General features: G+C 49.2%; 3 protein-coding genes across 15 annotated transcripts in view; 1 reads left to right on the top strand and 2 right to left on the bottom strand.

Annotated features, from left to right (window-relative positions):
* The window catches only part of LOC140207336 (uncharacterized), a 69,563-nt gene extending 29,046 nt beyond the window's left edge, over nucleotides 1-40,517 (top strand). For 4 of the 5 annotated variants that reach the window (XM_072275867.1, XM_072275866.1, XM_072275865.1 and 1 more), the window contains 8 exons: nucleotides 1,755-1,874; nucleotides 28,335-28,451; nucleotides 29,549-29,701; nucleotides 35,623-35,739; nucleotides 36,264-36,635; nucleotides 37,464-37,606; nucleotides 39,223-39,287; nucleotides 39,637-40,517. In XM_072275867.1, coding sequence (XP_072131968.1) covers nucleotides 1,755-1,874; nucleotides 28,335-28,451; nucleotides 29,549-29,701; nucleotides 35,623-35,739; nucleotides 36,264-36,635; nucleotides 37,464-37,606; nucleotides 39,223-39,287; nucleotides 39,637-39,835 — 1,286 coding nt within the window. In that variant the 3' untranslated portion in view covers nucleotides 39,836-40,517. The remainder of the gene's footprint in view (nucleotides 1-1,754; nucleotides 1,875-28,334; nucleotides 28,452-29,548; nucleotides 29,702-35,622; nucleotides 35,740-36,263; nucleotides 36,636-37,463; nucleotides 37,607-39,222; nucleotides 39,288-39,636) is intronic. The other variant, XM_072275868.1, reaches the window with a different exon arrangement.
* A 9,526-nt stretch (nucleotides 40,518-50,043) lies between these two features.
* Nucleotides 50,044-136,207, bottom strand: LOC140207334 (C-type lectin domain family 9 member A-like). 9 transcript variants are annotated; one of them, XM_072275862.1, is made up of 12 exons: nucleotides 136,157-136,207; nucleotides 132,863-133,045; nucleotides 121,361-121,457; nucleotides 120,499-120,570; nucleotides 119,653-119,778; nucleotides 107,504-107,620; nucleotides 55,256-55,359; nucleotides 54,982-55,060; nucleotides 53,439-53,581; nucleotides 52,687-52,751; nucleotides 50,691-51,652; nucleotides 50,044-50,205 (listed from the first exon to the last, which is right to left on the bottom strand). In XM_072275862.1, exons 3-11 carry the CDS (start codon nucleotides 121,425-121,427, stop codon nucleotides 51,463-51,465), a joined length of 963 nt encoding a protein of 320 aa, XP_072131963.1. In that variant the 5' UTR covers nucleotides 121,428-121,457; nucleotides 132,863-133,045; nucleotides 136,157-136,207; the 3' UTR covers nucleotides 50,044-50,205; nucleotides 50,691-51,462. The 9 variants fall into 9 exon arrangements, with proteins under 9 accessions (XP_072131963.1, XP_072131956.1, XP_072131962.1 ...); XM_072275855.1 differs by lacking the exons at nucleotides 50,044-50,205; nucleotides 50,691-51,652; nucleotides 52,687-52,751; ... (1 more) ...; nucleotides 54,982-55,060; nucleotides 55,256-55,359 and adding exons at nucleotides 100,797-101,864; nucleotides 102,890-102,954; nucleotides 104,875-105,026; nucleotides 105,772-106,017; XM_072275861.1 differs by lacking the exons at nucleotides 50,044-50,205; nucleotides 50,691-51,652; nucleotides 52,687-52,751; ... (1 more) ...; nucleotides 54,982-55,060; nucleotides 55,256-55,359 and adding exons at nucleotides 100,797-101,864; nucleotides 102,890-102,954; nucleotides 104,875-105,026; nucleotides 105,772-106,017 and having other exon boundaries at nucleotides 119,659-119,778.
* LOC140207803 (uncharacterized) lies at nucleotides 79,123-89,604 on the bottom strand. Its single transcript, XM_072276367.1, has 6 exons — nucleotides 89,478-89,604; nucleotides 84,966-85,082; nucleotides 81,706-82,140; nucleotides 80,907-81,049; nucleotides 80,340-80,404; nucleotides 79,123-79,579 (listed from the first exon to the last, which is right to left on the bottom strand). The coding sequence occupies exons 1-6, from the start codon at nucleotides 89,521-89,523 to the stop codon at nucleotides 79,390-79,392; spliced, it is 996 nt and encodes a 331-aa protein (XP_072132468.1). The 5' UTR covers nucleotides 89,524-89,604; the 3' UTR covers nucleotides 79,123-79,389.
* Nucleotides 136,208-143,825: the final 7,618 nt, after the last annotated feature.

Raw genomic sequence — 143,825 nt, 5'->3', positions numbered from 1 at the left:
AGATCAACCCGGGAACTCACCCTGGGTCTCATACCATCTCGAATCTCTCTCTGTCATCTATCTTCCACCCTTCCTATCTTCCCCTCTCCCTCCCTCTATCCCTCCTCCGTTCCTTCTCTATCTCTCCCTACCTCCATCTCTTCCACCTTCCACAGCGATCTACTAGCTGGAACCTTGTGAATGGACTTGTTAAAATCAGCGCACATTATGCCTACCAATCTGCACAAATCAGTCAGTCAAATCTCCCTGGGCACCACACCGTTATACAGAGTGGCCTACACATCTGAAAAATATTTTTTTTTTAAAAAAATGCCACATTGAGTTTCCTGTAAATCACTTCTGCTACAATGCTGTCATGAACCGTCCTGGTTCCTCAATCCAAATATAGAAACTGCTCCCCACGTGACAGCAAGAAACTGCGGAACGCTGTGGACACAGCTGAGCAGATCTCGGAAACCAGCCGCCCTTCCAGGGACTCTGTCCACACTTCCTTGTGTCTCGATAAAGCAACCAGCATAATCAAAAAAAAAAAACACTCTCGGACATTCTTTCTTCTGCACCCTCCCCATGGGAAAGACGATACGAAAGCATGTCTCACTGGAACATGGAACATCGAAATCTACAGCACATTACAGACCCTTCGGCCCGCGATGCTGTGTCGACCATGCAATCTACTCTAGAAAATGCCCAGAATTTCCCTCTCGCCTAGCCCCCTATATCTCTATCTAAGAGTCTCTTCAAAGGCCGTATTGGATCAGGTCCCAACACCACTGCCAGCTGTACATTCTGCGCACCCACCAGGTTATGTGTGAAAAACTTACCCATCGCAATCCCTCTGTACCTATTTCCAAACACCTTAAAACGATGTCTTCTCGTGTGAGCTATTTTCGTCCTGAGAAAAAGCCTCTGGCTATCCACATGATCAAGTCCTCACTTCATCTAATGCACCGTTATCAGGTCACCTCTGATCCTCGTCGCTCCAAGCGGAAAAGTCAAATTCATGCAACGTACTTTCATAATTAATGCAACATCCTTGTAAATCCCCTCCTGGTTATCCACATCCTTGCTGTAGTGAGGGGACCAGAAATGAACACAAGTGGGCTCTGACCAAGGTCTCATATAGCTGAAACTACTCTCAGGGAAAGCTTCTACCCCATTGCTTTCTCACTAATGAACGATCCCCTATTACGGTATTAGGGAGTATTGACCTCATAAATTCGGTGCTCGTGGCCCTTGTACTTTATTGTTTGCCTACTCTGCACTTTCTCTGTAACTGTGACATTTCATTCTGCATTATGCTGTTGATTTGCCTTGTTCTACACCAGTGAAGTGATCTGTACTTCTGGATGCATCTGGAACCTCTCCTGTTTGTGATGAATCTAAGTAATCTGCAAGAAATAGTCGATCGGTCGGTTAGTAACTCTGCAGATGATACAAAGACTGGGGTGTTGTGGATCGTGTAGAAAACCCTAAAATAATCCAGCGGGATATGGATCAGTTACAGATATGGGTTGGAGAAACGGCAGATGGCATTTAACCCGGCCAAAAGTGAAATGTTGCACCTTATAGGTCAAATGCAAAGAGATCTCACACTCTTAATTGTTCGGGCCTGTGCTACACATACCTCTCACATCTAACTCTCTGTTCCCCTCTCTCTGCTCCATTTCTCTGTCCTCACTCCCCTCATTCTCTACCCGTCTCTACTCCTTCTATTTCTCTATTTCTCTCTCACATTCTCTCGCTTTCTCTCCCAGAAGGTATGAACTCCACCTACTCAGTGCTGAACCTTCGGAAAGACGAACCTCTCATCCATGAGTATGAAGATCCTCCCATTGCCTCAGGACCCGCTGAACTGTCAGTGACTGCACAAGCAGGTCAGAGTTCATTGTACTGACGTCATTACGTAGGGGTATGTGCTATACGCACAAGTGTTCAAGTTCTAATGCATCTGCAACGACCAATTCCTGTGGCAGCTCGTTCCATAGACGGACCACCGTCTGTGTAAAAAAAAAAATGTTCTCAAACATGTCCCCAGTAACATTTCTTTCTACTCTCACCTTAGACCTGTGTGCTCCGGTTCTCGTTTCTCCAAGCTTACAGAAAATTAGTCCGCGCATTCACATTGTCTGTGCCCGGCATGGTTTTACACAAATCTGTAAGGTCACCCCTGCTCTACAAGTTTGAAATCCTAACCAGCCTGACTTATCTCCATATCGCAGTCCCTCGAGTCCCGGCAAAAGCCCCGTGAACTCCTTCTGCACTCTCTCCAGCTCAGTACCGTCTACCTGTAGCCCTGTGTTCCTCTGGTCTACAACACTCCGCAGGGTCCCTGCCCACCTTCACTTTCTGGGAACTGTGTTCCTCTCCCGGGGATCCTCTGTTCTATAGCATGCCTCAGGGTCCATCCCGTTCACCGTGATAATCCGACTCTGGGTTGTCTTATTGAAGTACCATAGCTCGGACTTATCCGACGTAAGTTGCTTTTGGTAGTTTCCCAACTAATCGAGATCCCACTGTAAGAGATAACTGTCTTCACTGCTTAAAAAGATCACTGTTCCCGCCACCGACCCCCTTTTCCCCCGATGAACACCGCTAGTATCGGGCTTCCAGCCTGAGACACGACCTTCAACCCTAAAGCTTTGTTCCTACAGCAAAGCTAACTGTATATCCAGTAAATCCAGTGTGGCGTCGCTCACCATCTTCAAAAGCGGTGTACCTTCTCGGACCTTGTTAATAGCCTGGTTCCAGTCTATGTACGGTACAACTATTACACGTGGCTGGCTTGTCCCACCCCCCCCCCCCCGGTCAAATCAGCCAATCAACTCTCGCTGGGTCTCTGGCCATCTGGCATCTTCCTCCCACTTCTATCTTCCACGCTTCCTACCATCCCCTCTTCTTCTCTCTGTCTCCGTTCCTTCTCCGTCTCTCCCTACCACCCACTCCTCTATCTTCCAGAGCAATCTACCATCTCAGATCTTGGAGATGTACTTTTTAAAGTCAGCATACATTTTATCTGCCAGTCAGGACAAAATAATCAGGCAAATCTCCCTGGGTCCCACACCATTACACAGCGTAGCCTACCAAGTGGAACAATTTAAAGCCTTATTGAGTTCCCTACTGATTACTTCTATCCCCTGTTCTCACGACCCGCCCTAGTTCCTCACTCAAAATATAGAAACTGCTCCGCCCGTGACCGCAGGAAGCTGCAGATGCTGTGGACACAACTCTGAAACCAGCCTCCCCACTATGAACGCTGCCTACACTTTGCTTTTCGAAAAAGCAGCCAGCATAATCGAAGTTTGCCCTAAATCACCTGAATTTTCTCTGTTCTTCACCCACCGCATGGGAAGGAAGGTCGAAAGCATGTCTGACTGGAATTTAAACCATCGAAATCTACAGCACATTACAGGCTTTTCGGCCCACAGTATTGTGCTATCCATGTAACCTACCTTAAAAAGTGCCAAGATATGCCCCAGCACATAACCCACATTTTCTTTTTCCTGATCTCCATGTACCTATCTAAGAGGCTCTTTATAGACCCTTATTTTATCGGCTTCCACCACCGCCGCTGGCAGTGCATTCCACGCACCCACAATCTCGGTGTGAAAAACTTAGCCCTGACATCCCCTCGGTACACCTTAAACAATGACCCCTCGTGTTGGCCCTGGGAATTAACATCTCGCAGTCCATGAGATCAACGCCTCTCATCATCTTATACATCTCTATGAGGTCACCTCTCACCTTCCGTCGCTACACGGATAAATAACAAGTTCACTCAAACTATTCTCAGAAGGTAAGCCTGTCCAGGCTACACCCTTGTAAATCTCCTCTGCACTCTCTCTATAGTATCCTCATCTTTTCTGTAGTGAAGTGACTGGAACTGAACACGGTACTCCAAGTGGGGTCTGACCATTATCGCTAAAAATAGTCTAAGCGAGTGCTCCTACCTCTCTGTTACCAGACGATTTAACAATCTATTTTTACGTTATTAAATAATCTTCATCTCATAATCAAGGTTTTCTGGCCCTAGCACTTTATTGTGAACCTGCACTGCACATTCTCTGTGACTGTGACACTTTATTGTAACTAGTGGTGTCCCACAAGGATCTGTTCTGGGACCTCTACTTTTCGTGATTTTTATTAATGACCTGGATGTTGGGGGTAGAAGTGTGGGTGGGCAAGTTTGCAGACGACACAAAGGTTGGTGGTGTTGTAGATAGTGCAGAGGATTGGCAAAGATTACAGGGAGACATTGATAGGATGCAGAAGTGGGCTGGGAAGTGGCAGATGGAGTTCAACCCGGAGAAGTGTGAGGTGGTACACTTTGGAAGGACAAACTCCAAGGCAGAGTACAAAGTAAATGGCAGGATACTTGGTAGTGTTGAGGAGTAGAGGGATCTCGGGGTACATGTCCACAGATCTCTGAAAGTTGCCTCACAGGTCGATAGGGTAGTTAAGAAAGCTTATGGGGTTGTTAGCTTTCATAAGTCGGGGATGGAGTTTAAGAGTCGCGATGTAATGATGCAGCTCTATAAAACTCTGGTTAGGCCACACTTGGAGTACTGGGTCCAGTTCTGGTCACCTCACTATAGGAAGAATGTGGAAGCATTGGAAAGAGTACAGAGGAGATTTACCAGGATGCTACCTGGTTTAGAAAGTATGCATTATGATCAGAGATTAAGGGAGCTAGAGCTTTACTCTTTGGAGAGAAGGAGGATGAGAGGAGACATGATAGAGGTGTACAAGATAATAAGAGGAATAGATAGAGTGGATAGCCAGCGCCTCTTCCCCAGGGCACCACTGCTCAATACAAGAGGACATGGCTTTAAGATAAGGGGTGCAAAGTTCAAGGGGGATATTAGAGGAAGGTTTTTTACTCAGAGAGTGGTTGGTGCGTGGAATGCACTGCCTGAGTCAGTGGTGGAGGCAGAAACACTAGTGAAGTTTAAGAGACTACTAGACAGGTATATGGAGGAAACTAAGGTAGGGGCTAATATGGGAGGAAGGGTTTGAGGGTCGGCACAACATTGTGGGCCGAAAGGCCTGTACTGTGCTGTACTATTCTATGTTCTATGTTTGTTCTGTATTCTGTGATTGATTTTCCTTGTTCCACTCTAGCGTAGTGATCTGTCTCTCTGGATGTAACTGGGAGCTCTACTGTCTGTGATGTATAGAAATGATGCAGATGAAAATATCGATGGGTGGGTGGTAACTCTGTAGATGATACGAAGATGATGTGTGTCGTACATCGTGTAGAAGAACTGCGAAGATTTGGTGGGATATGTCTCAGCTTTAGATAGTTGTTGGAGACATGGCAGATGGAGTTTAATCAGGACAAAAGTGAAATGCTGCACCTAGGTCGGTTAGATGCAAGGAAATAACATACTATTAAATCCAAGACCCTCAAAAGTTTTGATTCGCAAAATAACTCTCTCTCGCTCCTTTTGTCCTTCTACCTCCCTCACCCACTTTTATCCTTCCCTCACTCTACCCTCTCTCCCTCATGCTCTACCCCTCTCACATTTCTCTCTCTACCTTCACTCAGCTCGCTCCCTCCATTCCCTCCGCTACTCGCTTTCCCATTCTCTCCCTTTTCTCTCAGCGCAATTCTACTCCATTTTAGCGCATCACACCAGTCGCTCAACCTCTCTACTCTCACCCTCTCCATCTATCCCTTCCACCCTCTCACTCCTACTCGGACTCCCTGTATTTCCCCATCAATCCGCCTCTTTCGTGTGGAGAGAGTGTCTAACCACTGATGTATTTGAGATGACTGTATGGAGGGTGCTTCAATCTGTTTCTGACACCGAAATTGTGTCCTGAGACAGTGTGGATGGAAATTTACTCTGTGTCTGACCCCGGGAGTATGCGATGGGACGGTGTAGAGGGAGATTCACTCTGTGTCTGACCCCGGTGGTGTGTAATTGGACGGTGTAGAGGGAGATTCACACTGTGTTTGACCCCTGAAGTGTGTGATGGGACGGTGTCGAGTGAGCTTTACTCTGTCTTTGACCCCGGGAGTGTGTGATGGGACAGTGTGGAGGGAGATTCACTCTGCGTCTGACCCCAGGAGGGTGTGATGTGACGGTGTGTAGCGCGTTTCACTCGGTGTCTGACCCCGAGAATGTGGGATAGATGGTTTGGAGGGAGCTCCACTCTGTAACTCACCCCGGTAATGTGTGATGGGACAGCTGTGGAGGGAAATTCACTCTGTGTCTGACCCCGGGAATGTGTGATGGGACGGTGCGGAGGTAGCTTCACTCTGTGTCTGACCTCGTATGTGTATGATAGGACGGTGCAGAGGGAGGTTCATTCTGTATTTTAACCCGGAAGTGTGTGGAGGGTCACTGCGGATGAAGATACACTCTGTGCCTGACCCCGCGAGTGTTTGATGCGACGCTGTGGAGGGAGATTCCCTCTGTATCTGATCCCGGGTGTGTGATGGGACGGTGTGCAGCGAGTTTCACAAGGTGACTGACCCCGGGAGTGTGTGATGGGACAGTGTGGAGGGAGATTCACTCTGTGTTTGACCCCGTGAGTGTGTGATGGGACGGTGTGGAGGGAGATTCACACTGTGTCTCACCCTGGGAATGTGTGATGAGACGGTGCGCAGGTAGCTTCACTCTGTGTCTGACCCAGGGCGTGTGTGATGGGACGGTGCGGAGGGAGATTCTCTCTGTGTCTGACACCGGATGTGCATGATAGGACGGTGCAGAGGGAGCTTCATTCTGTGTCTTAACCCGGAAGTGTGTGGAGAGTCAGTGTGGAGGGAGACTCACTCTGTGTCTGACCCCGGGAGTGTTTGATCGGACGGTGTGGAGGGAGATACTCTCTGTGTCTGATCCCGGGAGTGTGTGATTGGACGGTGCGACGAGTTTCACGCGGTGACTGACCCCGTGAGTGCGTGATGGGACGGTGTGAAGGGAGATTTGCACAGTGTTTGACATAGGGAAAGGTTGATGCGAGGTTGTTGGGCGACATTCACTTTGCTTCTGACCACTTACGTTTCTGGTGGTAGGGTGTGGAGTGAGATTTACTCTGTGTTTTTCCTAGGTATGTGGGATGGGACAATGTGGTGGGAGCTTCACTCTGTGTTCGATCCCGGAAGTGTGGGATAGGACAGTGTGGAGAGAAATTCTGTCTGTTTCTGACCCCAGGAATCTGTGATCGGAGGGTGTGGAGAGAGTGCCTGACCACTGATGTATTTGAGGTGACTGTATGGAGGGTGCTTCAATATGTTTCTGACACCGAGATTGTGTCCTGAGACAGTGTGGATGGAAATTTACTCTGTGTCTGACCACGGGAGTGTGCGATGGGACGGTGTAGAGGGAGATTCACTCTGCGTCTGACCCCGGTGGTGTGTGATTGGACGGTGTGGAGGGAGATTCACTCTGTGTCTGACCCCGTGAGTGTGTGATGGGACGGTGTGGAGGGAGATTCACTCTGTGTTTGACCCCGGGAGGGTGTGATGTGATGGTGTTGAGCGCGTTTCACTCGGTGTCTGACCCCGAGAGTGTGGGATGGATGGTTTGGAGGGAGCTCCACTCTGTAACTCACCCCGGTAATGTGTGATGGGACAGTGTGGAGGGAGATTCACTCTGTGTCTGACCCCGGGGATGTGTGGAGGGTCACTGCGGATGAAGATTCACTCTGTGCCTGACCCCGGGAGTGTTTGATGCGACGCTGTGGAGGGAGATTCTCTCTGTGTCTGATCCCGGGTGTGTTATGGGACGGTGTGGAGGGAGATTCACACCGTGTCTCACGCTGGGAATTTGTGATGGGACGGTGTGGAGTGAGCTTTACTCTGTGTCTGATTTTTTTTTTTTTTTTTTTATTAATATTTAAACAAAATTCTTTATTACAAATGTCGGTGCTATGCAATATTTACAAACCCAGTGAATAACACATTTACTACACTACAAACAGACAATACATGTTAAACCAGTATATTGCCATCCTCATCAATGATGGCATTTACACCCCGCGGACCCCAACGGTCCCGGAACATCTCGACGGTCGCCGTGGACTGCGCGTATTCCTTTTCAATGTTCACCCGGGCTCGAACATACCCCCTAAACATAGCCAGGCAGTCCGCCCGGGGAGAACCTCCTGCCACCCTTTTCCAGGAGCCACGGATGGCAATTTTCGCCAGCCCCAGGAGCAAGTTGACAAGGACATCCTCATCCCTCTGTGCCCCCCTCCTTACTGGATGACCATATATGAATAGGGTGGGACTGAAATGCAACCAGAAGGCGAGACGCAGCCCACGCAAATACGCGAAAAGGGGCTGCAGCCTCACACACTCCACGTACATATGGTACACGGTCTCCTCCAGCCCGCAGAAGTGACACGCGGCTGGGAGATCCGTGTACAAACTAAAGAACTTATTGCAGGGCACCGCTTTATGCAGCACCCTCCAGCCGAGATCCCCAAGGTGCATGGGAAGGACTCCCTTGTAGAGGGACTTCCACTGGGGACCCCCCTCACCTCCAGGTGGAAAGACCGACCGCCATGGCGTGTCGGGACGGTGGACAAATGCTAGGAAGTGGAGGGTGTGGAGCAGCAGCCCATAAAGGTACCTCCTGCCTGCATCCCTGAATGGGATTGTGGGTGTTGATGAAAGACGGCTCAAGTTGTGTGGATTCGTCTCTCGGGCAAGGCTGCGGGGCCTGGGCCCGACGAGCAGCTCAGCCCGAGTCGTTCCACACACCTGAGCCGCACTGACATCCGTTGAGACAGGGCAAGGGTCGGCCAGGACCCCGCCCTCTGCCAGAGGAGGGGATTCCCGGCCTGAGGCAACCATGTTCCAGACTCTCAGTAGGTCCTGATAGAAGCCGGGCAGCCTCTGCAAAGCAGCACGGCTGACGCCCGCCGGTGGTAGCTGCATATCTTCGGCAAGACAGCAGCCCCTCCGGAGGAAGAAAGTCGCCAACACGTGCCACCTGGGAGGGTGCGCGGCGTACAGGAATCTCTGCAGCGTCCTGAGGCGGAGAGCCGCCAGTCGTGTGCGTACACACACCAGCGACTGTCCGCCCTCTCCTTCTGGGAGACTCAGAACCGCTGCAGAGACCCAGTGCTTCCTGTTTCCCCAGAAGAAGTCCACTAGCTTCCTCTGCATTCTTGCGACAAAAGGGGCAGGGGGGGCCAAGGTGACCATCCGGTACCACAACATGGAGGCCACCAGCTGGTTTATGACCACCACCCTGCCTCGATAGGAAAGCACCCTGAGAAGGCCTGACCAGCGCCCTAGCCGGGCCATGACCTTTGTCTCCAGGTCCTGCCAGTTCGCCAGCCAGGTCTCCCCAGAAGGACTCAGGTAGACTCCCAGATAGAGAAGACGTCTGGTGCTCCACTCAAAAGCTCTCATCTCCTCCGGCAGGGAGTCCACCTGCCACTGGCCTACTAAGAGTCCGGAACATTTCGCCCAGTTGATCTTGGCAGAGGATGCCGCCGAGAAAACATCTTGGCACTCGCGCATCCTCCGCAGGTCACAGGGGTCTGTCATCATGAGGAGTACGTCATCGGCGTAGGCCGAGAGGACGACCCCCATGTCCGGTTCGCGCAGAACCAGACCTGTCAGCCTTCGCCGAAGAAGGCTGAGGAATGGCTCGACACAGATCGCATACAGTTGACCGGACATGGGGCACCCTTGACGCACTCCTCTTCGGAAGTGGATAGGTCCTGTCAATGATCCATTAATCTTAACTAGGCACTCTGCGGCAGAGTACAGGAGCCGAACTCGGGCCACAAAGTGTGGTCCGAGCCCAAAAGCCTGCAGGGTGCCCACCAGGAAACTGTGGTCCACCCGGTCAAAAGCCTTCTCCTGGTCAAGAGAAAGAAACGCTGCCGGGGTCCCAGTCTCCTGGAGTAGGTGGATCAGGTCCCGTACTAAGTGGACATTGTCCTGGATGGAGCGGCCCTGGACTGTGTAAGATTGGTCAGGATGGACCACCTGTCCAATTACCGAACCCAGACGGTTGGCCATTGCCCGGGCGAAGATCTTGTAGTCCACGCACAAGAGGGAGACCGGCCGCCAGTTCTTTAGCAGGCGGAGGTCTCCCTTCTTGGGCAGTAGGACCACAACAGCTCTCCGCCATGAGAGGGGCATTTCTCCGGTGGCTAGGCTCTCCCCTAGGACAAGGCTGTAATCATCCCCCAGGACATCCCAAAAATCCTGATAAAACTCAACACTCAGTCCATCCAAACCAGGGGACTTGCCCCTACGGAGTTGCCGAAGGGCAGTGGACAGCTCCTCCCGAGTCAGGGGGGCATCCAGACGCACTGCGTCCTCTGGGCTGACCTTCGGCAAATCCTCCCAGACCTCATTACACGCCTCCGCATTTGACGGATCAGGCGAGAATAAGGACCGATAGAATGAACGGACCTCGTTGTTAATTCCATCAGGGTCCGTGATGGAGGAGCCATCGGCAGCCAACAGCTCCACTAGCTGCTTTTGAACTCCCCGCCACCTTTCCAACGAGTAGAAGAAGGGTGAGCCACGGTCCAAATCCTGCAACATCCCACCATAGCCGTAGGGAGCAGAACTCTCTCCGCCTCTCCTTCCAGGAGACCCAGAAAGCTCGGAACGAATCCCGGAATCGGCTGTCCTCCAGCAGCCGGTTGTTAAAATGCCAATACCCGGATCCCACCCGAGGGCTTAGTGGAATAAATTCCATCCACACAAGGTGATGATCCGAGCACGACACCGGCCGCATGGAGGACGCCGACACGCGGGAGAAGTAGGCCCGAGAGATGTAAATGCGGTCTATCCTGGAACCTCCTTCTCTAGACCTTCTCGAGAAGGCGCTAGAGTTGGGGTGAAGATTCCGCCAGCTGTCCACCAAGTCAAAGGAGCCGACTAGCTCCTTTAACTTTTTTGCCGATGCTGGGTCGCGTTGGAGGCCCGAACGGTCCTCCGCCTCGAGGGTACAATTGAAATCTCCCCCGAGGATGACGCAATCCTCAGGATCGATGGAGCTCAGCAGGGTGGACAGCTGGCAGAATAGGCGCGTCTGCATCACACCGCGCCTGGGAGCATACACATTGATAAAATGCAATGGTACGCCATCCAGGCGCACAACCAGGTGGAGCAGACGGCCGGGCACAACGTCCTGGACTCTTTCAATTACTGGCTGGAAGGTCGGGGCCAACAGGATCGCCACCCCGCTGGAAATGGAGCTGAGGTGGCTCATGTAGACCCCGCCCCACCACTCCAGGAGCCAAGCAGACTCGTCCCCAGCGATGGTATGGGTTTCCTGCAGGAAACTCACCGTATACCGCCCATCCCTGAGGGCTGAGAGATTGCTATGCCTGCGAAGAGGACCCCTGCTGCCGTTTACATTGAGACTAGCTATGGTAAGCTTCATGGCGGGAGCACACTAGGTCTCAGCAGCTGTGCCCATTTCGGTGAGAGCGGAGGCGCCCTCCACCACACTGTCCGGAAAGAAGCAAGGTTACTTTTTGCCTTCCGGGCTCGAGCGGTACCAGCGACACCCTGTGACCCACCATCCCCCGTAGGAGCGAGGCTGCTTCTCCCTCTAATGTCCCTTACTAGGTCATCTAGGAAAGATTTTAGTTGCCGTCTGTCGTTCCCCGCCACCGCATTCCTCTTTCCCTTTCCCTTTCGTCCGAGGATGACTCGCAGGGACCTCACCAGCCTCGGCATGCTGGTTCAGCGTAGCGAGGCTAGTTGAGGCCGGTGCTTGGCACCCTCAGAGGTGAGAATAAAATGCTTAATTTCCTCTACAGGTATCAATGGGGACTTCTCAGGAGGGGTGAGGATGTCCATTATTTCACTATCGAAAGAGTCCCCCTCCAACCCGTCACTGCAGACAGAATCCCCATCGGCCTCCCCGCATGTTCCAAAAGATGGCTGCGCTTGTGACCCATACCGCGCAGCGGGCACCTCGCTCTTACCTGCCCGCTCCACCGTCGCATCAGCCTCATCCACATTTGCGACAGTGGAGGGACAATCCCCAGGGACTCCCTGCAAGTCATTAATTGCTGGGGTCGACGTGCACAGAAAAACGCCCTCCCCAGGGGGCAGGCATAGAGGGGAACCCGGCACCTTTGGTCCAAGGGATTCACAAGCAGCCTGGTGCTGAGAATGAGAGAGCTTTGTCTCGTCTCCTCTTACATTATTCGGTACACTGGCCTCCAGAGAGGCGCTGACTTGTAGGTCCTGGGTGGAGGCCTCCAGGGCTGCCTCATTTGTGCAAACAGGGCTATCACAAGCTTTTTGCACAACCACACCATCTACCCCAGGACTGGTGGCTACATCTGGGGACTCAGGTTTAGAACCAACCCCTACCCGGATTCCTACCCCTTCCTGGGACTCCTCCGCATCTACATCCCCTGCCCTCTTGCGGGAACGTTCCCTTCTCCTCTTCACACCGGAGGAGCACACAGGTGCAGGCTTCACCGATGGGGCGGCGCTCTCTGTTTCCATCGCCCCGTCTGCTTGCGCACCTCCCCGAGCCCCACGCTCCACTTCAGGCGAAATGGGCGTGAGCTCTGCAGCCTCAAAGGCCCGCTTCTTACTGTGTTTGGATTTTCCCTTTGCCTTCTTACTCCGCACAGACTCCACCCCGTCCCCCACCTGAACCACAGGGAGAGGAGCAGGGACCGACCCAACCGTAGGAGTAGGGGTAGGGGCAGGGGCAGGGTGAGGGGCTGGGGCAGGATCACGGGCGGGGGCAGGGTCAGATGCAGGCTCAGACGCACGCGCAGGAGTAGGATCAGGGGCAGAGGTAGCTGGGGCACTGGTGCCCGAAATGGGCTCTCTCGGGTTCCGGGCGGCAGGACAGTCCCTCCGAAAGTGCCCCACCCCCCTGCACGCATGGCACCGCGGGCGCTCGGAGCTCCAGTACACCTGATAATCCACTCCCTCGTGCCGGACAGTAAACCGGCCCTCAACATCGTCCTCCCTTTCCAGCTGCATGAATACCTGACGCCGGAAAGAGTTTACGGTGCGGAGGGTGCGTCTCTTAAATTTGTGTCGGATGGCAGTGATCTCCGACCTTACTTGCCCTAAACGAGCCAGTGGAGGTAGCAAGTCCTCATTTGGAATGAAAGGCTTAACATGTCCAAGCACGATACGTTGCGTGGGGGCCGTCACCAGCTCCATGGGTAAAAAGATGTTGTCTACCGTGACTCCCCTGCTTAGGGCCCGGTGCACTAGCTCTTCATTCGCCAGATAAAACACCGCCTTTCCGAACTCCTTCTCGGTGGCCAGAATACCACCTTTCCCAACAAGGTCCTCCATTGCCTCCGTACACTTTTCTAGTGTCATTCCAGGGCGCAAAATACATTGCACCCCACGTTCCACCTTCACCGACCGAAAAAGGGCGTTGTCCGAGGCCGGGGAGGCAGCCGCCCTTGCGTAACTCCCCGAAGGCCCGCGACTCCCTGGAGACCGGTCCGGCATGCTGGCGCTCTTTCCAGTCCGAGAATCCTACAGCGGTGCCGGTTAGAAGTCCTGGAACGAGTCGAATAACTGGCCGGGAAAGTTTGCAGTCGACAGTTCCTCACTGGCTCGACGCCAGGAAAGGCTCCGTCGGACTTGCAGAGACCCAGGCCGGGAGAGGCCGAAACGTCCTTCCAGATGCTCCGGCACCAACACCGAACGAAAATCAGGAAAACAATGGAGGAGGAACGTTACCCCGCTGTCAATGGGGGGGGGGGGGGGAACGACGGCGTTTGCCTCCGGTTTTGGAGCGAACCGGCTTCCTGGCGAGTTGCCAGCGGCCGCAGCTGGGAGCTACGCAGTTAGCAGCCGCCAACAAACCCAGCCCAAATCGGCAGTAAAACTCCACACCGAGTTTCCACACCAGCGCCGTCAGTCACTCGGTTGTCCAAGAGACTTTTAGAGCCACCTCCAAAGTATTCCACGAACTTTATCCAGTAGTTTTGCCTCGATTTCTCCCAGCTCAGTCAGCACAGCTCCTCTCTGTGTCTGACCCCGGGAGTGTGTGTTGGGACGGTGTGGAGGGAGATTCACTCTGTGTCCGACCCCGGGAGTGTGTGATGGGACGGTGTGAAGGGAGATTCACTCTGTGTCTGACCCCGTGAGTGTGTGATGGGAAGGTGTGGAGGGAGATTCACTCTGTGTTTGACCCCGGGAGGGTGTGATGTGACGGTGTGGAGCGCGTTTCACTCGGTGTCTGACCCCGAGAGTGTGGGATGGATGGTTTGGAGGGAGCTCCACTCTGTAACTCACCCCGGTAATGTGTGATGGGACAGTGTGGAGGGAGATTCACTCTGTGTCTGACCCCGGGAATGTGTGGAGGGTCACTGCGGATGAAGATTCACTCTGTGCCTGACCCCGGGAGTGTTTGATGCGACGCTGTGGAGGGAGATTCTCTCTGTGTCTGATCCCGGGTGTGTGATGGGATGGTGTGGAGGGAGATTCACACTGTGTCTCACGCTGGGAATGTGTGATGGGACGGTGTGGAGGGAGATTCACTCTGTGTCTGACACCGGGAGGGTGTGACGTGACGGTGTGGAGCGCGTTTCACTCGGTGCCTGACCCCGGGAGTGTGGGGTGGATGGTTTGGAGGGTGCTCCACTCTGTAGCTCACCCCGGTAATGTGTGATGGGACAGTGTGGAGGGAGATTCACTCTCTGGCTCACCCTTGTAATGTGTGATGGGATTGTGCGGAGGGAGCATCACTCTGTATCTGACCCTGTTTGTGTGTGATGGGACGGTGTGGAGGGATATTCAATCTGTGACAGACCCGGGATTGCGTGATGGGACGGTGTGAAGGGAGATTTGCACAGTGTTTGACATATGGAAAGATTGATGCGAAGTTGTTGGGCGACATTCTCTTTGCGTTTATCTCTTGCGTGTTTGGTAGTAGAGTGTGGAGGGATATTCACTCTGTGTTTTTCCTAGGTGTGTGGGACGGGACAATGTGGTGGGAGCTTCACTCTGTACCCGATCCCGGAAGTGTGCGATAGGACAGTGTGGAGGGAAATTCAGTCTGTTTCTGAGCCCGGGAATCTGTGATCGGAGAGTGTGGAGCGAGTGTCTGACCACTGATGTGTTTGAGGGGACTGTGTCGATCATGCTTCAATCTGTTTCTGACACCGTGATTGTGTCCTGAGACGGTGTGGAGTGAGCTTTACTCTGTGTCTGACCCCGGGAGTGTGTGTTGGGACGGTGTGGAGGGAGATTCACTCTGTGTCCGACCCCGGGAGTGTGTGATGGGACGGTGCGGAGGGGGATTCGCTCTGTATCTGACCGCGTGAGTGTGCGATGGGACGGTGTGGAGGGAGATTCGCGCTGTGTCTAACTCCGGGAGTGTGTGATGGAACGGTGTGGACGGAACTTCACTCTGTGTCTGAACACTGGAGTAAGAGATGGGACGGTGTGGAGGGAGATTCAGAAGTTACGACAGGACATTGATGCGATGCCAAACTGGGTTGAGAAATGGTAGATGGAGTTTAACATTGATAAGTGTGAGATGGTTCCTTTTGGTAGGTCAAATATCATGGCAGAATATAACATTAATGTTTAGACTCTTGGCAGTGTGGAGGATCGGAGGGATCTTGGGGTCCGAGTCAATCGGACACTCAAATCCTGTGTAGGTTGACTCTCTGGTTAATAAGGCGTACGGTGTATTAGCCTTCAACAATCGTGGAATTAATTTTGGGAACCGAGTGGTAATATTGCAGCTATATAGTGCACTGGTCAGACCACACCTTGTGTACTGTGCTCAGTTCTGGTCGCTTCACTACAGGAAGGATAGGAAGCCACAGAAGGGGTGCAGAGGAGATTTACAAGGATGTGGCCTGGATTGGGGAGCATGCCTTATGAGAATAGGTTGAGTGGGCTCGGCCTTTTCTCCTTGGAGCGACGGAGGATGAGAGGTGACCTGATAGAGATGTATAAGATTATGAGAGGGAATGATCATATGGATAGTCAGAGTATTTTTTTTTTCACAGTCCTGAAATGATTGCCACAAGAGGACGCAGGCTTAAGGTACTGGATAGTAGGTACAGAGGAGATGGCAGGGGTAAGGTTTTTACTCAGAGAGTGGTGGAGGCAGATGCGATAGGGTCTTTTAAGAGACTTCTGGATCGGTACATGATGTTTAGTAAAATAGAGGGCTATAGGTAAGCCTAGTAATTTCTTCGTCGCTCCAGCACACCCTCTTTCTTAATATCTACATGCTCAAGCTTTTCAGTCCGCTGCAAGTCATCACAACAATCACCAAGATGCTTTTCCATAGTGAATGCTGAAGTAAAGTATTCATTAAGTACCTCTGCTGTTTCCTCCGATTCCATGCACACTTTCCCACTGTCACACTTGATAGGTCCTATTCTTTCAAGTCTTATCTTCTTGCTCTTCACATACCTGTAGAATGCTTGGGCTTTCCTTAATCCTGCCCGCCCAGGCCTTCTCGTCTTCCCTTCTGGCTCTCCTAATTACCTTCTTAAGCTGCTTCCAGTTAGCCTTATAACTTTTAGGTGTCTAACATTCCCTGGCTCTCTAATCCTTCTGTCAGCATTTCTTCTCTTCTTGACTAGATTAATTACAGCCTTTATACACCAGTTTTCCAAGCTTCAAGTAGCCATCTGTGAGTCTCTTAGAAAACAAAACGATCGTTTCCGTATCCACTACAGCCACCGGCAGCCTATTCCACATACTCACCACTCTCTGCGTAAAAAAAAGGAAAAAAAAAAAAAAGCTTACCCCTGAGACCTCCTCTGTACGTGCTTCCAAGCACTTTAAAACTATGCCCTGTTTTGGCTGCCATTTCAGCCCGTGGAAAAGCTTCTGACTCTCCACACTATCAATGCCTCTCATTGTCTTGTACACCTCTATCAGGTCACCTCTCGTCCTCCGTCGCTCCAAGGAGAAAAGGACAATTCTCTCAACCTTTTCTCATAAGGCATGTTCCTCAGTCCATGCAACATCCTTGTAAATCCTCTCTGCACGGTTTTTGTGGCTTCCTCTTACTTCCTCGAGTGAGGTGACCAGAACTAAGCACAGTACTCCAAGTACGGTTGACCAAGACCCTACATAGCTGCAACTTTAACTCTCGGCTCTTAAACTCAGTCCCACGATTGATGAAGGCCAATACACTTCATGCGTTTTTAACCATGGTGTCAACTTGCAGAGCAGCTTTGAGTGTCCTATGGACTCGGACCTCAAAATCCCTCTGATCATCCACAGTGCCAAGAGTCTTGCATGAATGCTATATTCTGCCATCATATTTGGCCTACCAGAATAAACCACCTCACACTTATCTAGGTTAAACTCCATCTGCCACTTATAGCCCAATTTTACATTCTATCAATGTCCCGTTTTAAATTCTGATAGCCTTCCACACTATCCACAACACCCCCATCCATGTGTCATCAGCAAATTTACTAACTCATCCCCCCACTTCCTCATCGAGGCCATTCATAAAAAAATAATTACCAAGTTTTTAAAGCTTTCGTAAGCTCTTCTTTTCTTCTTGTCGTGATTTAAAACAGACTTTGTATTACACGGATCTTGTACCCTACCATCTTTCCCATGTCTCATTGGAACTTACCCACTCAGAACATTTGCCACATTTCTTCCGTACGTTTCCCCGAGAACACCTGTTTCCAACTTATCTTCCAACTTCCTGCCTAATAGCCTCATATTTCCCCTTACTCCAATTAAACGGTTGCCTAACTTGTCTTTTCCTATCCCTGTGTAATACTATGGTAAAGGAGATAGAATTGTGATCACTATCTAAAAATGCTCGCCCATTGAGAGACCTGACACTTGACCAGGTTCATTTCCCAATACCAGATCAAGTGCAGCCTCTCCTCATGTAGGCCTATCTACATATTGTGTCAAGACACCCTCCCGAACACACCTAACAGACTGTACCCCATCTGAACCCCTCACCCTAGGGGGATGCCGATCATTATTTGGGGAATTAAAATCTCCTACCACAGCAACCCTGTTTTTATTACTCCTTTCCAGAATCTGTCTCCCTATCTGCTCCCCGATGTCCCTGTTACTATTGGGTGCTCTATGAAAAATATCCAGTGGAGTTATTGACTCCTTCCTGTTCCTAACTTCCATCCACAGAGATTCCGTAGACAACCTCTCCATGAGTTCCTCCTTTTCCACATCCCTGCCGGTGTCTCTGATCAACACCCACCTCTTTTGCCTCCCTCTCTATCCTTTCTGAAACATCTAAAGCTCGCACTTGAAGTAAGCTATTCCTGCCTCTGCACTCTGCAAGTTTATGTAATGGCAACAACATCGTAGCTCCAACTGCCGATCCATGCTCTGAGCTCATCCGCTTTATTCATAATGTTCCTCGTATTAATTTAAACACATCTCAAGCCATCAGTCAGAGCGCGTACCTTCTCTATCACCTGCGTATCCTCCCTTTCGCAATGTCTCCAAACTTTCTCTGTTTGTGAGTCAAAATCCCTTTCCTCCATCTCTTCAGTTTGGTTCCCAACCCCTGGCATTCTAGTTTAAAATCTCCCCAGTAGCTTAGCAAATCTTTCCGCCAGGATATTGATCCCCCTCGGATTCAAGTGCAACTCCTCATTTTGGTACAGGTCACACGTGCCCCAGAAGAAGTCCTAGTGATCCAGAAGTCTAAATCCCTGCCCCCCTCCTCCAATCTCTCAGCCACTCATTTATCCTCCACCTCATTCAATTCCTATACTCACTGTCACGTGGCACAGGGAATATTCCCGAGATTCCTACCTTTGAGGTCCTGCTTCTCAACTTCTTTGTGAAGTTAAGAAATGGCAAGGATAAAAAGCCACTAACAGCAGCAGTTATATACATGCCTCGAAACAACAGCCGGGATGTGGACTACCAGTTAGAGCTGGAAATACAAAAAGCGTGACAGAAGGAAATCGTCAAGATAATTATGGGGAATTTTAATATGAAAGTGGATTGGGAAAGTCAGGAAGGTACTCGATCTCAGGAAAGGGAGATTATAGAATGCCCACGGGATGGCGTTTTGGAGCAACATGTCCATACGTCCACCAGGGGATCGGCTGTTTTGGATTGGGTGCTGTGTAATGAATCTGAGGCGATTAAGTTCAGTTTCAAATTTGAAAAGGAGAAGTTGGTGCCAGGTGTAACAATATCTCAGTGGAACAAAGTTAATTACAGTGGTATGAGTGATGAACTGGCCCAAGTCGAATGGAAAAGTAAGCTAGATGGAAGGACGGTAGAGCAGAATTGGATGGAATTCCTACAACAAGTATACCGAGTTGGATACTGTTGCGGGGGATGGCTTACCTGGGACAAGCTGCGGCGGCCGGATCTCTGGCACTGAGTCTGGTTCTTCAGTGCAGAAGGGAGGGTTGAAGAAGATGAGAGCGGTAGTGATAGGGGACGCGATAGTTATAGGTACAGAAGGGCGGTTCTGTGGTCGTGACAGAGACTCCCGGATAGTTTGCTGCCTCCCGGGTGCCAGGGTCAGGGATGTCTCTGATCGCGTGCACAGCATTCTAAAGTGGGAGGGTGAACTGCCACATGTCATGGTGCACACCGGTACCAATGACGTAGGAAGAAAGAGAGAGGAGGTCCTGAAGAGTGAGTATAGAGAGCTTGGTAGGAATTTAAAATGCGGGACCTCAAGGGTGGTAATCTCAGGATTGCTACCTGTGCTACGTGACAGTGGGGGAAAGAATAGGATGCTATTGCAGATTAACAAGTGGCTGAGGTAGTAGTGTAGGGGGCAGAGTTTCAGAGTTCAGTATCATTGGGACCTCTTCTGGGGCAAGTGGGATCTGTACAAGAGAGACGGGTTACACCTAAACTACAAAGGGACCAATATCCTTGCAGGGAGGTTTTATAGTGCGATTGGGGAGGGTTTAAATTAGATTCGCCAGGGGATGGGAACCAGAGTGTCAGAGCAGATAGTGGAGCGGGGGTGAAAATAAATAATGTTAAAGTTCATACAAAGTCACAAATAGAAGGGTTGTGTAGGAGAGTAGGGGAGATTCAAACAAGCAGACATGACTTGAGAGTTAGGGGGCAAAAGTTCAGGGGTAACACGAGGAGGAACGTTTTTACACGGAGAGTGGTGGCTGTGTGGAACGAGCTTCCAGTAGCAGTGGTTGAGGCTGGTTCGATATTGTCATTTAAAGAAAAATTGGGTAGGTATATGGACAGAAAAGGAATGGAGGGCTATGAGCTGAGTGCAGGTTGGTGAGACTAGGTGAGAGTAAGCGTTCGGCATGGTCTAGAAGGGCCGAGATGGCCTCTTTCCGTGCTGTAACTGATATATGGTTATATGGTTATATGTGTGTGGTGGTAATAATATTCGGAGGTGTGTCTATTTTACGGATGACACCATGATATGTGGAGGAGCAGGAAGTGTTGAACAAACGGAAAAGTTGCACAGGGACATGGTCAGTTTTGGAGAGTGGGCAAAAAAAAAATAATGGCAGATGAGATACTATGTTAGGAAATTGTCGCGGACAAACGATGCTCGGACCCGGAGTGAGAGAGCCGTAGAAAATTCTTTATTTGTCACATGATATCATGGGGAGCACAGCCCCTAAAATCGGGATCCTGGAGCTCCCTCAGACAAGAAAACTCAGTGATATTTTTCATCAACGGTACGTGACAAGAGACACTTGTGTGGATTTTTTTTTTTTGCAGAAGTAAAGGTCACGTGCTTCAGGACATTGTATGGTCAGATAATTCCTTGTTTGAACTTTTGTCTAGCATTTTCAGAGAACGCTACCGAATAGCAAAGTAGCAAAAATATGTGCCTGAGCAGCTACACATTTGACTGAAGTGTTAGTTCTCAGGCCAGCTGGCTCAACCGCGGACACATAAAAATTCTCAGAACAAGGAAGTACAGATGCAATTATTTTTATATCTCGGTTGCGAGGCACAGTTCAGTCACACAGAGTACATTAGTTACAGATAAATGATTGTAAACTTCGAATTCACATTTTAAAACAAATCATTAGCTCCCTCAATGCCCATTACAATGTAAGGCCTTGATATTTTCTTCCACAGAAGTGTACGGCTGTACAGTTTGGAAGAAGAAATAATCGAGCAGATTATTGTTTAGATGGGGAGAAAATTCAAAAAGTGCAAAGGGACTTGGTGGGGGGGGGGTCCTCCTGCAATACACCCTAAAGGTTAACCACCAGCTTGGATCGGCTGTGAGGAAAGCGAATGCTATGTTAGCGTTCATTTCAAAAGAAATAATGCGTAAGAGAAAGGAGGTGTTGCTGAGTCTCTATGGGGCACTGGTGTGACCTCATTTGGAAAACTGTGTGCAGTCTTGCGCCCCCTATCTTAGAAGGGATGTACTGATGTTGGAGGAAGTTCAGGAAAGATTCACCAGGATTATTCCTGGAATGCAGGGGCTAAGATAGGAGGAACTTGTGTCGGCTCATGTACTGTATTCATCAGCGTACAGAAGAATGAGTGGGGTTATCATAGAAACATTTCGAATGTTGAAAGGGTTGGACAGAGTAGATGTGGAAAGGCTGTTTCCCTTGGTGGGTGAGTCCAGGATAAGAGGCCGCAGTCTTTGGATAAGAGCATATCCATTTGAAACAGCGATGAGGAGAAATGTTTTAGCCAGGGATGGGAGCTCAACGTACAGGGATATTCAATATTCAGGAGGGATAGACATGAAGGAAGGGGAGGTGGGGTGGCGTTGCTGGTTAAAGAAGAGATTAACGCAATAGAAAGGAAGGACATAAGCCGGGAAGATGTGGAATCGATATGGGTAGAGCTGCGTAACACTAAGGGGCAGAAGACGCTGGTGGGAGTTGTTTACAGGCCACCTAACAGTAGTAGTGAGGTCGGAGATGGTATTAAACAGGAAATTAGAAATGTGTGCAATAAAGGAACAGCAGTTATAATGGGTGACTTCAATCTACATGTAGATTGGGTGAACCAAATTGGTAAAGGTGCTGAGGAAGAGGATTTCTTGGAATGTATGCGGGATGGTTTTTTCAACCAACATGTCGAGGAACCAACTAGAGAGCAGGCTATTCTGGACTGGGTTTTGAGCAATGGGGAAGGGTTAATTAGCAATCTTGTCGTGAGAGGCCCCTTGGGTAAGAGTGACCATAATATGGTGGAATTCTTTATTAAGATGGAGAGTGACATAGTTAATTCAGAAACAAAGGTTCTGAACTTAAACAGGGGTAACTTTGAAGGTATGAGACGTGAATTAGCTAAGATAGACTGGCAAAGGACACTTAAAGGATTGACGGTGGGTATGCAATGGCAAGCATTTAAAGATCGCATGGATGAACTACAACAATTGTTCATCCCAGTTTGGCAAAAAGAATAAATCAAGGAAGGTAGTGCACCCGTGGCTGACAAGAGAAATTACGGATAGTATCAATTCCAAAGAAGAAGCATACAAATTAGCCAGAGAAAGTGGCTCACCTGAGGACTGGGAGAAATTCAGAGTTCAGTAGAGGAGGACAAAGGGCTTAATTAGGAAGGGGAAAAAAGATTATGAGAGAAAACTGGCAGGAAACATAAAAACGGACTGTAAAAGCTTTTATAGATATGTAAAAAGGAAAAGACGGGTAAAGACAAATGTAGGTCCCCTGCAGACAGAAACAGGTGAATTGATTACGGGGAGCAAGGATATGGCAGACCAATTGAATAATTACTTTGGTTCTGTCTTCACTAAGGAGGACATAAATAATCTTCCAGAAATAGTAGGGGACAGAGGGTCCAGTGAGATGGAGGAACTGAGCGAAATACATGTTAGTAGGGAAGTGGTGTTAGGTAAATTGAAGGGATTGAAGGCAGATAAATCCCCAGGGCCAGATGGTCTGCATCCCGGGGTGCTTAAGGAAGTAGCCCAAGAAATAGTGGATGCATTAGTGATAATTTTTCAAAACTCGTTAGATTCTGGACTAGTGCCTGAGGATTGGAGGGTGGCTAATGTAACTCCACTTTTTAAAAAAGGAGGGAGAGAGAAACCCGGGAATTATAGACCGGTTAGCCTAACGTCAGTGGTGGGGAAACTGCTGGAGTCAGTTATCAAGGATGTGATAACAGCACATTTGGAAAGCGGTGAAATGATCGGACAAAGTCAGCATGGATTTGTGAAAGGAAAATCATGTCTGACGAATCTCATAGAATTTTTTGAGGATGTAACTAGTAGAGTGGATAGGGGAGAACCAGTGGATGTGGTATATTTGGATTTTCAGAAGGCTTTTGACAAGGTCCCACACAGGAGATTAGTGTGCAAACTTAAAGCACACGGTATTGGGGGTAAGGTATTGGTGTGGGTGGAGAGTTGGTTAGCAGGTCAGAGTTCGCCGTAGTGACACCATTCTGCAAGCGTCAGGTGTCATTCGCCCAATATTTTCAAATTGCTAACTCATCTGCCTCGAACACCTCTCTGGAAGTTCATTCAACCTCCTGTCTGTGATGTATAAAAATGATCTTAATGAAATTGTAAATGGGTGCATTCGTGAGTTGTATCAGATACGAAGATGGGCGGTGTTGTGGATCATGTCGAGAACTGGCAAAAAAAATCTCAATGCGACATAGATCAGTCACAGATACAGTTGGAAAAACGGAAGAGCTTAGCCCGTCATGTATCCAATGTTTCAAGAAAAGAACAAAGCAGGAGAACAATAACACAGCTGTGAAAAATAATAAACTCTGAATCCTTCATAGAAACATAGAAACATAGAAAATAGGTGCAGGAGTAGGCCATTCGGCCCTTCGAGCCTGCACCGCCATTTATTATGATCATGGCTGATCATCCAACTCAGAACCCCGCCCCAGCCTTCCCTCCATACCCCCTGCTCCGTAGCCACAAGGGCCATATCTAACTCCCTCTTAAATATAGCTAATGAACTGGCCTCAACTGTTTCCTGTGGCAGAGAATTCCACAGATTCACCACTCTCTGTGTGAAGAAGTTTTTTCCTAATTTCGGTCCTAAAAGGCTTCCTCTCTGTCCTCAAACTGTGGCCCCTCGTTCTGGACTTCCCCAACATCGGGAACAATCTTCCTGCATCTAGCCTGTCCAATCCCTTTAGGATATTATACGTTTCAATCAGATCCCCCCTCAATCTTCTAAATTCCAACGAGTACAAGCCCAGTTCATCCAGTCTTTCTTCATATGAAAGTCCTGCCATCCCAGGAATCAATCTGGTGAACCTTCTTTGTACTCCCTCTATGGCAAGGATGTCTTTCCTCAGATTAGGGGACCAAAACAGCACACAAAACTCCAGGTGTGGTCTCACCAAGGCCTTGTACAACTGCAGTAGTACCTCCCTGCTCCTGTACTCGAATCCTCTCGCTATAAATGCCAGCATACCATTCGCCTTTTTCACCGCCTGCTGTACCTGCATGCCTACTTTCAATGACTGGTGTATAATGACACCCAGGTCTCGTTGCACCTCCCCTTTTCCTAATCGGCCACCATTCAGATAATAATCTGTTTTCCTATTTTTGCCACCAAAGTGGATAACTTCACATTTATCCACATTAAATTGCATCTGCCGTGAATTTGCCCACTCACCCAACCTATCCAAGTCACCCTGCATCCTCTTAGCATCCTCCTCACAGCTAACACTGCCACCCAGCTTCGTGTCATCCGCAAACTTGGAGATGCTGCATTTAACTCCCTCATCCAAGTCATTAATATATATTGTAAACAACTGGGGTCCCAGCACTGAGCCTTGCGGTACCCTACTAGTCACCGCCTGCCATTCTGAAAAGGTCTCGTTTATTCCCACTCTTTGCTTCCTGTCTGCTAACCAATTCTCCACCCACACCAATACCTTACCCCAAATACCGTGTGCTTTAAGTTTGCACACTAATCTCCTGTGTGGGACCTTGTCAAAAGCCTTTTGAAAATCCAAATATACCACATCCACTGGTTCTCCCCTATCCACTCTACTAGTTACATCCTCAAAAAATTCTATGAGATTCGTCAGACATGATTTTCCTTTCACAAATCCATGCTGACTTTGTCCGATCATTTCACCGCTTTCCAAATGTGCTGTTATCACATCCTTGATAACTGACTCCAGCAGTTTCCCCACCACCGACGTTAGGTTAACCGGTCTATAATTCCCCGGTTTCTCTCTCCCTCCTTTTTTTAAAAAGTGGAGTTACATTAGCCACCTTCAGGTTCAGTCGGTGGTGAAGAAAGCGAAATAAATTAGGTGTATTATAGACCACCCAATGGAGAGCGAGACTTGGAGGAGCAAATTTGTAAGGAGATGGCAGATATTTGTTGTCAGAACAAGGTTGTGATTGTGGGAGATTGCAATTGTCCACACATTGACTGGGAAGCCCATTCTGTAAAAGGGCTGGATGGTTTGGAGTTTGTAAAATGTGTGCAAGATAGTTTTTTGCAGCGATACATAGAGGTACCAATTAGAGAAGGGGCAGTGTTGGATATCCTGTTAGGGAATGAGATAGGGCAGGTGACGGGGGTATCTGTTGGAGAGCACTTCGGGTCCAGTGATCACAAGACCTTTGGTTTCAATGTGATTATAGAGAAGGATTGGACTGGGCCCAGGGTTCAGATTTTTGATTGGAGAAAGTCTAACTTTGAGGAGATGAGATAGGATTTAGAAGCAGTGGATTGGGACAATTTGTTTTGTGGGAAGGATATAACAGCTAAATGAAGGACATTTAAAGTTGAAATTTTGAGGGTACAGGATCTTTATGTTCCTGTCAGGTTGAAAGGAAAGGGAAAAGTTTGAGAGAGCCATGGTTTTCAAGGGATATTGGAAACTCGGTTCGGAAAAAGAGAGATGTCTACAATAAATATAGGCAGCATGGAGTAAATGAGGTGCTCGAGGAATATAAAGAATGTAAAAAGAAACTTAAAGAAATTAGAAAAGCTAAAAGAAGATATGAGATTGCTTTGGCAAGTAAGGTGAAAATAAATCCAAAGGGTTTCTACAGATATATTAATAGCAAAAGGATAGTGAGGATAATATTGGTCCCTTAGAGAATCAGAGTGGACAGCTATGTGTGGAACCAAAAGAGATGGGGGAGATTCTGAACAACTTCTTTTCTTCGGTATTCACTAAGGAGAAGGATACTGAATCGTGTAAGGTAAGGGAAACAGGTAGGGAAGTTATGGAAACTATGATGATTAAAGAAGAGGCAGTATTGGCGCTTTTAAGGAATATAAAAGTGGATAAGTCTCCTGGTCCTGACAGGATATTCCCTAGGACATTGAGGAAAGTTAGTGTGGAAATAGCAGGGGCTCTGACAGAAATATTCCAAATGTCATTAGAAACGGGGATGGTGCCGGAGGATTGACATATTGCTCATGTTGTTCCATTGTTTAAAAAGGGTTCTAAGAGTAAACCTAGCAATTATCGGCCTCTGAATTTGACGTTAGTGGTGGGTAAATTGATGGAAAGTATTCTTAGAGATGGTATATATAATTATCTGGATAGACAGGGTCTGATTAGGTACAGTCAACATGGATTTGTGCGTGGAAGGTCACGTTTGACAAATCCTATTGAATTTTTTGAAGAGGTTACTGGGAATATTGACGAGGGTAAAGCGGTGGATGTTGTCTATATGGACTTCAGTAAAGCCTTTGACAAGCTCCCACACGGAAGGTTGGTTAGGAAGGTTCAATCGTTAGGTATTAATATTGAAGTAGCAAAATGGATTCAGCAGTGGCTGGATGAGAGACACCAGAGTGTAGTGGTGGATAACTGTGAGCCAGATTGGAGGTCGGTGACTAGTGGTGTGCCTCCGGGATCTGTACTGGGTCCAATGTTGTTTGTCATTTATATATTAATGATGTGGATGATGGGGTGGTAAATTGGATTAGTAAGTATGCAGATGATACTAAGATAGGTGGAGTTGTGGATAATGAAGTAGGTTTTCAAAGCTTGCAGAGAGATTTAAACCACTTAGAAGAGTGGACTGAAAGATGGCAGATGCAGTTTAATGCTGATAAATGTGAGGTGCTACATTTTGGTAGGACTAATCAAAATAAGACAAACATGGTAAATAGTAGGGCATTGAAGAATGCAGTAGAACAGAGGGATCTAAGAATAATGGCGCATAGTTCCCTGAAGGTGGAATCTCATGTGGATAGGGTGGTGAACAAAGTTTTGGTATGCTGGCCTTTATAAATTAGAGCACTGAGTATACGAGTTGGGATGTAATGGTGAAATTGTATATGGCATTGGTAAGGGCAAATTTGGAGTATTGTGTACAGTTCTGGTCACCGAAATATCGGAAAGATGTCAATAGAATTGAGAGAATACAGAGGAGTTTCACTAAAATGCTGCCTAGGTTTCATCTTCTAGTTAATGAGAAAGGTTGAACAAGTTAGGTATTTATTCTTTGGAACGTAGAAGGTTGTGGGCTGACTTCATATAGGTATTTAAGATTATGAGGGGGATAGATAGAGTTGACGTGGATAGGCTTTTCCATAAGAAGGCATGAACTGAGAGTTAAAGGACGAAAGTTTATGGGCGGGGGGGGGTTCTTTACTCAGAGGGTGGTAGCTGTGTGGAAAGAGCTTCCAGAAAAAAACGGTCGAGGCAGGTTCGATGTTGTCATTTAAAGTTAAATTGGATAGATATATGGACAGGAAATAAATGAAGGTTATGGGCTGAGTGCAGGTCGGTGGACTAGGTGAGAGTAAGAGTTCGGCATGGACTAGAAGGGCCGAGATGGCCTGTTTCCCTGCTGTAATCGTTATATGTTTATATATGTTTATAAATGTTGACATTCATTTATAGAGCTGTAGAATAGAAGAGCAGGGATGTGATGTTGAGGCAGCAAAAGGCACTCGTGAGACACACTTAGAGTAGTGTGTGGTGATTTGAGCTCCTGGGATAAACTGACATAAGACAGGGTTCAGAGAATATTCACGAGAATGACTCCCGGAATGAAAGGGTTGCTGTATGAAGAACATCGGGCAGCTCTTGGGCTGTATTTCCCGGTGATCAGGAGAATGAGAGGCGATCTCATAGAAACGTTCCGAATGCTCAAAAGCCTCAACAGATTAGACATGGACATTTTATTTCCCATGGTAGGGGATTCTAGGACAAGAAGGCACGACTTCAGGATTGAAGGACGTCCTTTTAGAACTGAGTTGTGGGGAAATTACTTCAGTCAGAGAGTGAGAAATCTGTGGAATTTGGTGCCACAAGTGGCTGTGGAGCCAAGTCATTGGATGCATTTCAGGCAGAGATAGATAGGCTCTTGATTAGCCAGCGTTTCAAAGGGTACTGGGAGAAGGCAGAGGAGAGAGGATGACTGGAAGAATGAGATCTGCCCATGATTGAATGGCCGAGCAGACTCGATGGCCGAATAGCCTATTTCTGCTCCTATATCTTTTGGTCTTATGGTCCTGTGGTCGTTGCACAGGTGCGCATGATCAGGAGTCGAAACTGAAGATCGGAAAGAGACTGCACTGTCTGATCTGCCTACTCTGCCTAGTTACGTTCGCACTCATCGTGACAGTGACAGCATTCTCGATCCATGGTGAGTGGAACGGTCTCCGGTGGAGGCAAACCATAAATAAAGAGAGTGGAACAAACTGTTATTGCAAAACACCACAGTGACACGGACACCCCTCTGACCGTAACACGGATTAAAACCTACCACCATAAAACAGACAAGCCTCTAACCGTGATAAGGACACGGCCTTCACCGTAACACAATCAAGACTCATCCTGACACTGACAGGCCATTCACCATAACATGAACAATGCTGTCACCGTAGCACGGTCACGACCTTCAACGAGACACAGATAGACTCCTAACCACGACAAGGACGTGAACATCGCCGTGATACACACATGGCCGTCACCCTGACCGCAACCAACCCCTCACTGTAACATCGACAAGCCTTTGACCGTGTCAATGATAAACTGCTCAAGGCGACACCGAAACATATCTCACAATGACACCGACACGCTCTTCATCGTGACAACATCACATTCCTTAAGGTGATCCGCTCAGCACCGCCTCGTGACAAAGACTCAGATGCCAATGTAACAAACCTTACCGAGGCAGTATCGCCGAAAATAGCGATGCACCGCTCACTGAGGCAATTACCCACACCTCATCCTGACACAAGCAAACCTGTTAACGTGCTACCAAATCACTTTAGCCTGACACCGTCACACCCACCGTGGAAATGACACGCCTCTTACCGTGCCAAAGACACACCCCTCTCTGTGAGACCAGCACACCCCACACCATCGCACAGATACTCACCATGACACCACCAAGCCCCTCTGACATTTCTCTCGCCCTAACATCGAGATACACTTCATTGCGGCCTGGAGCAACTCTCGCCGGGGCACAGAATCACCTATCACGGTGGCACCGCCACGTCCTTCACAGCAACTCGAATATGCCCCGCATGATATTGCCGGAGACCCCCATTGGAACAACAACATAACCTTCACCGACACATTAATATACCCCATCAGCGTGACACGACAGGCCGACGCCACTCACTGTGACGACCTTCAACGTGACACTGACACAAGACTCTCTGTGACCCGCTCAGTAACGTGATGCTGACTCACGTGTCACTGTAAAGGCTAAACATCCTTCACCATCTCTCTCAGTATCACAGATTCGTCAGTCTCAGACCACCCTCGACCGAAACTGCCATGAGTTGAACTCAACCCTTCAGTCCGAGATCAACGAGATGGAAACGAAGTACAAAGCTGTGAACGAAACCAAGGCTCAAATCTGTGAATTGTTGACCAGCAGAAGAGGTGAGGCATCATTCTCATCTTTAACCCGCTCCTCATCACAGGGCAGCCACAGACAGGGGAGGCGTCACTTTGTGTTTGACATCGGGAGTAGTGAAGAGGTGGTGTGGAAGGAGATTTCCTCTGTGTTTGACGCGGGAGTGTGTCATGGTGCTGCGTGGAGGAAGTTTCACTCTGTCACTGAACCCAGAAGAGTGTGACGGGACGGTGTGGAGGTGGATTCCCTCTGTGTCTGACCACGGGATTGTGTGACGTAACATTACAACTTCTGACTCCGGGAAATTCTGATGTGACGGTGGATCCAGCTGCACTCTGTGTCTGACAGGCGGACTGTGTGATCGGACAGGGCCCAGAGAGCTTCACCCCATGTCTGACCCCTGAATGGTATTATGGCACCGTGGAGAGAGAGTTTCACTCTGAATCCGGGAGTGTGTGAGGGGACGGTGCAGAGGGGCGTTCACTTTGTGTCTGATGGGATCGGAGAGAGAGAGAGAGAGAGAGAGAGAGAGAGAGAGAGAGAATGTGTCTGACTCTGGGAGTGTGTGATGGGACAGTGCAGAGGGGAGGTCACTTTATGTTACATCAGATTGTGTGATTGGATGTTGTGAAGGTAGTCTGACCCCGTGAGTGTGCCATGGGAAGTGAGGGCGGAACTTCGCTTTGTGTGTGAACACAAGGGGGTGTGATGGGACGGTTCAGATACAGTTGCCAGGGAGTGTGTGATGAAACGTAAGGAGGGAGAATCACACTTTGTTAGACTCGGTGGTGTGTGATGTGGCCGTGCAGAGGGAGATTCATTCTGTGTCTGACCACGTGAGTGTGGTACTGGACGTGAGGAGGGAGATTCGCACTGTGTTATTCTCGGGAGTGTGTGATGGGACGGTGAGGAGGCAGCTTCCCTCTGTGCCAGACAGTTTGCTCTGTGGTGTGTTGAGAAGATGTAGAGGGAGAATCAGTCTCCCTCTGACATTTGTCGTGTGCGCTAAGGGAATTTCTTTCCGTGTCTAACCCCTGGAGTGTGTGATGGGGTTGCAGAGAGAGAGAGATTCAGAGTGTGTCTGAACAAGGCTGTGTGAGATTGGACTTTGGGGAAGGATCTATATTCTGATATCTTACTCAAGGAGTGTATGAGCGGCCGAGGGGAGGGAGCTTCACTCTGTGTCTGACCCAGAGACTGTGTAATGAAACGGTGGGGAAGGAGTAACACCCAGAATCTGACACGGGAAGAGTGTAATTGGACAGTGTGCAGGAAACATCACTCCACGTCTGACCGCTGGAATGTGTGATAAGCCCATGAGAGAGAGATTCACTCTGTTTCTGACGCAGGGAGTACGTGACGAGGCTTTGTAGAGGGAACTAAACTCGGCGTCTGATTCCCGGAGTGTATGATGTGACAATGTGGACGTGAGCTTCACTCCACGTCTGACGCCTAGAGTGTGTGCTGAGACCGTGGAGAGAGAGATTCCATTTGCGCCTGACCGTTTTAGTCTGTGATCTGATCGTATGCAGGGAGCTTAAATCTGTGTCTCACCCCGTGTGTGTATCATTGGACTCTGTGACACGATGTGCGTGTGATGGGAAGGAATAGCGGAGGTGGGGTGGTGGGTGAGTGCGTTTGGGAGGGAGGTCATGTGTGTGACTGACAGCGGGAACATTGACGCGTGCCTGGATGGTGTTCCGCTCTGTGTCTGATAACAGAGGTGTGAGATAGAACGATGCAGAGGGAGCATCTCTAGTTTTCTGACCCCTGTGTTGTGTGATGTGACGGGGTAGAAGAAGCATCATACTGTGTCGGACCACGGGAGTATGCGGTCGGGTGGTGCCGAGAGCATTTCATTTCCTATCTGATCACGGGCGGGTGTAACGGGGTAGTGTGGGCGGAGGTTGACTCTGTGTGTGCCCGCAGGACTGTGTGATGTGACAGTGTGCAGGGAGCTTCACTCCATGTCTGACCCAGGCGTGTCTGATAGTGTGGTGCAGAGAAAGCTTCAGTCTGAGGCTGAACCCGGGACAGTGCGGAAGGAGCATAACTCTGTGTCTGACACCGGGGGAGTATGATGGGCCCGTGAGACAACAGCGTCATTCTTCGTCTCTCCCCGAGAGCGTGTGACGGGTCATTGCGGATGGAACGCAATGTGTGTCCGACCCATCAGGAAGTCTGTGACTGAATGGCGTGCGGAGACCAACACTGTATAACTGACTCCGGGTGTCTGTGATGCGTCTGTTTCTGATCCTGCTCGTGTGTCACGGGAGAGTGGAAGAGAGCTTCACTCCATGTCTTTCACAAGGTGTCAGTAATCAGACGGTGCTGAAGCAGCTACACTGTGCCTGATCCCTGGAGTGTTCTCTATGCCTTACCGCTCGATTTTATGGTGGGAGGGTATGGAGCAGACGTCTCTCTGTTTTTCACCCGGGAGTATGCGATAGGATGGTGTGGAGGGAGCTTCTTGCGTATCTGACCTCTGTGTTGTGTGATCTGACGGGAAAGAAGAGCAGCAGACTGTGTCTGACCACGGTGAGATAGGGCTGAAAGTGTTTCGTTTTCTGTCTTATCACGGGAGAGTGGAATGGGGAAGAGTAGACGGAAATGTACCATGGACATGTGGTCGATGTTTAGAGATCTCTTGCAGGATGTTAGGGATAAATTTGTCCCGGTGAGGAAGATAAAGAATGGTAGGGTGGAGGAACCATGGGTGACAAGTGAGGTGGAAAATCTAGTTAGGTGGACGAAGGCAGCATACATGTGGTTGAGGAAGCAACGATCAGATGGGTCAATTGAGGAATATATGGAAACAAGAAAGGAGCTTAAGAAGGGGCTGAGAAGAGCAAGAAGCGTGCATAAGAAGGCCTTGGCGAGTAGGGTAAAGGAAAACCCCAATGCATTCTTCAATTATGTGAATAAAAAAAGGATGACAGAAGTGAAACATAGAAACATAGAAAATAGGTGCAGGAGTAGGCCCTTCGGCCCTTCGAGCGTGTACCACCATTCAGTATGATCATGGCTGATCATCCAACTCAGAACCCTGTACCAGCCTTCTCTCCATACCCCCTGATCACTTTAGCCACAAGGGCCATATCTAACTCCCTCTTAAACAGAGCCAATGAACTGGCCTCAACTGTTTCCTGTGGCAGAGAATTCACAGATTCACCACTCTCTGTGTGAAGAAGTTTTTCCTAATCTTGGTCCTAAAAGGCTTCCCCTTTATCCTCAAACTGTGACCCCTCGTTCTGGACTTCCCCAACATCGGGAACAATCTTCCTGCACCTAGCCTGTCCAATCCCTTTAGAATTTTATACGTTTCGATAAGATCTCCCCCTCAATCTTCTAAATTCCGGCGAGTATAAGCCTAGTCGATCCAGTCGTTCATCATATGAAAGTCCTGCCATACCAGGAATCAATCTGGTGAACCTTCTTTGTACACCCACTCCGGCAAGAATGTCTTTCCTCAGATTAAGGCAGTGGTCCCCAATCACCGGGCCGCAAAGCATGCGCTACAGGGCCAGGAGAAAACGATATAATTTAGCGACAGGAGTCATCCGAGCTTGTCCTCATTTACTGTCTCGGTCACTGAGGAGCTTGAAAGCACACGACGTCATTACCCGCGCGTCATGCATGTCAGCGCGGGAAGGAGATCAACTCCTCAAGCTTACAAATGACGGCGGGCTGAAAAGTATGTTTGATATAACATCTCTGCCGGCATTCTAGATCAAAGTCACCGCTAAATATCCTGAGATATCATTAGGGTACCAAAACTGCACACAATACTCCAGGTGTGGTCTCCCTAGGACTTGTACAGCTGCAGTAGTACCTCCCTGCTCCTGTACTCGAATCCTTTTGCTATGAATGCCAGCATACCATTCGCCTTTTTCACCGCCTGCTGTACCTGCATGCCCAGTTTCAATGACTGCTGTATAATGACACCCAGGTCTCGTTGCACCTTCCCTTTTCCTAATCGGCCGCCATTCAGATAATAATTTGTTTTCCTGTTTTTGGCACCAAAGTGGATAACCTCACATTTATCTACATTAAGTTGCATCTGCCATGAATTTGCCCACTCACCCAACCTATCCAAGTCACCCTGCATCCTCCTCACAGCTAATACTGCCGCCCAGCTTCGTGTCATCCGCAAACATGGAGATGCTGCATTGAATTCCCTCATCTAAATCATCAATATATAATGTAAACAACTGGGGTCCCGGCACTGAGCCTTCAGGCACCCCACTAGTCTCTGCCTGCCATTCTGAAAAGATACCGTTTATTCACACATTTTGCTTCCTATCTGCCAACCAATTCTCTATCCATAGCAATACCATACCCCCAATACCGTGTGCTTTAAGGTTGCACACTACTCTCCTGTGTGGGACCTTGTCAAAAGCCTTTTGAAAATCCAAATATACCACATCCACTGGTTCTCCTCCATGCACTCTACTAGTTACATCCTCAAAAAATTCTATGAGATTCGTCAGACATGATTTTCCTTTCACAAATCCATGCTGACTTTGTCCGATGATTTCACCGCTTTCCAAATGAGCTGCTATCACATCTTTGACTCTAGCATTTTCCCTACCACCGAAGTCAGGCGAACCGGTCTATAATTCCCCCGTTCTCTCTCTCTTTCTCTCTCTCACTCTCTCTCTCTCTCTCTCTCTCTCTCTCTCTCTCTCTCTCTCTCTCTCTCTCTCTCTCTCTCTCTCTCTCTCTCTCTCTCTCTCTCTCTCTCTCTCTCGTTTAAAGCGAGGTTGCATTACCCTCCCTCCAATCCTCAGGAACTAGTCCAGAATCTAAAGAATTTTGAAAAATTATCACTAATGCATTCACTATTTCTTGGGCTACTTCCTTAAGCACTCTGGGATGCAGACCATCTGGCCCTGGGGATTTATCTGCCTTTAATCCCTTCAATTTACCTAACACCACTTCCCTACTAACATGTATTTCCCTCAGTTCTTCCATCTCACTAGTCCCTCCGTCTCCTACTATTTAGGGAAGATTATTTATGTCCTCCTTAGTGAAGACAGAACCAAAGTAGGTATTCAATTGGTCTGCCATTTCCTTGCTCCACGTAATCAATTTATCTGTGTTTCGTCTGCAAGCTTGCCAACCCAGCCTTCCACCCCCACATCCAGGTCGTTAATAAAAATCACGAAACGTAGAGATCCCAGAACGGATCCTTGTGCGACACCTCGAGTCACAACCCTCCAATCCGAATGTATGCCCTCCACCACGACCTTATGCCTTCTGCATGCAAGCCCTTTCTGAATCCACCTGGCCAAACCTCCCTGGATCTCATGCCTTCTGACCTTCTCAATAAGCCTGCCGTGTGGAACCTTGTCAAATGTCTTACTAAAATCCATAGAGATCACATCCACATCGATACCCTCATCTATATGCCCGGTCACCTTCTCAAAAAACTCTATCAGGCTTGTTAGATACCATCTGCTCTTCAAGAAGGCTTAAGGAATTCTTGTCTTTATTAGTCGAGGCATTGAATACAAATGTCAGGGAGTTATGTTGCAACTTTATAAACATCACCAGTTAGTATGAATCAGGCGTTTCGTATGCAGCTCTGGTCACCAGATTATCGGAAGTATGTCAAGGCGCTGGGTACCCACCAGAGAGGTGTAACAGGATGCTGCCTGGATTCGATGGCATGTGTTACAACGAGAGGTCGGACACATGCGTTGCTTCCTACAGAGCGGAGGAGGCTCCGGGGAGATCCGACTGATCTCTGGAATCCGTCAGACTCCTGTCAGCCAAACACAAGCCAAGGAATTTGGACTCTCAGCGACGACGGCTGACAATAGCTGAGATTGAGAGAGGGAGAGGGTGATCGTGATGGAAGGAGACAGCGTGGATCGTGGGTGGAAGCGAGTCCCAGTGGGAGTCACGGCTGAATTCACGCACAAACTGAAAGTTCTCTCTACAGGTCCGCATAAACAAAAGTCGAAAGAAAACATCGGAAATAGAGCGTACCATAAGATCTGCCTACTCTGCCTCGTTACATCCATCCTCGTCGCGATAGTGGCCGGCCTCTCGATCCATGGTGAGTCGAACGAGCTCCGGCAGGAGTCAGACCATAAACAAACAGAGTGGGATGAAATGTTAGCGCATAACCTCACCGTGACACCGACACGCCCCCCACAGTGACACCGACACACCCCACATCATAAGACTGAGTCTCCCCTCACAAGGATACAGTAACACCCTTCACCGTGACACCGGCCGTCCCCACACCGTGAAATTCTCACGGCCCACACCGTAATACTGACACTCCCCCTCACTGTGACACGGACACTTCCCTCACTGTGACACCGCCTCTCTCTTCACCGTGACACTTATACACTGCACATAGAAACACTGACACGCCCTCCACCGTAACACCGACCCTTCACTCACTGTGACACCGACACAACTCTCTCCGTGACACTGTTACACCCCTGTGCGTGAAGCCGATACTCCGCTCACCGTGTCCCAGTGAGGCCCCTCACTGTGAACCACACACCCCTCACTCTGACAGGGACACACCTCACACCGTGCCACTGACACACCCCTTACCATCACCCTCAGTATCACAGACTCGTCAGTCTCTGATTGACTCCGACCGAAACTACCGGAGACTTTGGGAACAACATAAGGAGATGAACAGGAGCCAACGCCAATGTCAACAGCGAGTTCGTGAGTTTAACTCAACCGTTAAATCCAGGACATCTGAGAATTCCTGCCTGGATCTCTCCCAGAGAAACTGTCTGAAGAATATTTCCGTCCTCAACAACAACCTCTCCAAACTCGAAAACAACATTACCGTCCTCAACTCCGATCTCTCAGAGCTGAATCGAACGCAAATCGATCTCCGTCATCAATTCCAGCAGCTCAAAACGAAGTACAGAACCATCTCCGAAAACAAAGCTCAGATTTGCCAATACTTCACCAGCAGAAGAGGTGAGATAACGTCCCCCGCTTCCCCTTGCTCCTCATCCGCGGCGGTGAGAGACGGGGAGGGAGGAGGCGGAGAGCTGTGTGATGGGACGGTGTGCGGGGTGATTCCCTCTGTGTCTGACCCGGAAATCAGTGATGTTACTGTTTCAAAGGATCTACACTGTGTTTTACCTTGGGATTGTGCAATGGGACGGCGTGGAGTAACATGACACTATGTCTGACCCAGGAAGTTTGTGATGGAACGGCGTGGAGGGAGATTCACTCTATGTCTGACCCTGGGAGTGCGGGATCGGACGGTGTGGAGGGAAATTCACACCATGTCCGATGCCCGGAGTGTGTGATGAAACAGTGTAGAGGGAGCTTCACTCTGTGTCTGATACCGGGAGTGTGTGATGGGACGGTGTGGAGGGAACTTCACAAAGTGTCTGATGCCGTGAGTGTGTGATGGGACCGTATGACAGCAGCGTCACCTGCTGTGCTTACTGCGACATTTGGAGGGAGATTCTCTCCCTGCCTGACCCGGAAATCCTTTGATGTTACGGTTTCTAGGAATCTGCACTTTTTTTTTAACCATGGGATTGTACAATGGCACAGTATGGAGTAAGCATGCCGCTGTAATTGACCACGGGAGTGTGTGATGCGACGGTGTGGAGGCAGCTTCACTCTGTTACTGACACCGGGACTGTGTGAAAAGACGTTGCGGAGGGTACTTCACTGTGTGTCTGATTCCGGGATCTGTGATGTGACGGAGTAGAGGGAGGTTGCCTTTCTCCGAGCCCTGCTGGTGAAATGAGCGTTCTGGCAAATTATTCACTATTTCCTGATTTGCAGGGCAAACGTGTCCCCAGTACTGGCACAGAAATAAAGACCGGTGTTATTTCATATCCACGTGGGGGAAATCTTATGATGAAGCGAGGGAATATTGCTCAGACCTTGATGCAAGACTCCTCGAAATAAATTCAAAGGAGGAAAAGGTATGTGTCACATCGTGAGAAGAGATACCAATAACAATCACATACTCCCGGGTTCTAACATGCAGTAAATCAGTCCACAGCGTACCATCACACACTCCCGTGGAAGACTCGGTGAATGTCCTTCCACACTGTCCCATCACACACACTCGCGGTCAGCCAGAGAGTGAAGCTCTCTCCACATCGTCCCATCACACACTCCCGGGGTCCGACACAGAGTGAAGCTCCCTCCACACCGTCCCATCACACACTCTCGAGGTCAGACACAGAGCGAAGCTCCCTCCACACCGTCCCATCACACACTCCCGAGGTCAGACACAATGTGAAGCTCCCTCCACATCGTCGCATTACACACAGCCGAAGTCCAACACAGAGTTAAGCTCCCACGACACTGTCCCATTACAGACTCCTGGGATCAGACACAGAGTGATGCTCCCTCGACACCGTCAAATCACACATTCCAGGAGTCAGACACAGAGTGAATTTCCCTCCACACCGTCCCATCACACACTCCCGGGATGAGACACTCAGCGAATTTCCCTTCACACCGTCCCATCACACAGTCCCAGGGTCAGTCACAAAGTGAAGCTCTCTCCAAACCGTCCCACAACACACTCCCGAGGTCAGACGTAGAGTAAAACGCCCTCGACACCGTCGCTTCACACACTCCCGGGGGCAGACACAGAGTGAGGCTCCGACCACAATTTCCCATCACACACTCCTGGGGTCAGACAGAGAGTGAAGCTCCTTCCACACTGTCCCATCACATACTCCGGAGATCAGACGTAGAGTGAAATTCCCTGCACACCGTCCCATCACACACTCCCGGGGTTAGACATAGAATGGAACTTCCTCGACACCGTCCCTTCACACACTCCCGGGGTCAGACACAGAGGGAAGCTCCCTCCACAACGGTCCCATCGCACACTCAAGGGGTCCGAGACTGGGCAATTCTCTCTTTATACCAACGCTTCACATGCTCTCCTGTTCAGGCATGGAGAGAGGCCAAATGTAACCCTCAGGTTCGAGCATCATGCGTTTGTCTGGGCGGGGTCGAGGCGAGACTGTCCACGGCCCGTCCATGCTGTGAAATATCATTTGTATGGATGCTGCGTGATGAGTTCCCCGGTTACAAATTGCTCGCACAAAGTAACGAGAAGTACACCATATGCAATTTAACCATTGAGCTTTATATTTCTTCATTTGACTGCAGGGTTAGTGTAGAAAACAAGGAGAAAAAAGGCCCATTGTAACTAATCTGTCTAAAACGCTTGTTGTATCTTACTGCCTTCCCGTCCGTTCGTTCTCTATCGATTTCCCCCGGGGTGTCGTCGACTCCCGACACCATTCCAAGTCCGCTCAGGCCTGCAGTCTACGACTTCCCCGTTGTGGCATTTCCTATCTGTATCTTTTCTTGAAATAAAGCCCGAGGAACCCTCGCTGTCGGACACACAAGAAAGAAACCTCCTCCCATCATGGGACGCCGCACATTCCCAAGGCCCCCGTTATCTCTGGTCATAACCCAAACACACTACTGCTGCAGAGAAACCATTACATTAGCAGTGGAACATTTCCCAGCGCGTTACATGCACATTAATCGAAGGAATTTAATTTCACAGGATTTTGTTTCCAGCTCTATCGGCTATGCAGACAGATCTTACTGGATTGGAAAATGCAGAGACGGGTGAGGTTTGGACTCTTGCAGGTCGGTGGTGTGCGAGTGACACGAGGATGTGGGGAGAGCGTTTGAAATTGAGATTAGTTTGTTGACTGATACTGGCTTGTCGGGAGAGGCTGGTGCAGTGGGATTAATTTAGGAACTGACTCAGGATTGCATGGGACAGCACTGTAGTGGGATTCGTACGGCGTTGGACCTGGCTCTGTACGGAGAGCGCGGTATCATGGGATTAGTTCAGAGTCTGACAAGGGGCTGTGGGGAGAGCGCAGGTTAGAGGGATGAGCTTGGCCACGTTCTCCGGTTGTCTGCTGGGTCTGCTGGGTCTCTGTTGAAATTGTCTAATCCTCTTTGATAGGAATGTGGCCTCTTATCTTCTCTACGAGATGTCCCAGGGATCGCCCACCTGCAGTAAGTGCGACTCGTACGGATGGATTTACAATTGCAAAAGTAAATATGAATTCATCTGCGAGAAGTCTGCATATTTATACCCGGATATTCCTGAAGAGATCCAGGATCTTTGTCAACAGCCTGACGGGACGACTTCAATCAAGTGACTACACCCAACTTCTCCCCATTCAATCTACCCCACTCTCACTCTCCCATCCCTTCAATCCCCTCCCACCCTCTCTTCCCCTCCCTTCTACCCCATTCTCCTCTTCTTCTCGCATCCACATTCTCCCCAAATACTCTCCCTCTCCCCATCTGGAGCACTCGTCTCACTTCCCGGCCCCGCTCCCCCCATTTATTCCCCCTTTCCACCCTCTTCTCTCTCCGCTCTTCTTATCCCCAACTCATTCCGCTTCTCCTCCTTTCTCTCCCCCTCGGACCCCATTCTCTGCCTCTCCTCTCTCTTTTCCCTCCAACCACTCTGGCCTCAATTCTGTGCGCACTGGCCCTCAGTTCACAACGGCGGTGGGGCGGGTTGGGGAGTGGGGGGGAAGAATATTCACGTTCACCCAAACTGTGCCTCTCCTGGCTTCATACCAACGCTCCAAGTAACAAAGTTCCATCCTTCTTGCCTTCTCTCCATAACTCAGACCCTCGAGTCCCGGTAACATCTTCGTGAATCTCCCTCTGTACTCTTTCCAGCTCAGTGGCATCTTTCCTACAGCAGCGCGACCAGAACTGAACACCGTACTCCTCGCCGACGTTTTGTACAACTACAACGTGACCTCAGTGCGGTGCAAAGATGTAAAATTAACGTAAATAAGGAAAATTAATAAATACTGAAAAATAGGTGAGCACCATGGGAACGTTCGCAAACTGATACTGACAACACCCTGGAGAAATGCAGCAGGTCGGGCAGCATCCGTGGAAAAGATCGGTCGACGTTTCGGGCCCGAAAGTGAAGGGGCAGATGCCCTATAGAGAAGGTGGGGGAGGGTGGGAAGGAGAAGGCTGGTAGGTTCCAGGTGAAAAACCAGTAAGGGGAAAGATAAAGAGTTGAGGGAAGGGAGGCAGGGAGGTGACAGGCCGAAAAGGTGAAGAAAGAATAGGGGAAAACACAATGGGTAGTAGAAGGAGGCGGAACCATGGGGGAGGTGATAGGCAGCTGAGGGAGGGGGCAGAGTGACATAGGCCTAGGGGAAGGGAGGGGGAGGGAATTACCAGAAGTTGGAGAATTGTATGTTCATACCAAGGGGCTGGAAACTACCTAAACTGTATATGAGGTGTTGCACCTCCAACCTGAGTTTAGCCTCATCAGGGCAGTAGAGGAGGCCATGTATGGACATATCTGAATGGGAGTGTGAAGGAGAATTGAAGTGGGAGGCTACTGGGAGATCCTATCTGTTTTGGCGGACGGTCCGGAGGTGCTCGACGAAGCGGTCCCCCAATCTGCGCCGGGTTTCACCGATGTAGAGGATGCCACACTGGAGTACCGGATGCAATAGATGACCCCAACAGACTCACAAGTGAAGGGTTGCCTCACTTGGGAGGACTGTTTGGGGCTCTGAATGGTGGCAAGAGAGGAGGTGTAGGGACGGGTGTAGCACTTGCGCTTACAGAGATAAGTGCCGGGTGGGAGATCCGTGGGGAGGGACATGTGGACCAGGGAGTCGCGGAGGGACCGATCCCTGTGGAAAGCTGAGAGGGTGGAGAGGGTAACATGTGCTTAGTGGTGGGGTCCTGTTGAAGGTGGCGGAAGTTGTGGAGGATAATGTGCTGGATCCGGAGGCTGCTGGGGTCGTAGCTGAGTAGAAGGGCAACTCTGTCCCTTCCGTGGTGGCGGGAGAATGGGATGAGGGCTGAAGTGCGGGAAATGGAGGAGATGTGAGTGAGGGCATCATTGATGACAGCAGAAGGGAAACCACGATCCTTAAACAAAGAGGACATTTGAGATGTCCTAGAAGTGAAAATCTCATCCTCGGAGCAGATGCGGCGAGACGGAGGAACAGGGAACAGGGAATTGCATTTTTCACGTGGCGGGGTGGGAAGAGGTACGATTGAGGTAGTTATGAGAGTCAGTGAAGATATCAGTGGACAGTCTGTCTCCAGAGATGGAGGCCGAGAGATCGAGAAAGGGGAGAGAAGTTTCCGCGATAAACCAAGTGAATTTGCAGGCTGGATGGAAGTTAGAAGTAAAGTCGATGAAATTGACGAGCTCAGCATGGGCGCAGGAAGCAGCACCAATGTAGTCGTCAATGTCCGGAAGGAAAAGTTGGGGAGCAGTACCAGAATAGGTTTGGAGCACAGGATGTTCAACATAACCAACGAAGAGGCAGGCATAGCTGGGGCCCATGCGAGTTCCCATAGCTACACCGTTAGTCTGAAGAAAGTGGGAAGGGCCAAAAGAGAAGTTATTAAGTGTAAGAACCAGTTCTGCCAACCGGAGGAGGGTAGTGGTGTTGGGGAACTGGTGAGGTATATTATCTAGAATGTAGCGGAGGGCTTTGACGCCTTCTTGATGGGGAATGCAGGGGTACAGGGATTGGACATCCATTGGGAAAATGAAGCGGTTGGAACCGGGGAACTGGAAGTTATTGAAGAGGTGGAGGGCGTGGGATGTATCCTGGATGTAGGTGGGGAGGGACTGAACTATGGGTGATAAAATGGAATCCAGGTAGGCAGATACAAGTTCGGTGGGATAGGAGCAGGTAGAAACTATGGGTCTACCGAGACAGCCAGGCTTGTGGATCTTGGGGAGGATGTAAAACCAAGCGGTACGGGGTGTGGGAATTCAAGCAACACACATCAAAGTTGCTGGTGAACGCAGCAGGCCAGGTAGCATCTCCAGGAAGAGATGCAGTCGACGTTTCGGCCGAGACCCTTCGTCAGGACTAACTGAAGGAAGAGCTAGTAAGAGATTTGTAAGTGGAAGTGTTGGGGTAGATCCAAAATGATAGGGGAAGACAGGATGGGGAGGGATGGAGCCAAGAACTGGACAGTTAATTGGCAAAAGGGATATGAGAGGATCATTGTACAGGAGGACCAGTGAGACGTAAAAGGAGGAAGGGGCGTAAACCCAGAGGATGAACAAGGGGTATATTCAGAAGGACAGAGGAAGGAAAAGGAGAGAGTGAGAGAAAGAATGTGTGTATATAAATAAGTAACGGATGGGGTAGGAGGGGGCGGGGAGGGTCATTAGCGGAAGTTTGAGAAGTCAGTGTTCATGGCATAAGGTTGGAGGCAACCAAGACTGAATATAAAGTGTTGTTCCTCCAACCTGAGTGTACCTTCATCTTTACAGTAGAGGAGGCCGTGGACAGACATATCAGAATGGGAATGGGATGTTGAATTAAAATGTGTGGTTACTGGGAGATCCTGCTTTCTCTGGCGGACAGAGCGTAGGTGATCAGCAAAGCGGTCTCCCAGTCTGCGTCGGGTCTCGCCAATATATAAAAGGCCACATCGGGAACACCGGACGCAGCATGTCACCCCAGCCGACTCACAGGTGAAGTGTTGCCTCACCTGGAAGGACTGCCTGGGGCCCTGAATAGTGGTGAGGGAGGAAGTGTAAGGGCATGTGTAGTATTTGTTCCGCTTACACGGATAAGTGCCAGGAGGGAGATCAGTGGGGAGGGATGGGGGGGACGAATGGACAAGGGAGTCGCGTAGGGAGCGATCCCTGCGGAAAGCGGAGAGAGGTGGGGAGGGAAAGATGTGCTTAGTGATGGGATCCCGTTGGAGGTGGCGGAAGTTACGGATAATAATATGTTGGACCCGGAGGCTGGTGGGGTGTTAGGTGAGGACAAGGGGGAACCCTATTCCTAGTGGGGTGGCGGGAAGATGGAGTGAGAGCAGATGTGCATAAAATGGGAGAGATGCGTTTGAGAGCAGAGTTGACAGTGGAGGAAGGGAATCTCCTTTCTTTAAAAAAGGAGGACATCTCCCTCGTCCTGGAATGAAAATCCTCATCCTGAGAGCAGATGCGGTGGAGACGGAGGAATTGCGGAAGGGGATGGCAATTTTATTATGAGTTTTCTGTTTATTGTTTTATTTTGTGTTTACGGTTCGCAAACTCATGTCGGAGAGGAAGCCACTGCTTGTAAATTGTTGAGTTTTCCGGCTCCGGTATCCTGATGGTACCGATGAGCACAGGACATTTCCCAGCTGGTGAGGGTCCTTTCAAATGTATGCTGTCTTCCCGAGGCATTCCGTCTTGAACATGTCATCGATGGATGGAAGGGTTGTACCCGTGATGGAGTTGATTCAGTCTAGAACATTCTGTAGTCCGTGGCGACCCTCTGCGTTGCAGCCTCCACACCACACGGCCATGCATCAAGTCAAAATGCTGTCCACCGTACAACCCGGGAAAAATACGAAGCTTCAATGAGAGCCCTCATCTCCTCACACTCCTAACGCAGTAATCCCTTTTGTAACGAGAGAGATATGAATGATGGTGAAGGCAATTGCCGAGTAAGGTCCAGAATACACTCCGACTCAGACTTGAAATAAACAAGAGGACAGTGAAGAAATCCAGAGACAAAATCACAAACAGTAGTACTGGAACTGGGTCTCCTACGGTTGAGCATTGAGTGCTCGGCTCGAGACCTTCATGGACAGACATTCCATGCATCAATGTTGACAGGCAATAATTTGCAGTCTGACCCTTAAAGGGAAGGTGGCAGCTAACAACACTATGGGGAATGCTTTGTTGCCTCCCAGGTGCCAGAGTACGGGATGTCTCGGATCGGGTCCAGAAAATTCTGAAGGGAGAGGGCGAGCAGCCAGCTCTCTTGGTACATGTTGGTACCAGTGACATCGATAGGAAAATGGAGGTGGTCCTGAAGAGAGATTTTCGGGAGTTAGGAAGGAAGCTGAGAAGCAGGACCTCCAGGGTAGTAAACTCGGGATTGCTACATGTGCCACATGCTAGCGAGGGCAAGAATAGTAGGATCAGGCAGATGAATGCGTGGCTGAGAGGCTGGTGCAGGGGGCAGGGCTTCAGATTCGTGGATCATTGGGATCTCTACTGGGGGAAGTATGACCTGTTCAAAATGGACGGGTTACACCTGAACCCGAAGGCGATCAATATCCTGGTGGGAAACTTTAATAGAGCTGTTAGGGAAGGTTTAAACTAATTTGACAGGGGTATGGAACCGGAATGAAAGAGCAGAGCAGGGGGAAACAGAATTATATCTAACATAGTGAGCAGTGAAGATGTCAGGAAAGACAGACAGGCGTTTGGGCAAATTTGCAGCCATTGGGATAAATTGCGGTGCAATAAAGTTGCGGTGCAATCAAAGCAAAGGTACCGAGTACTGGTCTTAGGTGTTATACTTAAATGCACTCAGCATAAGGAATAAGGTGGATGATCTTTTGGTACAGTTACAGATTGGCAGGTATAATATTGTGGTCATCACTGAGACGCGGCTAAAGGATGCACGTCTCTGGTAGCTGACGTCCAATGATACACGGTGTATCAGAAGGATATGCATGTAGGCAGAGTGGGTGGCGTGGCTTTATTGGTAAGAAATGATATTAAATCATTAGAAAGAGGTCACCTAGGATCGGAGGGTGAAGAATCATATGGGTAGAGCTACGAAATCGCAGGGGTAAAAGGACACTGATGGCAGTTATATGCAGGCCTCCAAACAGCTGCAGTAATGTGGATTACAAAATGCAACAGGAAATAGGAAAGGCTTGTCAGAAGGGCAGTGTTATGATAATTGTGGGGAATTTAACATGCGAGTGGATGGGAAAATTAGGTCGGCACTGGATCTCAAGAGAGAGAATTTGTAGAATGACTGCGAGATGGATTTTTAGAACAGCTTGTTGTTCAGCCCACTAGGGGATCGGCTGTACTGGTTGGATATTGTGCAGAGAGATTGAGGTGAAGGAACCGGTAGGAGGCAGTGATCATAAAATGATTGAGTTCATGAGAAGCTGAAATTCGATGTGTCGGTATTTCATAGAAACATGGAAATATAGAAAATAGGTGCAGGAGTAGGCCCTTCGGCCCTTCGAGCCTGCACCGCCATTTATTATGATCATGGCTGATCATCCAACTCAGAACCCCGTCCCAGCCTTCCCTCCATACCCCCTGATCCCGGTAGCCACAAGGGCCATATCTAACTCCCTCTTAAATATAGCCAATGAACTGACCTCAACTGTTTCCTGTGGCAGAGAATTCCACAGATTCACCACTCTCTGTGTGAAGAAGTTTTTCCTAATCTGGGTCCTAAAATCTTCCCCTCTATCCTCAAACTGTGACCCCTTGTTCTGGACTTCCACAACATCGGGAACAATCTTCCTGCATCTAGCCTGTCCAATGCCTTTAGGATTTTATACGTTTCAAAAAGATCCCCCCTCAATCTTCTAAATTCCAACGAGTACAAGCCCAGTTCATCCAGTCTTTCTTCATATGAAAGTCCTGCCATCCCAGGAATCAATCTGGTGAACCTTCTTTGTACTCCCTCTATGGCAAGGATGTCTTTCCTCGGAGTAGGGGACCAAAACTGCACACAATACTCCAGGTGTGGTCCCACCAAGGCCTTGTATAACTGCAGTAGTACCTCCCTGCTCCTGTACTCGAATCCTCTCGCTATAAATGCCAGCATACCATTCGCCTTTTTCACTGCCTGCTGTACCTGCATGCCCACTTTCAATGACTGGTGTATAATGACACCCAGGTCTCGATGCACCTCCCCTTTTCCTAATCGGCCACCATTCAGATAATAATCTGTTTTCCTGTTTTTGCCACCAAGGTGGATAACTTCACACTTATCCACATTAAATTGCATCTGCCATGAATTTGCCCACTCACCCAACCTATCCAACTCACTCTGCATTCTCTTAGCATCCTCCTCACAGCTAACACTGCCACCGAGCTTCGTGTCATCCGCAAACTTGGAGATGCTGCATTTAATTCCCTCATCCAAGTCATTAATATATATTGGAAACAACTGGGGTCGCAGCACTGAGCCTTGCGGTACCCCACTAGTCACCGCCTGCCATTCTGAAAAGGTCCCGTTTATTCCCACTCTTTGCTTCCTGTCTGCTAACCAATTCTCCATCCACATCAATACCTTACCCCCAATACCGTGTGCTTTAAGTTTGCACACTAATCTCCTGTGTGGGACCTTGTCAAAAGCCTTTTGAAAATCCACATGTACCAGATCCACTGGTTCTCCCCTATCCACTCTACTAGTTGCATCCTCAAAAAATTCTATGAGATTCGTCAGACATGATTTTTCTTTCACAAATCCATGTTGACTTTGTCCGGTGATTTCACCGCTTTCCAAATGTGCTGTTATCACATCTTTGATAACTGACTCCAGAAATTTCCCCACCACCAACGTTAGGCTAACCGGTCTATAATTCCCCGGTTTCTCTCTCCTTCCTTTTTTAAAAAGTGGGGCTACATTAGCCACCCTCCAATCCTCAGGAACTAGTCCAGAATCTAACGAGTTTTGAAAAATTATCACTAATGCATCCACTATTTCTTGGGCTACTTCCTGAAGCACTCTAGGATGCAGACCATCTGGCCCTGGGGATTTATCTGCCTTCAATCCCTTCAATTTACCTAACACCACTTCCCTACTAACATGTATTTCGCTCTGTTCCTCCATCTCACTGGGCCCTCTTTCCCCTACTATTTCTGGAAGATTATTTATGTCTTCCTTAGTAAAGACAGAACCAAAGTAATTATTCAATTGGTCTGCCATGTCCTTGGTCCTCATAATCAATTCACCTGTTCCTGTCTGTAGGGGACCTACATTTATCTTTAACAGTCTTTTCCTTTTTACATATCTATAAAAGTTTTTACAGTCAGTTTTTATGTTCCCTGCCAGTTTTCTCTCATAATCCTTTTCCCCCTTCCTAAGTAATCCCTTTGTCCTCCTCTGCTGAACTTTGAATTTCTCCCAGTCCTCAGGTGAGACACTTTTTCTGGCTAATTTGTATGCTTCTTCTTTGGAATTGATACTATCCCTAATTCCTCTTGTCAGCCACGGGTGCACTACCTTCCTTGATTTATTCTTTTGCCAAACTGGGATGAACAATTGTTGTAGTTCATCCATGGAAACTTTAAATGCTTGCTATTGCATATCCACCGTCAATCCTTTAAGTGTCATTTGCCAGTCTATCTTAGCTAATTCACTTCTCATACCTTCAAAGTTACCCCTCTTTAAGTTCAATAGCTTTGTTTCTGAATTAACTATGTCACTCTCCATCATAATGAAGAATTCCACCATATTATGGTCACTCTTACCCAAGGGGCCTCTCACGACAACATTGCTAATTAACCCTTCCTCATTGCTGAAAACCCAGTCCAGAATAGCCTGCTCTCTAGTTGGTTCCTCGACATGTTGGTTCAAAAAACCATCCCGCATACATTCCAAGAAATCCTCTTCTTCAGCACCTTTACCAATTTGGTTCACCCAATCTACATGTAGATTGATGTCACCCATTATAACTGCTGTTCCTTTATTGCACACATTTCTAATTTCCTGTTTAATACCATCTCCGACCTCACTACTACTGTTAGGTGGCCTGTACACAACTCCCACCAGCGTCTTCTGCCCCTTAGTGTTACGCAGCTCTACCCATATCGATTCCACGTCTTCCCGGCTTATGTCCTTCCTTTCTATTGCGTTAATCTCTTCTTTAACCAGCAACGCCACCCCACCTCCCCTTCCTTCATGTCTATCCTTCCTGAATATTGAATATCCCTGAACGTTGAGCTCCCATCCCTGGTCACCCTGGAGCCATGTCTCTGTGATCCCAGCTATATCATAATTATTAATAGCAATCTACACTTTCAATTCATCCACCTTATTACGAATGCTCCTTGCCTTGACACACAAAGCCTTCAGGCGCTCTTTTACAACTCTCTTAGCCCTTATAAAATTATGTTGAAAAGTGTCCCTTTTTAATACTTGCCCTGGATTTGTCGGCCTGCCACTTTTACTTTTCCCCTTACCACTTTTTGTTTCTGCCCTCACTTTACACCCCTCTGTCTCTCTGCACTCGTTTCCATCCCCCTGTTGTGAACTAACCTTCTCTCGCCTAGCCTCTTTAATTTGATTCCCACCCCCCAACCATTCTAGTTTAAAGTCACCTCAGTAGCCCTCACTAATCTTCCTGCCAGGGTATTGGTCCCCCTGGGATTCAAGTGTAGCCCGTCCTTTTTGTACAGGTCACGCCTGCGCCAAAAGAGGTCCCAATGATCCAAAAACTTGAATTCCTGCCCCCTGCTCCAATCCCTCAGCCACGCATTTATCCTCCACCTCATCGCATTCCTACTCTCACTGTCGCGTGGCACAGGCAGTAATCCCGAGATGACTACCTTTGAGGTCCTTTTTCTCAATTCCCTTCCTAGCTCGCTATATTCTTCTTTCAGGACCTCATCCCTTTTGCTACCTATGTCATTGGTACCTATATGTACCACGACCTCTGGCTCCTTCAGGATATCTTAAACACGATCAGAAATACCCCGGACCCTGGCACCAGGGAGGCAAACTACGATCCGGATCTCTGGACTGCGTCCACAGAATCGCCTATCTGACCCCCTTACTATCGAGTCCCCTATCACAACTGCCCTCCTCTTCCTTGCCCTACCCTTCTGAGCTACAGGGACAGACTCTGTGCCGGAGGCACGGCCACTGTCGCTTCCCCCGGGTAAGCTGTTCCCCCCAACAGTACTCAAACAGGAGTACCTATTGTTAAGGGGCACAGCCACCGGGGTACTCTCTATTACTTGACTCTTCCCCTTCCCTCTCCCAACCGTGAACTACTTGTCTGCCTCCCGTGGCCCCAGTGTGACCACTTGCCTATAACTCCTCTCTATCAACTCCTCACTCTCCCTGACCAGACGAATGTCATCGAGCTGCAGCTCCAGTTCCGTAACGCGGTCTCTTAGGAGCTGCATCTCGATGCACCTGGCGCAGATGTGAGAGTCCGGGAGGCTTGGAGACTCCAGGGCCTCCCACATCCGACACCGAGAACAACAAACTGCCCTCACACTCATACTGCCCCTCTCCTCAATTAACAACAGAAAATGAATTCCAAACCTTCCTCGCCTCGCTCGTTTCCGCCTAAGCCCGTTGAGCCGAAGCCCTTAAGTCTTCACTCTGCTCCCGGCTCACTCCGCCGCCCGCAAACTACGCTGCCGCTCTATGAGGCTCTGCCCCTTTTAAATCTGCCGCGCTGCACTGCCCGACGTCACACGCCTGCGCAGTCCCGCTTCTCAGAACGCCGTTAGAGAAAAAAAAATAACGAAAATTTCAAAAGTATCTTTCTCGGCACTCGTCACGTACCTCGTGACGGGTAAAAGAAGAAGCATAAATTGAAAGCACTTTGGAGTCCAGTGTTGCTATTAACTGATGGTATTTATTAGTAACTACGCAATAGAGTAATATAAATGCAGATATCTCACACAGGTTATCAATGAATATATATTGATGGAGAGAGAGACGGGGAGAGGTTTGAGTCTTCAGGTGAGCTGACGCCGTCGATCTTCCAGTTATCTTTAGATCACCAACTGTGAACAAAACAAAGGGTACCGTTCTTCTGTGGTGGAATTATCAACCCAGGCGATGTTTGGAGACATAAACACCTCCCCACCAGTCACCCCCTTTTCACCCTGCGAGAGTCATTGATCTATTCGCCTGATTGATCCTCCAAAACTATAAACCTCACTCAGTTCCCAAAACCATGTCTGAGGTCTACTGCCTGAACTTTTATTTATTACCCGTGTTAAATGCCAACTGTTACCTAAACAGTTCCTCCCTTCTCTGTCTGTAAGAATGCAGAAGCTGAAAGCAGTGCCCTTGTACAGATGTCAGCATGCTGTGAGCAGTCCTCGACTCTCTCTCTCTCTCTCTTGAAAACAAATGTCGGTGTTAAATAATTCTGTCTTTTTAACAAGGTTTTTGTGCTGGACACCTCTCTCTCTTTGTCCTTTTTAAAAGCACAGTACATAGGGGTAAATCAGGACCTCGTCATACAGATAATAAATGAAATTACCATTCCGGTAGGAAACATCCGATACGAGTGGGCAGGGCTCTTGGCCCGCTGGTCTTCACCACTGAGGGCACCGGCGTACAGGAGTGAGGAGCTCACATTGCAGTCGGTGTGGCCGCACACAGTTTTAGGGGAAAATGCCATTGAACTGGATAGAATGTACAGGGAGTTCTACAAGGATATTACTAAACTCGGAGGACTGAGTTATCGAGAGAGGAAGGGTAGGTTGGGACGTTATTGCCTGGAGCGTAGTTGTAAATTTACACAGTTCCATAAACGCCAGAGGGGCACAGACAAAGGGAATAGGCATAGTGTCTTACCCAGGGTTGAGTTATCGAGCACCGGACGGCACAGGATTGAGCTCAGAGTGGGTGGAAAGGCGAAAGAGAGAGGGATAAGGGAGACAGATTGTTTAGAGAGAACAGGGAGGGGGGAGAGAAAGAGTGCCGTGGGGGAGCGTGAAAGAAGTGAAAGAGGTGTGCAGAGGGAGCAGGGAAAGAGCGGGCGGAGAAAGCTCGACAAAATGAGGGGAGATGAGGGGGTAGAGAGAAAGGTGGAGGGAGCGGGGAAGAACGGAACTGGGGGAATAGTGAGAAATGTGGGGATAGATGGCGAGAGAGGTTTGACGATGTTTCGCAGGGAGAATATGATGGCGACAAGAGGAGGTGTGAGAGTAGGAGGGAAGGGGCAGAGAATGTGAGGAGGGAATTTGAAAGGATCGGGGAGTGAGAGTGAAGGGCAAACAAGGAGGAGAAATTGGGGTAAATGACTTGATTCACGTCTCCTCCAGTGGCTGTCGACAGAGATCCTTAATCTTTTCAGGAACATCCGGGAACAAAGGTGCCGACTTCTCGCAGATGAAACGCCAATCACGATTGCAACGGTCGTTCCCTAGATGGGAGTTGCAATCTCTGCAGACGGACGATCTAGAGAACACGCTGTACAGGAGACTCGGGCCCGCATTCCTGTCCAACGGGGATAAACAATTTAAGCAGAGACAAAACAGCTCCAGCAGAGAACCCGAACCGAGATCGTCCACAAGCTAACCCATGAAATCGCTCTCTCCTAACAGGCTGAGTCAGTCCGCAAACTCATCCCACTCATCCACTGTCAGGCCAGTACCCAGACAGATACCACGGTCCCAATGTCTCCCCAGAATACTGTGGCTGTCCCTAAATTAATCGTACTGATCCAATGTCACCCCACAGCCCCGTGTCTCTCCAAACTAACTCACCGATCCACTTTTTCACCACAGTCCCCTGTCAGTCCCCATACTAATCGAACAGGCCCACCCTCTCCCCTCAGATCTGTTTAACTCCCCGAACAAACCCCACTGTCCCACCGTCTCCGCACAGACTTATGTCTTTCCCGAGATGAATCCCACTTGTCCACAAACTTCCCTCAGCCCTAGTCGGTCCCAGATTAATCCCGTTGCTCTTCCCTCTACCCAGAGCTTCGCGCCAGTCTGCTAACATATCCCACTGCACCGCACTCTCCTCATAGCTTCGGGTCCGTCTCCAGACTTACACCACTGGCACCCTCCCTCCCACATCCGTGCGTCAGTTCGCAAACTAATCCCATTAACCCACTGTGTGTCCACCGCCCTGTATCGGTCTCCAAACTAATCCAGTTGTCCTACTCTCGGCCTTCAGATCTCTGACATTCACCAAACTAATCCTGCTGTTGCTCCCCCTCCTCACAGCCCGGCGACTATCTCCAAAATGATCCCACTCCACCGCGCCCTCCTCACCGACAATCGTCAGTACCCAAATGACGTAATCCCTGTGTTCTGAGCTCTCCCCACTGCCCCCTGGAGGTTTCCGAAATATTCACACTGCTCCGTCCTTCCCCGACAGACACATGTCGGCCTCAAAATGTTCCCATTGTACCAAACTCTCCCGACAACCTCATACTGCCTCATCGTAAACGAATCCCTTTTCCCCCCGTCAGGACTATGTCAATGACCAACTCTCACCCCACAGATCAGTCCAAATCTTACCCGTCTTCGCATTTTGCAATCCAGTATGCACGGTATCGGTACACAAGTTTCTGGGATAGAAAACTCTGGGAAATTAAATTTATCTGATTAATGCCAAGAAACGAAAATTATTTAGAGAGCTTCTCTCGGTTGATTACAACAGGAATCTGTGATGGGATGGTGTGGAGGGAGCTTCGCTTTATGTCTGACCCCGGAGTGTGTGATGGGACGGTGTGGAGGGAGATTCACTCTGTGGCTGACCCGGAGGTGTGTGATGGTACGTTGTGGAGGGAGATTCACTCTATGTCTGATCCCGGGAGTGTGTGATGGGATGGTGTGGAGGAAGATTCACTTTGTGTGTGACCCCGGAGTGTGTGATGGGACGGTGTGGAGGGAGATTCACTCTGTGTCTGACCCCGGGAGTGTGTGATGGGACGGTGCGGAGGGAGATTCACTCTGTGTCTGATCCCGGGAGTGTGTGATGGGACGGTGTGGAGAAAGATTCACTTTGTGTCTGACCCCGGAGTGTGTGATGGGACGGTGAGGAGGGAGATTCACTCTGTGTCTGAACCCGGAGGCGTGTGATGGTACGTTGTGGAGGGAGCTGCACTCTGTGTCTGACTCCGAGTATGTGTCTTGGGAGTGTAGTATGGGTGTCACTCTGTGTCTCACCCGGGACTGTGTGCTGGGAGTATATTGTGGGTGTCATTCTGTGTCTGACCCCGGGAGTGGGTGATGATTCCTGTGGGATCTTCTTGTGCTGTGGCACATACCGCTTCATCCCTTGATTTGACTTCAAGCAGACTTGCATTGCGGTTTGAACATTCCTGCACCGCTGTGTTGAAAGATGTATCAAACATGGATACGTAATAACACCGATCTTTATTTTGGATCCACTCCTCGGAACACGTATGCTCTGGAAATTAGGAATAAGTAGCAGTGAATATCATTCCCTACAGTCCCATCACGCACATCGGGGTCAGAGACAGAGTGAATCTCCCTCCATTCCATCCCAACCAACACCACACAGGATCAGACCCTTCTACCGTCATCAATGATGCCCTCACACGCATCTCCTCCATTTCCCGCACTTCAGCCCTCACCCCATCCTCCAGTCACCACAACAGGGACAGAGATCCCCTTGTCCTCCCCTACCACTCCACCAGCCTCCGGATCCAGCACATTACCATTCGTAACTTCAGCCACCTTCAACAGGATTCCACCACGAAGCACAACTTTCCCTCTATAACCCTCTCAGCTTTCCGCAGGGATCGTTCCCTCCGCAACTCCCTCATCTACACGTCCCTCCCCTCCCCACGGATCTCCCACGTGGCACTTATCCAAGTAAGCGTAAGTGCTACACCAGTCCCTACACCTCCTCTCTTGCCCCCATTCAGGGCCCCAAACAGTCCTTCCGGGTGAGGAAACACTTTACAATTGAGTTTGTTGGGGCTATTTTTTTGCATCCGGTGCTCCCGATGCGGCTCCTTCTACATCGGTGAAACCCCATGCAGATTGGGTGACCGCTTCGTCAAGCACCTCCGCTTCGTTCGTTACAACAGACAGGATCTACCGGTTACCACCCACTTCAACTCTGCTTCATATTTCCCATTCCGATATGTCCAGACATGGTCTCCTCTACTGCCATGATGAGGCAAAACTCAGGTTGGAGGAGCAACACCTCGTATACCGTCTCGGTAGTCTCCAGCCCCTTGGCCTGAATTCTCTAACTTCCGGTAATTCCCTCCCCCTCCCTTCCCCCATCCCATTTTCCTTCTGCCCCCTCCTCCAGCTGTCTGTCACCTCCCTCATGATTCTGCCTCCTTCTACTACCCTTTGTGCTTTTACCTATTCTTTCTACACTTTTCCTGCCTATCCTGTCCCTTCTTCCCCTCCCCCACCCCTTGATCTTTCCCCTTACTGGTTTTTCACCTGGCTTCTACCTGCCTTCTCCTTTCCACCCTCTCCCCACATCTTCTCATAGGGCCCCTGCCCCCTCCCTCTTCAGTCCTGACGAAGGGTCTCGGCCCGAAACATTGACTGTTCGTTTCCACGGATGGTGCCCGACCTACTGAGTTCCTGCAGGGTGTTGCGTGTGTTGCTTTGCTCCCATCACCTGCAGAGTATTTTGTGTTTACCGAGTGAAGCACCCGGCGTACCATCCTATCACGCACTACCGAGCTCAGACACTAGGGGTCGGGCTCGCCGCCCCATCCCACCACACACCTCCGGGATCAGACTCAGAATATAGCTTCCTCTCACTCTGCTCAGCGATGAGTAGCGGGAGAACGTGTGCGGGTTGGTGTGTTAACTCACTTTTTCTGCTGAACAGCAGTTGGCAGATTTGAGCCTTGACTTCGCTCAGAGTACTGTACTTCATTTCGAGGTCTGAAATCTGTTGATCGAGATTGGTTAGTGTCAGTTTGGAGTTCAGGACGGAGTTTGTATTTTCGTGGACGAAAAATTCGCTTTCGAGGATGGAGAGGTTTTAGCTGAGGACGGAAATATTCCTGAAACAGGTGCTTCGGGAGACAACCAGACGGGAATTCTCAGTTATATTGTATTCAAGGGTTGAGTTCAATTCATTTACCTGCAGTCCACACTGGCGCTGGGTACTGTTCATCTCCTGGTATTGTTCACAAAGTTTCTGGTGCTCTCGGTCGGAGGTGATCAGAGAGTGACGAATCTGTGATACTGAGAATGATGGTTAGGCTGTGTCGGTGTCACGCTAAGGGACGTGTAGTTGTCACACTGTGGGGCTTAACGGAAACACGGTGAGCGGTATGTCAGTATCACGTTGAGTGTCCTGTTGGAGTCACGCTGAGGGACTTGTCCTTATCATGGAGAGCGATGTTTCGGGGTCACATTAAGGATCCTGTCGGTGCTGCGCTGAGGGGCTTGTTGGGGTCACATTAAGGGTCCTGTCGGGGCTGCGCTGAGGGGCTTCTCGGGTCACAGTGTGGTGCATGTCGCTGTCACGATGCGGAACGGTGAGGGGTAATCGGTGTCTGACGTATCTATTCCTTTAGAAAATTTATATGTATCATAAGATGTCCTCTTAATCCCTGCGAAAACAGTGCCAGACGATTCAATCTTTCCTCCTTGTCTATCCACCCTATTTTATGGAATTAACCTGATGAACCTCTTCTGCAGCGCCTCCAAGGCCGGTATACCGTTCCTCACGTGAGGAGACCAGAACTGCACATCGTACTCACGATTTGCAGTTGCACAGGTGCACAGTACCCTATGAAGTTGCAGCTTAAATCCCTGCTCCTGAATTCAATCCCTCCAGCAACGAAAGTCAATATTTCATTTGCAATTTTTTATTCATATAAATAGTTATATCCTCACAGAGGTAGTCGAAAAGGATCTGCCTTTGCTGAATCGATGCTGCGCCTGCTTGATGGATCCATTTCCTTCCACATGCCTCCCTATTTCTTATTTAATGATAACTCAAGCATTTTCCCAAGACCAGATGTAAAACTAACTGGCCAAGAGTTACGCAAACACGAGGATATCTGCAGATGCTGGAATTTCAAGCAACACATATATAAGTTGCTGGTGAAAGCAGCAGGCCAGGCAGCATCTCTAGGAAGAGGTACAGTCGACGTTTCGGGCCGAAACCCTTCGTCAGGCCTACCTGAAAGAAGAGCTAGTAAGAGATTTGAAAATGGGAGGGGGAGGGGCATAGCCGAAACGTTAGGAGAAGACAGGAGGGGGAGGGATGGAGCCAAGAGCTGGAGAGTTGATTGGCTAAAGGAATATGAGAAGATCTTGGAACAGGAGACTTAGGGAGAAAGGAAAGTGGGATGGGTGTGAAAACCCGGAGGATAGGTAAGGGGTATAGTGAGAGAGACAGAGGGAGAAAAAGGAGAGAGAGAGAAAGACTGCGTGTATATAATGCACACATTCCTCGGACTTCGCCGCATCTGCTCTCAGGATGAGGCTTTACATTCCAGGAAGAAGGAGATGTCCTTAACTTCCGGCACCTCCAACGGTATCCCACCACTAAGCACAACTTTCCCTCCTCCCGTCTCTCTGTTTTCCGCAGGGATCGCTCCCTACGAGACTCCCTTGTCCATTCGTCCACCCTATCCCTCCCCACCGATCTCCCTCCTGGCACTGATCCTTGTAAGCGGAACATGTTACACTTGAATCCTAGGGCGACCAATATCCTGGCAGGGAGATTAGCGAGGGCTACTGAGGTGACTTTAAACTAGAATGGTTACGGGGTGGGAAACAAATTAAAGAGGCTAGGTCTGAGGAGGTTAGTTCACAACAGGGGGATGGGAACCAGTGCAGAGAGACGGGGGGTGTAAAATGAGGGTAGAAGCAAAAAGTACTAAGGAAAAGAGTAAAAGTGGCAGGCCGACAAATCCAGGGCAAGCATTATAAAGGGCCACTTTTCAACATAATTGTATAAGGGTTAAGAGAGTTGTAATAGAGCGCCTGAAGGCTTTGTGTGTCAATGCAACGAGCATTCGTAATAAGGTGGATGAATTGAAAGTGCAGATTGTTATTAATGATTATTATATAGTTGGGATCACAGAGACATGGCTCCAGGGTGACCAAGGATGGGAGCTCAACGTTCAGGGATACTCAATATTCAGGAGGGATAGACATGAAGGAAGGGGTGGTGGGGTGGCGTTGCTGGTTAAAGAAGAGACTAACGCAATAGAAAGGAAGGACATAAGCCGGGAAGATGTGGAATCGATATGGGTAGAGCTGCGTAACACTAAGGGGCAGAAGACGCGGTGGGAGTTGTGTACAGGCCACCTAACAGTAGTAGTGAGGTCGGAGATGGTATTAAACAGGAAAATAGAAGTGTGTGCAATAAAGGAACAACAGTTATAATGGGTGACTTCAATCTACATGTAGATTGGGTGAACCAAATTGGTAAAGGTGCTGAGGAAGAGAATTTCTTGGAATGTATGCGGGATGGTTTTTTGAACCTACATGTCGAGGAACCAACTAGAGAGCAGGTTATTCTGGACTGGATTTTGAGCAATAAGAAAGGGTTAATTAGCAATCTTGTCGTGAGAGGCCCTTTGGATAAGAGTGACCATAATATGGTGGAATTCTTCATTAAGATGGAGAGTGACATAGTTAATTCAGAAACAAAGATTCTGAACTTAAAGAGGGGTAACTTTGAAGGTATGAAACGTGAATTAGCTGAGATAGACTGGCAAATGACACTTAAAGGGTTGACGGTGGATATGCAATGGCAAGCATTTAAAGGTTGCATGGATGAACTACAACAATTGTTCATCCCAGTTTGGCAAAAGAATAAATCAAGGAAGGTAGTGCACCCGTGGCTGACAAGAGAAATTAGGGATAGTATCAATTCCAAAGAAAAAGCATACAAATTAGCCAGAGAAAGTGGCTCACCTGAGGATTGGGAGAAATTCAGAGTTCAGCAGAGGAGGACAATGGGCTTAATTAGGAAGGGGAAAAAGGATTTTGAGAGAAAACTGGCAGGGAACATAAAAACAGACTGTAAAAGCTTTTATAGGTATGTAAAACGGAGAAGACTGGTAAAGACAAATGTAGGTCCGCTACAGACAGAAACAGGTGAATGATTATGGGGAGCAAGGACATGGCAGACCAGTTGAATAATTACTTTGGTTCTGTCTTCACTAAGGAGGACATAAATAATCTTCCAGAAATAGTAGGGGACAGAGGGTCCAGTGAGATGGAGGAACTGAGTGAAATACATGATAGTAGGGAAGTGGTGTTAGGTAAAATGAAGGGATTGAAGGCAGATAAATCCCCAGGGCCAGATGGTCTGCATCCTAGAGTGCTTAAGGAAGTAGCCCAAGAAATAGTGGATGCATTAGTGATAATTTTTCAAAACTCGTTAGATTCTGGACTAATTCCTGAGGATTGGAGGGTGGCTAATGTAACCCTACTTTTTTTTAAAAAAGAGTGAGAGAGAAACCGGGGAATTATAGACCGGTTAGCCTAACGTCGGTGGTGGGGAAACTGCTGGAGTCAGTTATCAAAGATGTGATAACAGCACACTTGGAAAGCGGTGAAATCATCGGACAAAGTCAACATGGATTTGTGAAAGGAAAATCATGTCTGACGAATCTCATTGAATTTTTTGAGGATGTAACTAGTAGAGTGGATAGGGGAGAACCAGTGGATGTGGTATATTTGGATTTTCAAAAGGCTTTTGACAAGGTCTCACACAGGAGATTAGTGTGCAAACTTAAAGCACATCGTATTGGGGGTAAGGTATTGATGTCGATGGAGAATTGGTTAGCAGACAGGAAGCAAAGAGTGGGAATAAACGGGACCTTTTCAGAATGGCAGGCGGTGACTAGTGGGGTACTGCAAGGCTCAGTGCTGCGACCCCAGTTGTTTACAATATATATTAATGACTTGGATGAGGGAATTAAATGCAGCATCTCGAAGTTTGCGGATGACACGAAGCTGGGTGGCAGTGTTAGCTGTGAGGAGGATGCTAAGAGGATGCAGAGTGGCTTGGATAGGTTGGGTGAGTGGGTAAATTCATGGCAGATGCAATTTAATGTGGATAAATGTGAAGTTATCCACTTTGGTAGCAACAATAGGAAAACAGATTATTATCTGAATGGTGGCCGATTAGGAAAAGGGGAGGTGCAACGAGTCCTGGGTGTCATTATACACCAGTCATTGAAAGTGGGCATGCAGGTACAGCAGGCGGTGAAAAAGGCGAATGGTATGCTGGCATTTATAGCGAGAGGATTTGAGTACAGGAGCAGGGAGGTACTACTGCAGTTGTACAAGGCCTTGGTGAGACCACTCCTGGAGTATTGTGTGCAGTTTTGATCCCCTAATCTGAGGAAAGACATCCTTGCCATAGAGGGAGTACAAAAAAGGTTCACGAGATTGATTCCTGGAATGGCAGCACTTTCATATGAAGAAAGACTGGATGAACTGGGCTTGTACTCGTTGGAATTTAGAAGATTGAGGGGGGATCTGATTGAAACGTATAAAATCCTAAAGGGATTGGACAGGCTAGGTGCAGGAAGATTGTTCCCGATGTTGGGGAAGTCCAGAACAAGGAGTCACAGTTTGAGGATAAAGGGGATGCCTTTAATGACTGAGATTAGGAAAAACTTCTTCACTCAGAGAGTGGTGAATCTGTGGAATTCTCTGCCAGAGGAAGTAGTTGAGGCCAGTACATTGGCTCTATTTAAGAGGGAGTTAAATATGGCCCTTGTGGCTACGGGGATCAGGGAGTATGGAGGGAAGGCTTGGGCGGGGTTCTGAATTGGATGATCAGCCATGATCATAATAAATGGCGGTGCAGGCTCGAAGGGCCGAATGGTCTACTCCTGCACCTATTTTCTATGTTTCTATGTTTCTATGTGCTACACATGCCCTTACACTTCCGCCCTCACTACTATTCAGGGCTCCAATCAGCTCTTCCAGGTGAGGGGACACTTCACCTGTGAGTCGGCTGGGGTGATATACTGCGTCCGGTGCTCCCGATGCGGTTTTCTATACATTGGCGAGACCCGACGCAGACTGGGAGATCGGTTCGCTGAAGACCTACACTCTGTCCGCCAGAGAACGCAGGATCTCCCTGCGGCCACATATTTTAGTTCAAGGTCCGATTCCCATTCTGATATATCTATCCACGGTCTCCTTTACTGTAAATATGAAGCTACACTCAGGTTGTAGGAATAACACCTTATATTCCGTTTGGGTAGCCTCCAACTCGATAGCAGGAATACTGACTTTTCAAACTTCCGCTAATGCCCCACCTCCACCTCGTACTCCATCCGTTATTTATTTATATACACCCATTATTTTTCTGTCTCTCCGTTTTCTCCCTCTGTCCCTCTCCCTACACTCCTTGTCCATACTCTGGACTTTTCCCGCACTCCCCCTTTTCTTTCTACGTAGTCCTCCTGTCCTATGAGCCTCTCATTCCCCTTTTGTCAATTAACTGTCCAGCTCTTGGCTCCATCCCTCCCTCTCCTGTCTTCTCCTATCGTATCTCATCTCCCCCTTCCCCTCCCACTTTCAAATCTCTTACTAGCTCTTCTTTCACTTCGGCCTGACGAAGGATCTCGGCCCGAAACGTCGACTCTATCTCTTCCTAGAGATGGAGCCTGGCCTGCGGCGTTCAGCAGCAACTTTTCCCTGTGTGGCCTATAGTTACATGCCTTTTGCCTACATATTTTATTTTTCAACACTGGCCTGACATTTGCCTTCTTCCAATCCGTTGAGATCTGCCCAGCTTCCAGAGAATTTTGGTAAAATTTTGCCAAAGATTCTGCCATAACCTCTGCCATACTTTTCAGTACCCTGGGGTGCATTCGATCAGGACGAGGGGAGTGGTCTATCTCTAGGCCCACAAGTTTCCTCAGCGCTACCTCCTTAGTGATAGCTATTGTATCGAAGTCCTCACCTCCCATCGCATCCATAACATCGCACTTTGGCATATTAGTCGTGGCCTCCATTGTGAAGACCGACACAAAATAGTCATTCAGAGCATCTGGCATTTACTCACTATCAAATATCAATGCCCCTTCTCGTCTTCCACGGGACCTACATCCACTTTTGCCAACCTTTCCTCTTTATAAAATTATCAAACCTTCGACTATTCGCTTTTTTATATTTTATGCTGGTTCATTTTCATAATCTAGATTCACTTTCTTTATTGCTCACTCAATAGCTTCTTTGTTGTTTTTTTATTTTAATATTTCCCCAAACACACTCCTCCTGGCGAATTTGTACGCATGAGTTTTTAATCAGATAGCTATATAACAATTACAGCACAGAAACAGGCCATCTCTGCCCTTCCAGCCCGTCCCCAACTCTTACTCCCACGGACTTGCACTTAGCCCATAACCCTCCATTATTTTCCTGCCCATATATCGATCTAATTTAACTTTAAATGACAACATCAAACATGCTTCAACCACTTCTGCAGGATGCTTGTTACACGCAGCTACCACTCTCTGAGTAAAGAAATTCCCGCTCATGTTACCCCTAAACTTTTGCCCTTTAACTCTCAACTCATGTGCTCTTGTTTGAATCTCCCCCACTCTCAATGGAAAAAGCCTACTCACGTCATCTCTATCTATCCCCCTCATAATTTTAAACACCTCTATCTAGTCCCCCCTCAACCTTCTACGCTCCAAAGAATAAAGACGCAACTTGTTCAACCTGTCTCTGTAACTTAGGAGATGAAACCCAGGCAACATCCGAGTAAATTTCCTCTCTACTCTCTCAATTTTATTGACATCTTTCCTATTTTTCGGTGAAAATAACTTTACACAATACTGAAAATTTGTCCTTACCAATGCCTTATACAATTTCAACATTACAACCCAACTTCTATCCTCAATGTTCTGATTTATAAAGGCCAGCATACCAAAAGCTTTCTTCACCAGCCTATCCACATGAGATCCTCGGTCAGGGAATATTGCACCATTATTCCTAGATCCCTCTGTTCTACTGCATTCTTCACTGCCCTACCATTTACCATGTATGTCCTATTTATTAGTCCTACCAAAATGTAGCACCTCACATTTATCTGCATTAAACTCCATCTGCCATCTTTCAGCCCACTCTGCTAAATGGTCCACATCTCTCTGCAAACTTTGAAAACCTACTTCATTATCCACATCTCCACCTATCTTAGTATCAGCTGCATACTTACTGATCCAATTTACCACCCCATGATGCATATCATGAATATATAACAGAAACAACTTTGGATCCAGTACAGATCCCTGAGGCACACCACTAGACACTGTCCTCAAATCTGACAAACAGTTATCCACCACCACTCTCTGGCGTCTCCCATCCAGCCACTGCTGAATCCATTTTATTACTTCGATATTAATGCCTAACAATTGAACCTTCCTAACTAACCTTCCGCGTGGAACCTTGTCAAAGGCCTTACTGAAGTCCATATAGACAACATCCACCGCTTTACCCTCGTCATCTTTCCTAGTAACATCTTTATACGTTCAATAAGATGAGGAGAATGTAAGGGTCACGGTGAGTGTGTGTCGGTCTCATGGTGACAGGCGTGTCTCTGTCACAGCGAAGAACGTGTCGTCACAGTGCTGGGCTCGTGTCAAAGTGAGTGGTGTGCTGTTATCACAATGGGGGGTGAGTAGGCGAGCTGTGAGGGGTTTGTCGTTGTCACGGTGGGGGATGTGTTGTTTTTACGGCGACCGTTATGTCAGCGATGCAGTGCGGTGACTGTTGGCGCCACAATAAGGGAGGAGTCCGATTCAAAATGAGGAACGTGACTATGTCACAGTGAAGGATGTGTCCACGTCACAGTGCGGGATGTGTCGGTGCCACGGTGAATGGCGTGTCGGTGTTACAATGAATCGTTATTACAGTATGGCGTGTGTCGGTATCAGTTTGAGGGATTTGTCGTATCATGTTGAGGGATGTGTTGATGGCTGTCGTGTCGGGGTCACGGTGATTGGTGTGTGGTAATCATGGTTCGGGTCCCGTCAGTACCGCAGTGAGGGGTGTGTTGTTATCACTGTTCCGGGTGTTTCGGGGTAATGTAGGGGAGTGTCGCTGTTAGAGTGGTCATTTTTATTCTCTGTGGTTTGGTCGGTACGAACGGTGTTGAACTCACCATGAATCCTCCAGCAGATACCCGTGATAATGAGAGTCGCTGTTAAAACGCCGATTAACCAATGCTTGAGACTGATCGGTCTCTCCTTGTGGGTCGATCACTGACCATGTCGTCTGTCGAAAAATCGTTCCTCGACATTGTTATTCGTCACCTTCCCTGATCTAATCCAAGCCTGCGCTTCCCACTCTCTGAGTTCAAATCCGTCTCTCCCCTCCCGAAGAGCAGCGCACGTAAATCACAGAAATGTACAGGCCCTTTGGCCACAATGTTGTGCTATACCAGTGACATCCTTTCTGCCGAAGCAATGTCCATCTCCCTCCAATCCTTGTCACCGCTCGAAAGAAATACACCGGCTGTCTGAACTCCCTGTACCTCTCATAATGTATAAACCTGCGTCTCCTCCCCGACCCCCCACATCCCCAGACTCCGCTGCTGCAGAGAAATACAGCGGATGTACGGTGTACCAGTGTATATCGTAATGATACAGAACTGTATCAGTTCACCCAACAGACTCCACCGAACCAGGTAAATACACAGTCTGTCTGGGCCATCTGCTTATAGATTATACTCTCTGTTCCAGGCACCCCCACACTCTTCCCGTAACCGGGCGACCAGAAATCAAATAGTGAATTCAGAAAGGTCAAATTCTTTCCCAATTCCTATCTGCCCTGTCGCTCGTTTCATTTGTTCTGCTCTGCATTCACAGTGTGTGAAACCCATCCGTGTACACCGAACTCACTCTCTCCTTCAAGATTTCCCACTACTGCCGGTCCAAGACTTCCCCAAGGGCACTGTGGTTAAATAGCGCTTGGGCTTCAAATTACCAGCTATATTATTAAGGCATCTGTTAGTCTTTCGAGACCATGGATCTGTGCCAGGAAAGCCTTCACTATCCAGGGCGCAGGCCTGGGCATGGTTGAATGGAAGACCGACAGTTGCCCTTGCTGCAAGTCTCCTCTCTCCACGACAACGATCTTGTCCAAGGGAAGAGCAAGGGCCGATACCGGTGCCGTCGCAGAGCACTGTGTGGTTAAGTGCCTTGCTCAAGAACGCAACATGCTGCCTTGGCTAGGGCTCGAACTCGGACCTTCAGGTCGCTAGTCGAATGCCTTAACCACTTGGCCACGTGCCCACTGCCAGCTGCACCACTGCCAGAAAATAGCCTCTCCCAATCCACCGATTGCTTAGGAGGTTGGCCACAAGGATACAATATTCTGCTCCGGCTGTTTTAACCCTTTCAGCCTCCTGACCATCACCCTGTTTCCTCTGACCTACACGGTGGGCGTAACTTCCTCCCAATATGTTCTCCCTATCACCCCCTCAGCTTTCCGAATGATCCTGAGTTCATCCAGTTCCAGTTCCAAATGCTTAACTCCGAGTGTTAGAAGTTGCATCCGGATACACTTCTCACAGGTGAAGTAGTCAGAGGCACTGGAGTCTCTCTGCCGTCCCGTGTCCTACAGGAGAAAGATTCAATGCTTCAGCCAGATATGCCTACTGTTCTCAATGTGTAACTGTAAAGAAGGAAATAATAAATAAACTGAAAACAAAGCTATGAACAGTTTTGTGCTTTCTCTCACATCTCCTACAGGAAAGAAATAGTGGAATCTTCCACCCTCCCCTCTGTGTGTGTGTGTGTGTGTGTGTGTGTGTGTGTGTGTGTGTGTGTGTGTGTGTATGTGTGTCTGTGCCTGTCTGAACAGATGGGGTATGGAGAAAAATAGTAACAGCGATGTGGAGGAGCAGATAGGGAAATAGATCCTGGAAAGATGTAATCATAACACCTTATTATTCAAGGTTACCGGTGTTTCAGATGTGATAGAGGCAGAGGAATGAAAGGTGGGGTGGGGGGGGCGTGGTGTGGTAACATTGCTTGTCAGGGAAAATGATACAGCAGTGGTCAGGCAGGGCAGGTTAGAGGGCTTGTCTACTGAGTCCTTGTGGGTGGAGCTGAGAAACAGGAAAGATACGGCTACATTAGTGAGTTTGTATTATAGACCACCCAATAGTCAACGAGAACTGGAGGAGTAAATCTGCAGAGAGATAGCAGGCAACTGTAGGAAACATAATTTGTAATGGTAGGGGATTTTAATTTTCCACATACTGATTGGTAGTCCAATATTGTTAGGGTTTTAGATGGTTTACAGTTTGTGAAATGTGTTCAGAAAAGTTTTCTAAATCAATATATACAGGTACCAACTGGACGCGACCTCTAGATCACAATTCGGAAACGAGTAAGGACAGGTGATGGAAGTGTGTCTAGGGGAGCACTTTGGTTCCAGTGATCATAAAACCATTAGTTTCAACTTGATCATGGACAAGGATAGTTCTGGTCCTAGGGTTGAGTTTCTAAACTGGAAGAAAGCCAACTTTGAAGAAATGAGAAAGGATCTTAAATGCGTGGATTGGGATAGGTTTTTCTCTGGTAAAGATGTGATCGGTAAGTGGGAAGCCTTCAAAGTAGCAACGTTGAGAGTGCAGAGCTTGTATGTTCCTGTCAGGATTAAAGGCAAAGTGAATAGGAATAAGGAACCTTGGTTCTCAAGGGATATTGCAATTCTGATAAAGAAGAGGAGAGAGTTGTATGACGTGTATAGGAAACAGGGAGTAAATAAGCTGCTTGAGGAGTATAAAAGGTGCAAGAAAATACTTAAGAATGGAATCAGGAGTGCTAACAGAAGACATGAGGTTGCCTTGGCAGTCAAAGTTGAGGATAATCCAAAGAGATTTTACAGGTATAGTAAGAGTAAAAGGATTGTAAGAGATAAAATTGGTCCTCTTGAGGATCAGAGTGGTCGGCTATGTGCGGAACCAAAATAAACGGGGGAGATCTGAAATGGATTTTTTGAGTCTGTATTTACTATGGAAACTGCCATGAAGTCTATAGGATTAAGGAAAACAATTCGTGAGATCACGGAAAATGCACAGATTGAAAAGAAGGAGGTGCTTGCTACCTTGAAGCTAATTAAAGTGGATAAGTCCCCGGGACCTGACAGGGTATTCCCTCGGACCTTGAAGGAGACTAGTGTTAAAATTGCAGGGGCCCAGGCAGATATTTTTAAAATGTCGGTATCTCCGGGTGAGGTACCGGAAGATTCGAGAATGGCTCCTGTTGTTCCGTTGTTTAAAAAAGGATCGAAAAGTACTCCGGGAAATTATAGGCCGGTGAGTTTAACTTCGGTAGTAGGTAAGTTAATGGAGGGAGTACCAAGAGACAAAATCTACAAGCATTTGGATAGACAGGGACTTATTAGGGAGACTCAGCATGGCTTTGTGTGTGGTAGGTCATGTTTGACCAATCTATTGGAATTTTTCAAAGAGGATACCAGGAAAGTGGATGAAGGGAAGACAGTAGATGTTGTCTACATGGACTTCAGTAAGGCCTTTGACAAGGTCCCATATGGGAGGTTAGTTAGGAAAAACAGTCGCTAGGTACACATGGAGAGGTAATAAATTGGATTAGACATTGGCTCAATGGAAGAAGCCAAACAGTGGTAGTAGAGGATTGCTTGTCAGAGTGGAGGCCTGTGACTAGTGGTGTGCCACAGGGATCAGTGCTGGGTGCATTCTTATTTGTCATTTATATCAATGGTTTGGCAGATAATGTGCTGAACTGGATGAGCAAATTTGCCGATGATACAAAGATTGGAGGAGTAGTGGACAGTGACGAAGGTTTTCAAAGTTGGCAGAGGGACTTGGGCCAGCTGGAAAAATATCTGAAAAACGGCAGATGGAGTTTAATGCATAGAAGTATGAGGTATTGCACTTTGGAAAGACAAACCAAGGTAGAACATACAGGGTTAATTGTAAGGCTGTGAGGAGTGCAGTAGAACAGAGGGATCTGGGAATGCAGATACAAAATTCCTTAAAGTGGAGTCACAGGTAGGTAGGGTCGTAAAGCGAGCTTTTGGTACATTGGTATTTATTAATCAAAGTATTGAGTATAAGAGCTGGAGTGTTATCATGAGGTTGTATAAGGTATTGGCGAGGCCAGATCTCGACTATTGTGTTCAATTATGATCACCAAATTACAGGAAGGGTATTAATAAGTTTGAAAGAGTACAGAGAAGGTTTACAATGATGTTGCCGGAACTTAACAAACTCAGTTACAGAGAAAGGTTGAATAGGTTAGGACTTTATTCCCTGGATCGTAGAAGAATGAGGGACAACAATTGTTCACCCCAGTTTGGCAAAAGAATAAATCAGGTAAGGTAGTCCACCCGTGGCTGACAAGGGAAATTAGGGATGGTATCAATTCCAAAGAAGAAACATACAAATTAACCAGAAAAAGCGGCTCACCTTAGGACTGAGAGAAATTCAGAGTTCAGCAGAGAAGGACAACGAGCTTAATTAGGAAGGGAAAACAAGATTGTGAGAGAAAACTGGCAGGGAACATAAAAACTGACTGTAAAAGCTTTTATAGATATGTGAAAAGAAAAAATAAAAAGACTGGTAAAGACAAATGTAGGTCCCCTACAGACAGAAACAGGTGAATTGATTACGGGGAGCAAGGACATGGCAGACCAATCAAATAACTACTTTGGGCCCGTCTTCACTAAGGAGGACATAAATAATCTTTCGGAAATAGTACGGGACAGAGGGTCCAGTGAGATGGAGGAACTGAGGGAAATAAATGTTAGTAGGGAGGTGGCGTTAGGTAAATTGAAGGGATTGAAGGCAGATAAATCCCACGGGCCAGATAGTCTGAATCCCAGAGTGCTTAAGGAAGTAGCTCAAGAAATAGTGGATGCATTAGTGATAATTTTTCAAAACTCTTTAGATTCTGGACTAGTTCCTGAGGATTGGAGGGTGGCTTATGTAACCCCGCCTCTTAAAAAAAGGGAGCGAGAAAAAACCGGTGAATTATAGACCGGTTAGCCTAACATCGGTGCTGGGATAAATGTTAGAGTCAGTTATCAACGATGTGATAACAGCACATTTGGAAAGCGGTGAAATCATCGGACAAAGTCAGCATGGATTTGTGAAAGTAAAATCATGTCTGACAAATCTGAAAGAAATTTTTAGGATGTAACTAGTAGAGTGGATAGGAGAGAACCAGTGGATGTGGTATATTTCGATTTTCAAAAGGCTTTTGACAAGGTCCCACACAGGGGATTATTCTGCAAGCTTAAAGCACACAGTATTGGGGGTAAGGTAGTGATGTGGATAGAGAATTGGTTGGCAGACAGGAAGCAAAGACTGGGAATAAACGGGACCTTTTCAGAATGGCAGGCAGTGACTAGTAAGGTACAGCAAGGCTCAGTGCTGGGACCCCAGTTGTTGATAATATATATTAATGACTTAGATGAGGGAATTAAATGCAGCATCTCCAAGTTTGCGGATGACACGAAGCTAGGCGGCAGTTTTAGCTGTGAGGAGGATGCTAAGAGCAGGCAGGGAGACTTGGATGGATTAGTTGAGTGGGCAATTTCATGGCAGATGCAATTTAATGTGGATAAATGTGAGGTTATCCACTTTGGTGGAAAGAACAGGAAAACAGATTATTATCTGAATGATGGCCGATTAGGAAAAGGGGAGGTGCAACGAGATCTGGGTGTCATTATACACCAGTCATTGAAAGTGGGCATGCAGGTACAGCAGGCGGTGAAAAAAGGCGAATGGTATGCTGGCATTTATAGCGAGAGGATTCGAGTACAGGAGCAGGGAGGTACTACCGCAGTTATACAAGGCCTTGGTGAGAGCACACTTGGAGTATTGCGTGCAGTTTTGGTCCCCTAGCCTGAGGAAAGACATTCTTGCCATAGAGGGAGTACAGAGAAGGTTCACCAGATTGATTCCTGGGATGGCAGGGCTTTCATATGATGAAAGATTGGATCAACTAGGCTTATACTCGTTGGAATTTAGAAGATTGAGCGTGGGGGATCATATTGAAAAGTACAAAATGCTAAAGGGCTGGACAGGCTGGATGCAAGGAGATTGTTCCCGATGTTGGGGAAGTTCAGAACGAGGGGTCACAGTTTGAGGATAGAGTGGAAGCCTTTTAGGACGGAGATTAGGAAGAACTTCACACAGAGACTGTTAAATCTGTGGAATTCTCTACCACAGGAAACAGTTGAGGCCAGTTCATTGGCTATATTTAAGAGGGAATTAGATATGGCCATTGTGGCTAAAGGGATCAGGGGGTATGGAGAGAAGGCTGGTGCAGGGTTCTGAGTTAGATGATCAGCCATGATCATACAGAATGGCGGTGCAGGCTCGAAGGGCCGAATGGCCTACTCCTGTACCTATTTTCTGTGTTTCTATGTTTCTATTTGATAGAGTTATATAAAATTACGGTGGGTATAGATAGAATGAATGCAAAAAGGATTTTTCCACTGAGGCAAGGGGAGATAAAAAAAAGGACATGTGTTAAGGGGAGGGCTTCTTCACACAGAGAGTGGTGGGAGTATGGAATGAGCTGCCAGACGAGGTGGTAAATGCGGGTTCTTTTTTAACAATTGAGATTAAATTGGACAGATACATGGATGGGAGGTGTATGGAGTGATATGGTCTGTGTGCAGGTCAGTGGGACTAGGCAGAAAATGGTTCGGCACACCCAAGAAGGGCCAGAAGGCCTGTTTCTGCGCTGTAATTTTTCTACGGTTTCTTTGGTTCACAACAGTCTACGATCTCTCGACAAATTTGTTTCCCTTAATCGAGCGGACTGTTGTCTGGTCCATAATGCAGCACCATGACATGGTCATATATTTCTTATTCCTCATTCTCACCCATAATGCCTCACTTAGACAAGTTCTCTTGCCTGTGCTGACTGGGCTCTCCGGAGACATTTTCTCAGTCTGGTAATGTCACCCCTCCTCCATTGATTCCTTCCGCTTTTTGACCACTAAAAATAGGGGAACCCGAAATCTCGTGCTGTCCGGCTTGCTCCGCCTGCAACCAAGTCTCAATAATGGCAACAGTATTATAATTCAATGTGTTGATTCATGCCCTGAGCACATCCGCCTTTACTTAAATCGTCCAGCATTGAAAGTTACGCAGATTAGGACACCAGTAACAAACATGCTGCAATCTGAGGCCCACGTCCCTGCAACTCGAGTTTAACAACTGTCCCCAAAACCCTCATGCACAGTTCTGGCAAAACTTCTCGCTGGGATATTCGTTCCTCTCCAGCTTAGGTGGAAACCTTCTCCATCTCTTCCGTAAAGATCCCACCTTCCTTGGAAAGGTCACAGTGATCCAAAATTTTGAAACCCTCCCACCTACACTTTTTTTTTGACCACGCGCTAAACTGTACGGTCTTCCTATGTCTGATCTCACTGTTGCAGTGGTCCTATCCTTTAATTTAAAAACTGAATCACTGACGTCACTTTGTCTGAACACTTCCCTATACACACTGATGTTATTGGTACCTATATGGGTCAGGACCACTGGCAACTCACTACTTGAGTTAAGAATCATAGAGAAGGAATTGTGTGCTGTGGGAAAAGGGAGGGAGTGGAGGAGAGTGGAGGCCACAAACTCCCGGGTGAGACACAGAGTGAAGCTCCCTTCAAACCGTCTCATCATCTCATCACACACTTCCGGGGTCAGACACAGAGTGAATTCAACCCACACTGTCGCATTAGATACTCCCGTAGTCAGACACAGAATGACGCTCCCTCCACACCGTCCCATCACACACTCCTGTGTTAGACACAGAGTGAAGGTCCCTCCACACCGCCGCATCACACAATCCCGGGGTCAGACACAGAGAGAAGCTCCCCCCACACCGTCCCATCACACACTCCCGGGTCAGACACAGAGTGAATCTCCCTCCACACACTCCCGGGGTTAGACAGAGAATGAAGCACCCTCTACACCGTCCGATCACACACTCCCGGGGTCAGACACAGAGTGAATCTCTCCCCACACCGTCCCATCACACACTCTCGGGTCAGACACAGAGTGAATCTCCCTTCACACCGTCCCATCACACACTCCGGGTTCAGACACACATTGAATCTCCCTCCACACACTCCCGGGGTTAGACAGAGATTGAAGCACCCACTACACCGTCCCATTACACACTCCCGGGGTCAGACATGTGTTGAGGCTCCTTCCACACTGTCACATCACACACCCTCGGGTTCAGAATTGATTGCAACTCCCTGCAGACTGTCTCTTCACAGAATGCCGGAGTAGAGCCAAAGTCAAGCTCCCTCCGCACTGAAAAATCACAAGCCCCAGGGTCAGACGAAAAGTGACGCTGCGTCCACACTGTCTCATTAACAAGCCCTTGGGGTCAGACAAAGTTTGAAACTCTCTCCCTCCATCCTTCTGTCCCACTCACCTCGGGAAGGAGACAGTGAGTCCGTTTTGTGAACTTCATATGCAGGTAATTTTGATGTCGTCCTTCCTGTCGGCGATTCTCTGTGTCTCTGAACTCAGAAAGGGGAAGCAACCTTGGTCTGAAGAAACCCGTGATGATAAGTGAGTCAGACCGAAACCTGCAAACAGCAGATGAACAGCCGATGGAAAGAGGAACCGAGAGCAGGTTGTTGCGGGAAGTGTGGGTGGAGTTCGTGCGAGAGGGTTGTCGAGAAAGATCAGAGTGGCGGGGGGAGCAGTAGTGAGAGTGGGGTGAAAGAGGGGAAGAGAGAGAGAGGGGGTGATTGGGGGTCGACAGGGCGATTTAAGTGGGTAACGGTGGACTGAGTAGATAGAGGGCATGAGAGAAGAGGGAGTGTTTTGAGATTGGACGGTGGGTGTGAAGGGAGTGATGGAGATGGAGAAACGGGAGGGGACGAGGGAGATGGATAGAGAAATAGAGTGGTAGTGGGTGCGTGGATAAGGACGGGAGAGAGGGAGAGATGGAATAAGAGAGAGTGGAGAGGAGGGTAGGGAGCAGAGAGAGGGAGAGAGATGGAGTGAGAGGGAACGAAGAGGAGGATATGGAGGAGAGAGAGGGTGGTACAGATGAGAGAAAAGAGCGAAGGAAGGGACGGATGAACGAGAAGGAATACGGACGATTGAGGGAGAGTAGTGGAAGGGGAGTGACAATAATGGAATGTAAGAGCATACGGAATGTCAGAGGGATTTGTGTCACTCACACAGAGCCTATATTTTCCCAGAGATTTGCATCCCCTGGTTGGATTCCCTTTTCCGCCTTCGACGGCCCACTGCTCCTGCCCATCGCCGGGAATTCAGACCACGTGTCTCCGAGAAACCACGGCCCCAGGGCAAACACCCAAACCCCACGGAGGTGAGTGACCCCTCTCACTCCGAGTAGAGTCAACAGCTCCCCACCAAACATTCCCTCCACAGCTATTCCTCGTCTTCCACTTCCAGTGACGCAGTCTATCTTCCCTCCTTATCCCATGTCTTTCTCTCTCTCTGTCCCTTCTCTCTCACCACTTTGCCTCCACCATTCATCTCTCCTCTTCTCTCCCACCTTCCCCCAATCTCACCTCTTCCCCATTACCTTACCCCTCTCCCACATCTGCCTGCCCCTCTCTCTTTCTCCCCTGCACCACCAACTCACTTGTCACCCCGATTCAGAGATATCGCCCTGCCCAACCATTCCCCGACTCTTCCGCCTTTCTAGTGGAGGCGGGCGTGTGGTGGTTGAGTTTGGGAACTTGATACTATTTTCACCGATTCAACCAGCCATGTCTCAGATTCCTTTTTTCCTCCCCATTACCCGCCCCTCCTTTGCTCCATATCCCCCCCACCCTTCCTCACTCCTCCACTCAACCTTCCTCTTTCTCTTGCAGCACTTCATTCCTGTTTCCCGCTTGCCCGCTCGCTCCTGCTTTCGTCTCCCACTCACCGTCCTTCTCTCCCCGCAGCTCCCAGCCTGCAACTGGTCCTTCTGCCTTGCTTCCCTTCTTTCCGTCCCCACCACCTCCCAACCCGTCCAATGCGCTCACCCCAACTCCCTCTCCCAGACCTATATTCCCCTCCCCATACCAGTATCCCCTTCATTCATCTCTTCCCTCCTCTTTCTTCATTCAACTCCCTCATCCTCCCTTCTCATTCTTCTTACCTCCCTCCAGACCACTCATTCCTCTGTCTCAGGAGCCGGGATTCCGAGGAGGAGTTTCCTCCCACCTTTGTGCTCCGTCTCCTTTTCACCTCCCAACTTCAGCGCCCCCCACCTCCCATCCCTCTACTTGACAATCCCTTTCCTCATCTCTCTGCCTCTCTCTGTCGCCTTGTTTTCTCCTCCATCACTCCCGTCCGTTCCTCCCATATCCTACTCCCCCTGCTTCTCCGCTTCGCTCCACTTTCCGCCTCTCCACCCTCCCAATATTGGTAACGTACCTCCTCTGCTCCTTCTCATTATGCGCCTCTCCACTCACCACCATCCTCCATCCCTCTTCTCTTTCTCCATCATCCTCTCTCGCTCCCTCACCCTCCCACCTTTCTCCTTCCCTACTTTTTTTCACCTCTTTCCCACATCTCCCTTCCTCTACTTCCCACTGTCCATATCGCAACCCTTCGCCTTCTCTTTTCATTCCTCTTGCCCGCTCCCTACCCTCATCTATCCCTCACTCTTTAGCCCGCCATCGACTTCTTCCCTCACCCTCCCTTCTCTCCCTACCGATATATCCCGCCCGCTGCATCCCTCCCTCCTTCTACGACAGAAAACTCTGTGTCCACTCTCCACCCTCCCCACAACTCCCCCGCGCCCCTTCCATCCTTTGTAAATTGGTGGAAGGATGGGTTTCATATTATTCTCTGATGGGCTTTGTGGAGAGGCGAGGAGAGGAAGGGAAAGAGAGGAGGGTTTTGCATGGGAGGGAGGAGTGAGGGTGGTAGAGGGTCAGGTTATGGGAATGGAAAGTGGGAGGGAGGGACACGCAAGTTGTATGAGAGGGCGGTAGGTCAATGGGAGGGAAGCGGAGGGTGGAGATGGGTCGGAGGGAGTGAACGTTTCGAGAGGGAGACAAAGGGCATCAGGACAGAAGGAGATAAGATCACGGAGGTTGGATGAGAGATGATTGTGGAGTTATCCCGGGGGCGTTGTGGAGCTTTGGTTCAAGATTAGCTGTGGAGTAGAGGGTGGATTTGAGGCTTGATAACACAGGCGAGGTCATCTTTTCCCCAGCCCTGATGGTGCCTCGATCAGAAGGAGAATGGGGATCTGAAAAAGAGGGAGAGGTAGACGGGGTAGAGAGGTGAGGAAGAGGACAGAGGAGATTGGAAGGGTGTTAAGGGGGCTTTGAATTGGGGTAATTCTGCCAGGTCACCCTATCCTACACTCTTGCAGTCTCTGCCTCTCTGTGAAGGTTTGAAAAATCCGGTCAGGAATATCCCAGGAAGGGACGGCGCACGGCGACGTGAGAGCCAGCGTGGATTCCCCTCCACGTCCCTCTCCTTTTCACTACACCACCCCGTTTCTTCTAGCTCTTTCTGCACCCTCCTTGTCGCCTTTTCCTCTCACTTTAACTCATCAGGCTCTCTTCCCACTCAGCCTCCCTCTCCCTCCCCGATCCCTTCAACCTCCCTCTTACTCCCCCTCCATCCTCATGCTCCTTCCTCCCTGTGTCTTACTCAGGTTCGCTGCCCACCAGCCACGCCATCTCTGTCAATTTCCCTTCCTCTATTTCCATATCTTCTCTCTCCGTCAACCCACCCCCACTGTGACACCTGTACCTCTCCCTCTCCCTCTTTCTCTCTCTTCAACCATCTCCAAATTTCTCTTACCTCACTCCATCCATTCTTCTTCTGTCGCCATCATTCTGTACCAACTCCTTTCTCTCACTTCGACCACCCTCAATCTTTTCTCTCCCCACCTTCCCTTCTCTCCCCTACTCTCTACTCTCTTTATCTTCTTTATCCTACCTTTCTCACCCTCTTGAACTGCCCCTCACTCTCCCACTCTCCACCCTCCTCCTCTTTCTCTGCCCTTCCTTTCCCCTCTCTCCTTCTCCAACTCTGTCCCTCTCTCTTTCTATCTCTCTGCCTTCCTTCTCAATCCGAGTCCTTTTCCCTCGGTTTACACTGTTTTTTTTTTTTTCTCTCGGTATTGCTCAGTGCCTCCCCCTCACTATCCTTCATGAATGACCCTAACCTGCTCCTCTCTTCAGCTCCCACCCGATCTCTATCACCTCTCTCCCTATGCCTCTCTATCTCATTGTCCCTCTACATCAGCTCTCTGTTTCTCTCTTCCCTCTCCCTTGCTCCACCACCCGAAAGCTCACCCTTTCTTTCTTCCCAGTCTCTCCACCCGCACTGAACTCACACCTGATGGTTGTCTGATAACTAGCCGGCCGGCTGTTCTGTTCCCAGGAAAGGCGCCACCCGCTGGACAGGTCGTGAAATGACCAGACATCCCCGTCACCATTTTTATCATCGCAGTCGAGATCGGTCACGTTCTCCGTTCTCCGAATACTGGGCCCGTGTACCTCCCTCAGTAACTGGATGCGGGACATCCTCACCGGGAAACCTCAGTCAGTGCAGATCGGCAGTGACATCACCGATCTGCAGATAGCGCTGAGGAAGCAGAGAGGCTACAGAAAGTTTCAGCGAGATTGGACGAATGGGCAAGGAAGAGGCAGATGGATGAAGTGTCGGGATGTGTATGGTCATGCACTTTGGTACAAGAAATGAAGCCGTAAGCAATTTTCTAAATGGAGAGAAAATCCAAAAATCTGCAGTGCAACGGGAATTGGGAGACCTCGTGCAGGATTCCCGAAAGGTTACTTTACAGTCGATTTGGTGGACAGGAAACAAAATATCATGTTCGCACTGGGGTCATGTCAAGAGGTTTAAATATAAAAACAAGTGAAAGACGCAGCAAGGTTTCACTACTAAAGCTGATGTAATGGCTGGTCGAAAATTTGCACTGTTAGGGTAATGGTTTCTCTGAAGAGCAAAGTTTGGGTGAGGACTGGAGATAACAGGACTTTGGAATGCAGGGGATATTCAATGGGGGAAATGTTGTTCTTTCCTGTGTGTCTGGGAGCCGGGTTGTTCGCGTTCGTTCGTCGGAGAGCGATGGAGAGAGAGGACACGAATGGAGAGGGTCAGAAGACCACGGGGCGGAGTGGACTGAGGAGCGACGGTCCAAGGGCCGGCTACACTTGGAAGCTGACGGGACCAAATTAAAGAAAGTGAGCCCCAACGATGGGCAATGGACTGCTTCATGAGAGTGGGCCCTCTTCTTTTTTATTGTTTTTTTTTTTTACTAACCATGTAGTTCAAACTAAGAATTATAAAGATCAATCGTTTAATCGCATATTGTGTAGTGTTTGATATTTTGCGGTGCGGATTTGTAACCGGGCAACAGATCACGCAGCATCCACACGAAGGAGATTTCTCTGTCAGGCGGCGCCGGAAGTTGTTTTCCCCTTGAAGATCCCGTGCGAGCCGAGGCTGAGGATTACACAAGGATGTGACACTGAGGCTCTATAAAGCATTGGTGAGGCCTCACCGTGTATTGTGAGCAGTTCTGGGTCCGTTTCCAAATTCGGCCAGATGCGCTTGCTTTGGGAAGGGTTGAAAGGAGGTTCACGGGAATAACTCCGGAATTGAAATGCTTATCAAATCAGAAGCGTTTAATGGCTGGAACTCAGACTAATGAGGTGACGCTGAAACCAATCTCATGTTTAAAGGCCTCAACAATGAATATGTGGAGAGAAAGTTCCCCGTGGTGTGAAAGTCTAAGATCAGTGGAGACACAACGGAATGGAGTTCTGACATTTACGAATTGATTAGGGAGGAATTTATTTCGCCATAGCTTGGTAAATCTGTGGAATGTGTTATACGGGCGGCTGTGAAGTCTGACATTGGGTATATTGAAGTGAGAGTTTGCCAGTTTCTTGATTTGTCAGGGCATGAAGGAATACGGTTAAAATGCAGGAAATTGGGGCTGTGAGGGAAATGGATGAGACATGATGGAATGGCGAGCAGACTGGATGGGCCAAATGGCATAACACTGCTCCCATATCTTATCGACTTTCTTTTTTTAAGTTGCTGTGTTGCTGGATGTCACCATCTCAGTGGATCTATTCTGGGCCAAACACATTCATGCAAACACGAAGAAGGTGTCATGTTCCCGCCTGAACAATGTCGGGACGCCCATTCTCCAAATGTGGAGAGCTGACCCTTTAAGACTCAGGCTGCCAATTATTGTCCGTCAGCATATCTTCATGGAAAGTCTGTCGTTAAAGGCTACTTGTTAACCGTGGGAGACGCGTTGCTGGTACGACTGCTTGTGATTTCGGTTTTGGACATCGTTAGTATTTCGAGTCTGTGTCGGAGTGTTTTCCAGACCATACTGTGCACTTGTTTTCACCACCACCCGAAGCTCTCTTGCAGAAGAGTTTGCCACGTCTTTCACTGAAGACTCGCAACATTCTACAGATGACCGTCGGAAGAATTCTGACATGTCGCATCGCCGCCTGGTGTGGAGGCTGCAACGCACAAGGTCGCAAGAGGCTGCGGAGAGACGTAGACTGACACTCCCAACACGCTGGAGGAACTCAGCAGGTCGGGCAACATCTGGTCGGACTGTAGAGGGAAGGGGCCCTATAAAGAAGGTGGGGGGAAGGTGGGAAGGAGAAGGTTGGGAACACCCCAACTCTGCTGGATCTCACAGTAGACACCCACTTGAACTCTGCTTCCCACTCCCATTCATCCTGTCATGATGAGGCTAAACTCAGGTTGAAGGAGCAACACCTGATATACCGTCCAGGTAGTCTCCAGCCCCTTGGTATGAACATAGAATTCTCCAACTTCCGGTAATTCCCTCCCCCTCCCTTCCTCTATCCCCATGTCACTCTGCCCCTCCCCCACCTCCCTATCACCTCCCTCATGGTCCCCCCTCCTTCTACTACCCACTGTGTTTTCCCCTACTCTTTCTTCACCTTTCCTGATATCAGCTCCCTGCCTCCCCTCACCCACGCTTTATCTTTCCCCTTATTGGCTTTTCACCTTGAACCTACCAGACTTCTTCCTACCACCCTCGCCCCAGGTTCTTTATAGGGCCTCTGCCACTTCCCTCTACAGTCCTGACGAACGGCTCCAACCCGAAACGTCGACCGATCTTTTCCACGGATGCTGCCCGACCTGCTGAGTTCCTTCAGCGTGTTGTGAGTGTTGCTTTGATCCCAGCATCTGCAGATTATTTTGTGTCGGGATGTAGACTGAACCAGCTCCATCAGGGGCACAACGCTCTGCGGCATCGAGGACATCCTCACGATGCGATGCTTTGAAAAGGCGGCGTCCATTACTGAAGCTCCTCACCACCCGGGACAATCTCCCTGCTCTTTACTACCATCGGGGAAGAGGCACAGGGACCTGAGATCTCAGCCATTCAGGAACTGCTTCTTTCCCTCGTCCACTTTATTTTGAACACATGAGCACCAACTCCACATTTTTTTGCGGTATTTATTGTCGCTTTGTACTTAACATTAATTTCACATTTTTGCGCCTTACTATCCAGCAAAAGATTAAATCTCAGGCGGTATAGGTCACTGATAATAAATCACCTGGGAAACATGCGATACATTCTCTCTATGCTGGGAGAGTGGGCACGCTGGCCTTCATCAGTCAGGGCATGAGTACAGGAGTCGGAAGGACACGTTCTAGTCCGACAAGATATCTGTGAGGACGCACTTGGAGTACGATGTTGAGTTTTGGACGCCCTGTTGTGGGAAAGATGCCACTGATCTGGAAAGAATGCAGGGGGACATTTACGGGGATTTTGCCTGGGGTCGAGGGACAGAATTATGCAGAGAGGTCGGAAACGTTGAAGCTTTATTCTGAAAGGGGTACGGATAGGGCGAATGCGTGTTCTCTATATCCTCAGGGCTGGGGTAGAGAGAACATTAGGACACATGATTGAGGTGAGAGTAGCTGAAGAGAGAAGAGGGAGAGCGATTGGATTTTGTAAAAAAGGAGAGAGACGGAGTAGAGAATCGAAGGATTGGGAGAGAAGAGGACGGGGAGAGTGAGACAAGAACGTGAGTGGAAAGAAATTCGGATGAAATGGGGAAATGGGAGGGGAGGAGATATGAGGGAGAGAAGGAGTTTAGAGGGACGAGGGTAAAGAGAAGGCGAGATGGCGAGTAAGATTGTGATGCATAGAGGGAGCAGAATAGGGTAGGAGCGAAGGGCAGAGGATGGGGTTTGTGACAGTCGGGGGGAGAAAGAAAGTGTAGTCATTTGATTCAAGTAGGGCCGACAGGCTTTTGACAAAGTCTCCGGATCTTTTCAGGAATATCCAGGCACACGGGTGCCGTCTTCTCACAGATGAAACGGTGCTGATCATTTTTGCAATTGTGAAGCCAACTGGAATTACACTCACTGCATTCGAACTTTCCAGCGTTCACCTTGTACACGACATTAGAGGTCACTTTCCTGTCAAGGAGGGGTAAACAATTTCAAAAGGAGCAACACAACTCCAGCAGACAGTCCTGTGTCAGTCCCCAAACTACTCCCACTGACTCAATCTTTCCTCACCGACCGGTGTCAGTCCACACAATACTCCCATTGACTTAATCTGTCCTCACCGAGCGGTGTCGGTCCCCAAAATACTCCCACTGACTTAATCTTTCCCCACGTACCTGTACGATTTTTTAAAACACTCTCACTGACCTTCTCGCTCCCCACATACCTGTACGAGTTCCCAAAACACTCAGTGACTCATTCTCTGCAGCCCTGTGTCAGCCCCAGATTGATCCCTTGCCCAACTCTCTCCCCACAGAGCTCCGGGAGTCCTCAAAATAACCCCACGATCCATTTTTCTCCCTACAGCCCTGTGTTACTTCCCCATTACTCTCAAAGCCCGCCTCTCCCCACGGTCCCGTGTTAGGCCCTAGGATACTCCCACACTTCGAACGTCTCCCCACGGAACCGTGTCAATCTGCAAACTAATCCCACAGCTCCACTCTCCCCACAGGCCGGTCTGATTCCCCAAAATACTTGCACTGATCCACTTTCTATCTGAAGGCCGCGTCTTTTTCCCCGAAATACTCGCACTCCCCTTTCTCACCCCACAGCCCCATGGCATTACCCAATATAATCCCACTGTTCACCCCCTTCTCGCAGCCCGTATCAGTCCCCAAATAATCTCCCGACCCATTCTCTCTTCAAAAACCGACATGAACCCAAATCTCACCCGGCTTTGCATTTTCCAATCCAGTATGAATTATTTTGGTCGCCGACAGCTTTGTTAATAAAATTCTGTGAAATATAATGGCTGTCATTAATGATTCAAAACGAGCACAATTTAAGGAGCGTCACTCACTTTCTGACCGCCGGCGAGTGTGATGGGACGGAGTGGAGGGATCTTCACTCAGTGTCTGCCCCAGGAGTGTGCTATGAGACGGTGTGGAGGGAGATTCACTCTGTGTCGGCCCCCGGGAATGTACGATGGGACGGTGGGGAGGGAGATTCACTCAGTGTCTGCCCCAGGAGTGTGCGATAGGACGGTGTGGGGGGAGATTCACTCTGTGTCGGCCCCGAGAATGTACGATGGGACGGTGTGGAGGGAGCTTCACTCTGCGTTTGCCCCCGGGAGTGTGTGATAGGACAGTGTGGAGGGAGAGTCGCTCTGTGTCTGACCCCGGGAGTGTGTGATGGGACAATGTGGAGGGAGCTTCGCTCTGTGTCTGACCCCGGAATATGTGATGGGACGGTGTGGAAGAAGCTCCACTCTGATATGGATATGTCTTCTGGCACATACCTCTTCCTCATTTGAATTTATTTCAAGAAGCTTTGAGTCAGAGTTTGAACAATTCTGTTTCGCTCCGTCGTAAGATATTTCAAATGTGGATATGAAGTAACAAAGGTCTTCATTTCTGATCCAATTCCGGGAACACGCTTGATCTGGAAATCATGAACACGGAACAGTGAATCCTCCTTCATTACTTCCGCTGGGGGAAAAAATCCCTTCACACCGTCCCATCACACTCACGCAGTGTCAAATACAGAATGAAACTCCCTCCACACCGGTCCCATGACCCATTCCAGCGTTCAAACACAGAATGAAACTCCCCCTGACCCTTCCAACACACACACCCGGTGTCAGACACGGAGTGAAGCTCACTCCGCGCCGTCCCATCACAGACACTCGGCATCAGTAACAGGCCGAATCTCCATCCACACTGTCATATCACACATACCCAGGGTCAGACAGTGAGAAGCTCCCCCGCACGGTCTATCAGAAACACACGGGTTTAACCGCGGAATGACGCACTGCCGGCGTCAGACCCTGAGCTCATCTGTCTCCGGAGCACCGCATCACGCACTCCCGGGTACAGACACTAGGTGTCTCTCCCTCCACACCTCCCCATCACACATTCTCCATGTAGGACACTAGGCGGCGCTCCACCCCACCGTCCCATAACACACACTCGGTGTAACCCTACGGGTGTCGGTCCAATCGCATCCTCATAATGAACATTCCCGAGACCAGCCACAAGGTATAGATTCCTCTTTCTATCCCGTGATTAGGAACTGGTGAATGGCGGCTGTTATCTCACCTTTCCTCCTCGTCAGCAGATGGCAGATTTGAACCTTGGTTTCGTTGAGAGCTCTACACTGCATTTCGAGATGATTGAAATTTCGGCGGAGATGGGTTTGCGTTTGAAGCTGAACAGAGAGATCGGTGCTCAGGACGGAGAGGTTGCTTTCCAGGACGAACGATTTGTTTACTAGGACGGAGTAGCTGCTTTGGAGTTTAAACATTTTGTGTTCGAGGATGGAGACGTTGTTGCTGGGGACGGAAACATTATTGAGACATTTATCCTGGGGGATGTCCTCGCGGGAATCCTCTGATGTCATTGGTTCAAGGGTTGAGTTCGGCTGGTAAATTTGCAGTAGACATTGGCACTGGGTCCTGTTCATCTCCTGATGTTGTTCCCAAAGTCTCTGGTACTTTTGATCGGAGGCGATCAGAGACTGACGGATCTGTAACACTGAGAGAGAGAGAGGGTGAATGGTGTGTTGGTGTCACGGTGCGTGGCGTGTCGGTGTTGTATTGAGGGATGTGTCGACATCACGACGATGAGTGTGTCCATGTTCCGGTCAAAAGCCTGTCACTGTCGCGGTGGGATTTGTGACGGCGTCAAGGCGAGAACCGTTTCCGTGTTGTGGAGAGGCGCGTATCAGTGTTACGGTAAAGGCTGTTTATGTGTTCCTGTGAAGAGCGTGTCAGTTGTCACGGTGAGAGGTGAGTCGGGGTCACTGTGAGGTGCATTTCTGAGTTATGGTGATGGCCGTGTCGGTGTCATGGTGAGATGCGTGAAGGTGTCAGGGTGAGTGTTATGTCGGTGCCTGACTAATTGCTGTCGGGGGCAAGGATTTCGAATTCCGGATCATTGAGATCCCTTCTGGAGGATCTACGAACTGTACAAATGGGACTGTCTATAAATGAACCCGAGGTGAAACAAAATCCTTAGTAACAGATTTTCTGGAGCTGTTCGTGAGGGGTTAAATAAACTCAGCGGTGAGATAAAACTGCATATATGACGTCGTGGATATCGTTCAGTCGTGGCAGAAGGAAGATTACAGCTGGGAGCTTAACGCCCAAGGACAGACATTGTATTGAAAAGACAGGCAGGTGTGCACAGGGAGCGGCGTGACTCTGTTGGTAAAAACTGGAATAAAATGATTGGAAAGATGTGGCATAGGATCGTAAGTTGTAGAATCATTGTGGCTCGAGTTACAAAACTGCAAAGGTAAAAAGCCAAGGATATCAAACGTTTCTTCAGGTATATAGAGTGTAAAGCAGAGCCGAGAGTAGATATCGGATCACTGAAAAAGGATACTGGGGACATAGTAACGGGGAAAGGGAAATGGTGAAGGCATTGAAGAAGGATTACGCAACAGGATTTATGTGAAAAACACTAGCATTATGCGTGAGATTTGAGATTGTCGGGGGGCTGAAGTGACTGAAGGTGGCACTGGTACAGAGAGGGTGCTTGTGAAACTGAGAAGTATGAGGTAGACAAGACATTTTGAATAGATGGTCTACAACCCAGGGTTCTGAAGGAGGTGGCTGAAGAGATTGTGGAGCATTACAATTGCTTCTTCAATGATCATTGGATTCTGCCATGGTTCCGGAGACTCGGAAATTGCAGATGACACTCCACTCTTCAACAAGGGAGATAGGCAGAAGGAAGGAAATCACTGGCCTGTCACTCCGACCCCTGTAGTTGGCAAGATATTGCAGTCGATTATTAAGTGTGTGCTTTCGGCGTACTTGGAGGCCCATGATAAACTAGGCCGAAGTCAGCATAGTTTCGATCAAGGAAAATCTTAGAAACAGAGAAAGTCTGCAGCACAATATGGCCCTCGGCCCACAATGTTGTGCCGAAAATGAAATTACTTTAGAAATTATCTCGGGTAACACATAGCCCTCTACTTTTCTAAGCTCAATGTACCTGTCCAGTAGTCTTTTAAAAGACCCTGTCGTATCTGCTTCCACCAACCTCGCCGGAAGCCTATTATACACACCCACCACTGTCTGGGTGAAAAAAAAAAGCCCCTGACATCTCCTCTGTACCTACTTTCCGGCACCACAAAGCTGTGCCCTCTCGTGTTAGTCATTTCAGCCCCGGGAAAAAGCCTCCGATTATCCAAACGTTCAATGCCTCTCATCATCTTCTACACAGATTGAGATTTATCAAAATCTTGCATGATCAGTCCTTGAAATTCTTTGTAGGAACATGGCTCAGGTTAAACAAAGGGGAATCGGTGCATTTTGTGTACTTGGATTTTCAGAAGTCCATTGACAATGTACCACACATGAGGCTGAATAACAGGTTAAAACCCTATGCTGTCACAGGAAAAAAAAACATTCATAGAGCAGTGACTGATTTGCAGGACACAAAGAGTGGGAATGAAATGACGGGAGAAACCTCTGGTTGGCTACCGACGACTGGTGGTGTTCCAGAAGGTCTGAGATGAGACCGCTACCTTTTACATAAAATATCAGCAATGTAGATGAAGGAAATAATAGGGTTTTGGCCATGTTTGCGGAAAGTGCAAAGATAAGTAGAGCGGCTGGTGTTGCAGAGGAAGAGGAGAGGACATAGAAAACCTACATAGGTGAGGAGAATTGGCCAAGAAGTGTCAGGTGGAATACAATGTCTGTTCAGGCACTTTTAAGCAAGAAGTAAAAGCGTAGATTATTTTCTAAACGTAGGGAGAATTGCAAAGGGACTGTAGAGGGCGATATTGGGTTTATTTAGTGCAGAGGTTAATAGATTCTTGATTAGTCAGTGTATGAAGGGATACGGGGAGGAGGCAGCAGATTGGGGTTCAGAGGGAAATTGATCTTCCATGATGAAAAGGCGGAGCAGGCTGGAAGAGCCAAGCGGCCTAAGCCTGCTCCTGTGTCTGAATGTCTTATGGTCCTATACTCATGGCGAAACTGTGTCGGTGTTACTGTGAGAAATGTGCCGGTATGACTTTCAGAGCGGGTCCCTTATTCGGAACCGGGCATTTCCAGGTCACGGAGACGGGTGTGTCACGGTCAGGGCAGTTTCCAAATAAGCGTGTCACGAGGAGGTGCGGGTTCCTGCCCGTGTCGCTGTACGGGTAGCGATGTTGTCACGCTGAGGGGCGGGCCGGTTACGGCGTGACCGCGTCACGGTAACGGTCCTCTTAGTGTTACGAAGAGGGTCATGTCGTTATGACATTGAGAACCGTGTCGGCGTCACTGTGAGGTTTTACGCGGGCACTTCAATCCTTTCCGCTTCCTAATGGTCGGACACCATCCGGTTCCCGTTGGACTCACCATAGATCAAGAGCCCGGCCACTATCGCGACGAGGACGGACGTAACTAAGCAGAGCAGGCAGATCTTCAGGCAGGATCTATTTCCGATGTTCTCTTTCGGCTCTTGTTTATGCGCACCTGTAGAGAGACCATTCAGTATGTGTGAATTCAGCCGTGACACCCACAGGGTTTCGCTCCCACCCAACATCGGCGCTCTCTCCGTCCACCACGATCACCCCCGCCCCCGCCCCCCCCCCCCTCAACCTCATCAACTTTCCAGTCGGCATCGCTGAGAGTTCAAATTCCATGACTCTGGAAAACTCTGACTGTTGTCTCACTGATTCGAGGGGTGTTTTACTGTCTTCAGTGTGATCGATGAAGTTAGAGTCCTGGATGTTGTCCACATGGACCTGAGTTGGGCGTTTGAGTCAGTCCCTCAGGAGAGCCTTATCCAACAGATCATGGGGAATTGTCCGTTAGCATTCGGAGTTTGTTATTTTTCAAAGTTGTAAATTGTTCGGAAATTAGTTTAGGATTACATTGAAGAATTGCTTTGTCCTGAATGGCGGGGTGGTTCAGGGTTAAATATAAAGAAATAAAGAAAGAAGATTTGATAATAAATGTATTTTGAATACTGAGATTTTAACTTTGAGTTGGCCTGCTTACACAGGGCACAGAGTGCTGACGGATGGGACTTATTCTCGCTTGTGGTCTGTGATTAGTGGCGTTCCGCAGTGACCAGCGCGGGGACCTCTGGTATTGTTGATGGATCGGACTGACATGGATGAAAATGGAGTTGGGTGGGTTGGTAAATTTGCAAACGAGCCAAAGTTTGGTGGCATTGTGGCCAGTGTAGAAAATCGTCCATGGATTCAGTGGAATATCGATCAGTTGTTAATGTGGGTGGAGAAAAGGCAGATGAAGTTTAACCCGGGTCAATGTGAGGCTTTGCGCTTTACCAAGTAAATGTGAAGGGACAGGAAACAGTTAACGGCAGAACTTAAATGGCGACATACAGAGGAATCTTGGGATTATCGTGCAGGGCAGTAGGGTGTTAAAGAGTTAACTTTAGACTGGCCTTTGGCAACGTCTCTGTCATGGAAGAGTCATTCATAATTTTGTGATGCATTGGATCTACAGTGAATTGGCCATTTGGAATCCGAATTGGCTTGTCTACAGAACACAGAGGCCGGAGGCCGTTGGTTGGACGTCAGTGACTAGTGGTGTTAACTACTGATCCGCAATGGGAAATCTGCCGTCTGTGGCAAAAGCTCAGATGAGAACATGGATAATAATCTAGCCATTGTATGTTTAGGACATCCCGCCTGGTAGATTTCGTAAATTGGTTTATTATTGTCACACAGAGAAGGCAGACCAAGCTTTTCACCACATAACAGACTCACAGTGTTATTCTGAGTACATTCCCTTTGGTATTAGACATTTCAACTTTGGTGAAAAGATACTAACAGTCTAATCTCTCTGTGCTTCTCATATTCTAAAAAAAAGAATCCTCTGTCTCAACTTCCGCCGTTCCAGAGAAAATAAACCAAGTGTCCAACCTCTCGTTGTTACACATGTCATCTAATCTAGGCAGCGTCCTGTTCAAACTCCTTGGAGACACTCCAAAGCCTTGACATCCTTCCTGTAATGTGGTGACCGGAACGTTGTACAATCCGCCTGATACAGCCTAATTTGAGCATTATAATGTTGCAACACAGCGTCCTAACTTGTTAACATAATGCCCGACTAATAAAGGCAACCATACTTATCGCCTTCTTAACAAAGATCATAGAATGGTACTGCATAGTACAGGCCCTTCGGCCCACATTGTTGTGCCGACCCTCATACCCTGCCTCCCACAGAACCCCCCACCTTAAATTGCTCCATATACCTGTCTAGTAGTCTCTTAAATTTCACGAGTGAATTTGCCTCCGTCACTGACTCAGGCAGTGCATTCCACGCACCAACCACACTCCGAGTAAAAAACCTTCCTCGAATATTCCCCATGAACTTCCCACCCCCTTACCTGAAAGCCATGTCCTCTTGTATTGAGCAGAGGTGCCCTGGGGAAGAGGCGCTGGCTATCCACTCTATCTATTCCTCTTAATATCTTCTACACCTCTATCATGTCTCCTCTCATCCTCCTTCTCTTCAAAGAGTAAAGCCCTACCTCCCTTAATCTCTGATCATAATGCATACTCTCTAAACCAGGCAGCATCCTGGTAAATCTCCTCTGTACCCTTTCCAATGCCTCCACATCCTTCCTATAGTGGGGAGGTAAACAGTGAATACAGTTATCTCTGTAGTGGGATCTCGATTTGCTGGGGAAGTGGCCGAGTGGGCAAATGCAACTTAGATCAGAGAAATGCAAGCTATCCTATTTCAGTATGGCAACCCAGGGTAAGACTTCACACTGGGGGGGCGGGGGGCGGTGTAGGTGTTCCTGGTAAGCGTTGCAGAACAGAGGGATCCAGGGGTACAGAAACATGGTTCCCCGAAAGTGGAGTCACAGGTAGACAGGGACACCGGGGACTGTTATAGAACAAAGGGACCCAGGTGTACAGGGACACGTTCCCTGAAAGTGGAGCCACAGGTAGACAGGGTCCCTGGGGAGTGTTGCAGAACAGAGGGACACAGGGCTGCAGGGACACGGTTCCCAGAAAGTGGAGTCCAGGTAGACAGCGACTCTGGGGTGTGATGTACAACAGAGGGACCCAGGGGGTACATGTACACGGTTCCTTGAAAGTGGAGTCACAGGTAGACAGGGACCCTGGGGATTGTTGTAGAACGGAGGCACCCAGGGGTGCAGGGACACGATTTCCTGAAAAGGAACTCACAGGTAGATGTGGCGGTGATGTCGGGAGGGAACAGAAGGGAAAGAGTAGGAGAGGGTGAGAGAGAGAGAGGGGTGAGTGAGGGGGAGACAGATGGGGTGAAGAGTGACAGAGGGTGAGAGACAGGAAGAGAGGAAGGAGAGGACGGAGAGGCAGAGAGAGTTTGAAAGAAGGGGAGGGGTGAAAGGGGGAAAGGGGAGAGGGGGAGTGGATGATAGCGGGGAGAAGGGGAGAGAGAGGGGTGAGAGAAGAGAGAGGGGATGACAGCGGGGGGAAAGTGGGAGGGGTGGGAAGGGAAGAGAGGGAGAAGAGAATGCAGAGAGTGAGTGAGAAAGAAAGGAAAGGAAAACCATATAACCACACAACCATATAACAATTACAGTACGGAGACAGGCCATCTCGGCCCTTCTAGTCCGTGCCGAACGCTTACTCTCACCTAGTCCCACCGACCTGCACACAGCCGATAACCTTCATTTCTTTCCTGTCCATATAGTTGTCCAGTTTGACTTTAAACGACAACATCGAACCTGCCTCAACCACTTCTCGTTCCACACAGCTACCACTCTCTGAGTAAAGAAGTTCCCCTTCATGTTACCCCTAAACTTTTGCCCTTTAAATCTCAACTCGTGTCCCCTTGTTTGAATCTCCCCCACTCTCAATGGAAAAAGCCTATCCGTGCCAACTCTATCTATCGCTCTCATCATTTTAAATACCTCTATCAAGTCCCCCCTCAACAGTCTACCTTTTAAATAATAAAGACCCAACCTGTTCAACCTCAGAAGAGGTTGAGGAGAGGGAAAGAGATACAGGGAGAGTGTGGAGGCTGGAAGCAGAAGGGGAGAGAGGGGTGAGATAGTGGGGTTAGAAAGGAGAGAGAGTGGATTTTAAAATGTTATCGAGCTCTCGCCTTCATCACCGGCTCTACCATTCCCGTCGCTACTCAACAGACCTTCAACGACCCTCCGAAATCCCATGCCATCACCCAGCGCTCGCTCCTTTCTCCGCACCGCCTCTCCCACGACATTCACACCACGGCGCCCTTCCCACAGAATGTTCTTCTCCCACGCCACTCTCTTCTCACCTCTTTCATAACGCTCCCTCCATAGAGACCCTGCCACGGCGCACCCTACACCCGGCCCTTCCCAAAAATCACTGTCCTCTCACACGCCCCCATCAGTTAACAATGCCTCCTCTACGACGCCGCTCCAATGAATTCCCTCTCAATCAGGGAATCACCGGAGTCAACACGACACTTGCTCTGAACAGCATTAGAAACGTCTCCCAAACACAGTCAGAGCAATGAGGATTAATGTGATGCCCATGTGTCGGGACACGCAGCTCAGATAGGGCCCAGTACGAAACATCTGTTTCAGCTGGGGACAGAGCAGTGCCGGTCAGAAACAGAGTGCAGCTCCCTCCGCACCGTCCCATAACACACTCCGTGGGAAGGCACAAAGTGAAGCTTCCTCCGCACCGTCACATCACACAATCCCTCAGTAATAAAAAGAGTGAAGCTCCCTTCACCCCGTCCTATCATACACTCCCGTGGTCAGAAACAGAGTGAAGCTCTCTCTGCAGCGTAATATCACACATTCCCCTGGTCAGACACAGAGAATCTCCCTCCACAACGGCCCATCACACACTCCTGTGATCAGACACATAATGGGGCTCTCTCCCTCCGTCTTTCTGCCCCACTAACCTCTGGAAGGAGACCGTGAGTCCATTTTGACGATCTTCGCATTCATGTAAGTCTCGCACTGTCCTCCTGTGGAAGATTCTCTGAGTCTCTGAGCTCAGCGAGGGGAAGGAACGGTTGTCAGAGGAAGCCCATGTTGACAAGGGGATGTGGCAGTCACAAATAAACACCGGATAAACAGCTGATAAAGGGACCAGGGGGAGGAGAGAGACTGAGGGTGTTGGAGAACGTGATCCAGTGAGACGAGAGTGGCGGGGCAAAGAATGGTGAGAGTGGGGAGTTAGGCGGAGGGAGAGAAAAGGCAAGATCGGGGTTGGCGGAGAGAGAGAAGCAGATAGCGGGGGCAGAGTGGGTAGAGAGGGGTGAGAGATGGGGTAGTGTGAGGAAAAAGCTGGGAAAGTAAGACAAGTGGACATGGCGAAACAGGGGGTGGGGGAGAGAGAGGTGGAGCCATAGAGTGTGAGGAGTCGGAGAGGGATTGGGAGAGACAGCGGAAGAAAGAGGGAAGAGAGGAACCGGGAGGGAGGGATGAGCGATTAGGAAGGTAGACGATAGGGGAGAGAAGAATCGAAGGAGACGATTGAGGAAAGCTATGGACAGAGGAGTAGAGAATGATGGCCGCCTCAGAAGGAAGGAAATGTCGGAGGGATTCGTGTCACTAATAAAAAGCCTCCATTTTCCTCGAGATTTGCACCGTCCCAGTTGTTTCCTGGTTTGCGCGTCGGACGCTCCCTCAGCTCCGGCTCATCGCCGGGGCTTCAGACCCTGTGTCCATGAGAAACCACGGCCCCGGTTAAAACACCCAGACCCACCGAAGTGAGTGAGTGCACTCCCTCAGACTGAGGTGAACGGCTCTCCTTACCCATCATCTTCTCCAAGGTGGCGGTCGAGGGCGTTAGTGGTGGATGAGGAGGCGGAGGCGGTTGTGGTGTAAACTCTCCCGCGCCCCGTTCGTTGTGTCGGGCTCCCTCTGGCGCTGCACAGACCGGCTGAGAGAGACTCCGGCCCCTGCGATAGGGGACAGGTTGGGGGGTAGGAGTGAGTGGAGGGGACAGAAGTGAAAACGGGTAGGGTCAGGGGCAGTATAGTCATGGGAGGGATGTGGAAGGTAAAGTGAGGAAGGCGTGCAGGGTGAGGATGTGAGAAGAGGGAGTGCAGGAGAAGGAGGATTTGGGAGCGAGTAGAAAATGGTGGAGAGAATGTGGTGGAGGATGTGTTCGAGTGGGGTGAGGCTAGAAATCCGTCACTGATGGTGTTCGCCAGGGAGTCGCAGGTGGGTCCAAAGATCTTTGGCAACTATATTCACCATTTGTAGCAGATTTTACAACTTGCGGTTGGGAAGCTTGGAGACGGCCCTAACGTTGGCGGCGTGGTAAACAGTAAATCCAGTTATTTCCATAGTGGGACCTCGATTGGCTGGTGCAGTGGTTTAGTGGGCAAATACGATCTAGATCAGTGAAGAGACGGTTCTCGTATTTCAGTATGACAACCCAGGCTGTGTCCTTCACATCGGTGGGGTGGGGAGAATTACTGGATAGTGTTGTAGAACAGAGGGAGCCAAGACAGAGGAACATGGCTCACTGAAGGTGCAGTCACGGGTAGACAGGGACCCTGAGGAGTGTTGCAGAACAGACGGATCCAGGGATGTAGGGACACGATTCCCTGAAAGTGAAATCACGGGTAGATGGGGTGGTGAGGAAGCTGGAGAAGAGAGGGAAACGAGTGGGAGAGAGTGAGACAGAAGGGAGAGAGACAGGGAGACAGATGGGGTTAAGAGTGGCAGAGGCTGAGAGACAGGAAGAGAGGATGGAGAGGACGAGGAGGGACGATATTGTTTGAAAGAGGTGGAGAGGGGAGAAAGAGGGAAAAAGGGAGAGGGAGGGTACAGTCGAGGGACTAAAGGGAGAAGGAGGGGGAGAAAGAGGAGAAGGGGATGACAGAGTGGAAAATGGGGAGGGGTGGGAAGGGAAGTGGGGGGTGTGATAATGGAAAGAGTAGGTCAGAAAGAAAGGATCAGAGAAGATGAGGGGAGAGATAAAGTGAGAATGGGTAGTCAGGAAGCAGAAAGGCAAAGATAGTTCGGTTAGAAACGAGAGAGAGTGGATTTTAAAATTTTAATGACCTCTCTGTCACTTCCCCGCCTTTCCCAGTCCCGTCGCTACACAACAGTCCTTCAACGGCCCTCCAAAATGCCATGCCATCACCCAGCGCACACTCCTCAATGCCCCTTCCTCCGCACCGCCTCTCCCACGACATTCACACTACGGCGCCCTTCACACAGAATGTTCTTCTCCCACGCCACTCCCTCCTCACAAGTTTCATCACGTTCCCTCCATAGAGTCCCTTCGACAGCGCTTCCGACACCCGGCCCTTACCAAAGCTCACACATGTCCCCAACCGTTCACAATGCTCCCTCCACGACGCCGCTCCCATGAATTCCCTCTCAATCAGGGAATCACTAGAGTCAACCCGACACTTGCCCTGAACAGCATTAGAAACGTCTCCTAAATACAGTCAGAGCAATAAGGATAAAACTGGGCCTATCTGTCCAGATCCGAGGCTTAGAGCGGGCCCACATACGATACATCAGTTTCAGCTGGGGACAGAGCATTGAGGGTCTGAAGCAGAGCAAATCTCCGTCCACACCGTCCCATCACACACTCCTGGAGTCAGACACAGAGTGAAGCTCCGTCCGCAACGTCCTATCACACACACCCGGGGTCAGACACAGAGTGAATGTCCCTGCACACCGTCCCATCACAAACTCCCGGGGTCAGACACAGAGTGAATCTCCCTCCGCACCATCCCGTCACTCACCCCTGGGGTCAGACACAGAGTGAATCTCCCTCCACACCGTCTCATCACATACTCCCGGGGTCAGAGACAGAGTGAATCTCCCTCCGCACCGTCCCGTCACTCACCCCTGGGGTCAGACACAGAGTGAATCTCCCTCCACACCGTCCCATCACATATTCCCGGGGTCCCTCCACACTGTCCGATCACACACTCCTGGAGTCAGACACAGAGTGAAGTTCCGTCCGCAACGTCCTATCACACACACCCGGGGTCAGGCACAGAGTGAATCTCCCTCCGCACCGTCCCATCACACACTCCCGGGGTCAGACACAGAGTGAATCTCCCTGCACACCATCCCATCACAGACTCCCGGGGCAGACACAGAGTGAATCTCCCTCCGCACCGTCCCGTCACTCACCCCTGGGGTCAGACACAGAGTGAATCTCCCTCCACACCGTCCCATCACATATTCCCGGGGTCAGGCACCGAGTGAATCTCCCTCCACACCGTCCCATCACACACTCCCGGGGTCAGACACAGAGTGAATCTCCCTCCGCCCCGTCCCGTCACTCACCCCTGGGGTCAGGCACAGAGTGAATCTCCCTCCACACCGTCCCATCACATATTCCCGGGGTCAGGCACCGAGTGAATCTCCCTCCGCACCGTCCCATCACACACCCCCGGGGTCAGACACAGAGTGAATCTCCCTCCGCACCGTCCCGTCACTCACCCCTGGGGTCAGACATAGAGTGAATCTCCCTCCACACCGTCCCATCACATATTCCCGGGGTCAGGCACCGAGTGAATCTCCCTCCACACCGTCCCATCACACACTCCCGGGGTCAGACACAGAGTGAATCTCCCTCCGCACCGTCCCGTCACTCACCCCTGGGGTCAGACACAGAGTGAATCTCCCTCCACACCGTCCCATCACATATTCCCGGGGTCAGGCACCGAGTGAATCTCCCTCCACACCTTCCGATCACAGACACGCGGGATCAGACTCATCATGGAGCTCTCCCCCTCCGTCTTTCCGGCCCGCTTACCTCTGGAAGGAGAGCGTGAGTCCATTTTGGCGAACGTCGTATTCACGTAAATCTCGCTCTGTCCTCCTGTCGAGGATTCTCTGCGTCTCTGAGCTCAGCGAGGGGAAGGATCCGCTGTCAGAGGAAGCCCGTGTTGACAAGGGGGTGTGACCGACACAAACACCGGATGAACAGCTGATAAAGGAACCGGGGGGTGGGGAGAGATGGAGGGTGTTGGAGAGAGTGATCCAGTGAGACGAGATGGCGGGACAAAGAATGGTGAGAGTGGGGAGTTAAAAAAGGCAAGAACGGGGTTGGCGGAGAGAGAGAAGCCGATAGCGAGGGAGGAGTGGCAAGAGAGGGGTGAGGGAAGAGGTAGGGCGAGGAGAGAGCTGGTGAAGTAAGACAGATGGACATGGGGAATTGTGAGTGGGAGGAAGAGGTGGAGACATAGAGTGTGAGGAGACGGTGAGCGCTTGTGAGAGAAAGCGGAAGAAAATGGTGGAAGGGGCACCGGGAAGGAAGGAATGAGGGATTAGAAAGGTGGACGATGGAGGGAGAGAGTAATCGATTGAGGGAGATAGAGGAAAGGAGTGGACAGATGAGTAGGGAAGGATGGCAGGTGTACGGAGGGCGGAAATGTCGGAGGGATTTGTGTCGCTGGCACACAGCCTCCATTGTCCTGGAGATTTGCACCGTCCCGGTTGGTTCCCGGTTTGCGTGTCGGACGCTCCCTTTGCTCCGCCTTATCGCCGGGGCTTCAGCGCTCTGTCCATGAGAAACCACGGCCCCGGGTCGAACACCCAGAACCCACCGATGTGAGTGAGTCCCCTACCTCTGAGTGAGGTCAACGGCTCTCCTTCCCCATCATCTTCCCAAAGGTGGCGGTCGAGGGCGTTAGGGGAGGATGCGGAGGCGGAGGAGGTTGAGGTGCCCAATCTCCCGCGCTCCGTTCGGTGTGTTGAGCTCCCACCGGCGCTGCACAGACTGACTGAGAGAGCCTCCGGCGCCTGTGATAGGAGACAGGTTCGGGGGTAGGAGGGAGGGGAGAGGACAGAAATGAAAAGGGGTAGGGTCAGGGCGGTATAGTCATAGAAGAAAGTTGGAGGGTAAAGTGAGGGAGGCGTGGAGGTTGTGGATATGAGAACAGGGCGTGCAGGAGAGGAAGGATTTGGGAGGGAGTAGAAAATTGTGAATATAATGTGGTGCAGGATGTGTTGGAGAGGGGGAAGGCAAGTTTTAACGGGTGTGGACGGGGAAGTTATGGGGTTATCCCGGGCGGGGGGTGGAACCTCTGTTGAAGATGAGGAGTGGGGTAGAGGGCGGGGTGGGGGCTATACAACACAGGCTAGAAAGTCTTTCCCTCACCCTCAGAGTGAATGTCTCCCCTCTCTGTGAAGGAGGAGGATGTTCCGAGAAAAAGACGGATAGACAAGGTAGAGTGGTGAGGAGGGGGTCACAGGAATTGGGAGGGGTGACGAGGTGGTTCAGGATTGGGGAAATGTTGCCTGACGCTCATTCCCTACCCTGCTCTTGCCGTCTCTGCCTGTGTGTTTCTGCCTCTCCGTGAAGACTCTAAAAGCCGGGACAAGAATATCCCAGCGCAGGGAAAGGTGAGGACAAGAATGGAGTCCTTTCGTCCTTCTTCTCCAGTTCTCTACCCACCTTCCAGCTGCTCTGCATCTCCCTCTCCCCGTCCTCTCGTTTTACCTCCCCCCTTTCTCCAAATCATCACCCTCTCCTCTTTGTAGCCAGTGCGTGAGTGGGCCAGTGAAGAAGTGGAGCTTTGAGGCTTTGAGTCGAGAGATTCTGGCAGTTTTGGCAGTTGGTCTGTGCAATCAAGTCAATCAAGATTTGAATAGATCAGCAGAAAGCCTTTGATTAGACAATCGAGATTTGGATAGCTCAGGCTCAGCAGAAAGCAGCTGATTGGGCAGTCGGGGTCACGGAACAAACATTTTGAAAAGCTCAAAAGATAAATAGAGGGACAGCTCAAGCGAAGCGGCCAGTAAGTGAGTGGGCCAGTGAAGGAGTGGAGCTGTAACGTTTTGACTCGAGAGGCTTCGACGAGAAGAGGCGGAGGACAAGCTTGCTCGCAGTTAGTTTTTACAATGTCTCCTGAGACGGTGATGTGCCTCTCATGTGAGATGTGGCAGTCTTGGGGGAAAGCTCCCCTCCCGCAGAGTCACATCTGCCACAAGTGCATACGGCTGGGCGATCTGGAAGACCGTGTAAGGAATCTGGAGCAGCAACTGGTTGACCTTCTACTCATAAGGGAGAATGAGGCAGTCATAGATGAGAGCTACAGGGAGGTAGTCACACCTAGGCTGTCGGAAGCACGTAGTTGGGTGCCAGTCAGAGGGTTAAAGCAAAGGTGAGCAGACAGGTAGTGCAGAGCACCCCTGTAGACATTCCCCTGAATAATAAGTTTACCGTCCTGGATACTGTTGGCGGGAACGACCGACCAGGTGTGAGCCACGGTGGCAGGGCCTCCGGCACTGAGTCTGACCCTGTGGTGCAGAAGGGTGGGACGGAGAAGAGGAGAGCTGTCGTCATTGGAGACTCTATAGTCAGGGGAGAAGACAGGAGAATTTGTGGACGTGAGAAGGACACCCGAATGGTTTGTTGCCTCCCGGGTGCCAGGGCCCGGGATGTCTCTGACCGGGTGCTAGGCATCCTGGTACGAGAGGGAAAGCAACCAGAAGTCGTGATACATGTTGGGACCAACGACATAGTCAGGAAGAGGGATGAGGTCCTGAAGTGTGAGTTTCGGGAATTAGACAGAAGGCTGAAGAACAGGACCTCAAGGGTGGCGTTCTCAGGATTGCTGCCAGTGCTACGTGACAGTGATGGTAAGAATTGGAGGAGATGGCAGTTGAATGCGTGGCTGAGGAGCTGCCGCAAGGAGCAGGGTTTTAATTTTTAGATCATTGGGATCTCTTCTGGGGAAGATGGGGCCTGTACAGATTGGATGGGTTGCACCTGAACTCCACGGTAAGCAAATCCTTGCAGGTAGGTTTGCTAGCATGGTTCGGAAGGGTTTAAGCTAATTTGTGAGGGGGATGGGACCCAGATCAATAGAGCAGTGAAAGAAGTGCATGGAGTAAAGCCAGATCGAACATTCAGAGAGGCTTTGAGGAACGAGAAGCAGAATAAACGGTGTACAGATAGTCAGGTAGAAAGCCTGAAGTGTGTGCACCTCAATGCAAGAAACATCAGGAACAAAGATGATTAACTGAGAGCTTGGATACACACATGGAATTATGATGTAGTGCCCATTACAGAGACTAGGCTGGCACCAGGGCAGCAATAGATTATCAATATCCCTGGATTTCAGTGCTTTAAAAGCGATAGAGAGGGCGGACAAAGGGGAGGACGGGTGATATTACTGGTCAAGGATACTATTACAGCTGCAGAAAGGATTGGTAAAGTAGTAGGTTCCTCTTTTGAGTCAGTATGGGTGGAAGTCAGGAACAGGAAGGGAGCAGTTACTCTATTGGGGGTATTCTATAGGCTCCCTGGTAGCAGTAGAGATACAGAGGAACAGATTGGGAGGCAGGTTTTGGAAAGGTGCAAATAAAACAAGGTTGTCATCATGAGAGACTTTAACTTCCCAAATATTGTATTTGCACCTGATTATTTCCAAGGGTTTAGATGGGGAAGAGTATGCTAAGTTTGTCCAGTACGGATTCCTGTCACAGCATGTGGACCGGTCGAAAGGGAGAATACCATACTAGATCGAGTACTAACTAACGAACCGGGTCAGATCACAGATCTCTCTGTGGGTGAGCATCTGGGGGACAGTGACCACCGCTCCCTGGCCATTACCAGTATCATGGAAAATGATAGAATCAGAGAGGACAGGAAATGTTTCAATCGGAGAAGGGCAAATTATGAGGCTATAAGGCTAGAAGTTGCGGGTGTGAATTGGGATGAAGTTTTTGCAGGGAAATGTACTATGGACAGTTGGTCGATGTTTAGAGATCTCTTGCAGCATATTATGGATAAATTTGTCCCGGTGAGGAAGATAAAGAATGGTAGGGTGAAGGAACAGTGGGTGACAAGTGAGGTGAAAAGTTTAGTCAGGTGGAAGAAGGCAGCATGCATGAGGTTTAGGAAGCAAGGATCAAATGTGTCTATTGAGGAATATAGGGAAGCAAGAAAGGAGCTTAAGTAATGGCTGAAAAGAGCAAGATGGGGGCATGAGAAGGCCTTGGCGGGTAGAGTAAAGGAAAACTCCAATATTCTTCAGTTATGTGAAGAAAAACAAGATGACAGGAGAGAAGGTAGCACCGATTAGAGATAAAGGTGGGAAGATGTCCCTGGTGACTGTGGAAGTGAGCAATGTCCTCAATAAATATTTCTCTTCGGTATATACCAATGGGTGGGAACTTGATGACGATGAGGACAATATGAATGAGGTTGATGTTCTGGATCATGTTGATTTTAAGGGAGAGGAGGTGTTGGAATTATCAAAACATATTAGGACGGAGAAGTCCCCGGGACCTGAAGGAATATCCCCCGGGTCCCTCCACGATGGGAGGGAAGAATTGCTGAGCCTCTGGCTAGGATATTTATGTTCTCGTTGACTACGGGAAGGGTATCGGAGGATTGGAGGGAGGCGAATGCTGTTCTCTTGTTCAAAAAAGCTGGTAGCGATGATCCGGGTAATTATAGACCAGTGAGTCTTACGTCTGTGGTGGGTGACTTGTTGGAAAAGATTCTTAGAGATAGAATCTCTGGGCATTTACAGAATCATGGTCTGATCAGGGAGAGTCAGCATGGATTTGTGAAGGGCAGATCGTGTCCAACAAGCCTGATAAGAGTTCTTTGAGGAGGTGACCAGGCATATAGATGAGGCTAGTGGAGTGGATGTGATCTATATGGATTTTAGTAAGGCATTTGACAGGGTTCCACACGGTAGGCTTATTCAGAAAGTTAGAAGGCATGGGATCCAGGGACGGTTGGCCAGGTGCATTCAGAATTGGCTTGCCTGCAGAAGGCAGAAGGTGGTGGTGGAGGGAGTACATTCAGATTGGAGGATTGTGACTAGTGGTGTCCCACAAGGATCTGCTCTGGGACCTCCACCTTTCGTGATTTTTATTAACGACCTGGATGTGGGGGTAGTAGGGAGGGTTGGCAAGTTTGCAGATGACACAAAGGCTGGTGGTGTTGTAGATAGTGTAGAGAATTATTAAAGATTGCAGAGAGACATTGATAGGACGCAGAAGAGGGCTGAGAACTGGCAGAAGGAGTTCAACCTGGAGAAGTGCGAGGTGGTACACTTTGGAAGGGCAAACGCCAAGGAAGAGTACAAAGTAAATGGCAGGATACTAGATAGTATGGAGGAGCAGAGGGATCTGGGGGTACATGTCCACAGATCCCTGAAAGTTGCCTCACAGGTGGATAGGGTAGTTAAGAAAGCTTATAGGGAGTTAGCTTTCAGGAGTCGAGGGATAGAGTTTAAGTGTCGCGATGTAATGATGCAGCTCTATAAAACTCTGGTTAGGCCACACTTGGAGTATTGTGTCCAGTTCTGGTCGCCGCACTGCAGGAAGGATGTGGAAGGATTGGAAAGGGTACAGAGGAGATTTACCCGGATGCTGCCTGGTTTAGAGAGTATGCATTATGATCAGAGGTTAAGGGGGCTAAGGCTTTACTCGTTGGAGAGAAGGAGGATGAGAGGAGACATGATAGAGGTGTACAAGATAATAAGAGGAATAGATAGAGCCAGCGCATCTTCCCCAGGGCACCACGGCTCAGTGCAAGAGGACATGGCTTTAAGGTCAGGGGTGGGAAGTTCACGGGGGATATTAGAGAATTTTTTTTTTTTTTTTACTCAGAGAATGGTTGGTGCGTGGAACGGATTGCCCGTGTCAGTGGTGCAGGCAGATACACTAGTGAAGTTTAAGAGACTACTAGGAAGGTACAACAGGATCGGCACAACATTGTGGGCCGAATGGCCTGTACTGTGCTGTACTATTCTATGAAATAAGGGCACAGAAGGTTTTCTAAATGGAGAGAAAATTCAACATCTGAGGTGCAAAGAGAATTACTAGTCTTTGTGCTGGATTCCCCAAAGTTGAATTTTCAGGTGGAGTCGGTGGCGAGGAAGCCAAATGCAACGTAGCATTCATGTCAAGAAGATTAGAATATAAATGTAAAGTTTTAATGTTGAGCCTTCATAAAGCACTGGTGAGTCCTCACGGAGGACTGTGAGCCGGTCAGGGTCCCTTCTCTCAACCTGGCCAGAAGTGCTTGCATTGTAAAGAGTTGAAGGGAAGTACACGGAAATCATACGGGGATTGAAATGCTTATCAAATCAGGAGCGTTTGATGGCTGCAACTCAGAATAATGAGTAGGCGGGAGGGGGAGGTGGGAGGGTGGTGCTTAGTGTTGTTGTTACCCAGGGAATGTTTAAAGGCCACGATAAAGTAGATGCGGAGAGAAGTTTCCCTATGGTGGGAGAGACTAAGGCCAGTGAGCCCACATAGAATAGAGGGCCGTCATTTTAGAACGGAGATTAAGAAGAATGTATTTTGCCATAGTGGGGTGAATCTATAAAATGTGATGTCTTAGCAGTCTGTGGATTTGAAAGCATAATATTTAAGGCAGAGTCTGAGAGATTCTGGATTAGTCAGGTCAGGAAGGGATACAGGAAGACGGCAGGAGATTGGGGCTGAGAGGAAAATGTATTGGCCATGATAAAATGGCGGACGATGGGCCAAATAGCTTAATTCTGCCTCTCTAGCCTATGATCGTATTTCAGATTCCTGTGTTGCTGTGTGTCAGTATCTCAGAGGATATACACCGGGCATGCAAACACGAAGAAATTATCTTCCTCGGAAGGCATCCCAGATTCGGAACCGGAGTATGGTTAGCTGTCACTTTACCTTGAAGGCTCTGACTACCAATTAATACCGGTCAGTAGTTAAAGGGCTCGTGCTGCAGGGGATGCATTTCTAGTTATAAAGATTGTGATTTCATCTTCGGATTTCGTTACTGACGTCTTCGTAATTTCGAATCTGAGTCTGAGTGTATTCCAGAGCATACTGTACACATGGCCTTCACCACCACCCGTAGCTCTCTCGTAGCAAAAGGTGTTGCAACGTCAGGAGTCTGAGAAGATTTGCCCTTTCATTGAAAACGAGGATATTTTCTACAGATGAACGTTGGGAGCCTGCTGACTTGTAGCATCGCCACCTGGTGGAGGCTGAAACGGACAGGGTGACAGAAGCCTGCAGACGAATGTAGGATCAACCAACATCAAAGGCTCCACCTTCCCCAGCATCGAGGACATTTTTAAGATGCGATGCCTCGAGAAGGCAGCTCCACCAGTGAGGCCCCTCACCCCGGGACACGTTCCCTGCTCAAAACTACCATCAGGGAAGAGGTACAGAAGCCTGAACACTCAAGATTCAGAAACTCTTTCTTCCTTTCCACCACCACATTTTTGAACGCATGTGCACAGCCTCCAGAGTTTTGAGATTTTATTGCATTTTTTGTAATTGTCATTAATTTTACATATTTGCGCTGCAAAAGAACAAATTCGAGGCCGTTCAAGTTTCAGATGATAAATGACATATCGATTCCAGAGGAATGCATCCGATACGAGTGGACAAGACAATTGGCACTCTGGTCTTCACCAGTCATGGCACTGAGTACAGGAGTCGGGAGATATCGTTGCAGTGCGACAAGCCGTCGGTGAGACCGCCCTGCTTTAGGAAAAATGCCATTGAGCTGCATAGAGTGTACAGGGCGTTCTACGGTGATATTGCCAGGACTCGGAGCACTGAGTTATGGAGAGAAAGGAGGGAAGGCTGGGACTTTATTCCCTGGAGCGTAGTTGTAAATGTACAGACTTCCATAAACACAAGAGGGGCACAGACAGAGGAAATAGGCATAGTCTTTTACCCGGGGTTGGGTTATCGAGCACCAGACGGCACAGGATTGAGGTGAGAGTGGACGGAAAGGAGAAAAAGAGAGAGAGACGTCAGGGTGACGGAGGGTTTAGAGAGAATGGGGAGAGAAGGGAGGGAGAGGGGTAGAGAGGCGTGAGGAAAAGAGAGAGAGAGGTGAAAGAGTTGGGTAGACGGAGCAGAGAAAGAGCGGACGGAGAAAGATCCAGGGATAAGGGGAACTGAACTGTTTAGAGAGACAGGTAGAGGGAGCGGAGAAGAGTGGGACGGAGGAAATGGCGAGAAAAAAAAGGGATAGACGGGGAAAGAAGTATGTCTGTGTGTGCTGAGGAGAAAGGGGTTGCGACAAGAGGAGGAGGTAGAGTGGACGGGAGAGGCAGAGAGGGTGTGGTGGGAATTCCAAGGATTTAGAAGTGAGAGGTAAGAAGAGAGGAGGAGAAATTGGATGTAGTCGCTTGATTCATGTCGCCTCCACTGGCTGTTGGCAGAGATCCTGGATATGTTCAGGAATATCCCGGAACAAAGCTGCTGACTTCTCGCACATGAAACGGCGATCACTATCGCAAGTGAAACCTTCTCTGTTCGGGTCGCAGCCTCCGCATTCTGACGTCCCCGAGGACACCTTAAACAGGAGACTCCAGGCCACATTCCTATCCAAGAAGGTTAGACAATTTCAACAGAGACAAAACAGCTCCGGCAGACAACCGTAGCTGAGATCGTCCACAAGCTAATCCCATGATGTCGCTCTCTCCTGACAGCCTTTGTCAGTCCCCAAACTCATCCCACTCATCCACTCTCTTCCCACCGCCCCGTGCCAGTACCCAGAGAGATACCACTGTCCCAATGTCTCCCTACAATCCTGTATTAGTCTCCAAATTAATCGCACTGACATAATTTCTCCCCATAGCCCCGTGTCTCCACAAGTAATACCAAAGACCCGCTTTCTCACCACAGTCCTCTGTCAGACCCTGGAGGAATCGAACAGGACCACCCTCTCCCCTCGGAACTGCTTCACTCCCCGAACAAACCCCACTGTCACACCGTCTCCGCACAGACTTATGGGCGTCCAGAGATGAATCCCTCTCGTCCACACACTTGCCTCATCCCTGGGTCGGTCCCAGATTAATCCGATGCCCCTCCCTGTAGCCAGAGCTTTGCGTCAGTGTCCTAACATATCCCAGTGCACCGCGCTCACACCATAGCCTCATGTCCGCCTCCAGACTTATACCACTGGCGCCCTCTCTCGCACAACCGTTCGTCAGTTCGCAAACTAATCCCACCGCCCTGTACCGGTCTCCAAACTAATCCAGTTGTCCTACTCTCGCCCGTCAGATCTATGTCATTCACCAAACTAATTCTACTGTTTTTCACTCTACACACAGCCCGGCGACTATCTCCAAAATAATCCCACACTGCACCGCGCTCTCCTCCCCGACATCCGTCAGGACCAAGAAGATTCTTGTGTACTGATCTCTCCGCACTGCCCCCTGGCAGTTTCCGAAATATTCTCACTGCCTTGTCCTTCCGCGACAAACACCGGCAGGCCTCAGATGTTCCGCTGGTACCACACTCTCCGAAGAACCTCGTACAGTCTCATCGTAAACGAACCCCATTTTCACCCGTCAGGACTATGTCAATGCGCAACTCTCACCACACAGATCAGTCCAAATCTCACCCGTCTTTGCATTTTCCAATCCAGTACGCGTGGTTTCCGTACGCAAGGTTGTGGGATACAAAGCTCTGGAAAATTAAAATTGTTTGATTAACCCAAAGAATCCAAAACAATTTACGGGGTTTCTCTCAGTTTATTACAACAGGTATTTGTGATGGGACGGTGTGGAGGGAGCTACACTCTATCTGCGGCCCCGGGATTGGCAAGGTTCCACACGGAAGGCTTATTCAGAAAGTCAGAATGGATGGGATCCAGCGAAGTTTGGCCAGGTGGATTCAGAATTGGCTTTCCTGCAGAAAGCAGAAGATCGTGATGGAGAGAGTGCATTCGGGTTTGAGGGTTGTGACTAGTGGTCTCCCACCAGGATTGGTTTTGGGACACCTTCTTCTCGTGATTTTTATGAACGACCTAGATGTGGGGGTAGAAGGGTGGGTTAGCAAGTTTGCAGACGACACAAGGTTGGTGGAGTTGTAGATAGTGTAGAGGATTGCCGAAGATTGCAGAGAGACATTGATAGGATGCAGAAGTGGGCTGAGAAGTGGCAGATGGAGTTCAACCTGGAGAAGTGTGAGGTGGTATACTTTGGAAGGACAAACTCCAAGGCAGAGTACAAAGGAAATGGCAGGATACTTGGTAGTGTAAGCGTAGAGATCTCTGGGCACATATACACAGATCCCTGAAAGTTGCTTCACAGGTAGATAAGTAGTTAAGAAAGCTAACGGAGTGTTAGCTTTCATAATTCGAGAGATAGAGTTTAAGACTGGCGGGTACCGGATGCAGATCTGTAAAACTCTGGTCAGGCCGAACTTGGAGTACTGTGCCGAGTTCTGATCGCCTCACTATAGAAAGGATGTGGAGGAATTGGAAAGGATGCAGAGGAGATTTACCAGGATGCTGCCTGGTTTCGAGTGCATGGATTATGATTAGTGTTTATGGGAGCTAGGACTTTACTCCTTGGAGAGAATGAGGATGAGAGGAGTACAAGATAATAAGAGGAATAGATAGTGTGGATAGCCAGCACCTCTTCCCCATGGCCCTACTGCTCAATACAAGAGGACATGGCTTTAGGATAAGGGCTGTGAAGTTCAAGGGGGATATTAGAGGAAGGTATTCTACTCAGAGAGTGTTTTTACGTGGAAAACACTGCCTGAATCTGTGGAGGGGGCAGATACACTACTGAAATTTAAGAGACTACTGGACAGGTATATGGAGGAATTTAAAGTGGGGGGTTTATATGGGAGGCAGGGTTTAAATATCGACACGACGTTGTGGGCCGAAAGATCTGTACGGTACTGTACTATTCTATGTTATATATGTTCTATTGTGTTCTGGGAAGATGCAGAATCACTCTGTGTCTGACCCTGCGAGTGTGTGATGGGACGGTGTGGAGGGAGATTCATTCTGTGTCTGACCTCGGAAGTGAGTGATGGGACGGAGTGGAGGGAGCTTCACTCTGTATCTGATCCCGGCAAGATGTGATTGGACGATCCAGTGGTATATTCACTCTGTGTCTGAACCCGGGAGTGTGTGCTGGGAGTGTATTTTGGTTGTTCACTCTGTGTCTGACCCCGGCAGTGTGTGATGGGACGGTGTGGAGGGAGATTTACTCTGTGTCTGACACCGGGAGTGTGTGATGGGACGGTGTGGAGGAAGATTCACTCTGTGTCTGACCCCGGGAGTGTGTGATGGGACGGTGTGGAGGAAGATTCACTCTGAGTCTGATCCCGGGAGTGTGTGATGCGATTGTTCGGGGGGAGAGATTCACTCTGTGCCTGACCCCGGGAGTTTGTGATGCGATTGTTCGGGGGGGAGATTCAATCTGTGCTTGACCCCGGGTGTGATGGTACGCTGTGGATGGAGTGTCACCTCTTGTCTGACTCAGGGAGGTTTTGCTGGGAGTGTACTGTGGGTGTCACTCTGTGTCGGGCCCCGGGGGTGTTTGATGATTCCTTTGTTACTGTGGGATCTTCTCGTGGTGTGACACTTACCTCTTCATCCTTTGAACAGATTTCGAGAAGCCTTGAGTCGAGTTTTAAACATTCTTGCACCGCTCTGGAGGAAGATGTTTCAAATGTGGATACGTAATAACACCGGTCTTTGTTTATGATCCAGTCCTTGGAACACGTTTGCTCTGGAAATTCTGAAAAAGTAGCAGTGAGAAACTGAGTGGATCTCTCTTCACACTTTCCCATCACACACACTCGGGGTGACAAAGAGAGTAAATATTCCGCCACACCGTCCCATCAGACTCTCCAGGGGTCACGGCACAGAGTGAATCTCGTACCACACTGTCCCTTCGCACACACCCGGGGAGAGACGCAGAATGAAGTTCCCCCCACAGCATCCTATCACAGATTCACAGGATGAGGCACAGAGTGATGTTCCCTCGACATCATCCATCACAGACTCTCCAGGCAGGCATAGATTGAGCTACCTCCACCCCCTCCCCTGATACACTCACAGAGTCAGACACAAAGAGATTCTCACTCCGCACCGTCGCATCACAGACTCGGGTTGTCAGACACAGAGTGTGCTACCTCCACACCGTCCCATCACAGAGCGCTGGATCAAGCATGGAGTGATTCTCACTCCACAGTGCATCATCGCACAGCCCGTGGGTCAGACCCAGACTGCAGTTCTCTCCACAGTCTCCCATCGCACACCCCCGGGGTCAGGCACAGAGTGATGATCCCTCCGAAACGTCATATCAGACACAGTTACCGGGTCAGAGGCACAATGTCCTATCCAGTAACTCGCAGAATCAGACAGTGACTGATGTTCTCGTCCCACCTCACGCTCCCGGGGTCAGAAACATAGTGAAGTTCCCAACACACCCTCCCTTCCCAGGGCACACTCCCGGGGTTAGACGTGGAGGGATGCTTCACCTCTGCTACTCGTCAGAAATTGGCAAATTTCACCCTTCGTCCACTTTAAAGTTCTAAGCGTCTTGTTGTGGATGGAGAAGTTGTTGCTGATAACAGAAAGATTGTGGACACAGTCGTAGTTGGAGAGTTTCAACTGATGGACCTGTTGTCGACATTGGGACTGTGTTCTGTTCATCTCCTGATACTGTTCCCAAAGTAGCTGGTATTTTATGTCGGAGGTGATCTGAGACTGACGAATCTGTGATACTGAGAGAGATGGTCAAGGATATTTAGCGTTTACATTGACTTGTGAGACAGCGGTGCGGTGCTGGGCGGGTCGCGGTAATAGGTGTGTCAGTGTCACGGTGTGGTACTCTGCGGTTCATGCTGAGGAGCGTGTAGGTGTCACGGTGACGAGTGTTACAATGAGAATGTGATGGTTTCTTGTCCCAGTGGGAGGCGTACCGTGACACGGTACAGATGGTGTATGTGCCACGCTGAGGGGCTTGTCAATGTCAGGAATGAGGGGCGTGCCGGTTGACAGTCAGGAGCGTCGATGCCACCGTGAGGTGTGAGTCTGCGTCAGTATCGCAGTGATTGTTGTGTCCGCGTCACAGTGAGGGACATGTCGGTGTTGCGCTGACGGACAGTAGCAGCAGAGCAGCAGTCACTGGAGTTTCTGCGCAAAATGAAGGAAGTGCAAGGCAGATGTATTCCAAATGAGAAGACATTATCCAATGGAAGAAGAACACTACCGTGGCTGACAAGTGAAGGTAGAGCCAAAGTAAAAACAAAAGCAAACACAAGGAATTCTGCAGATGCCAGGAACTCAAGCAACACACATCAGAGTTGCTGGGGAACACAGCAGACCCAGGCAGCATCTCTAGGAGGAGGTACGGTCGACGTTTCAGGCCGAGACATTTCGTCAGGACTAACTGAAGGAAGAGTTGGTAAGATATTTGAACGTGGGAGGGGGAGGAGGAGATCCAAAATGATAGGGGAAGACAGGAGGGGGAGGGATGGAGCCAAGAGCTGGACAGGTGATTGGCAAAAGGGATATGAGAGGATCATGGGACAGGAGGCCCAGGGATAAGGAAAAGCTGGGGGGGGGGCAAACCCAGAGGATGGGAAATAGGTATAGTCAGAGGACACAGGGAGAAAAAGGAGAGTGAGAGAATGAATATGTGTATATACATAACAGATGGGGTACGAGGGGGAGGTGGGGCATTAGCGGAAGTTAGAGAAGTCGATGTTCATGCCATCAGGTTGGAGGATACCCAGACGGAATATAAGGTGTTGTTCCTCCAACCTGAGTGTGGCTTCATCTTTACAGTAGAGGAGGCCGTGGATAGACATGTCAGAATGGGAATGGGATGTGAAATTAAAACGTGTGGCCACTGGGAGATCCTGTTTTCTTTGCTTCCACAGTGTTCCGATTATCGAGGTATCGGTCAGGGGGCTGTTGGTGTAATGATTTGGGGAGTGTCGATTTCAGGATGCTGTGCGTGCTGTTGTCACGGTACTTGATCTCGGTGTCACGGTGAGGTAAAATTCGGTGGCACGGTGAGGCGAATGTCCGTGACACCGTGTGGGCGTGATGGTGTTAGGGTGTGAGTTGTGTCCCTGTCAACGTCAGGGTAGTGTCTGTTTCACGGTGAGCGGCGTGCCCATGTCACTGTGGTGTTTTACGCTCACATTTCATTCCACTCTGCTTGCTTACAGTCTGACTCCTCCCGGAGCCCGTTCGACTCACCGTGGACCGAGAGTCCGGCCACTATGGCGATAAGGATGGACGTAACTAGGCAGAGTAGGCAGATCTTACGGGACGGTCTATTTCCGATGTTCCTTTTCGACTCCTGTTTCTGCACACCTGTAGACAGACCATTCAGTGTGTGCGTGAATTCAGCTGTGACTCCCTCTGGGACTCCCTTCCACCCACCATCCGCGCTCTCTACTTCCACCACGGTCATCCCTCACTCTCTCAATCTCATGCAGTGTTAGCTGTCTGCGCTGAGAGTCCAAATTCCTTGACTTTGCAGAGGCTGACAGGTGCCTGACGGATTCCAGAGATCAGTCAGATCTCCCCTGAGCCCCCTCCGCTCCGGAGAAATCAACCCAGGTGCCCGACCTCTCGTTGTAGCACATGCTAACGAATACAGCAGCGCACAGTTGAATCTCTCGGGGGGGCTACCCAACGCTTTGAAATCCTTCCGATAATGCGGTGACCATAACTGTATGCAATACACCCTATTCAGCCTAACTGGTGATTTTCATAAAGTTGCAATATAACTCCCCGACTAATAAAGGCAAAAATGCCATAGGCCTTCTTAACCACCACATTAAACTCTGTAGTCACGTTCACGGAGCTATGAACACGGACCCCACAATCTTTCTGCCCATCTTGGCTTTAATCGTGTGTTGTTTATTTCATACCAACGTGCAGCATTTTAGGTTTGTCTGGGTTAAACTCCATCTGCCATTTCTGCAACACGTATTTGCAACTGATCCAATCGCACTGAATTCTTTACCAGTCTTCTCCGTTCTCCGCAGCACCACCTCTCGCCGTATCATCTGCAAACTTCCTAACCTACCCATCTATATTTTCATCCAGATCATTTGTAAACATCACAGACAGGAGAGGTCCCAGGAGTCAATCTGATCGTCCAGGGTCCGGGATGTTTCTGATCGCGGTCACGATATCTTCAAGTGGGATGGAGAATAGCCAGAGGCCGTGGTACATACTGGTACCAATGACATGGGTAGGAAAAGTGAGGAAGTCCTGAAAAAAGGTTACAGGGAGTTAGGAAATAACATCACAGGAAAAAGGAGCTGAAGTAGGCCATTCGGCCCATCGAGTCTGCTCCGCCACTCCAACATGAGCTAAATTATTCTCCCGTCCAGTTCCAATTTCAGGGTTTCCCCCCATATCCATTGATACCATAACTAATTAGATACATGTCAATCTTTTCCTTAAAAACCCTCCATGATCGGGCGTCCGCAGCTGTACGTGGCAACAAATTCTATAGGTCCACGACCCTCTGGCTAAAAAAAAAAAAAACTCCTCATCTGTTTTAAATGGGTACACTCTAGTTCTAAGACTGTGGCCTCTTATCCTGGACTCTCCCACCAAGGGAACCAGCCTTTCCACATCTACTCTGTCCAACCCTTTCTACATTCGAAATGTTTCTATGAGATCCCCTCTCATTCTTCTATATTGTAATGAGAACAGTCCAGCAGCCGACAAATATCCTCATATGATAGCCGCTGTATTCCAGGAATCATCCTCGTAAATCTTCCCTGAACTCTATCCAACATCAGTACATCCCTTCTAAGATAGGGGGCGCAAAATTGCACAAAGTATTTCAAATGAGGTCACACCAGAGCCCAATACAGCCTCATCAACACCTCCTTACTCTCATACAATATTCCCCTTGAAATGAATGTTAACGTCGCATTCGCTTTCCTCACTGCCTATTCAACCTAGTGGTTAACCTCTAGGGTATCCTGCACGAGCATCACCAAATCTCTTTGCACTTCCGATTTTTGAATTTTCTCCCCATGTAAATAATAATCTGTCCGATTATTTCTTCTTCCAAAATGCACAACCATACATTTCTGTGGAAGAAAATATCAAGGCTTTACATTGCAATGAGTATTGAGGGGCTAATCATTTATCTTAAAATGTGAATTTGAAGTCTACAATTATTTATCTGTAACTAATGTACTCTGGGTGACAAAAATGTGTCTCGCAACCGAGATGTAAAAATAACTGCAACTGTACTTCTTTGTTCTGAGAACTTTTATATGTCTGCGGTTGAGCCAGCTTGCCTGGTATATTTTTTGAGAACAAACTGATTAGTAAAATGTGTAACTGCTTTCTCGCTATTCGGTAGCGTTCTCTGAAAATGCTAGACAAAGGATCAGATAAGGAATTATCTGGTCATAAAATGTCCTGTGGATCGCGACCTTTAATTCTGTAGAAAATTGCACCTAAATTTCTCTTGTCACATACCGTTGATGTATAAATATCACTGAGTTTTCTTGTTTGAGGGAGCTCCAGGATCCCGATTTTAGATACTGGGCTTTCCGTGATATCATGTGACAAATTACGAAATTTCTATGGCAATTTCCCTCCGGGTCCGAGTATACTTTTTCCTCCACAATTTCTCAACATAGTATCTCATCTGCCATTTCTTTGCCCACTCGCCTACACTGACTAAGTCTCTCTGCAACGTTTCCGTTTCTTCAACACATCCTGCCCTCCACCTATCTTGGTGTCATCCGGAAACTTAGCCACGGAACCATTTAATCCATAATCTAATTAATCGATATTACATTGTAAAACGAAGCGGCCCCAACATCGACCCCTGCGGAACACCACTAGTAACCGGCAACCAATCAGAAGAGGATCCCTTTATTCCCACCCTTTGTTTTCTGCTTATCAGTCAATGCTCCACCTACTCCAAGATCTTTTCTGTAATTCCATGGGGTCTCATCTTATTAAGCAGCCTCTTATGCGGCACCTTATCGAAGGCCTTTTGAAAATCCAAATACACGACATCCACATCCTCTCGCTTGTAAATCTTATTTGCGATTAGCACAAAAGATTCCGATAGTCTGGTGAGGCAGGGTCTTCCCTTCATGAAACCACGCTGGCTTGGGCCTATCTTGTCATGCACCTCGAAGTATTTTATAACCTCGTCCTTGACGATCGACTCCAATAACTGTCCAGCTACCGATGTTAGACTAATAGGTCTGCAATTTTCTTTTTGTTGCCTTCCTCTTTTCTTAAACAACGGAACTACATCTGTGACCTTCCAGTCCTCCGGAACCATGCCAGAGTCTATTGATTCCTGGAAGATCATTTCCAATGCCTCCACAATCTACAAAGCCACGTCTTTCAGATCCTGTTGGTGCACCTCATCCGGTCCAGGAGACTTACCTATTCTTAGTCCATTTAGCTTCCCAAGCACATTCTCTCTAGTCATCTTGACTGTACCTAATTCTATTCCCTAAGACCTCTGGCTGTCAGATATGTTGCTAATGTCTTCCACTGTTAAGACTGATGCAAAATACTCATTTAGTTCCTTTGCTATCTCTTTGTTTCCCATTATAATTTGTCTAGCATCATTTTAATCTGTCCTATATCTACCCGTGTCACTCTTTTAATCTTCATATATTTAAAAAAAAACCTTAGTATCCCTTTTTATGTTATTTGCCAACTTCTTTTCATAATTCATCTTTTCTTTCCGAATAAATTTCTTAGTTCCCTTCTGTAAGTTTTTAAAAGTTGCCCAGTCCTCATTTTTCCCACTATATTTTGATTCCTTGTACGCCGTCTCTTTTGCTTTTATGTTCGCCTTAATCTCTGTCGTTCGCCACATTTGTGTCATTTTTTCCATTCATGATTTTCTCTTTTCTTGGAATAAATTTTTCCTGCATTCCTTATTTAGATCCATGGAGCCATAGACCATTACAACAAAGAAACAGGCCTTTTAGACCTTCTTGGCTGTGCCGAACCATGTTTCTGCCTAGTCTCACTGACCTGCAACTGCACCAATTATTCCATACAACTCTCATCTATGTCCCTGTCCAATATTTTTTTAAATGTTAAAAGTGAGCCCGCATTTACAACTTCATCTGGCAGCTCATTCCACGCTCCCACCTCTCTCTTTGTGAAGAAGCACCTCCACCCACATGTTGTCTTTAAAGTTTTCCCCCTTCACACTGAACCCATGTCCTCCGTTTCTTTTTTCTCCCGTCGCCTCAGTGGCAAAAGTCTGCTTGCATTCACTTTATCGATACCCATCATAATTTTATATATCTCTAGAAAATCTCCCCTCTATCTTCTACTCTCTAGGGAATAACGTCCTAACCTATTCAACTTTTCTCTGTAATTCAATTTCTCAAGTCCCGGCAACATCCTTGTAAACCTTCCCTGCACCCATTCAACCTTATTAATATCCTTCCTGCAATTTGGTGACCAAAACTGCTCACAATACTCTAAATACGGCCTCACCAATGCCTTATACAAACTCACCATAACCAACCAACTCTCATACTCAATATTTTGATCTATAAAGGCCAATGTACCAAGGCCATTGGATTCCTCTTCCTAAGTGCATTCACTCAAATTGTCCGTATTAAACTCGATCTGCCGTACTTCAACCCATTTTTTCCAGCTGGTCCAAATTCCTCTGCAAGCTTTGAAAACCTTCTTCACTGTCCACTACAGCTCCAATCTTTGCATCATCAGCAAATATGCTGATCCAATTTACCACATTATTATCCAGATCATTGATATAGATGACAAATAACAATGAACCCAGCACTGATCCCTGTGGCACACCACTAGTCACAGGCCTCCACACGGAGAAGTAATTCTCCACTACCACTCTCCGGCTTCTTCCATTGAGCCAATGTCTAATCCAATTTCCTACCTCTCCATGTATATCTAATTTCCTACCTCTCCATGTATATCTAGCTACCGAATCTTCCTAACTAATTTCCCATGCGGGACCTTGGCGAAGGCCTTACTGAAGTCCATGTAGACAACATCTACTGTCTTCCCGTCATCCACTTTCCTGGTAACCTCCTCGAAAAACACTAATATATTTCTTAAACATGAACTACCACACACAAAGCCACTTTGACTCTCCCTAATAAGTCCCTGTCTATCCAAATACTTGTATACCCTATCTCTTGGTTCTCCTTCCAATAATTTACCTACAACCGACGTCAAACTAACAGGCCTATAATTTCCCGGATTACTTTTAGAGCCTTTTTTAAACAACGACACAACATGAGCTATCCTCCAATCCTCCGGCACCTCACCAGTAGATACCGACATTTTAAGTATATCTGCCAGGGCCCACGCAATTTCATCATTAGTCTCCTTTCAGTCCTTGGGAATTCCCCGTAGGTCTTGGGGATTTATCTTATCTGATTTGTCTCAAGATAGTAAGTACCTCCTCTTCTTCAACCTGTATAGGTTCCATGACCTCACTACTTGTTTGCCTTATTTATGTTGAATCCATGACAGTTATTTTTTTTAATAGAGACACAGAAAATACATATATAAGATCTGCCCCGTTTGTTTTGTTCCATACATGGCCGACAACTTTGATCTTCAAGAGGACCAATTTTATCTCTCACTATCTGTTTACTCTTAATATACCTGTTGAAGCTCTTTGGATTATCCTTCACCTTGACTGTCAAAGCAACCTCATGTCTTCTTTTAGCCCTCTTGATTTCTTTCTTAAATATTTTGCACTTTTTATACTCTTTGAGCACCTTACCTGCTCTTTGTTTCCGATACATGTGCTGCATCTCTCTCTTCTTCTTTATCAGAGTTCCAATATCCCTTGCGAACCAAGGTTCCATATTCCTATTCACTTTGCCTTAAATCCTGACAGGATCATACAAACTCTGCACCTAAAAAAATTCACCTTTGAAAGCCTCCCCCTTACCAATCACATCCTTGCCAGAGAAGAACATGTCCCAATCCATGCTATTTAGATCCGTTCTCATTTCTTCAAATGCGGCCTTTTTCCCAGTTTAGAACCTCAACCCGAGAACCAGATCTATCTTTACCGATGATCAAGTTGAAACTTTTTGTGTTATGATCACTGGAAACAGGGTGTTCCGCTACACACACTTTCGTCACCTGTCCAAACTCGTTTCTTAATAGGAGATCTAATATTGCATCCTCTCTAGTTGGTACCTCTATACATTGATTTAGAAAACCTTTCTGAACACATTTTATGTCCTATTGTTTGAATCTCCCCTACTCCCCTACACAAACCTTCTATTTGTGACTTTGCATGAACTTCTAAAATCATTTATTTTCACCGCCGACCCACTATCGGCTCTGGCACTCTGGTTCCATCCCCCTAAAAATCGCGCCTAAACCTTTCCAATAGCACTAATAAAGCTCCCTACAAGGTTCAGTAGTTCAGTTGTAACCCGTCTCTCTTGTACAAGTCCCATCTGACATAGAAGAGGTCTCACTGATCCTGAAAACTGAAACCCTGCCCCCTGCACCAGTTCCTCAGCCACGTGTTTATCCGCCAGAGCATCCTATTGCGACCCTCACTGGCACGTGGCACAGGCAGCAATTTGAGATTATCACCCCTGGTGTCCTGCGTTGTAACTTCCTACCAAACTCTCTATATTCAGTCTTTAGGACGTCATCCCTCTTTCTTCCTACGTCATTGGTACCGATGTGTACCATGACATCTGGCTGTTCACCCTCCCCTCTTCAGAATGCTGTGCACGCGATCAGAGACATCCCTGACCCTGGAACTCGGGAGGCAACAAACCATCCCGGAGTTTCTGTCCTGACCACATAACCTCTTTTATGTACCTCTAACTATCGAGTCCCCTATCACTACCGCTCTCATCTTCTTCAACACTCCCTTTGCACTGCAGAACCAGACTCAGTGCCAGAGATCCGGCCGCCGCAGCTTGTCCCAGGTAAGCCATCCCCCGCAACAGTATCCAACTCGGTATACTTGTTGTAGGAATTTCATCCAATTCTGCTCTAACGTCCCTCGATCTAGCTTACTTTTCCAATCGACTTGGGCCAGTTCCTCTCTCATACCACTGTAATTTCCTTTGTTCCACAGAAATATCGATACACCTGATACCAGATTTTCCTTTTCAAATTTGAAACTGAACTCCATCGCCATGGTTCATTACACAGCACCCAATCCAAAACAACTGATCCCCTGGTGGGCTAAAGGACCATCTGCTCCAAACGCCATCGCGGACGCATTCTATAAACTCCCTCTCCTGACATCCAGTACTTTCCTGACTTTCCCAATTCACTTTCATATTAAAATTACCCATAACTATACTTGCAATTTCCATCTGACAGGCTTTTTCTATTTTCAGCTGTAACTTGTAGACCACATTCTGGCTGTTGTTTGGAGGCCTGAATATTACTGTTATTCGTGTCCTTTATCCTTGCCATTTCTTAACTTGCCAAAGAAGCTGAGAAGTAGGACCTCAAAGATAGTAATCTCCAGATTGCTGCCTGTGCCACCTAACAGTGAGTATAGGAATAGAATGAGGTGGAGGATAAATGAGTGGCTGAGGGATTGGAGCAGAGGTCAGGGATTTAGACTTCTGGATCACTGGGATTTCTTCTGGGGCTGGTGTGACCTGTACAAAAATGAGGAGTTGCACTTGAATCCGAGAGGGATGCCTATCCTGGGGGAATGTTTTGTTAAGGCTATTGGGGAAAGTTTAAACTAGACTTGCTGGGGATTGGGAAACAAACAGAAGTGACGGGGGAAAGGGAGGTTGGCTCACAATCTTAGAAAGCTTGGAGACAGTGCAAAAGGGAGGATAGGCAGATGATAGAGAAGGGATGTGTTCTGACCGTTGGCTTGAAATGTGTCTAAATTATTAAGAGGAGTATTATGAATAAAGCGGATGAGCTTACAGCGTGGATAAGCACTTGGAGCTACAATGTTGTGGCTATTAGAGAGATTTGGATGGTGCAGGGGCAGGGGAATGGCAAGCTCAAGTGCCAGGCTTCAGATGTTTCACAAATGACAGAGAGCGAGGCAAAAGAGGTGGGTGCGTTGCACTGTTCGTCTGAGATAGTGTCATGGCTGCAGGAAATGAGAGGTTATCTACGGGCTATCCGTGTGTGGAAGTTAGGAATAGGAACATAGAACATAGAACGTAGAATGGTACAGCACAGTAAGGCCCTTCGGCCCACAATGTTATGCCGACGCGCAGACCGTGCCTCCTATATGAAGCGCTACCTTAAATTCCTCCATATACCTGTCTGGCAGTCTCTTAAACTAGTGTATCTGCCTCCACCACTGAGTCAGGCAGTGTATTCCATGCACCACCAATTTCTGAGTAAAACACCTTCCTCTAATATCCCCCTTGAACTTCCCACCCCTTACCTTAAAGCCATGTCCTCTTGTATTGAGCAGTGGTGCCCTGGGGAAGAGGCGCTGGCCCTCCACTCCACCTATTCCTCTTATTATCTTGTACACCTCTATCATGTCTCCTCTCATCCTCATTCGCTCCAAAGAGTAAAGCCCTAGCTCCCTTAATCTCTGATCATAATGCATACTTTCTAAACCAAGCAGCATGCTGGTAAATCTCCTGTGTATCGTTTCCAATGCTTCCACATCCTTCCTATAGTGAGGCGACCAGAACTGGACACCGTACTCCAAGTGTGGCATAACTAGAGTTTTATAGAGCTGCATCATTACATCGCAAATCTTAAACTCTATCGCTCGACTTCTGAAAGCTCACACCCCATTAGCATTCTTAACTACCCTATCCACCTGTGAGACAAATTTCAGGAATCTGTGGACATGTACCCGCAGATCACTCCGCTCCTCCACACTACCAAGTATCCTCCCATTTATTTTGTACTCTGCCTTGGAGTTTGTCCTTCCAAAGCGCACAACCTCACACTTCTCCGGGTTGAACTCCACCTGCCACTTCTCAGCCCACCTCTGCATCCTATCAATGTCTCTCTGCAATCTTTGACAATTCTCTACACTATCTACAACACCACCAACCTTTGTGTCGTCTGCAAACTTGCCAACCCACCCTTCTACCCCCAAATCCAGGTCGTTAATAAAAATCACGAAAAGTCGAGGTCCCAGAACAGATCCTTGTTTGACACCACTAGTCACAATCCTCCAATATGAATGTATTGAATAGGAAGGTTTCAATAACACAACTGGGTATTTTTTTATAGACCACCCAATAGTAACAGGGACATCGAGGAGCAGATAGGGAGACAGATTCTGGAAAGGAGAAATAATAACAGGGTTGTTGTCGTAGGAGATTTATATTCCCCAAATAATGAGTGGCATCTCCTTAGACAGAGAAGGGTTTAGATGGGGTAGAGTTTGTTAGGTGTTTTCAGGAGCGTTTCTTGAGACAACATGTAGATAGGCCTATAATACGAGAGTCTGTACTTGATCTGGTATTGGGAAATGAACCTGGTCAGGTGTCAGGTCTCTCAGTGGGAGAGCATTTCGGCGATAGTGATCACAATTCTATCTCCTTTACCATAACATTGGAGAGGGATAAGAACTGACAAATTAGGGAATAGTTTACTTGGAATAAGGGGAAATATGAGGCCATCAGGCTGGAATTTGGAAGATAAATTGGATGTTCACGGGGAAAAGTACGGAAGAAATGTGGCAAATATTCAGGGTATATTTGCGTGAGGTTCTCTGTAGGTATGTTCCAATGAGACATGGAAAGAATGGTGGAGTGCAAATTCCGTGGTGGACAAAGGCTGCTGTAAATCTCGTCAAGAAGAATGGAAGAGTTTATGAAAGGTTTCAAAAAAAAAAACTTGGTAATTATTTTTATAAATGACATCGATGAGGAAGTGGAAGGATGAGTTTGTAAATTTGCTGATGACACAAAGTTCGGGGGAGTTGTGGGTAGTTTGGTGGGCTGTCAGAGATTACAACGGGGCATTGTTAGGATAGAAAACTGGATGGATAAGTGGCAGATGGAGTTTAACCCAGATAAGTATGAGGTTGTTCATTTTGTTTGATGGAATATGATGGCAGAATATAGCATTAATGTTAAGACTCTTGTCAGTGTGGAGGATCAGAGGGATCTTGGGGTCCGAGTCAAAACTGCTACGCAAGTTTATAATATGGCTAAGAATGCATTAGGTGCATTGGCCTCCATCAATCTTGGGACTGAGTTTAAGACCCGAGAAGTAATGGTGCAGCTATGTAGGGCCATTGTCAACCGTACTTGGAGTACCGCGCTCAGTTCTGATCGCCTCACTGCAGGAAGGATGTGGAAACCACAGAAAGGGTGCAGAGTAGATTTACAAGGATGTTGCCTGAAGAGGGGAGCTTGCCTTATGAGAACAGTGAATGAACTTGGCCTTTTCTCCTCGGAGCGAAGGAGGACGAGAGGTGACCTGATAGAGGTACTGAAGACAATGAGAGACATTGATCCTGTGGACAGTCAGAAGATCTTCCACAGCACGACAGGGCATAGCTTTAAGGTGCTTGGGAGCAGGTACAGAGAAGATGTCAGGTGTATGTTTTTTTGTTTTTTTTTTAACTTAGAAAGTGATGAGCTCGTGGAATGTACTGCCGGTGATTGTGGTGGAGACGGAAACGATAGTTGTTCTTTTCTTTTCTTTTTTTTTTTTTATGAGACTCCTGGGTGGCTACTTGGAACTTTGAAAACTGCTATACAATGGCTGTAATAAATCTAGTCAAGAAGAAAAGAAATTCTTACAGAAGGTTTAGAGAACGAGGTAATGGTAGACATATAGAAAATTACAAGGCTAACAGGAAGCATCTTAAGAAGGAAATTGGGGGAGCCAGTAGGGAAGATGAGAAGGCCTAGGCGGGCAGGATTGAGGAAGACCAGAAGGCATTCGACAAGTATGTGAGGAACAAGAAAAGAAGACGTGAAAGAACAGGACCAATCAAGTGTGACAGTGGGAAAGTGTGTAGGGAACGGTAGGAAACAGCAGAAGTACATGATGAATACTTTATTCCAGCATGCGCTATGGAAAATCATCTTGGTGACTGTTGTGATGACTTGCAGCAGACTGAGAAGCTTCAGCATGTAGACCTTAAGAAAGAGGATGTGTTGGAGCTTTTGGAAAACATTCCATTTGGATAAATTGCCGGTACCGGATGAGATAGGAGAATAGAAACATAAAGATCCTACAGCACAATACAGGCCTTTCCTCCCACAGAGTTGTGCCGAACATGTCCCTACCGTAGAAATTGCTAGGCTTACTTATAGCCCTCTATTTTACTAAACTCCATGTATCGCTCTAAAAGTCTCTTAAAACGCCCTGTCGTATCCGCCTTCACCACCGTTGCTGGCAGCGCATTCAACGCACTCACCACTCTCCGAGTAAAAAAAATACTCCTGACATTTCCTCTGTGCCTACTCTCCAGCACCTTAATCCTGCGTCCTTTTGTGGCAACCATATCAGCGCTGTGAAAAAAAAAGACTCTGACTATCCACATGATCAATGCCTCTTATCATCTTATACATCTCTATCAGGTCACCTCTCATCCTCCGTCGCTCCAAGGAGAAAAAGAAGAGTTCACTCAGCCTATTCTCATAAGGCATGCCCCCCAATCCAGGAAACATCCTTGTAAATCTCCTCTGCACTCCTTCTGTGGCTTCCATATCCTTCCTGCAGTGAGGTGACTTCCATGCAGAATATGTCCCATCTACAACCACTCTTTGCCTTCTGTGGGCAAGCCATTTCCGGGTCCATAAAGCAAGGACCCCTTGGATCCCATGCCTCTTTACGTTCTTAATAACCTTGCATGGGGTACCTTACCAAGTGTTTTGATGAAATCCATATACACTGCATGTACTGCTCTTCCTTCATTAACGTGTTTAGTCACATCCTCAGAAAAATTAATCAGCCTCGGTACGCACGACCTGCCCTTTATCAAGCCATGTCGACTATTCCTAATCATATATTACCTCCTCAAATGTTCATAAATCCTGCCTCTCAGGATCCTTCATCAACTTACCAACCACTGAGGTAAGACTCAGTAGTCTATAATTTCCTGGGCTATCTCTGCTCCCTTTCTTGAATAAAGGATCAACATCTGCAATCCTCCAATCCTCCGGAACCTTCCCCGTCCCCATTTTTAATGCAAAGAATATAACTGCGTACAGTTATTTACCATAGTCTTGGAGAATCGAGGACCAGCGCGCACAGGTCTGAGGTCAGAGGGGAAAGGGATTTAGTTGGGGAGCCCAGTGACAACCTTTTGTTACCCAGATGGTGGTCAGTCTGTGGAATGAGTTGACAGAGAAAGTGGTCGAAACAGATGCATCAGAAACTTGGTCACTCAGGTGTAGGATAGGTGACCCCGTCAAAATGACGACATTTTTACTAACCCTGACTTGTTGGTGCAGTGTTTGACAGCACGCCGGGACCCGAGGCACTGGGAGGATCTTCGTCCTCATCGATGCGGTGTTCCTCTTTCCGAAAGTTCAGCTCTGAGTAGGTGCAATTCAGACCATCTGGGAGAGAGAGTCGGACAGGCAGATGAGGAAGAGAGTGAGAGGGGTAGAGAATGGGGGAGAGAGTCGGGGCGAGAGAGAAGAGAGATGGGGTGAGGGAAGAGACAGAGGAATAAGTGAGGGAGAGAGAAGGATTGAGACAGCGAGAGAGTGGGTGAGGGAGAAGGGGGAGAGAGAGGACAGAGACGTGGAGACAGAGAATGTGTGAGTGACAGGGGAGAGAGGGAGAGAGAGGAGACGGGGTGAAAGAAGGGGAGGAAGGTGAGAGAAGGGGAAAGAAGGAAAAGATAGTGGGGTTAGAAAAGGGAGAGTGTGATTAACGTTTTATACCGCTCCCTCATCACCGTCTCTCCCACTGGGTCCGTCCTCATAACCCCTTCTCGGCGCTAACTCATTCCCACCACCCCCGCCACAGCGCTCCCTCCTCATGGCCCCTTCCTCCACAGGCTCATCCCATGCTATCTTACCCCACCGACCCTTGCACAGCACTCTCTCCTCAAACCACCCCACTGCGCTCCCTCTATTGCGCCCCTCCCAAGGTGCAATATTCCTCACCGACCAGCAAAGAGATTTCCCTCTTCATCTCATTTCTCACGCGTACCCTCCATCTTATTTTCGAACAGTTAATCATTCGGGTCAGCTATGCGCTTGCCCTGAGATCTGTCGACAGGATTGGACACAAATTCTAAAAACAGTCAAACGAACAAAGATGGAACTGACCTCGATCAGTCCGGACCCGAGGCTCAGAGACGGTCTTGAAATTAATTTTACCGTACGATACATCAGGTTCACCTGGGAATAGAACAGTAAGGGACAGACACAGAGTAAAAATCCTTCCACACATTCCCATCGCACACACCCGGAGTCAGACTCAAAGTGAGTGTCCCTCCATGTGCTGTCATCACAGACTCTGGGTTCACACATGTGAAGTTCCCACCACCCGTCGCCTTAAGGATTCCCGAGGCCACACACAGAGTGAAACTCCCTCCAAAATGTACATCACACATTCCAGGTGTCAGACGCAGAGTGAAACTCCCTCCACACCGTCCCATCAAACACTCACGAGGACAGACACGCAGTGAATCTCTCTCCACACAGTCACGTCACACACTCTCGGGGTCACACACAGTGTAATACTCCCTCCACACCGTCCCATCACAGACTCTCGGGGTCAGACGCAGACAGAATCTCCCTCCACACCGTCCCATCACACACTCCCGGGGTCAGCTACAGAGTGAATCTGCCTCCGCATCGTCCCCTCACACAATCTCGGGGTCAGATACAGAGTGAAACTCCCTTAAACAGTCACGTCACACACTCCCGGGGTCAGACACAGAGTAAAATTCCCTTCACACTGTCCCATCACTCACTCCCGGGGTCAGACACGGACAGAATCTTCCTCCACTCCGTCCCATCACACACTCCCGGGGTCAGTTACAGAGTGAATCTGCCTCCGCACCGTCCCATCACACACACGCGGGGTCAGACACAGATTGAAGCTCCCTCCACACTGTCCCATCACAGACTCCTGGGATCAGGCACAGAGTGAAACTCCCCCCCTCCCTCCTTCTATCCTACTCACCTCGGGATAGAGACCGTGAGTCCGTTTTTGTGATCTTCACATTCATGTAAGTCTCCCTGTCGTCCATCCTGTTCGAGAATTTTCTGCGTTCTCAACTCTGAAAGGGGAAGCGACCGTTGTCAGAGGAATTCCGTATTAACTGGGGGTCAGACCGACACCAGCAAACACCAAATGAAGGGCTGATAAAGAGAGAGGCTGAGAGCAGCGGGAGGAAGTGCCGGGCAGGACGATGGTTGAAGGTGTGAGAGCGGGTGAGAGGTGTGTGGCGGGGGGAGGAGTTGTGAGAGAGGGGACAAAAAGGGGGAGGGGAGAATGAGAGAGATTTGGGGGAGTTCGAGAGAGAGAAATGGGTGACAGGGGACAGAAAAGGGGAGCGGAGAGAAAGAGGGGGAGGGCCAGATTTGGGAGAGAATGGATAAAGAGAGCGGGGAAACAACCCCGGATCCTTGAAGAGAAATTAGCCGACAGAGGGAGAAGTGAGAGGGCGAGCTGACGGGAAAAAAAAAAGAGAGAGCGAGAGAGAAAAGGGCATGGAGGGGGCGAAGAGCATGAGGGGGAGGAGAAAGAGTGCTACAGAGAGGGAGGTGGGATGCAGGGGAGGGACGATGGAGGGAGATAGAATGAGAAGGGCGGGAGAAGGGAGTGCAAGAAGATGATTAGAGAGAGATGCAATGAGTGAAGAAGGGGTAAATGATGGAGGGAGAAATGTCACTCATGCAGAGCATCTATTGCCCGGGAGAATTGTATCCCCAGGTACAAACACCCAACACCCACCGAAGCAAGCGAGCCCCCACCCCAGAGTGAAATGAACAAGTCTTCACAGTCTGTCTCTCTCTCTCTCTAATCTGCAACAGAAGAAGTCGCGAAAAACAGCTTGCTCTTTTCAGACTGTGCAGTGTTTAACAAAAAAAACGGGTATGTGGACATTGAAGTTTAAAGGAAACCAACGCACGCTGATCTGTACCTCCTGTTTGACTCTCATCTCCAATTAGAACATAACTTGGGCGTTATCAGTATTTCAGAGAAGTCTTGAAAGCGTGCGGCTACACTGACTGGTTCTTCATCAAGACAGCAAAACAACAACAGGGACGTCAACCCAAAAGAGGGTGTTCAGGAGCTCTCTCAAACACCGTCCATTACAATCTGTCTATCCCTTTCGCTTTCTGCATAAGTCACTGTCTCCCTATCTATCCCCATGAATGTACTTACCCCCCTTGAGTTTCGCAACTCTCTCCCGCTCTCTCTCTCTCTCTCTCTCTCTCTCTCTCGCTTCTCTCTCTCTCTCTCTCTCTCTCTCTCTCTCGCTCCCTCTCTCTCTCTCTCTCTCTCTCTCTCTGGACACCCTCTCGCCGTGTGCCTTTCCATCTCACTTCCCTCCTCACTAAGCCTTCTCTTCCTATCGCCACACCCTCTGAACAGCACTTTCACTCTGCGCATTCCCTACCGCGCACACTGAGCTTTCACCTCACGGAAATGTGACAGGGTCGTTTCCAGGAAAGGTGCCGCACGCTGAACAGCTGGGATCGGTTACATACTCCATTGGATGTAAGGGCGGAGGGGAAAGTAGAGGGGGGTGTTGGAAATGAGGGGGGTGTTGTTGGCGAAGGGTATAGTAGTGTGCGTGGCGATGTGCTACAGCGGCTGTGTGTGTGTGTGTGTGTGTGTGTGTGTGTGAGAGAGAGAAAGAGAGAGAGAGAGAGAGAGAGAGTTCCTCGGCATCGGCAGAACAAACACTGAAACACTCTCGGAGTCAGACACAAAGTGAAGCTCCCTCCACACCGTCTCATCACACTTACCCGGGGTCAGACACAGAGAAATGCTACCACTGCAGCGTCCCATCACACACTCTTGGGGTCAGACGCAGAATAAAGCTTCTTCCACCCCTACCCAGCACACACTCCCGGGGTGAGACGCAGAGCGAATCTCCCCTCCACACTGTCCCATCACACACTCCCGGGGTCAGACACAGAGTGAATCTCCCTCCAAACCGTCCCATCACACGCTGCCGAGGTCAGACACAGTGTGAAACTCCCTCCACACATTCACATCACGAACTCCCGGGTCAGACACAGAGTGAATCTCCCTCCACACCGTCCCATCACACACAATCCCGGGGCAGACACAGAGTGAATCTCCCTCCGCACCGTCCCATCAGACACTCCCGGGATCAGACACAGAGAGAATCTCCCTGCACACCGTCACATCACACACTTCCGGGGTCAGACACATAGTGAAACTCCCTCCATCCTGTCCCATTACCTATTCCTGGAGTGAGAAAGAGATTGGAAGTCCCTCCCTCCGTCTCCACCCCTCTCACTTCTCGATGGAGACCATGAGTCCGGTTTTACGAGTTGTACATTCACGTATGTCTCGCTGTCTCGGATTCTCTGCGTCTCTGAGCTCAGCGAAGGGAAGTAACTGTCGTTAAAGGCAGCCCGTGTTCACAGCGGAGTCAGACCGACAGAAACAAACACCAGATGAGCAGCTGATAAAGAGAGGAGCCGAGAGCGGGCGGAGGAAGTGCTGGGGTAGAGGGAGATTGAGGTTGAGAAAGGGGAGTATTCTTGAGCGATGAGAGGGGCGGGGTGAAGAATAGGAAGAGGACGGAGACTCAGAGGGAGGCGAGAGTGAGGGAAAGGCTAGGGCTTGGCGGAAAGGGGTGGAGTCTTGGAGAGAAATTAGAGGATAGAGTGAGGAAACAGAGCGCGAGCAGGAGAAACAGAGAGTAAGATTAAAAAAAAAAACGGACAAGGAGGGGGCCTAGGAAGAAAGGGAGAAGAGAAAGCGCTACAGAGAGGGAGGAAGGATGCAGGGAAGGGTCGATTGAGGGAGAAGGAATATAGAAGTTGGAATGACATAGGCAGAGAAGAAGGGAGAGAGAAAGCAATGGAAGAAGGGGAAGATACAGAGATGACGAGTGAACAAGGAAAGAAAGGCGGACGGATATTCTGTCACACACGCAGAGATTTTATTGTCCGGGAAATTTACAACGAACACCAACCCCCCCAGCCCCAACCTCCCGGTGATTCCTGGTTTGAGCGTCAGCGCTCCCATTGCTCTGCTTATCGCCGGGGCTTCAGACCCTCTGTGCTCCAGAAACCACGGCCCCGGGACAAACCCGCAACACCCACCGAAGTAAGCGAGCCCCTTCCCTCCGAGAAGACGTCAGAGCAATAGCTCGCCATTTTTAGACCGTGTAGTATTTAGCAAAAAAAAACCGGACGTTTAGATATTGAAGTTTGAACCAACGCATGCTGATCAGTATCTGAGGTTTCACACACTGCACCCATTGGAAAATAAGCAGGGGGTTTTCATTATTTCAAAGAAGTCTTGAAAGCGTGCGGTTACACTGACTGGGCGGTCATACAGACAGCAGAAAATAAAAAATAGCAGGGACGTCAGCCAAACAGACGGAGTCCAGGAGCTCTCTCAAAAAAATCCAATACTTGCTGTCTGTCATTTTCTCTCTCTGCTTCCCTGACTCTCCGCTCACTATCTCCCGATTTCTCTCCCATGAATGTCTCTAACCCGCTTCAATTTCGCTCCTCTCACCACCCCCCTCCTTTTTCCTCTTACCCCTCTCCGTCCTATGCCTTTCTATCTCACTGCCCTCCTCATGAAGCCTTCTCCTTTGTCTCCCCACCCTCTCTACCCTACCTTCTCCCTTCCCACTCTCCCCCGTTCACACTGAACGTTCACCGGACTGAAATGTGACCGGGACGTCTGTCCCGTTCACAGGAAAGGCGCCGCGCACTCGACAGCCGGATTAGTTACATCCTCCACAGTAAGTAAGGGGGGAGGTGAAAGGAAATGGGTGTGAGGGTAATAGATAAGAAGGTGGTGGTGCGGGAAGTGATGTGCTGGATCGGCTGTGTGTGTGTAATTGTATGTGTGTGTGTGTGTGAGTGTGTGTGTGAGAGAGAGAGAAGGAGAGAGAGAGAGAGCGAGCCCTCGGTACCGTCCGACCAACCGCACCCGCGGTCAGACACAAGTACAGCTCCCTGCAGACCGTCCCATCTCACAGTACTCAGGACAATACACAGAGTGAATCTCCCTCTGCACCGTCTCATCACACATTCCCGGCGTCAGACACAGAGTGAATCTCCCTCCACACCCTCCCATCACACACACCCAGGGTCAGACACAGAGTGAATCTCCCTCCACACCCTCCCATCGCACAGTCCTGTGTTCAGACACAGAGTGAAGCTTCCCCTGCATGGTGCCATCACAGACGCCCAGTGTCAGACACAGAGTCCAGCTCCGTCCACAACGTCCCATTACACTGTCCTTTGTTGAGACAGAGTGAATCTCACTCCACATTGTCCCGTTGCACATTGCCCGTGTCAGACACAGAGTGAAACTCCCTCCACCCTGTCCCATTACCCACTCCCGGGATCAGAAAGAGATTGAAACTCCCTCCCTTCGTCTCCGCCCCTCTCTCTTCTCGATGGAAACCATGCGTCCGTTTTTACGAGCTGCACATTCATGTCAGTCTCGCTGTCGTCAATCCTGTCTCGGATTCTCTGCGTCTCTGAGCTCAGCGAGGGGGAGGGGAAGAAACCGTTGTCAGAGGAAGCCCTTGTTGACAAGGGGATCAGATCGACACAAACCAACAGCACCGGAGCCGCTGATAAAGAGAGGAACCGAGAGCGGGCGGAGGAAGTGCGGGGGAATAGAGAGATTGAGGTTGAGAAAGGGGGTTATTCTGGAACAATGAGAGGGGCGGGGTGAGGAATAGGAAGAGTGTGGAGATTCAAAGGGAGGGGATAGTGAGGGAAAGGCTAGGGCTTGGCGGAAAGAGAGACGTGGGTTACAGGAGTCAGAAAGGGGGAGCGGAATGAAGGAAATGGAGGGCGTGAAGTGGGAGGGAATGGGGAGAGAGAAGGGTTAAAATAGGGAGGGTGGAGTCTTGGAGTAGGGGATAGAGTGAGAAAACAGAGGGCGAGCAGGAGAAACAGAGAGTAAGAATAAAAAAAACGGACAGGGAGGGAGCGAAGGAAGAAAGGCAGAAGAGAAAGCACCACAGAGAGAGAGGAGGGATGCAGGGAAGGGTCGATTGAGGGAGAAGGAATATAGAAACTGGAATGACATTGTACGAGAAGAAGGGAAAGAGAAAGCAATGGAAGAAGGGGAAGATTGAGGGATGACGACTGAACAAGGAGTGAAAGGCGGACGGATATGTTGTCACAGATGCAGAGACTTTATTGTCCGAGCCATTTGTACCGAACACCACCACCCCGCCAACCCCAACCTCCAGGTGATTGCTGGTTTGAGCGTCAGCGCTCCCATTGCTCTGCTTATCGCCGGGGCTTCAGACCCTCTGTGCTCCAGAAACCACGGCCCGGGGACAAATCAGCAACACCCACCGAAGTAAGTCAGCTTCTTCCATCCGAGAAGACGTCAGAGCAATAGTTTGCCATTTTAGACCGTGTAGTATTTAGCCAAAAAAGCGGACGTTTAGATATTGAAGTTTGAACCAACGCACGCTGATCAGTATCTGAAGTTTCACACACTGCACCGATTGGAACATTAGCGGGAGGTTTTCATTATTTCAAAGAAGTCTTGAAAGCGTGCGGTTACACTGACTGGGCGGTCATACAGACAACAGAAAATAAAAATAGCAGGGACGTCAGCCAAACAGACGGAGTCCAGGAGCTCTCTCAAAAACCCTCCATTACCTGCTGTCTGTCATTTTCTCTCTCTGCTTCCCTCACTCTCCGCTCACGATCTCCCGATTTCTCTCCCATGAATGTCTCAAACCCGCTTCAATTTCGCTCCTCTCGACAGCCCCCTCCTTTTCCCTCTTACCCCTCTCCCTCCTACGTCTTTCTATCTCACTGCCCTCCTCATGACGCCTTCTCTTTTGTCTCCCCATCCTCTCTACCCTAGTCTATAATGTTCACCGGACTGAAATGTGACCAGGCCATCAGTCCCGTTCACAGGAAAGGCGCCACGCACTCTACAGCCAGATTAGTTACATCCTCCACAGTAAGTAAGGGGGGAGGTGAAATGAAATGGGTGTGAGGGTAACAGCTAAGAGGGTGGTGGTACGGAAGGTGATGTGATGGATCGGCTGTGTGTGTGTGTGTGTGTGTGTGTGTAAAAGAGAGAGAGAGAGAGAGATAGAGAGCCCTCGGCCCTCGGCACCGTCCGACCAACCACACCCGGGTTCAGACGCAAGCACAGCTAAACGCAGACCGTCCCATCTCACAGTACTCCGGATCATACACAGAGTGAATCTCCCTCTGCACCGTCCCATCACACACTCCCGGCGACAGAGACAGAGTGAATCTCCCTCCAGACCATCCCATCACACACTCTGGGGTCAGACACAGAGTGAATCTCCCTCCACACTGTCCCATCACAAACTCCCGGGATCAGACTCAGAGTGAAGCTTCCTCCACAACGTCCCATCACACACTGCCGGGATCAGACATAGAGTGAATCTCCCTCAACACCGTCCCATCACACACTCCTGAGATCAGACACAGAGTGAAGCTCCCTCCACACCGTCCCATCACACACTCAGGGGATCAGACACAGAGTGAATCTCCCTCCACACTGTCCCATCACACACTCCCGGGGTCAGACACAGAGTGAATCTCCTTCCACACCGTCCCATCACACTCTCCCGGGGTCAGACACACAGAGTGAATCTCCCTCCACACCGTCCCATCACACACTCCCGGGGTCAGACACAGAGGGAATCTCCCGCAACACCGTCCAATCACACACTCCCGGGGTCAGACACAGAGTGAATCTCCCTCCGCACCATCCCAGCACACGTTCCCGGGTGAGACACAAAGCGGCCCCGGGGGTCAAACACAGAGTGAATCTCCCTCTACACCATCCCATCACACACTCCCGGGGTCAGACACAGAGTAAATCTCCCTCCACACCGTTCCATCAAACACCCCCGAGGTCAGACACGTAGAGAATCTCTATCCACACCGTCCCATCGATAACTTCCGAGATCAGACACATAGTAAAACTCCCTTCACACCGTCCAATCACAGACTCCCGTGATGAAACTCAGAATGAAGCTCCCTCCACACCGTCCCATTACACACTCATGAGGTCTGACATGGAGCGAAGCTCCCTCAACACCATCCCATCACTGACACCCGAGTTCAGACACAGACTGAAGTTCCTTCCACACCTTCCCATCACATACTTCCGGGGTCAGACACAGAGTGAATCTCCCTCCACCTCGTCTCATCACACGCTCCCGGGGTGAGACACAGAGTGAATCTTCGTTCCCACCGACCTAGCACACACTCCCGGGTGAGACACAAAGTGGATCTCCCTCCACACCGTCCCATCACACGCTCCCGTGGTCAGACTCAGAGTGGAGCCCCTTCCACACCGTCGCATCACACACACCCGGGCTCGGACGGGGAGGAAAACTCCCTCCACACAGTCACGTCACACACTCCCGTGGTCAGACACAGAGTAAAACTCCCTCCTCACCGTCCCATCTTACACTCCCGGGGTCAGGCACAGACATAACCTCCCTCCACACAGTCAAATCACACACACCTGAGCTCAGACACAAACATTGAAACTCCCTCCATCCCTCCTTCTGCCCCACTCACCTCGGGATGGAGTCCGTGAGTCCGTTTTTGTGATCTTCACATTCATGTATGTCTCCCTGTCGTCCATCCCGTTGAGAATTTTCTGAGTTCTCAGCTCTGATAGGGTAAGCGACCGTTGTCAGAGAAAGCCCGGGTTTACAGGGGGTCAGACCGACACCAGCAAACACCAGATGAAGGGATAATAAAGAGAGAGGCCAGGAGCAGGGACCGGATGTGCCGGGCAGGACGAAGGTTGAAGGTGTGAGAGCGGGTGTTCTCGAGAGTTGTCAGTGGCGGGGGGAGGAGTTGGGAGAGAAGGGAGAAAGAGGGGGAGGGAAGAATGAGAGAGATTTGGGGGAGTTCGAGAGAATGAACTGGGTGACAGGGGACTATAAAAGTGGAGGGAAAAGAAAGAGGGGGAGGGTCGTATGTGGGAGAGAATGGGTAAAGAGAGGGGGGGGGAAAGCCCGGGATATTTGAAGAGAAATTCGCGGACAGAGGGAATAATGTGAGGGTGAGCTGACGGGTAAAGAAGGGAGAAAGCGAGAGAGAAAAGGGCATGGAGGGGGCGAAGAACATGGGAGGGAGGAGAGAGAGTGCCACAGAGAGGGAGGTGGGATGCAGGGGAGGGACGATGGAGGGAGATAGAATGAGAAGGGCGGGAGAAGGGAGTGCAAGAAGATGATTAGAGAGAATTGCAATGAGTGAAGAAGGAGCAAATGACGGAGATGTATATGTCAGTCATACAGAACACCTATTATCCGGGAGAATTGTATCCCCAGGTACAAACACCCAACACCCAACCAAGCAAGCGAACCTCCACCCCCGAGTGAAATAACTCCTCACAGTCTGTCTCTCTCTCTCTCTCTCTCTCTCTCTCTCTCTCTCTCTCTCTCTCTCTCTCTCTCTCTCTCTCTCTCTCTCTCTCTCTCTCTCTCTCTCTCTCTCTCTCTCTCTGTCTCCAATCTGCACCAAATTTACACCGGAGAGGTCGCGGAAAACAGATTGCCATTTTTAGACTGTGCAGTGTTTAACAACAAAAAAAAAAAGAACGGGTATGTGGACATTGAAGTTTACAGGAAACCATTCGCACGCTGATCTGTACCTACGGTTTGACTCTCATTTCCAATTAGAATATAAGTTGGGGGTTATCAGTATTTGAGAGAAGTCTTGAAAGCGTGCGGCTACTCTGACTGGTTCTTCATGAAGACAGCAAAACAATAACAGGGACGTCAACCCAAAAGAGGGATTTCAGGAGCTCTCTCAAACACCCTCCATGACCTTCTGTCTATCCCTTTCGCTCTCTGCAAAAGTCACTGCCTCCCCATCTATCCCCATGAATGTACCTATTCCGCTTGAGTTTCACACTCTCTCGCTCTCCCTCCCTCTCTCTACCCCTCTGGCCGTGTACCTTTCAATCTCACTTCCCTCCTCACTAAGCCTTCTCTTTCTGTCCCCACACTCACTGAACACAACCTTCACTCTGCCCTTTCACGTCCGCGCACACAGAGAGGGAAAAAGAAGCGGGATGTTGGAAATGAGGGGTGTGTGGAGTATTTGGCGAAGGGGCTGGTAGTGTGCGTGGCGACGTGCTGGAGCAGCTGTGTGTGTGTGCGTGTGTATATGTGTGAGTGAGAGAGAGGGAGACAGAGAGAGAGAGAGAGAGAGAGAGAGAGAGAGAGAGAGAGAGAGAGAGAGAGAGAGAGAGAGAGAGAGAGAGAGAGAAGAGAGATGTACCTCGGCATCGGCAGAATGAACAGTCAAACACTCTCCCGGAGTCAGACATAGTGAATCTCTCTCCAAACCGTCTCATCACACACTCCGGGGGTGAGACACGGAGTGAATCTCTCTCCACACCTTCGCATCACACACTCCCCGGGTCAGACACAGAGCGAAGCTCCCTCCAAGGGAAATGAGAGTCATACCGTAGATACCGATCAGTGTGCGTTGGTTTCTTGTAAACTTCAATGTCCACATAGCCATTTTGTTCGTTGAACATTCAATAGTCTATGAAGGGCAATCTGTTCTTCGCGACTTCCTCTGCTGTAAACTTGGTGCATCACACACTCACGTAGTTAGACAGAGAGAGAATTTCCCTCCACGCCATTCCATCACACACTGCCGAGGTCAGACACAGAGTGAAGCTCCCTCCACACTGTCCCATCACGAACTCCCGGGAACAGAGACAGAGTGAAGCTCACGGCACACCGTCCCATCACACAATTCCGGGCAGAGTGAAACTCCCTCCGCACTTTCCCATCACACACTCACAAAGACACACAGAGAGAAGCTCCCTCCACGCCGCTCCGTCAGGCACTCCCGGCTCCAGACACAGAGTGAATCTCTCTCCGCACCGTCACATCACACACTGCCGGGGTCAGACACAGAGTGAATCTCCCCCCGCACCGTCCCATCACACACTCCCGGGGTCAGGCACAGTGTGAAGCTCCCTCCATCGAACAATAGATCCATAGAACATTAGAGCACAGAAACAGGGCTTTTGACCCTTCTTGGCTCTGCCGGACCATTTTTATGCCTGGTCCCACTGATCTGCATCTGGACCATATCCCTCCATACACCTCTCATCCATGTACCATCCCAAGTTTATCTTAAAAGTTAAAAGTGTAACCGCATTTACCACTTCATCTGGCAGCTCATTCCACACTCCCACCTCCTCTGTGTGAAGAAGCCCCTCCCCGCAATGTTCCCTTTAAACTCTTCCCCCTTCCCACAACACATATCGTCTGTTTTTTTTTCTCCCCTAGCCTCAGTGATAAAAGCCTGCTTGCAGTCACTCTATCTATACCCATCATAATGTTAGATTCCTCTATCAAATCTCCCCTTTTTCTGCGCACAGAGAATAGTGTCCCAGCCTATTCAACCTTTCTCTGAAACTCAGTTTCTCAAGTCCCGGCAGCATCTTCGTAAACCTTCTCTGCACTCGTTCAACCTTATTAATGACCTTCTTGTAATTAGGTGATCAAAACTGCACACTATACTCCAAATGCGGCCTCACCAATGTCTTATACAACCTCACCATAACAGTCCAACTCCTGTGCTCAGTACTTTGATTTACAAAGGGCAATGCACCATTAGGTATCTTTACTACCCTATCTACCTGTCCCACAAATTTTAGGGATTTTTGGATATATATTCCCAGATCCGAGATTATCACCCTCGAGATCTTGCTGTTTAACTTCCTACCAAGCTCTCGATACTCACTCTTCAGGACCTCTTCGCTGTTTCCTCCTACGTCATTGGCACCATAATATCTGGCTGATCACCCCCCCATTTCAGAATGCTATGCAGGCGATCAGAGACATTCCTGAACATGGCTTCCAAGAGGCATCAAACCATCCCGGAGTCCCTGCCACGGCCACAGAATCTCCTGTCTGTACCTCTAACTATCGAGTCCCCTATCACTACCGCTCTCCTCTTCTTCCACCCTCCTTTCTGCACTGCAGAACCAGACTCAGTGCCAGAGATCCGGCTGTCGCAGCTTGTCCCAGGTAAGTCAACAAATCGGTATACAAACGTTTGTACTTGTTGTTGGGGGAAATGACCACAGGGGAACCCTGCGCTTCCTGTCCTTTCCCCCTCCCTCGCCTGACGGTAACCAATTTCCTGCGCACTGCTCCTTTGGCGTGACTACCTTCCTGAAGCTTCTGTCTATAAACACCTCATTCTCCCGAATGATCCGGAGGTCGTCCAGTTCCGTAATCCGGTTTGTTTAGGAGCTGTAGCTGGATGCAATTCTTTCAGGTGTCGTTGTCAGGGACACCAGAGGTCACCCTGACTTTCCACATCCTGCAGGAGGAGCATTCCAACATCCTGCCTGACATTCTCTCTAAACATGCTAGTTAAAAAAGAAATCTAATGAGATAAAAAAACAACAACAACAACAACAACAACAACAACAACAACTTACCTGAACCTCCCCTCGCCTCTGCCTGTTCTCGTCGAAGCCTGTTGAGCCAAAGCCGTCTAACTCTGACTCAGTCCACTCCGACGATGGAAGCTACGAAGATGGCCGCTTCGCTAGACGAAACTTCTTTTAAAACGCGCTCGCTGACCGGCTGTCTTCAGCTCTTCCGCTCCCAAATGGCTGGCCCTTTAAAAAAACGGAAAAACCTGCGAATCCTTTCTATCTCAGATCTGACAACAGCCACTTCAATCAGTGTATCTATCCCGCTTCAATATCGCTTCATTCTCCAGCTCCCTGCCTCACTCTGCTCTCTCTCCGGATCCCTTTCAATCTCACCGCCCTCCTCACGAAACATTCTCTTTCTATCTCTCCACACGCTCTACCCTCCTTTATCCCTTCCCACTCTCTGCCGCTCACAGTAAACGTTCACCGTACTGAAATGTGACCAGGCCGTCTGTCCCGTTCCCAGGAGAGGCGCCGCCCACTGGGCAGCCGGATTGGTTATATCCTCCACAGTAAGTAAGGTGGAGCTGAGAGGAAATGGGGCTACGGAAATAAACGCGGAGAGCGTCGTGACTAAGGGGGCGGTGGTGCGGGAGGCGATGTGCTGCAGCGGCTTTATGGGTGTGTGTGTGTGTGTGTGTGTGTGTGTGTGTGTGTGTGTGTGTGTGTGTGTGTGTGTGTGTGTGTCTGTGTGTGCGTGAGAGAGAGCGAGAGGGAGAGAGAGAGAGAGCCCCTGCACCGTGCGAACAACAGTCCCGTGGTCAGACACAGAGTGAAGCTCCCTGCAGCCCGTCCAATCACGCACTCACGGGTTCAGACACAGAGTGAATCTCCCTCGACACCATCTCATCACAAACTTCCAGGGTCAGACACATAACGAAGCTCCCTCCACACCGTCCCATCACACAGTCTTGTGTTCAGACTCAGGGCGAAGCTCCCTCTGCATGGTGCCATCACACATGCCCAGGGTCAGACACAGAGTTCTGTTCCGTCCACACCGTCCTATCACACCGTCCTTTCCTGGGACAGAGTAAACCTCACTCCACCCTGTCCCAGTACCCATTCCTGGGGACAGAAAGAGATTGAAATTCCTTTCCTCCGTCTCCGCCCCTCTCTCTTCTCGATGGAAACCATGCGTCCAGTTTTACAAGCTGCATATTCATGTAGATCTCGCTGTCGTTAATCCTGTCTCGGATTCTCTGCGTCTCTGAGCGCAGCGAGGGGAAGCAACTGTCGTCAGAGGCAGCCTGTGTTGACAGCGGAGTCAGACCGACCGAACAAACACCAGATGAGCAAATGATAAAGAGAGGAGCCGAGAGCAGGGGAGGAAGTGCTGGGGAAGAGGGAGATTAAGGTTGAGAGAGGGGGTTATTCTGGAGCGATGAGAGTGGCGGAGTAAAAATAGGAAGAGTGTGGAGATTCAGAGGGAGGCGAGAGTGAGGGAAAGGCTAGGGCTTGGCGGAAAGAGAGACGTGGGTTACAGGAGTCAGAAAGGGGGAGCGGAATGAAAGAAATGGAGGGCGAGAATTGGGAAGGAACAGGGAGAGAGAGGGGCTAAAATAGGGAGGGGTGGAGTCTTGGAGAGAAATTAGAGGATAGAGTGAGAAAACAGAGCGCCAGCAGGAGAAACAGAGAGTGAGAATTAAAAAAAAACGGGCAGGGAGGGGCCGAAGGAAGAAAGGGAGAAGAGAAAGCGCTACAGAGAGAGAGGAGGGATGCAGGGAAGGGTCGATTGAGGGAGAAGGAATATAGAAGTTGGAATGACATCGGAAGAGAAGAAGGGAGAGAGAAAGCAATGGAAAAAGGGGAAGATTGAGGGATGATGAGTGAACAAGGAAAGAAAGGCGGACGGATATGTTGTCACGGACGCAGAGACTTCATTGTCCGAGAGATTGGTACCGAACACCACCCCCCACAACCCCAACCTCCCGGTGATTCCTGGTTTGAGCGTCAGGGCTCCCATTGCTCTGCTTATCGCCGGGGCTTCAGACCCTCTGTGCTCCAGAAACCACGGCCCCGGGACAAACCCGCAACACCCACCGAAGTAAGCCAGCCCCTTCCCTCCGAGAAGACGTCAGAGCAATAGTTTGCCATTTTTAGACCGTGTAGTATTTAGCAAAAACAGCGGACGTTTAGATATTGAAGTTTGAACCAACGCACGCTGATCGGTATCTGAAGTTTCACACACTGCACCCATTGGAACATTAGCGGGGGGTTTTCATTATTTCAAAGAAGTCTTGAAAGCGTGCGGTTACACTGACTGGGCGGTCAAACAGACAGCAGAAAATAAAAATAGCAGGTACGTCAGCCAAACAGACGGAGCCCAGGAGCTCTCTCAAAAACCCTCCATGACCTGCTGTCTGTCATTTTCTCTCTCTGCGTCCCTCACTCTCCGCTCACTATCTCCCGATTTCTCTCCCAGGAATGTCACTAACCCGCTTCAATTTCGCTCCTCTCCCCAGCCCCCTCCTTTTTTCCGCTTACACCTCTCCCTCCTATGCCTTTCTATCTCACTGCCCTTCTCATGACGCCTTCTCGTGTGTCTCCCCACCCTCTCTACCCTACTTTCTCCCTTCCCACCTTCCCGCTCACAGTGAAAATTCACCGGGCTGAAATGTGGCCGGGCCGTCAGTCTCGATCACAGGAAAGGGGCCGCCCACTGGACAGCCGGGTTAGTTACATCCTCCACAGTAAGTAAGGGGGGAGGTGGAATTAAATGGGTATGGGGGTAATAGCTAAGAGGGTGGTGGCGCGGGAGATCGGCTGTGTGAGAAAGTGAGAGAGAGAGAGAGAGAGAGAGAGAGCGTGTGTGTGTGTGTGTGTGTGTGTGTGTGTGTGTGTGTGTGTGAGAGAGAGAGAGAGAGAGAGAGAGAGAGTGGTGAGAGAGACAGAGAGCCCTCGGCACCGTCCGACCAACCGCACCCGGGGTCAGACACAAGTACAGCTCCCTGCAGACCATCCCATCTCGCAGTACTCAGAATCATACACAGAGTGAATCCCCCACTGCACTGTCCCATCACACACTCCCGGCCTCAGACACAGAGTGAATCTCCCTCCACACCAGCCCATCACACACTCCCGTGGTCAGACACAGAGTGATTCTCCCTCTCACAGTCCCATGACACATACCCAGCGTCAGAGACAGATGGAAGCGCCCTCCACACCGTCCCGGCTCACAACCTGTGCTCAGACACAGAGTGAAGCTCTCTCCCCACAGTTCCATAACACAACAACGGATCCAGAAACTGAAAGAATCTCCCTACTTACTCCTTCTCTCCCCTTTTCAGCACTCACCATCACTTCAGTCTTTCTGTAGCCTCTAATTGCGTGCCTGTCTCAGAGATAATATCGGCTTGTGACTCGACGTAGAACTGAGGAGGGAGGAGGAGGAGAGGAAGGGCTGTGAGTGGCTGGTGAGTTTGCTGCACTGGGCGGAACTGGTGTGAAACCACACGACCGGCTTGTACATACAGAGACGTAGTGATGCTCAGTACCGAGCGAGCGATATCCGGTAGAAGTGGCAAAACTAGCACCAACGGTGTGGAGGGAGATTCAGTCTGTGTCTGACCACGGGCGTGTGTGTTGGGACGGAGTGGAGGGAGATTCACTCTGTGTCTGACCACGGGCGTGTGTGTTGGGACGGAGTGGAGGGAGATTCACTCGGTGCCTGATCCCGGGAGTATGTGATGGGACGGTATGGAGGGAGCTTCACTCTGTGTCTGACCCCGGGCGTGTGTGTTGGGACGGAGTGGAGGGAGCTTCACTCTGTGTCTGACCACGGGCGTGCGTGATGAGTTGGTGTGGAGGGAGATTCACTCTGTGTCTGACAGCGGGAGTTTGTGATGGGAAAGTGTGGAGGGAGATTCAGTCTGTTGTGAATATATCTTCTGTGTATCTGACTCGTTACTCTTCCTCTTTTGATTTTATTCCCAGACGCTTTCAATCAGAGTTTGAAAAATGTTGCTTCGCCACATCGCCTGCTCTGGAAAATATGAACAAGGAACGGTGAATCTCTCTCCGCACCGGCCATTGCATTCGCCGGTAGTCAGACACTGAATGGGGAACCCTTCACACCGACCCGTCACACATTTCTGGGATCAGTTGTAAAGAGAGGATCCCTCCGAATCGACCAATCAAACCGACTCGCCGGGTCAGAGACAGAGTGAAGCTCCCTATGTACTGTTCCATCAAATAATCCTGATGTCAGACATTCAGAAAAGTTCCCAACACACTCACCCAAAACACATTACCCGGATAACACAGAGAGTGAAGATCCTAAAACACAGTCCCAGAACATAATAATAATAATAAAAACTGCGCTAGTACACAGATTAAAGTTGTTTTCATACCGACCCATCAAAAAATGAAAGGGGGCAGACTCAGAGCGATGCTCCCTACACACCATCCCATCACAGACTCCCAGGGTAAGACACAGAGTGACACACTCTCTCCACGGTCAGAAACACACTTCAGGAATCAGTCAAGGCGTGAATCTCTCTGACTACTGTCTCATCACGCACTCCCGCGGTCAGACACATCGTGAATCTGGATCCATACCGTCCAATCAGGCATTCCCGGAGTGAGACACAGAGTGAAGCTGTGTTGCTCCGTCTCACAGCCCAGTGGTCAGACAGGTAGTGAATCCCCCTCCAGGCAACCCCGTCATGGACTCAACGGGTCAAACACAGAGTGACTCTCCCTCCGTACCTTCTCCCACACACTCCCGATGTTAATCAAAAACTGACGCTTCCTCTCGCTATGCCTGTCCTGTGATGATCACGGGTTAAAGAGGAGGATGGTACCTCAGCTCTTCTGCTGGTCAACAATTCACAGACTTGAGCCTTGATACAGTTGACAGATCGTAGCGGGGGGAGGGTTGTGGGGGAGGGAGTGGATCAAGGGTTATAGGGAGTTTTTGAGGGAGGTAGTGACAGAGACGGGAGGGGTGCAGTGGAGTTAGGATGTGATAAACTGGGAGAAGATTAGTAGACTACAGGGTTGAGAGAAACGCGGAGTAATTTGAAGAGGAAGTGAGTTACAGGGACAGGGAGGGCGTGTCGGTGTGTCGGGGTAAGATGAGGAGCGGGTTCATCTCACGGTGAGATATGTGTCGGTGCCACGGTGTGATGTGTGAAACTGTCATCGTAAGTGGTCGTACCCTGTCCCGTTGAGGATTGTGAGGCAATCTCCGTACCATCCCGTGACACACCCTCCGTACCATCCGGTCGCACACTCCCAGAACCTGACACAGTGTGAAGCTCCCGCTACATAACACAGACCCAGGGGTCAGATACAGTGCCGCTCCTTCCACACTGTCCCATCACGCACTGCCGGGGTCAGACGCAGAGTGAAGCGCCCTCCACACCGCCCGTTCATAGACTCCCGGGGTCAGACACAGAGTGATGCTCCCTCCACACCGTCCCATCAGACACTCCCAGGCTCAGACACAGAGTGAATCTCCCTCCACACCGTCCCATCACACACTCCCGGGGTCAGACACAGAGTGAATCTCCCTCCGCACCGTCCCAACACACACTCCCGGGGTCAGACACAGAGTGAATCTCCCTCCACACCGTCCCATCACACACTCCCGGGGTCAGACACAGAGTGAATCTCCCTCCACACCGTCCCATCACATACTCCCAGGCTCAGACGCAGAGTGAATCTCCCTCCACATAGTCCCGTCACACACTCCCGGGGTCAGACACTCAGTGAAGCTCCGTGCAGATCATCCCACCACTCACTTGCGGGGTCAGTCAAGCAATTAAGCTCCCTGAATATTTTGCCATCACGCTCCCGGAGTCAGAAATGTGATGTACCCCCTGCACTATTGCAACACACTGTACTGGAGTCAGAACAGTTGCGCAGCTCTCTCCCTCCTCCCATCTCCCCGCTCACCAATTCCCCGCACAACGGCTTTCCAGTTGTCTCGAATTGTGTGTCTCTCGGAGATGGTGTTTGTGTGTGGTGACGGGTGGTGTGCTGCGGGAAGAGGAGGGTAAGGGCGGAGAGAGGAGGCCAGGGAAAGGGTGGTGAGGTTGCAGCCACTATCAACTGGAGTAGAAGCACTCCACCAGCCAGTGCATGCAGCTTTGTGGAGAGACTCAGAACCTGGTGATAGATATCCGGGTGAAGGGCGGCCTACGTCAGAAGTCAAATCTCCCTCACACTCTCCACAATTGTCTGTGATCACAGAAAGGGAGACATGTGCAGTGGCGACTGAGTTGGGGAAGTCTCTAGAGGATGCAGCCGGTCACGGAGACGGGGTGTGCCGTAGGGAAGGTAGGGAATGACGGGGAGTAGTGCAGGAGAGTGAGAGGTTGTCGCAGAAGGGGAGGGGTTTTGAAAAGGGAGGGAGTTATGCATACAGGGAGGAGTGTGTCCGTGCTACGGTGAACCGCCTAAATCTGTGTCGGTATCGTTGATATGGTGGATTCCTGTTATGGTGCAGGACGTGTCGGTGTGCCGAAGAGGGGCGTGTTCCTGTCACGGGGAGGGTTGTGTCGGTGTCACCGAAACACTGTAAAGAGACCTTGAGTGTCACGGTGAGTGTTGTTTGTCTCGTTCACAGCGTCTGAGCTCTTTTGTGGCTTTTCCCTGTGTACGTCAATAGATCGTCAAATTCCTTGATTTGCCAAACCTCCTGCTCCTCCCATAGAGGGCAATGGTAACCCCAGGTAATTTCTCAGGTAAGGTCATGTTCGAAACGGCCTTGTGATCTGAAGGGCCTGTTTTCTACGTTTCTAACGATGGGTTGAAATCTCTTTCTGCTGTTTCGGCAGATCAAAAAACGTGGATCACAGAAGAGAACAGACCCTTCGGCTCATGAAGTCGTGATATTCCAATTAAACTTAATCCGTTCTGCCGACACAACGCCCGTCTCTCATAATTCCCTGCACACCCACGTGCCTGTTAAGAAGCCTCTTAAACGCCTTTATGACCCTCCCTCCACCACCAGCGCTGGCAGCACGTTCCAATCACAACCCACTCTCTGTGACAACAGAAACTTGCCAAACTCCTCTCCCTTGAAATTACCCGCTCTCACCTCTGTTATTCGACATTTCCATCCTCGGGCTAAAAATACCTGTTATCTGCTCTGTCTGTGTCTCTCGTAATGATATAAACAACTGTAGCTGCTCCCTCAGACTGCCCCGCTACAGAGAAAAGAAACGGAAAAATTCCGAGCTCTACTTATAGGTTTTGCTCTCTATGTTGAAATGCCATGCTCCCAGGCGTTGGTCCCTGCCATCAGCTCATCTGGCTTTAGGACGCTACTTTCTGTATTGAAATGTACGCAGCTCCGAACATGAGTCCCAACAGGCTCAGCCTTTTGCTTTCTGACTTTGTCCCATTAACCACTCCACTGCATGATATGCCATTCTGGTTTTCATTCCCCTGTAACTCTAGAATAAACCCCACCACTCCCTATTTTAATAGCAAACTTCCCGTTTGGATATTAGTTCCATTCCAGTTCAGGCGCACAGACTCCCCGGTGGGTGGTATCTGTCATCTGTGAAGTAGGGGACCGTACACAATTCTGATTTGATGGAGACATACGTGATAGTGCGGAGGAACATCTGGAGAAACTTCTGATATTCCCGCTTCGCTGTCGCTGCTACTGTGTGGTAACCGGAATCTCCGGAGCAGAAGGCCTGATCCACGGCTTTGCGTGTTTCAGCGGCCGGGGCGAGGTCGAAGGCGCTCGGCAGAGGATGGCGCTCGGGAGGTTGTATCGGAGAGGCTAGTCGGAGGCACGAAGTTTTCGGATGGACGGACTCCGTGTCGGCTGTGGTCGGCTGCTTCCAAGGCATCGGCAGTTGACGGTGCCTGGAGGTTTATAGCAGGGAGTTTCTCTATCGGGGAATCGGGAGTCGATCGACTCGTGGTCTTTGAGATTTTTTTTTTAACCGTGCCCATGGTCTGTTCTTTATCAATTCATGGTTTTGCTTTGCACTGCAGTAACTATATGTTATAATTATGTGGTTCTGTCAGTGTTAGTCTTTGGTTTGTCCTGTTTTCTGTAATATCACTCTGGAGAAACTTTGTATCATTTCCTCATGTATGCATGCATTTCTAAATGACAATAAGAGAGGACTGAGCGCTCTCATAATCTAAAACTGAAAGAGGAAATGCTAGAGGAAATTAAGGGGCTGACACAATGGAGGCGGTGTTGCGCGGCCTCCAGGCAAGAGTCTGTGACGCCCCCTAGTGTTCGTTCGGCAGAACAAGCTTTATTGCCTTGGATTATAGATTTTGGTGGCATTCAAAGTCCCCTGGGTCTCAAGAAGCTGCATAGATGCATATATACGAGTATGTGTGTTGGTATTGTGTTTTGCAGCTTTGTCCTGGCTGTATTCACGGGAGTTCATGTATGATGGAATTACAATTAAACTTAAATTGAAATCAATTGAACTGAAATGCAAACGTCTCGTCTGCAGAGGTCGCACCTTCCTTGAAATAGAGCCCAACGATCCACATATCGGAAGCCTTCGTTCCGACGCTAAGTCCATAATCCCGTGTTAATGTCAATGTTCTTTCTATTTCTAGCCACATCTGCACATGAATAACTTCTCAGAACAGCCTCTCTGCTCCTACCGATAGTAGTGAGGAACGCTGAGGCTGTTTACAAGAAGGGTCAGAGCCGTTTCTATTTCCTGAGGAGACTGAGGTCCTTTAACATCTGCCGGACGATGCTGAGGATGTTCTGCGAGTCTGTGGTAGCCAGTGTGATCATGTTTGCTGTTTTGTGCTGGGGCAGCAGGCTGAGGGTAGCAGGCACCAACAGAATCAACAAACTCTTTCATAAGGCCAGTGATGTTGTGGGGATGGAACTGGACTTTCTGGCCGTGGTGTCCGAAAAGCGGATGCTGTCCAAGTTGCATGCCGTCTTGGACAATGTCTCCCATCCACTACATAATGTACTGGTTGTGCACAGGAGTACATTCAGCCAGAGACTCATTCCACCGAGATGCAACACAGAGCGTCAGAGGAGTTCATTCCTGCCTATGGGCATCAAACTTTACAACTCCTCCCTTGCAGGGCCAGACACCCTGAGCCAATAGGCTGGTCCTGGAATTATTTCCTGGCATAATTTACATATTACTATTTAACTATTTATGGTTTTATTACTATTTAATTATTCATAGTGCAACTGTAACGATAACCAAAGATGACTATATGACTACTGTCACCAATAACGGCAACATACCAACGAGGAATCTCGTCCTGGTCCTCAGAACCTCTTTTCGGTTCCGTAACCAAGAAAACCCTATCGCTACAGCTCGTCACATCTCCACCATCCCACAATCTATTCCCTTCTGAGCCACAGAACTACACTCAGTGTCAGAGACATGACCCGTGTGATTTTCCTCTGCTTGCTCCTCTCTCCTCCCATCCAGAAGTATCCAGGCTGTTATACCTGTCAAAGAAAGGGTTGGCCAAAAGGAGCCACAAGGAGCCTCTGCACAGGAAATGACAGTGGAGTGGTTATTGGGCCAGATGTTGTTATGACCTTAGACAACGTCAGGAAGCAAAAGGTTGAGCCTGCTGGGTCTCATGTTCTGAGCTGAGTGCGTTTCAATGCAGAAGTATTGTACGAAAGGCAGATGAGCTCAGGGCAGGGTCTGCGACGGGAATTATGATATTGTAGACCTTAGTAACACGAGGTTGCAGAACCGGCGGAACACTCAACATTCCGTGTTACAGTTGTATTAGTCGTGATGAAGCGGAAACAATTCAAGGGTGAGGGCTGTTTTTCTAGTCACATTCGCTTCATTGACAAAAACAGCGAGAGAGGGTTTCAAGTGGCTCTTTTACAGGGACGTGTGTGTACAGGGTATGCAGAGAGCTGGATGTTGTGCAGGCAGAAGTGATTTAGTTGAATTGGTATATCACAACGTTTCGGCCCGATGCGTCTGTTCTGTTCGGCAATTTACGTCCTCTGTTCTGTACGGGAGCAAAGAGTGATTTGAAGTCATTGCGTAGGAAGGGTAAAGGGTGGTGTAGCTCAAGGATTTTTACGATAGATTGCGAAAAAAGCGAACGGCCACTTCACAGGTTGCATCGGCAGTGAACGAGCCACACAGCCTTCACCGTGGCGCGGACACAGCCCTCAACGGGATCCTGAGTGACCCATTATGGTTACAGTGACACGCACCTCACCGTGACACCGACATCCCTCGCAGTGAAAACAACGCGCCCCTCATCGTGACACGTTAATATCGACGCCATGCACCGTGATACGGACACACTCCTCCCCGTCTCCATAACCCCCTCCAGATACCCTCCCAGTTTCTGTCAAAATGTCACTCTGCTACTCTCCTCCCCGTCACTGTCACACACACCCTCGTCTCCGTCACCCTCTTCCCTTCCAAGCTGCCCCGTCTCCGTGACCCATTCCTCCCCTGCAGACTTCCAAGTCTCCTTCATCCCTTAACTCACCGTGGACCCTTCCGTCTCCGTGACCAACAACAATCCATGCAGGCCTCCACGTCTCAGTGGCTTTCCCCCACTGTCAAATCTCTCTCTTGATGTTCACAGTTAATTGCGGGGAGAATGGAATCTGCCAGAGGTTATCAAATCTTTCGCTTTTGAGCCCCTGCAGAGATCTAAATGCACAGCCAGGATAGGTCGAAGTCAGCATGGATTTACGAAGGGGAAATCGTGCTTGACTAATCTTCCGGATTTTTTTGAGAATGTAATTATGAAAATGGACAAGGCAGAGCCAGTGGATGCAGTGTACCTGGACTTTCAGAAAGCCTTTGATAAAGTCCCACATAGGAGATTAGTGGGCAAAATTAGGGCACGTGGTTTTGAGGGCAGAGCACTGACATGGAAATTGCCTGGCTGACAGAAACAAAGAGTAGCGATTAACGAGTCCCTTTCGGAATGGCAGGCCGTGACCAGTGGGGTACCGCAGGGTTCAGTGCTGGGACCGCAGCTGTTTACGATATATATTAATGAT

Source organism: Mobula birostris, chromosome 13 (genome assembly GCF_030028105.1).
Source record: "Mobula birostris isolate sMobBir1 chromosome 13, sMobBir1.hap1, whole genome shotgun sequence".
In the NCBI taxonomy this organism is placed as follows: Eukaryota; Metazoa; Chordata; class Chondrichthyes; order Myliobatiformes; family Myliobatidae; genus Mobula; species Mobula birostris.
This window is presented reverse-complemented; position numbering and strand designations above follow the sequence as displayed.

Excerpts from the sequence above, each read along its gene's own strand:
- LOC140207803 (XM_072276367.1), bottom strand. The coding sequence starts at position 89,523 with ATGAATGCGAAGATCGTCAAAATGGACTCACGGTCTCCTTCCAGAG. Across the intron at positions 85,083-89,477 it reads CTCACGGTCTCCTTCCAGAG|GTGCGCATAAACAAGAGCCG; the intron begins GTTAGTGGGGCA and ends GTCTCTCTACAG. Across the intron at positions 81,050-81,705 it reads TCTGCTGACGAGGAGGAAAG|ATCAAGCGTGTTCCCGGAAT; the intron begins GTGAGATAACAG and ends CATGATTTCCAG.
- LOC140207334 (XM_072275855.1), bottom strand. The coding sequence starts at position 121,427 with ATGGACGACAGGGAGACTTACATGAATGTGAAGATCACAAAAACGGAC. Across the intron at positions 107,621-119,652 it reads CACTGCACCAACAAGTCAGG|GTGTGCAGAAACAGGAGTCG; the intron begins GTTAGTAAAAAT and ends GTCTGTCTACAG. Across the intron at positions 106,018-107,503 it reads GGCCGGACTCTCGGTCCACG|TATCACAGATTCGTCAGTCT; the intron begins GTGAGTCGAACG and ends CATCTCTCTCAG.